Source organism: Hoplias malabaricus, chromosome 17, assembly GCF_029633855.1.
Source record: "Hoplias malabaricus isolate fHopMal1 chromosome 17, fHopMal1.hap1, whole genome shotgun sequence".
NCBI lineage: Eukaryota > Metazoa > Chordata > Actinopteri > Characiformes > Erythrinidae > Hoplias > Hoplias malabaricus.
In genome coordinates this window covers 2755500-2899678 of record NC_089816.1, presented here as the reverse complement: position 1 = coordinate 2899678, position 144179 = coordinate 2755500, and the positions used below count along the sequence as shown (strand labels likewise).

The 144179-nt window shown below is 42.5% G+C and overlaps 1 protein-coding gene across 3 annotated transcripts; it reads left to right on the top strand.

The window, feature by feature from the left end:
• Positions 1-46164: 46164 nt before the first annotated feature.
• ebf1a (EBF transcription factor 1a) lies at positions 46165-142864 on the top strand. 3 transcript variants are annotated; one of them, XM_066648895.1, is made up of 11 exons: positions 46165-46243; positions 48035-48176; positions 59409-59539; positions 62315-62441; positions 78248-78336; positions 93099-93164; positions 94565-94742; positions 96612-96791; positions 99214-99408; positions 100657-100728; positions 142766-142864. In XM_066648895.1, exons 1-10 carry the CDS (start codon positions 46229-46231, stop codon positions 100725-100727), a joined length of 1194 nt encoding a protein of 397 aa, XP_066504992.1. In that variant the 5' UTR covers positions 46165-46228; the 3' UTR covers position 100728; positions 142766-142864. The 3 variants fall into 3 exon arrangements, with proteins under 3 accessions (XP_066504992.1, XP_066504991.1, XP_066504993.1); XM_066648894.1 differs by lacking the exon at positions 142766-142864 and adding an exon at positions 106437-108107; XM_066648896.1 differs by lacking the exons at positions 46165-46243; positions 48035-48176; positions 142766-142864 and adding exons at positions 61854-61933; positions 106437-108107 and having other exon boundaries at positions 59418-59539.
• Positions 142865-144179: the final 1315 nt, after the last annotated feature.

Sequence of the window (144179 nt, the reverse complement as noted above, 5' to 3'; positions counted from 1 at the left end):
TCTCTCTCTCTCTCTCTCCCTCTCTCTCCGCATTCTCTCTCTCCCTCTCTCTCTCCCATCTCTCTCTCTCCTCTCCCTCTCTCCCATTCTCTCTCCCATTCTCTCTCTCTCACTTCTCCCTCTCTCCCTCTCTCTACTGTATCTTTTAGATGTTCTTGAGTTTATAAAGCCTTTTAAGAGCAGAGATAAAGTATGTGGAACATAGACACCACCGTTCCACTTTTGACCCTTTCAGTGTGTTTTTGCATTTATAAAACGTACACTCAGTGCTGCAAGTCGTTATATATGAAATTGTAAGCAGTTTAGAAGCAGGTCTTATGTGTTCATCGTGTAATATACACAAGAAAACCATTCAAATTATGACCAACATAGATATAAGGTTTTGCCTGTGATTTATTTGACATTTTTACTTTATTTGAATGTAAACCCAGGCCCTGACTGTGCTTTTCTCTGTGTTCATGGATGAACATGGTTTCATTCCTCTCTACATATGTATATAATTACAGGAAACAAAGGCCCTTCTGGGTTGTGGAATTCCTTAAAAAGCTATTCTTGTTTGCTCTCATAGTGTAGCATCATCTCTACCATTCCACGTACAGTATTTTGTTGAATACACAGGAAGGTCTTGCTTTGATTTCCCTAAATCCATTCTGCGTGGTGTCCTTCTGCCGGCCTCCGCTGTGATTTCCATCGCCGATCGTTTGCTCTGTCGCCTGCGGGACCTTGTCATGGAGAACAATGGCGAAGCAGGGTGGCTCGTTGTGGAGAAGGAAATGCCGCTGGCACTGCTAAACAGCCCTCTGTTTGTCCCTGCGGTGAGATGCACCCCCCCCCCCCCCCTCGCCTACCCACTCCCTCTCCCAGGTACATCTGCCTGCCAAAAAACACCTGCCTCCAGGTGTTCCCGCTGCAAAACAATCAGGGATCAGGCCACAGCTCCAGTGATCACAGCTGAGAGGAACAATAGGAGCATCTCCTTTGTAATGATAACAGCCTTGCTGGAAAACAACCTGGTAAACACACTAATTACATTCACGAAAAACAACCTTGTTTCGCTTGGACGGGTAGACGAGCAGCGTCTTCTCTTCTTCAAGACGTCCCAGACACGAACCTGACATGAGACAGAGAGTTTATCAAGAGCAAAGTTGTCTCGTCTTATGAGTGAGTTGTTGTTTGTCTGAAGACAAAGAGAAAGTAATTATCTGATGTTTCTCAAACAGCCTGAGGGGACTGAGAGGATGCGCTAGCTTTGAATTGATGGAGTATTGTTTTTGGAGGAAATATAAATGTGTATGAAACTACTTAGAGCTCTGTAAAGTACATACAGAACACGCAGGAGCCTCGTGGTGAATACTCACCGAATTTTCCACCATTTAATCCAGGGGTATTTCATTAAAATTCATTAAGGTCAAGGCAGAGATTATAAAGCCACTCTAATAACCAGTGCCATTTCCTGTACATTGAAGGTGCCTAGTACTAAAATCGACATGTTATTTTATTCAAATTCAATAGGTTTCAACAATATCTGTCAGTTTTAACATGGAATTGAACAAATTATAAATAATATTACAACGAACTCAATGGAGCAGGATACTATGGGTAACATTTATATCACGATATATTTCTTTTTTCAGATTCTAATATCAGCATGAACAATACAAAGCCACATAAATCAGCCAAGAACATGACTTCACTGCTGAACATAAACGTTGGTTTTGTCAATATCGATATTTTTAAAATAACTTTAAAATTTAGTTCAATGAACTGATGGCAGCACCCTGTAATGAGCATCAATCCGTGAGACTGAAATAATACACGTTTCATGTTGTGATGCATATTGATATTAAATATAAATATAAATAACAAGTCTAATGACTTTCCTTTTTGTTGCAGTTGACTTTACTTTTGTCACACGTATACAGCGCCTTTCTAGTTACGCAAGGACACTTTACATTCAACACTGCTCCAAACACCATTCCATTCAAACACAACATCCAAACGTGCACAGCGTACTCTCGACCAGGAACGACCGTCCACCTGGAGGACTGCATCGGGCACTAGGGTTTCCCCCAATCCATATCTGTACACAACACACATTCACTCACACAAACAGACATTCATTGACATACACACTCTTTCACTCACACCACGACTGGTAATTCAGAACCCTAACCTCCATGATTTTGGAAACCGGAGCCCGCCGGAGGAGACCCACGCAGACACAGGGAGAACATGGACACTCCCCCCAGATAGGACTTGAACCCAAGAGGCGAACATGCTAACCACCAAGCCACCGTGCCGCCAAATATATGCCAAAATATGGCCGACTCGCCCTGCTTAACCAGCCAACTGATTGGCTCTGTAAACAAGCTCCATGTTGAGCATTATGTGAACTCCCATTCATATTCCACCCACTGACCGGTCTCCTTATTTTTAACGTATCTCATTTTACCGCACACAACACTGTCATCCTGAAAGTGCCCTGAAAGGGCTTTTATCGAATCCCTTGGGCTGTTTATTGGCCCACAGAACTGCCATGTCTGGAGCTCTGCCCTGTGTGTGTCATTCAGTCGAGTACAGATCTGATTGGCTGAGTAGTGTCGCGTTTAATATGTACACCAGTAAAAAAAAAAAAAACACTCAGTCCAAAATTAAATAATTCTCAGTAGGTTATCCATTATAGATCCAGGTCCAGAAAGGACAGCGTCTGGGTCCCTGCTTTCTGTGGTGACCCCTGATCTAGTCTGAGGCCATTCCTAAAGAATACAGACTGTTTCTGTAAAAAGAAGGAGAGTCAACTTCCCTTATGATATTATTCAACTCAGAAGAAATGTTAGTGGAGTTACTGTCCACAAACCTTTAGCTGTATGCATTACTTTCCTAGAAGTTTCAAAATAATCCATAGTCATTACTGGATAATAAGCCTCGTGTTTAACAACTGGAACATAAGGAAAGCATAGAAGCATCCACACTTATGAGGGGATCGTCGGCGGGCGTATTGCGGCATCGTCTTTTGCGAGACTGTAAAGAAAGTTAGAAATATGGATCACTTTGTGAAACGAGAAAGTGTGGTTATATAATCGGGGGTCTTCGGCAGTGGGCGTCTCGTGGCTGTATAATTGATGTGGAGGAGCTTTTGAAGTCTGGAGAGCGCGAGTGATCTGAGGAAGTGTACGCAGCTCGATGCCAATCTCACCCAGACTGCCGCACCCTGGCGTCCAGCTCCTCATCTCAGCTGCCCAGAAAACACTGATAAAGTTTGGTGGCATGAAAAAAAAAATTCCTTTTTCCATGTTTGGTTTAGTGCTAAAATCCAGGAGACGAGTTTGTGGTGTTGCTGCAAAAAATAAAGAAAAAGGGCTGAAAGTTTTGATTGAAGTGATAGAAATCAGCATTTGTGGATCTCACCTATAAATCTGCTTTGCGTTGTTGATTCTCTGCATTAATGTGAGTTGAATAAAGACTTTGGTGCCACTTGAAATCATTTTTAAAGAGTTTTTTTAACAGTGTAGTCCATTAACTGCGCCACTGATGAGGTTAGCTGAGCAGAGAAAGAACAGAGAGGGAGTAATTTGCCTAATGCTAATGAGGCAGGAACAGCAAAAAGCCCAGGTCAAGAGGCGGAAGACATGGTGGGGGGTTGAGGAGGAGGTTGGTCAGGGGCCCAACCCACAGTAATGAAGGCAATTGGCTGGTCATTTTGTGACTCAGTCAAGCATGAGCTGGACATATGTAGCTCTGCCCGGGTGCTTATCTCTCCAATAACAGGGAGTGCCGGGGGCAGCCAGGATTTTTATTTATTTGTTTGTTGTTGTTCCAGCCCACCCCTCATGGCGTCTGGAGCTACTTCATGAAACTTCATTCAACTTCTCGCTGCTGGGACAATGTTTGCTGATCCATGGCTTTGGCTGCGAGTTATGCTCGAGGTGCAGAATGAAGTCGTAATGTGCTCCATGCCTCATCCGTGCCCAGGTGTCGAAGAAAAAAAAAATGCATTACGGAGATTGTTTTCTTTTTATTCCCTTTTCAAATGAGACAGCAGGCCCTGGCCCATAGCAGAGGAATATAAATAGACTCCTGTGAGGTGGCAGGACTTTGATTCCATACATTCTGATGTGCTGCTTGTTGCCGCTTTGTTGATGGCTGGACCTGCATTTGCAGATGAAAGCAAGCCAGAGAAGGGACGAGAAGCTCGGCAGAATGAGCGTAGACCCACAGCCACGTAAAGAGCTTTCATTACAGGCAAAGAATACATAAACATCAGCTACACTACATCACACACTTACACTTGAACCTGCAGCATACAGTAAAGACGCATACCTGTAAACACACACTAATTGTCTCCTACTAATTTGTGAATTCAGCTACTTTAAAGGAACACTAGGTAAGATTTGTGATTTCCTACCCTCCTCCAAAGGTTACATATTGTAGTTTCCGCAGTGCTGAGCCCAGAGTAGCAATGACATAAGCTCTGTTCTCCCTATTACAGCTCAGTGAAGCATCATAATGACTTTGAAGCTGCAATTTGAAGGTAAAAATACTACCTTATGCTCCTTTAATGTGAACCCATTGGGCTTAACTTGTATAATTTCAATAAAATGATATACATTATGTAAACTATGACATATAATAAGGTGTTCTGGAGCAGCGTCTGGAGTTAGTGTTTGCAATCCAGAACTCATACTTCAACATCCATACCTGCCCTGTGCCTTCCCTCAGGTTAATGTGGTCGAGCGCTATCAAATCCTACAGGAACGTTCCAACATCTAGTGTAAAGAAGACTTCCCAGAAGTTCAGACGCTGTTACTGTTACTTCAAAAGGGGTCAGACTCCCTGTTAATAGTCTGCATTCAGACTGAAAGATGGCTGAGCCGTATACTGTATGTGCACACAGACAAATGGCTTCGGTGACCACTGATGTGATTTGGGTGGACAAGCAGATGTTGGTGTCTGTTTGATGCGGTAACGATGAGCAGCGTACACCTCTTCAAACTCCTCGGACGCATAATTATGGCCGTTAATGTTTTCCTATTTTGGTTTTCAATAATTAAAATGCATGCGGTTCACGGCTGCTTAAGTCACGATCAATTATTCATTAACAACATGTTAATTGCATCCACGGTGCTGAATATTTAACAAAATGCTAAATTAGTGGTGGAGAAGGAGAGTCATGGAAAATGGACAGAGATTTGAATTTCAAGAGGAGGACCAGGCTACAGGATGCTCATTAGACTAATGCATTAATTAATGGATTTATGAGCAAGTGATGGAGTAACTGAGTTACTCACTAACCCTGTGAGTGAGTGAGTGAGTGAGTGAGTGAGTGAGTGAGTGAGTGAGTGAGTGAGTGAGTGAGTGAGTGTCTCGCTCTTGGACTGAGTGACTGATCTGTGTGACTGAGTGACTCACTAATTGAGTGAGTGAGTGAGTGAGTCTCGCTCTTGGAGTGAGTGAGTGAGTGAGTGTCTTGCTCTCAGACTGAGTGACTGACTGATCGGTGTGACTGAGTGACTCACTAATGGACTGAGTGAGTGAATGAGTGAGTGAGTGAGTGAGTGTCTCGCTCTCGGACTCAGTAATTGACTGATTAGTGTGACTCAGTGACTCACTAATGTATGGAGTGAGTGAATGAGTGAGTGAAAGGCTAAGTTAGCTAGTGAATAACTGGCTGACTTATTGAAGGTATAGATGAAAGAGTAAAGGGTTAATGGATGAATGCTCACCGAAACTGATGAAAGGGTGAAAGCTAACAAGCTTTATTCTCTGCCACCCTTTTCTCCTGTCACCGTATTCTTTCTAATCATTTAATCGCTGTCTACTGTAGCCATCAATGCGCACAAAGACGGCAGACTCTTTTGTCCGGGGGCCCTTTGTGAGTGTGTGTGTGTGTGTGTGTGAGAGAGAGAGAGAGTGTGTGTGTGTGTGTTTGTTTTTATACAGATTCCAGGCCAATATTCCAGCTGTAAGTACATATTTAATACAAGCAACTCACTGCTGAAAAATAAAGTACTGATTTTATCGCATTAAGCATAATAAAGAATTCAAGAAGTAAGCCCAAAATAAGTGCTGAGGGCACTTCCTGTTTACCTGATATTTGCAAAAAAATATATTGTGGCTAGTTTGTTGTTGTATAAACTTTATATCGTAATAAACCGAGAATGGAAACTTTGGAAATTTTTATTTTAAATTGAATCTTGCTGTGTTTAAAACTATGTACCAGCCCTAGTAAATACATGTGATCTCCCTGGTAACTACTCCCTAGGGGCAGCCTTGGCCTAATGGTTAGAGACCGGGCTTGGTACCAGGTTGGCGGTTCAATCCCCAGGACCGGCAGGAACATCCATGGCTGAAGTGCCCTTGAGCAAGGCACTGAACTCCCAAATGCTCCCCAGGCACCGGGGATGGCTGCCCGCCGCTCTGGGTGTGTTCACAGCCCCTAGTGCACTAGTGTGTGTGTGTGTGTGTTCACTGCCACAGATGCGTTAAATGCACACATTTCATTGTATGTTGTATGTACGTTGAATGTCTTCATTGTTGTAAAAAAATTCTCTCTCTCACACTCTCTCTCTCTCTCTATATATATATATATATACGTATATATGACAATTGTCCTCACACTGTAACAAAAAAAAGTATATATGCTTATCTGTGTGTGTACAATCAAGCTTGATGTCCCTCTGTGGCATAATTCAGGAGAATATGATGTGAACAGGAGCTCATAACCCCATTATATTAAAGCAAGCTTAGCTTCTGTTCCATTCTAGAGCAGCTGGAGTCACTGTATATTTTGCTCCACATCAGAGGAGAGGGGAGAAGGAGGGATAGAGGGACAGAGGGATAGAGGGAAGCTGGGGCAGGTGGATGGATGTGGACAGTGCTCTGACAGTGTCTGGACGCTGACATTTCTCTGCTTGGATAACCATCGCCCCTCTGCCCCTCCAGCCATGGAGGGGGGTAATGTCAGCTGTCAATCAAGCAGGCCCTAGCTGAGCCTAGCTCTGTCTGACAGGCACACAAAGAGGTGACCTCTGACCCCTGCTCCGTTTCCCCTCTTTCTAACCCCACCCTCGTCCAGTTTGTGGCCCATTCTGAGCCAGAGGAGCTGAGCCATCACTTTTCTACGGAGCACAAAGCACAAAGTAGAGCACAGGTGGTTTACTATATAGACCTCGCTCTTCTCTTACTGCGCAGAGATCCTATGGCCATACTGTGTGACGTCCACACACCTGGCCTCTCGTACTGCTGCTGGCTTCGCCGTTCTACATTGAGAATGTATGTGCACGTGTGGTCATATGGATGCAGCACAAATCCTGCTTATAGTCACGCTTTTCTCTCTCTATTTTTCTCTTGTCTCCTCCTTGCATCTGCAATGCCTTGACGTGTGTGTTAATATTCACAGAACCTAACGGCAAAGACAACTGAGAGTAATTGTACACAAAGAAACAGAAAAGGAAACAGCAGATCTAAACACCACAGCCACATTTACAGTCAATACTTACAAACTGCACCCTTGTCTATATCGACAAAATAAGCAATTTCACAATTAAGCTGTGGTAAGGTTTAAAATGACGCTGGTAAATACATTATTCAGTTGGCCAACAACATTAATGTCAAACCTCACTAAGTTGAACCTGTTGAGATGTGTTATAAACCATTTTATAATCATTTTTAAAACATTTTCAAGCCATAATTTTGAATATAATCAAATTAATTATCTATAATATAATCAATAATTTTCACAACAGCATAAAAAAACAGAAAAGGAAATTCGTTCACTCATTGTTTGTAACCACTTATCCAATTCAGGGTCATGGTGGGTCCGGAGCCTACCCAGAATCTCTGGGTGCAAGGGAGGAACACACCCTGGAGGGGGCGCCAGTCCTTCACAGGGTGACACATTCACTCACTCCTGCAGACACTTTTGAGTCACCAATGTATGTTTTTTGACATACTGGAGCACCCAGTGGAAACCCAAACAGGGAGAACACACCACACAGACAGTCACCCGGAGGAAACCCACGCAGACACAGGGAGAACACACCACACTCCTCACAGACAGTCACCCGGAGGAAACCCACGCAGACACAGGGAGAACACACCACACTCCTCACAGACAATCACCCGGCGGAAACCCACGCAGACACAGAGAGAACACACCACACTCCTCACAGACAGTCACCCGGAGGAAACCCACGCAGACACAGAGAGAACACACCACACTCCTCACAGACAGTCACCCGGAGGAAACCCACGCAGACACAGGGAGAACACACCACACTCCTCACAGACAGTCACCCGGAGCGGGACTCGAACCCACAACCTCCAGGTCCCTGGGGCTGTGTGACTGCGACACTACCTGCTGTGCCACCGCGCCGCCCCCACAAAGGAAGTAAAATATTAAAAAATATTAAATATTATATGATATATAAAATAATATATTTCTGGTGTGACTTATAATTGTAAGTCAAAATTCTAACATTCTCCTGCTCCTTTGGTAAAGAGTTGTATTGTATTAACATATTATCACATTACTCAAAAAAAAAAAAAACCTAAAGTAATCTTAATTACTTGATTCTTAATTAAAAACATAATTTAAAAAATGGCAAGCAAGAAGAAGTTATATATCAATGCATTTGTTATGAGCTTTATCAAGGAAAAAGAGCTGTGAAAACATATGCATTGATTAGTTCTTTTCTTGGGGATAATATTGTATCCAGAGTGTGAGTTTTGGTTCAGAGGATTTAAATACGGTGAAGTCATGAACACAGGGTATTGATACTTACATTTGGTAATTAAAAAAGTTATGGCAGTGGTCACAGTTACAAAAGACAACCCATAGATCTACCACAAAGAAAACAAGACAAAGATGATTGAGATGTCAAGGGGGCGGAGCCAGAATGTTCCAAAACACAATTCCCCAGAGGGGGATTTTGTGTCAGTGTGGTAGACTCAGCGCTGGTGTTTCTGAGTCTCGGGTGACACCGCTGTCTCTCTCTCTTTTGTCTCACTGTCTTTGTTGTGCCAAACAGCTCTAGTGCAGGCTCTTCCACCAGAGAGCAGGAAGACAGGATGTTCTGAGGGTGCCATAATGAAACAGGAAGACCCTTTTTGGTGGCAAAATAGAGAGAGGGAGAGAATGAAAGACGTCACCCAGAGTTACCCATCAGCCCCGCTGGCCTTGAGCGGAGGCTCTGCAGAGTGGCAGGAAACAGGGCAGCGGTGAAACTCTCACACACACTGACCCCTCACCTCCCTGAGTCAGGACTAACTGCTGCTGACAAAGAGCTAAAACCCCGTTATTTGTGGATATTTGGTGTGTAGAAAGACAGGAATGTGCCCTCTATTTTGAGCCATCCTTTTAACCCCTTCAGAACTAGGTTAGGCACTGATGTTAGATAGAGCACCATCACTTCAGAGAACACACAGCCCGATGGTAGGGGGCTTCTGACCCCTGTATGACACTGGCATTGGGCGTGGTGACCTTAGGATTCATATGCATGGTCCAGAGCATTTTTCCATGATTACGTAAGAGTAATGTCTATGTCCCCAGTGGGTATCCCTTTATGTAGGGGTTATATGTAGTGTACGTTTTTCCATTCGATTTCCTTTAAAATAAAGGACAAACTGCTCATAAATAAATAAATAAATAAAAAATGGCAGCAAGCCAGCACTTCCTGATGCTAAATGACTCTGAGACATGTGTCCTCCTGAAGTGAGACGAGGACGAGGTGAGGAGGGGAGACCTCTGGACATGTCAGAGCATAGGAGTGACAGATGGAGACAAAGACAAAGAGAAAGTGGAATAGAGGGAGAGGGAAAGAGAGATGGAGAGAGAGAGAGAGAGGAGAGAAGTGCCCTGCTGTGTCCTTCTGTCCTGTTCACGCTGAGCACTGCTCCAACACCGAAAACAGCAGGGCCCTAATCTGTGTGTGTGTGTGTGTGTGTGGTTGTCACTCAGTCCACAGGGGACCTAGACCTGAGGTGGGAGGGTCAAAGGTTATGGCAGTGTGCTGCTGGGGGGTTGTGATGGGTGCCACGCTCAAATCAACTCAACTTTACTAAAAGGAGGCCTTAACGCCATGCCACTATGACATTACAGTGTTTCTGAAGTGGTTAACCAGTGAAATACATTTTTATTCCCCTCCTGTCTTCATTAACAAGGTCTTCTCTTCTGAAAGGCTAGTAGCTATGGATCACAAGCACATCCCAAAGGCATTAGATAGAGCACTACTTGCTCCAGAGAATTCAGGGCCCAGTGTTTGACTGACTTTCACTTTCCTTGCCCACACTTGGCATTGAACTCATTCTGAGCATGTGCAGTGCTTTTCTACAAGCGGTGTGTACACAATTAAACATTGGCAAACAATTGGCACATAGTAGATGTCATCCCATACATTATATTAGGGATTAATGTATCAATGTACCATAGCCAATCTGTTTTTGTCAAGCCACGGGAGGAGGTGAATAGAGGTGGGTTGGGAGGGGGTTCCTGGCATTTTTGGGTGTGTCGAGTCCAGCTCCACTGCCTTTGTTTTGACCCCGGGCATCGCAAAGCTGTTTCCAATTAGGCCTGGGATCGGGTGGCGTGTATTTTTATGCGTTATATGGGATAGTAATTGACTATAACTGCAGCCTCCTAACGTTAACCAGGTGTGCCAGTTGAGTGTGCAAGATTAGCCCTGAGGTCCTTCAGACCCTGTGTGTGTGGCTTGTGTGTATGTATGTGTGTCTGATGAGTCATGCCATTGTTAAATGTTGCATTCTGACTGGACGCTGTAGGAGCTGTAGGGAGATTGGCCGTGACTTATTGCCAGGCTCTTACAGCAGTGGGCTGCAATAATGCACATGTGGCAGGGTGTGTGTGTGTGTGTGTGTGTGTGAGTGAGTTCAGGAGCCCACTACCACTCTGCTGTTACTCTTTACGAGCCATGGCTAAGCTGCTGCTTTATATTTGTGTTAGTCATGCTCTCCTACCGAGGACTACAGTTTTCCAGGCCACACGTCGAGGCTCAGCAGAAAAAGCAGTAACAACACGGCACGCACCCACCTGTAAACTGCAAGCTGGAGATGGCTGTTACTACTAGCTCTCAAAATCCCCCCCAACACCTCTACGCACACACAAACACACACCTTCAAAATGGACCCTTCCACAAGTCCTGAATATATTCCAAAAAATAAGGCCAGTGACACGTAAAGAAAAGAGCATCAATCTATATCTCATTTTTTATATACGTTACATTTATATTACACAATTAACACTTTGTAAGTTACAGTATTTGGAGTTTTGCATCTCCTCTTTTGTCAAACAGGACAAAAACTAAAGGATTGCTTTTTCTTTCCACAAAACAAGGCCCAGTGTTAAAGGTGAAGTTCATGATTTTAATCCAGTGTAACGTTTATAAAATGCAGAGAATCTTTCCCAACATGTTTGGTGTTCGTACACAGCCCAGTCTCAGTAAATAGGAAACAACTTAAGTGCCTCTGTCTTTAACGGCTCAGGAGCTCTCACCCTCCATTGCCTGCTCAGCCACGGCCGAGAAACGACATCTGGAGGCATTTGGACAACTGAGCCTTGAAAAGCATGAAAAAGAGATGAGGATGTTGCTCTATTGCTGCTGCGTTTGTTGGTAATGTTGACTTACTTGTGCTGTTACACTTACATTACTTAAGGAGGAACTGACTGCAGTTTCAGGAGACAGCTGACCGCATGAATGTAAACACCCACCGGCAGTGCTACAAAACTAGACAACTCTAGTCATGAATGAGTTTCTGTGTTAATTCAAACAGAGACTTAGGACTCGCAGGCAATTTAAACTACAACCACGAACGAGCTACGGTCAGTGTCTTACTTAAACATACCGTCCCATCTGTATTCACCAGTTACCAGATGTAGGGCAAATTATTCCTGGTGTTAGGGTCTAAATTACATTTATAAATAAATAAATAAATAAATAATACTCGATAACGTGAGAATAGGCCCCAAAATTCTGCCATCTCAAAGAGGCATTGATTTTGCCACCTCTTCTGTGCTCATAGTGAGTCGTATGACAACTCAGATGACATAAATATCAATAGCATTGCCCCAAGATCATAGAAAGGCCTCTAAGGGCTGGTTGAAGTGCCACTCGGAGAGAGAGAGAGAGAGAGAGAGAGAGAGAGAGAGAGAGAGAGAGAGAGAGAGAGAGAGAAACACACCCAGGTTATCTCCTGCATCTATCCCTTCAACTTGAAAGATTCTGGACAAAAGAGAGAGAAAAAAGCAGGGGAAAAGAAAGAGGGCATTGTGTTGAGGAAGAGCTCTCGGGTTCTGGGCCGTGCTGCTGATGACACCCAGGAATAAACACATTAAGCAGAACACCGGAACGCTGCGCTGTCACTTTCAACTACCTCAGTACTGTCACTTCATTAGGATCCTCCACTTTGATGCTGGAGCAGGAGTGAAAGATGGGGGCGTACACAGAGTGAAAGGGAGGAAACAGAAAGAGGGGAATGAAGGAGTTGAGGTAAGAGTGAGGGACAGGATGGAGGTGATGGATGGCAGTGAGCTGTAATGGCTCCAATTTGGGATACTTTCAGGAAAAGGACATTATTTATTTATTTATTTATTTGTGCCCAATCTGGCAAATGATCCAGCTACAATTGTTGGTGTTATTCAATAATCCAGCGCTCTCGTTGATCATCCTCTCTAATGTGCTTTTTGGCCATTTGACAGTTGTGGGGGGACCGCAGTGATGGGTGGGAGTGTGCATGTGGATGTGTGTGTGTGTGTGTGTGTGTGTGTTCGGTAGGTTATTTATTTAATGATACAATGATGTGATGCATGTTATATGATTGTTAAAATGAAGCTGGGGGTTGAGAGAGAGAGAGAGAGAGAGAGCATCTCTGCCAGCGATGGAATGCATGCTCCGATTCTTTGCTAATTAAAGCAGCAACTTCAGAAATGCATTAATAACCCTTAATTAGGGGGATGCTATTTTCAACATAATTCGCTAATTAGTCGGAGAGATCGCGCCGTGGCTGTGCCTAATTACTGGTGGGTTGGACGGAAACTTGTGAATCGAGTGAAAATCACACCATTACGAGGTCCAGCAGTGTGGCCCACGACCAGCCACAAACTCTTAATGATGGCTGGCCCTTTTAAGAGGGGTCACTTGCCCCTTTAGTAACATATCATTCACATTCTGTGAAAACTACCCACCCCCAACTATTGTATGGCAGACGGAAACAAAGTGTTCTTGCTCAGAGAGGCATGTAATCGCTCGGTATCTGCCCATTGCTTTCTATTATACACTTCACGATCATATAGTTTCATGTTTGTGGACAGCTGCTCATAAAAAGTCATAGCCTCTATTTAGGAAGCTTTTTGTTTTATTATTTTTAGGAAGGCTTCACGTTAGATGTTGTGAAGTGTTCTCCCTGTGTCTGCATGGGTTTCCTCCTAGTGCTCTGGTTTCCTCTGTGTTTTGTATAGTCAAATATGTCTGTGAGTGTGTGATGTCCGTGATGGCCCCATCCAGGGTGAACATCTGCCTTGCATCCAGTGATACTGAGTAGGCTTCATTCAGAATGAATGAATTGCTATGAGGATTTGATGGCAGCCACAAGAGCATTGGCCAACACAGAACCCAATACAGGAGGTCTTTATACTCCTAGAGCCCACACAGATTAGGTAAAGTGTGTTGTTTAAAGCAAGGGATCTATAATAATATTCTTCAAATATAGTGTACGAGTTTTAAAACTGAACATGTTTTCTGTTTTAAATAGCGGCTATGGAGGCTTTTTTTTCTTCTGGACATCAGACAGACATCTCCACAATTGTCATATATTCTCTTAACATTGGAGACTGAAGTTCCCACAAAGGAATGACCACATGGGGCCAAATACAAACAAAAACACAAAGGGTCTTATCTGGTTTCCTCTTGACCCCCCCCCCCCCCTTCCACACACACACACACACACACACACACACACACACACCTCCCCAGTGCAGTAGAGGGCGTGTGTGTGTGTGTGTGTGTGTGTGTGTGTGTGTGTATTAGGATGGGGGTGGTATCACTGAGAGCAGGTGGAAATGCATCTCACCCCTCAGTGTGTCCCACTTCCTACAGTGTGACCTCCAGAGCCCACAGCTGCATTGCTACAGGGCCTTTCCTCAGTGTGTGTGTGTGTGTGTGTGTGTGTGTGTGTGTGTAGTATCCGATGACAGATGCTGGTAAAGCCGGTGCGTTTCCCTGGTTCTCGGCCCTGGTCAAGGCCTCTGAATTATTCATGCCTGAATCTGGGGGTTGCTGCAGAGGCTCTAACTGGGCTGTTATTTTTGTTGTTATTGACTTTCTTTTTAAATGAATTTCCTCTGATTGCCTGGGGGAGAAATCTTTAATATTCTCCACAATTAAAGGAAGTGAAACAGCGCTCATATCCTCGATTTTCTGTCCTCCGCGTCGATGAATTAGCAAAAAAGTTTCATGTGTTGTGAAGCTATCTATGAAGCCATACGTCTTTAGCCTGTTTTTTTTTTTTTTTGTAACAAACTAAACTTCAGATTGAATTCCAACTTTATTAGTGCAGGGAGGTGACAACAGTTGAACCTAAATGTAGTTAGCACACAAAGTAAACACAGAAATGCATAAACACAGTCTCACAGTACACACAGAGGCTAAATGAAGGGGGGATAATCTTGTAAAGGATGGAGTACGTATTTAGCATCAAATACAAAGTATAAAAACATCCCCTTTACTTACAAACACACACACATTTACACATTTATACATTTCTCAACATTAATCTGGAAAAATATGTTTTCTTTTGGTTCCGTTTTGCCTCAAAACTCCTGCTTGATTTTTAAAGCATTAAGATAACAAGCGTTTTTAAAAGTATTTAACGTAACAAGAGTTTACCCTCAGAAAACCAACACGTCCTTCACCCTCCTTCAACGTCGAACTGAAGTGTGGAGCGAGTCTCGGTAATAGATCGGAAGCACAACTAGAAGCAAAGGAGGGAAAAAGAAGTACTGCAGATTAATGCATTCACAATATCTGTTTAAGGCTGTTTACGTCTGAGACCTCATTTTATCTGCTGTGTGCTACTCCCTCCTTGATTTACTGTCGGAGATCTGTAACGGCAGCGCTGGTGCTGGGGAAGTCATAGCGCTGTTTCAGGAATTCCTGTTTGGGCTTTTGATTCCCACTGTAAGTGTGTGTATGTCGGGGGTGGGGGGGGTTGGGTGAGGTGTGGGAGGGGTGAAAGAGGTGAAGTGTGTCTCTGCAGCAGGGAAGAATGGGGGATGGAGGCAGGGATGGACGAGGTCTGTGGGTTAAGAGGAGAAGGGGCAGTGGGCTGGACGCTGTGTAATTGGAGGTTGGGATGTAGAAGTGCTTCTGAAAGACCCTTGTTACCCTCCTCAGGCTGAGGGGTCATAGGTCATTTATATGAATGTAGATGTGCTGGAACACTGAAGTGTGGGATGGACAAAGATTCCTTGTGTGTGTGTGTGTGTGTGTGTGTGTTACATTGCTGTGAGCGTCTCCTTATTTGTGAATGCAATTAAAGTCGATGTCTTACAGCAGTCATATTTACATATATTTAATTTGTACTAATTCTTTTCTTTTCTCTTCTTTTCCCTCATGCTCCTCCTCCTCGGTGCTTCTGAAAACAGGTAAATGTGTTTATTGTTCTGTTTTGACACCTAGTCATTTCCAAAAGACCTCCTTTATTCATAGTCGAAGTTTTTAATTCATTAATTACTCAATGAATTTACCTTTTTCATTTTCAGTGGAAGTCAATGTAAATGTTCAATGCTGTGTCGTGTAGTAGATTGGTAATCGCCAAAAAAAAGGGATGTACGTGTTTTTCTTTGGACATTGATGATGACCACACATGCACACACACACACACACACATACACATACAAACACACACAAACAAACACACACACACACAGACACACACACAAACAAACACACACAAACAAACACACACACACAAACAAACACACACACACACACACAAACAAACACACACACAAACAAACACACACACACACACAAACACACAAACAAACACACACACACAAACAAACACACACAAACAAACACACACAAACAAACACACACACACAAACAAACAAACACACACACACACACACAAACACACACACACACAAACAAACACACACACAAACAAACACACACACACAAACACACACACACAAACAAACACACACACAAACAAACAAACAAACACACACACACAAACACACACAGACACACACACAAACAAACACACACACACACACAAACACACAAACAAACACACACACACACACAAACACACACACACACAAACAAACAAACACACACACACACACACAAACAAACACACACACACAAACAAACACACACACACACACACAAACAAACACACACACACAAACAAACACACACACACACAAACACACACACACAAACAAACACACACACACACAAACACACACAAACAAACACACACACACACACAAACAAACAAACAAACACACACACACACACACAAACAAACACACACAAACAAACACACAAACACAAACACACACACAAACACAAACACAAACAAACAAACACACACACACACAAACACACACACACACACACAAACAAACACAAACAAACACACACACACAAACACACACACACACACACAAACAAACACAAACAAACAAACACACACAAACAAACACACACAAACAAACAAACAAACACACACAAACAAACACACACACACACACACACACACATGTGCTAAATGTTATATAATTAAGGTTGTGTTTTCTGCTTCTCCCAATCCATATAATCCCAAACACATTCTGTAATACTGAGGGATGTTGAAAGAGTGGAGCTTTATCTCTGAAAGCTTTACGTGTTGTTTATCTGATGGAGAGGGTTTTACTGTGACAGCAGGGTCTTACGAGGTTGTTCGAAGGAGTCCCATTTCCTCAGTCTCCATTTTTGGGAACTGTATTTTTTTCTTCCCCATTATTTTCTTTCACTTTTCCTTTTGCAACTGGATCATCGTACGTCCCTCCAGCGTGGCTCGTAGATAATGGCCCTTTTGAAAGGAGACTGAATAAATGTTGGGTGACTCATGTGTTGTCTTTTAGCGCTCTATATTTTGGACGTTAATTTGTGTCTGTATGGGCTTAGATTGTAATGATGCGCACGCGGACTGTCTTCACTGTTCTTGGTTCAGTTCGGTGCAGCTTCTTTCATTCTGTCCACAACTATCTCAGATTCATTCCCATTAACCTTCCTTCTTCTACCAGCTCTCTCTCTCTCTCTCTCTCTCTCACGGAAAGACCTTTACTTATCATGGCTAATGACTTCCAAATACTTCATCAGCATGTGGCCTTAACCTTGCTGTTGTTTCCAAACACCGTAACTGCTCTAATTAACTGCTCCCCCTCCTTCTGTTTCAGTTACCCTGAAACACACACACACACATACACACACACACACACACACAATACGAACATGAAAACACTCTCCTTTTATGGTTTTCTTCATTGAACAGAGGATATATCATCTTCCGCGTGTGAAACATTTATGAAGTGTAGACTACAAGAAAAATACCCCAAAATGACTAGTATTTCATCTATTTACATTAAACACATTACAGTTAGTGAATTAACACATTCATTTTGGGGTCAGGGGCTCCTGCCAACCCACAAACAGTGAAATAAACAACCCACTCAGTTACCTTAGGTCTGTCTAAGTCAGGAGACATGGGATCATTTATTTATTTATTTATTTTTTGCTGCAGACGTTCTAAAGGTGTCCGGCCCCTCATCTGATCTCCGATCACAGCATTGACCCTTGTTAATGTGAGAGCGCAAAGAGGAAGTTAAATGGAGTGAAACAAACAAAGAATGCATGTACATATAAAAGTACTGAGCGAAAAAAAAGCAAAACTGAGAACGAAGAAGAAAGAGAACTCAGCTAAAACACTGAAAGCTAGAGATTCATCTGTTCCTCACTCCTCACTCCTGGGCTCTCGCGCTGAACTGAGCTGTGGCTCACTGTCACTGATCTGAACAGGGCTGGGTCCTGAGTTGTTTGATCCTTGTGGGTTTTTTGACACCGGGGTGAGGTGTTAGACAGTAACCGTATGCCCTTTAACTATTTCTTTCAGCTAATGCTGAGATTATTCTCAGTACTGTCACTTTTACAATATAGTAATACAGTCATTTCCAGTTTGAAATTGAAGTTTATTTTTAAAACACGTTGTGTACACAAAGGCTTTTCAAATTCTTAGAATAACTGAAAGCGAATGTGATTTTAATAAATGAGGAATAAGGTCTGGAAAGTGTAAAATAATACAATGCATTGCTTTCTGGCTGTTGTTTATTTAAAAAAAATAGATTTATAATAAAATGAAATAATTAAAACACAAGAGGACCATCAATGCAGCGATGTCAGAGTCCTGGTGTGACTCTTCGCTTGTTAAATTGCTTACACTGGTCTTTAGTCAAGGACTCGTGTATATGCTCCGCCTTAAAACTCACTCTGTGGCCTCAGCACATTTCCTCGGCGAAGCTTTATTCACTCTGCACTTACACACTGCTGCAAGCTGTCAGCTAGTTACAGGGGAGAGGACAAAAACACTCCTCCTTTGTGTTTTCATTTACATATCTAATTTTTGATCTTGTACCCACTTTCTGGCCTCCTTAAGTTATCAGAGGTGTGTGTTTATATATGTGTGTGTGTGTGTGTGTGTGTGTGTGTCAGGAGGAGCAAGAGTGGCTGACAGGTTCAAGGATTCTCTTTCTGCTGGATAAACAGATCTCAAGGTTCAGCCCTTTTTAAATCAAGGAGTCCTGCTGAGGGCCAAGCTGACCTCATAAGTTTATTAATCACTTTTTTTTATTAATTATTCAGCATGGGTTTTCTGATGTCTGACCTGCCCAAAGACCCCCAGTTCCCTCCCCCACTGCACATCACACACACACACATATCCGCTCCCTGCCAGGGACCCTCCGAATCCTAACAGTCCGCCGAACTTGATAAGTGTGCCATCATCTCGTTAATCAAATTAGTTATAAACCGAAATTGACAGTTTTCATTAATTATAAAGGATTATTCTAATTGCGATTCAAATTTATTCATTTAGAACAGACGGCATTCGGTAATATTTCAGCACATTTGCATATTAAATGGAGAGGGTGGTTGATTAAGTATGGTAATGTATGCGGCGAGCCTTATTTAGTCCCTGCCGGGCCATATGCGGCGTGGTGGCTGGGGCAGGTGAAGGCTCCAGAACGTGTTTAATTTGTTTGACAAACTCGGAGGGGGACACAATACGTCCTCCGGCTCCCTGCGCTCCCCTCACCCCTGTGACTCACACCTCACTGGACGCACCTTACCTTTACCTTTAGCTTCCGCTCTAGCACTGAGCTCCGGCCTGGTTCCTCAGTTTTTTTTGTCCAGCATTTACACACCACTTCTAATAAATGATTGAGTTGCAGAACAATTCACACTGGATTAGGAACAGCTACCTCATTGTCCAGTTCTACAATTACAGACTTTCTTATCCCCTTGTCACCCTGCTCCTCGGTGGTCAGGACCCCCACAGCGCTGATGTGTTGCCCTGGTACGAGTGGATCAGACACAGCAGTGCCGCTGAAGTTTTTAAATGTTGTGTCCACTCTGTGAGACACTCCTCCCTCGTTGGTCCACCTAGTAGATGTAAAGTCAGAGACAGTAGCTCATTTGTCGTCCTCTAATCCTTCATCAGTGACACAGGACGCTGTCGGCTGGATGTTTTTGGTCGGTGGACTGTTCTCAGACCAGACACTTTAGGGGTTTAAAAACTCCAGCAGCACTGCTGTGTCTGATCCACTAGTGCTAGCACAACACACACTAAAGCACTACAAAAAGTACAACAAAAGCCCTATTAACATGCTACATTTCAGAAGGAATTGGGAATGGCCCCAAACTTTTAAGATTTAAATAAACCTGTGATCAGAAATGCAAATGCAAATTACAGATCTACATCTGTTGTGTTTCCTTGTATTTGAAAGGAAGGATATTCTGAATGTCCTCTAACTTGTGCTCTTTGTATGCTCCGGTAGATCGGTGTAACTTTAAAAGAACTGCTTTAAAGAACAGTGAAGTCTGTTATGAATGTACAGTTCCACAGGTTAACTCACACCCATTCATTCCACACTCATCCTCACGGCCACATTCATCCTGCTGTTGCCTAATGATCATCATAAGGCTGAGGTTTAAAGCTCTGGAGCTCGCAGCTCAGAGCCAGCGCAAAGGGCATCGCTTTGGTGTGATTTAAAACAATGCTTATGGTCGATATAAATAAAGAAAGGATAAAATGAGGGCATCCATCTACATAAGAACATACACAATATGCCCTTGTTTGCTCGCGAGCTTTTATCAAGTTAAATATAGCTGGCAGTGTGGCTTATAATTTAGTGTATGCTCACTGAACATGAGTGTTTATACATCATTCCCAAGCAATGAAAAACTGCATTCTCCATATTCCACTGGTTCGATAAGAACACAATAGAGCAGATTTTACGCAGCTGGTTCTTTTGTTAGCCAGGTCCCATAGCAATAAAACATTATTAGATTCCTCTGCAGAGGTCAGACCCTTTCCTAGGTCAGTTAGTGACCCTGCACCTTTTTACCAGTTGTCTCTACTGATAGCCTGGGGCAAGGCTAGTTTCTGGTCATTTAATCCTGCCGAGTGGACCTGGAATGAATTAGCTGTAATTAGTAAAGGCCTCGCAATGTTTACATGTGTCCTAAATGATACTGCATGAGAAGATCCGTGTAATGTGCATGTAGACGTCGTATTAAGCTTTATCAGTCCAGTAGTTACTAGATAACTATCTGCTTATTACAGTATGATTACAGTAAAGATAATCTGGACAAAGATAAACATATTCTAGAGTACGTTTGTGTGATTATATAATCATTCTATTTTTCCACATTTATTTGCATCATTCAAACAATTGATGTGTGCATTATTATACCCTTATTATATACCCTAGGTGGCCTATAGCGGAAGCCATTAGAATAATGAATAACTGACTGCTTATTACTGTGATATTAACTACAGTGAGTTCCTGTTCACACATATTATTCAGTCATTCATTCATCCATCGTCTGTAAATGCAGATCAAATTCAGGGTTGCGTTGGGTCCGGACCCTACCTGGAATCACTGGGGACAATGCAGGAACACACCCTGTCCTGGAAGGGGCGCCAGTCCACTCATAATTCCTCAATAACATAGCAATAAATTCTTTTAGATTTGGTTCAGCTGTGATGGCTAACTACCAACTACTAGCTTGATAAAGATTAATCATAATAGGAATAGCATTGAATAGCATTAGACTCACCATGGTTACTATTTAATAAATCCATAATAAGCAGTGTGTTATCATAAGTCTTAACATTTGGGGATGAGCATTCTGGAGATTAGGAGTTGTAGGCAAGTAATTTGTTGACATGTATGGGGCAGTCCTCCAGCGTTTATGCTCACATTTTGCAGGCCATGTTGGGACACCCATCTAGAAAAGGCCTGATTTGGGGCAATTGTCATAGCTCCGTCTGCCTCAGATTTATGGGGGTCGCTTTAGGGAGGAAGTGTTTCAATCAGCCGTGGCTGCCAAGCATGTCCATCACCTCGACAGCCCTTTATTTACGACTGCATAAGGGCTAAATCTCGTGCTGCGCACATGCGCGCACACACACACACACACACACAAACACGTATACACACCACCCACTCTCAGCCTAACATTGCTCATTCCACACAGTCACGTTTTCTCTGCTTCAGTCATATTGTTTTATGAGCCCTGGCCCTGTCTCTTCATTATGACTGTGTTCAGGCCACTCCCCTTTCCAATGGCTCCATTTCACCTCTCTGCTTAACCCTCAGGAACACGCTCTTCTCTAAACCTTTACACGAAATCCCTGAAGCTCTGCAGTTAGGGACGAATTAAGGGACGGAAATCACTGAAATGGCCTGTGTGAATTTTGAATGAATGTTCCATATTGAGGGGAATGGTGGAAGCTGCTTAAAGGTTCCTGAGATCCTCCAGTGGACTGTTGAGGAAGTTGTCTTTAAGTGATTTTTGAGGTTTGAATCAATGTAAAATACCAATATCAAGTTAAACTAACATTATGTTTTATTTTCGTCAGTGTATTTTTTGTATTCGTGTTGAGTAAAAACTGCTGGTTATCACAAGCCCTTTTTTTTACAGCTTGAAGATAAATTACCTCATTTGTGGGTAAAGATTATCCTCTCGTTTTATCCCTCGTCTACCGTGGCAACGAAGGACGGGCTCCACCTCCTGTGCACCTCCATTTGTTCTGAGAAATATTTAAAGACAAGGAAGCGTGGAATTACCAGACATGGCGCGGGATTAGGCAGGGAGCATGCTCCGATAAATTTTTTAGTGCAGTGAGATGTTTTGGCTGAATAAAACATCGCCCTTTAAATAGACATGGGCCAATGGCAGTGCCCCCTCCCTCTGAGTGTCAGGCTTTCAGTCACATGTATGTGCTCAGTGCTGAACACACAGAATCAAGGTGTAGTGTCTTATGGTGCTTACTTCATCCTTTTAAGGGTGCTTTCAAATATAGTTCTGAACTGAGTTCTGCTGAAGTGAGCCGGCCGCACTGACACATGACTATAGCTATTTATGTTTGCTAGTTCATTTCTGCCCTGATGAGATTCCAGACCAGTGTTGAGTGGTGTATACTGTAGTTCATTACATTGTATATTATACAGTTTATTACTGTTTTATAAGTGCAAAAGCCACTTGAGATTGTGTACGGGTTTTTATTTTGGGGGCTTTACACTGTGTGTAGCATCACTGTGAAATCCCAGTAAAACACACTTTCTGTTTCCTTGTTCCTTTCATTTTCCAGCATTAATATTCATTCATTCATTCCTTCATTCATTATCTGTAACCCTTATCCAGTTCAGGGTCACAGGGTCAACTCCTCACAGACAGTCACCCTGAGGAAACCCACGCAGACACAGGGAGAACACACCACACTCCTCACAGACAGTCACCCGGAGGAAACCCACGCAGACACAGGGAGAACACAGCACACTCCTCACAGACAGTCACCAGGAGCGGGAATCGAACCCACAACCTCCAGGTCCCTTTAGCTGTGTGACTGCGACACCTCCCTGCTGCGCCACCGTGCCGCCCCAGCATTAATATCTCTTGGCCAAATCTCGCAAAACCACGTGTTTTATCCCACTAAAAATAGAGGAGTCCATGGCTGTGAATATATAGTCCTATAGTCCTAATATGATGTCCTATCATCAAAGGAAGCCCGTAGGAACCATAAAACAGGCCATAAATGACCCAGTCATAGTCGTTGTCCACCAACGTGGAACCAGTTCGGTTCCTGATTCGCAAAACACATTTGGAACCATTCAGTGCGTTTCCACCAACATAAACTGGAAAAGTTTATTCCCGGTTGGAACCAAACAATGTGAACTGTGATGGCGTCCATGGGCAGGCCAAGCTAAAGAAGCTCCAGAAAGAGCTCAGAGCTTCACGTAAAGCTTTATCGTGCACTAGAGCTGGACACAGTTATTTGCAGTATGTTATATAAATAAAAGAAGAAATAAAAACAGAAAAGTGCTCTGTTTTTGTGTTTTCTGGGGCAGATCAACCCCGCAACACCCCCTGCTGATGACTTATCCCTGGTTCCCATCGAGACTCGGGGCGCTGGTCCACTACATAGCATCAAAGTTCCGAGAGTTCTGAAAGGAACCAGTTCGAGAACCAGAATTCTGGTTCATTTCAGACATATGGTCTGAGATCATTTGTGGGTCCATTGAGAGGTGTCTAAGTTCAAATAAGAACAAAGAAATGACTCAGCAGTCAGTTCTGAGACCCTCCTTAACAAATGAGAAGTGTAAAACATTGCCATCCCTTACATATTGACATATTAACTTTAAGCCTTTTCGATGTGGCATTCATGTGCTAGTGTGTGTGCGTGTGTGTGTGTGTAATAAATCATAATCTGTGCCCCGTGTGAGGTGGATTCAGAGATACTGTCTTATGCGCAGCATTAGCATGATCAAGCAGAACTGAAAAAAAAGAGTCCCTTCATGGAATATTACTCTCCCTCCTGTAAGGCTTGTCTTTCCTCTGAGCTGCTACATCTCTCTCTCTCTCTCTCTCTCTCTCTCTCTCTGACCCCACTGTTACTGTGAGCTCTTACAGATGGCCCAGGCTCAGATAGCATCTGCCTCTCTCCATCCATCACATGCAGAGGCTCTGTGGCTAAGACCCTTCTCTTCGTGCCTCCCAGCTTTAGAGCCCAGACACTCGGCCCTGCCCACTCTCCTATTGTCATGAGTCTGGGGCCTGAGGGGGTGGGGCCTGGGGTTATTAATGACCACCCCCCACCCCCACCTCCTGCTGATGGCCAAGCCCCCGGGGGTCAGCCGGCACTGCTCCTGGCACGGGACACCTCCTCATAAATCTCCTTAAATAATACGGCAGCCAGGGGGGAGAAGGGGTCACCACGGAAACAAGGCAGTCAGCCTGAGATGAAGTGTCAGTGATGCATGGCCAGTGCTCCCTGAATTCAGGTAGCTGCTGCACACTCTCTCTCTCACTCACACACACACACACACACACACACACAACTGGACACGAAGGAAAAAGAGAAGGAAGGAAGAACACAAACCTGAGTAAATATCAACAAAGTAATGTTTATGTGGAGGGATGTTGTTGAATCTTCACAGTAATAAGGCGTTTAATGTCTCCAGCTAATAATGGCATCAGACAAAACATGGCCTTTTGGATCCAGAATGTGAAATCAAATCCAGTGTAGCTTTAGCTCTCAGTCTTCATTGTATTAAAAGCATCGAGAAAAGTTTGAAGCATGTGAAAGTGCCACGTGCCAAGACAAGAACAATAATCAGAGGGATGTGTCCATCATTGAGGGGTGGTCTACCCAATATCCCTTTTGACTGACCCTAGGGGGGTCCACTAATTAAAGCCACACACTGTTTGCATATATCTTTCTGCAGCTCTTCTTCTTCTTCTTCTTCTTCGTCACTGACTCTCATATGCACACTTGTTCTCGAAGTTTTTATGAAACCTGTTTATGGATCAACTCTGGCACCTACAGTTCATGCTTGTACACTGTTTCCTGGTGTGTTCAGTAGTAAATGTAGTTTTAAATGATTCCATAGTTCCAAAGAGGGCGGCACGGAGGTGCAGCAGGTAGTGTCACAGTCACACAGCTCCAGGGACCTGGAGGTTGTGGGTTCAATTCCCGCTCCGTGTGACTGTCTGTGAGGAGTGTGGTGTGTTCTCTCTGTGTCTGCGTGGGTTTCCTCCGGGTGACTGTCTGTGAGGAGTGTGGTGTGTTCTCCCTGTGTCCGCGTGGGTTTCCTCCGGGTGCTCCGGTTTCCTCCCACAGTCCAAAAACACATGTTGGTAGGTGGATTGGAGAATCAAAAGTGTCCGTGGGTGTGAGTGTGTGAGTGAATGTGTGTGTGTTGCCCTGTGACTGTGTACTCTGGACTCAGCAAAAACCACACTATGTAACTTCTGATGGATGGTAGGGAACCACCCCACCCCCCATGATTTCAGGGCAGTGCTGTAAAAATGAATTGCACTGCAACTGTAGGGGGAGCTCAGGAGCACAAATTCCAAATTACTTAGTGTTCCTTTAAAGATCAAAAAGCGGTGTTTGAAGATAAGTCCTGGAGCCTAATCTTATTCAGATGGAGCTCCATCACTCCAGAGAACACAGTTCCACGTTTCCACAGCCCAGTGCTGAGTAGCTTTATTCCCCTCTGTCCAACGACAGACATTGTGAATGATGACTTTAAAACAGGGGCCCTTTCCTTTTCAAGCTGTGTCCTTTATGAGCACTCCTTAAATGCATCTTTTAAGGTAGAATGACATGTCTGGGGAAATAAACAACAGTAGCTTATGTTGCTGAAGCTGAACTTGTCTGTTTTTCACTGTTTGAATTAACACAGAAACTCATATGTAACTCCAGTTGTTTAGTTTTGTAGCACTTTCCATCTGTGTTTACTTTCATACAGTTAGTCATCTCACATTTAGAGTCAGTTCCACCCTAAGCAAAAAATAGTAAAAAGACGCCATGTTACACACCTATGGAGAAGTAATAGAGCAATATCCTCACCTTTGTTCGTGCTTTTCGATGTTTGGATGTCTCTCAGCTGTTTAAAGAACTCCAGATGCCGTTTTCGTGGCCATGAGCAGAGAAAGAAAGCCTAGCACACTGGTCCGAGACAGTTATTTTGATTAAAATCTTGTACAGCACCTTTAATGCAGGTGTTTTAGTGTATATAAATTATAAACATAGTCTCCCAGTCACTCCTAAAGTACTGAACACTGTGGTTGAGGCCTTTATCCTCATACTCAGGTGAGAGCAAAAAACTAGGAATTATTCCTCAGGCCAAGCTTGTGTCCTGGTCCAGACAGCCCCCGGCCCCTCTCTCTCTCTCTACACACACACACACACACACACACACAGCTCCCAAGAAACATGCCAAAAGAAGAACGTACTCTCACCCTTTCCTTCTCGCTCTCCCTCCGGCTCTGCTCTGGGCCGTACTGGCTGGGAGCAGGCAGAAGATTGTTATATATTAGTTTAATAAAGCCAGAGACAAATGAAGCCCCCCCCCCCACTCCTCACCTCCACGAGCCCCCCTCCCGTCTCACCCCCTCCTCTTGCAGAGAGGACTACGTTTCACACTTCATGAAGCGAATTAACGCAGCGGCGCAACAAGCGTCCGCGTGGCTTTTGTTCCGAGGATGATCTGCATGGCGGCGCCCATTTCTCACACAGATAAATCTCGCAGCCCGGAGTAAATAGTGTAAATAATGAAAGGGCCTGCCAGCGCTGCTTGAGGAATGACTTCATCCTCCACTCGCTATTTATACGGCCCGCCAGAGAGGAACCGGGAGGAAATGGGCAGGAAAAAAGAAGCCAAAAGTAACCTCCGTCTGATTGGATAATGAAACAGCACAGCTAATGCCTCCTGGGTAATAGAGACAGAGCACTGCTTTCACATTCCCCCTCTTCATGTGTGCGTTTCTGTGTGAGTGAGTGACTGAGTGAGTGTGTGTTGCAAGGGCTTTTAATTGAGAGGTGAGAGGGATGGCTCTTTCAGGTTAACTCCATTCTTCAAGTGCCATTAATATGGATCAGATAAGGCCCTTTAGAGCAGTGTGCTGCCTGTATGACAAGACAAGCTCAATTAATCCCCCTGAGATTATGGATTTGCTCCTGGATGATTGTAGAAAAAGGCCACCTCTTATCTGAGGTTATATTCACAGAGTGGTAATGATTTTACCAATTATAGAAAACTGTATTTGAATGTGATATGGGTTTTAAACGTATCATGAAAGAGAGAAAAGTGATGCTGTGGTCTAAAGGCTTATTGGCAGGATTTTACAGTGTGGATAATACCTAGTATTCACGAGCGTAAACGTACAGGATTATTAATTATGAAAACTACCAGGTATGTACAGCACCAATTACTCTGAATGTAGTCTCAGCCACAGATGCTCCACCCACAAGTTGATGGAGAGTCTGTTATTTCGGTCTCTGCCACTGTCAGGATTCGGCCAGTTGCAATCTGATTGGCTACTTGCCTCCTTCTACATGTCATGCCAAAGATGCAGAATTGTGATTGGTCCTTTTGCCTGTCAGTCGGAGAGACTTGTCAATCACGATGAAATGCAGACATCCAGGACCAACTTTCCATTTCTATGATCCCCAAGCTACAGTCGAGATCATATCTGTTTTTATCCGATTCACAGCAGCAGTTCATAAAACTACGATGTGGGCTTTTGAAGAGGGGCAAGCGTTTCTTAAATTGGTGGCCGACGAAACTCCAGCGATAGGACGGTGCACGGATCTGTCTGAACTGATGAGCGACCTCGCTGTGTTTAGTCCCAATGTGTTATGTTCAGTTCTCACAATGAGTAAACAGCACTTATAACCTTATAAGGACCAAACTGTGTACCAACACTAAGCACCAAAATGTGAGTAGAGCTGAGTGGAGTCGAGTAGAGGAGGTACCATGCAGTGGAAAAGTGCCTAGAGTATATGGTACTCCAGACCCACCTACTCATGAGCGTTAAGGTCACCGTACCCAAAGCTAAGAGCAGGCTAGAAAGGTATAAATCTCCTCAGCATGGGGTCATGTAGAAAGAGCTGGGGTGGTGTTTGTGATGCAGAACTAATCCCTGAACATCAACACCTAACCTCACTAATGAATAAGAATCTGTTACTGTAGCACAGGAGAAATAATCAACTTTGGCACACCCTTATTTATATATTTCGTGTCTCAACACAAATGGGGTAATAGCATTGAGAAATGACGTCCATAGAAGACGGGTAGATTAGAGGCCAGAAATGTTTGGACTTGAAAGGGTTAAAGTGCTCTCATGTAATTGCGGGTCATCAGGCGTTGAAGTGCTCTCATAATGTCATAATGAGAAGTTGTTTCTGGGCTTGTATCATTGATCTAAAATGTCTCACTGAGCATGCAGCAGCACAATTACCAATGTGTTTATTTAATGCGGTGTAATAATTCTGGTAGCTACAGGGATTACTTAAAAGTTATTATTGCTTGGATGATTTTTTTTATGGGGTGGTGATTGTACGTTTAATTGTACCAAAGTGACACATAATCCCCATTTTAATTTAATGAAAGCAAGAAAGTGAGATTATTAAAATACGAGCGCAGTGGCAGGCGGGGTGTAATTATTTTTGGTTGAGTTTGTGCTGGGAGGCTCTGCTCATTTGCAGACGTTTACTCGGCGAGCTTCGGAGGCTAATTTAATAACTCTCACCTCTCTTTTTATGAAAGGGAGGGGGGTGTTTTGTGCTTTAACCCAATAGAAAGCTGCACCAATTTGCTGAGCTAATATCCTCCAAACAGCCCGGAACTAGTAATTAGTGAAAACACTAATGAAAAGGTGACAGCAGCACCACAAACATGTGGACATTCGTACTGGTCCAAAGAAAAGAAAAGAAAAAAAATAAAAACTCCTCCTCACATCTAATGACCATAATCCTACACTAAAATAATACGCCTCCACTGCTAATTAAACACAGGATTCAGGCAACTGGAGGATCACATACATTGTCTGTCTCTTTAAATTGTGAGGAGCAGAGAAGGTTTTCTCTGCTTGAGAGAAGAGAAGAGAAGAGAAGAAAAGCGAAGAGAAGAGAGAGAAAAGAAGAGAAGAGAAGAAAAGCGAAGAGAAAAGAAGAGAAAATAAGAGAAGAGAAGAAAAGCGAAGAGAAGAGAAGAGAAGAGAAAAGAAGAGAAGAGAAGAGAAGAAAAGCGAAGAGAAAAGCTAAGAGAAGAGAAGAGAAGAAAAGCGAAGAGAAGAAAAGCAAAGAGAAGAGAAGAGAAGAGAAGCGAAGAGAAGAGAAGAGAAGAGAAGAGAAGAGAAGAGATGGGTTAAGTTAATGTAGAGAAATCATACAAGAGTACAGTTGGAGGATTCACACTTTACCAAATGAACTGAATTCAAGTACAAGTTTGATCAGTCCACACCAAATAAGATAGATGTGAAAGAGCCTTGAAAAATCAGCACATCCAGCATTCTGGATTTTGGTTTGAGTACATCTCCATCTTTCTCCCCCTCTCTCTCTTTCTCTGTCATTGTCACATGTTCTCTCTTCTCATCTGTCACCTTCATTTACCTGTCCTCTTATATGACACACATAACTCTGCTGATCTGTGATCAGGTGTGTGTGTGTGTGTGTGTGTGTGTGTGTGTGTGTGTTTAACTGGTGACTGTTAAAGCCCCTTTAAAGCTCCACTAAATCATCAACAGCCCTGTGGTCTACCGCCGAAAGGTTGATACGAACTTTTTACTTGTGACATTTCAGACTCAACACTTAAACTCTTTGGCTTATTATGAGAACACTGCCATTTGCGGAAAGTGGAGAAATGGCAGAGTCACAGTCTCGGGCTGCTGGCTGTCAACACTTCAAACTCCTTCTCTCGTATTCGTAAGTGAAGAGTATCTAGGCTAGGTTGCCAGATATTTATAGACACCCTCTTTTTCAGCATTACTTCTGAAATGAAGGATATTAATCAGGAGTTGGTTGGTCTTTACTGCGCTAACACTCTCTACACGTGTGAGAAAACTTTACATTAGATGTGAGGATAGTGACTCTTGTTCTGCCAAATAAACGTCAGCAGGTCAGATGATGGAGGATTAGTTCTGAATCACAAACACCACTCCGACACATCCCACACGTATTGGATAGACCTCCATCACCCCAGACAACACACACCCCAGCGTGTGGCGGGATGTACACCTCTAGCGCACTTTTGAAAAGCATGAAGCATGGGGGACTCGTGCAGCTACGCCTTCTCGGTGTCTCAGTGCTGTGTTTGCACAAGTACATATGTTTCTTCAAGTAATAAGTAGACGTTACTGCCCCCCCAAAAAATACAGGGTGTCTTTTATTAGCGAAGATAACTGTACCTTATTCTATTATAATTGCGGATTGTAAATTGTGTTAATTTCCCATGCCCCATTTCATCTCAAGGACTTTGATTATGTCCTTTTACATTACACAGTTTTATAATGACAATGGAAAAGAGAATGTAATGTTTAAAAACTTAAAAAAATAATAACTCTTTGATAATGTATATGTTATAAAAGTTTTAGTTGTATACACAGTTATCCACTTAATCCTTTTTTGTCGTTCTATCATTGAAACTTATGGGGAAAAAGAGTCATGGGGCAAAAGAGGACTTACGAATACAGAATGTAAATTGAATGTAAATCTAATTCCTTATGTAATTAATTATGTACATGTTTTAGTGCTGTTAAAGAATAATGCAATGCAGATGTATTGCCCAATGACAACAGACATTGTAGGGTTAAAACTGAGAGAAGTAGATGGGCGGGACAGGTTCAGCTTTAATTGGGTCAGCTGAGAGAGAGAGAGAGAGAGAGAGAGAGAGCAGGAGATACGATAGGGAGAAGAGAGAGCCGGCCTGTGTGCGCTTGATTCAGAGAAGAAGGGGAGATACAGAGAGAGAGAGTGAAAGAGAGAGAGTGCAGACATACGTCCACTCTCCGTGAAAAGGTCTCTCTGTCCTTTGCGTCCTGCTGGAGGAGACAGGTGAAGGGAAGCGGAGGTGGAGGCTGTCGATACTCGTCCCCTCGGCATGATACGATGAATTATTTGTGAGAGCAGCGCCGTGACAAAAGGATGTCGCTCTCGCGCCCAGCACCTCACCTGCCAGCACATCAGAGCCACCAACGACTGATTCTATCAGACACACGCACGTCCAGCTCTCTCTATTCTCTCTCTCTCTCTCCTTTCTCTCACATTCTCTCTCGCTCTCTTCTCCCCCCCACTCTTCTTATTTCTTTGGCATCATCACTTTTGGGCTGGTGTCTTCCAGTAAACAAGTTTAAGAATTTTTAGAAAGGTCAACCCTTTTTATTTTGTATTAATTATTTTAAAAAATGAATTAGAATTCACGTCTCTGTTTTGCTAAGCCAGCTGTAAGCCTCTCTCTCCATCATTTTAGATGCAAAGTACCTAATGGATCCGTCTTAACTCACTCACTCACTCACTCATTCATGTATGCTCCAAAAGGGGGGCTAATCATGCGCTGTGTATCAGAGACACTGTGTGTGCTTGTTACATCCTTCCAGCATTCCCCTCTAAAATCTGGGATTTTTTTAGACCAGGAGCCTGTTAATGAGTAGGAACTGTTAATTCAGCAGTATTTCACAGAGAGAGCTTGAGGTGGCACCACTACACCAGCAGTTGTTAGTTCCAGCTCGTGAACTAAGTTTGGAACCGTTCGGCGGTGGCCAGAGGTGCTCTTTTCCCTGGTCAAGTACTCTTTTTGGGACCTAAAAAATGCATGTTCAAGGGGTCAGAGAGTCGAGAGCTGAACTGGGACTCACCCGCGCCGCTTCAGCGCTGTAGGTCCACCGTCCACCGCGGAGCAGCTCAGTGTTTTACTGGAGCCTCCAACAGAAATGTGTTGAACGTTGTTGAGGTGATATTTATCATAGTCTCTTCTTTATGTTTGGAGAATGTTTCTGTGACACAGCCTTTTGTTTTCTACTCTACATTCAACAAAGAGAAAGTCTTGTCTGTCCCTATAACGACACAAATACACGGACACACCTCACCGTTACTGACTTTCTGACGAGTGAATTACATCTGCACAGCTTTTTTTACCTTTAAACAAAAGTGGGTAGAATCTCCGGATCATTAAAGGCAGAGAGAGGTGTTACTCAAAATAAACGAGGCTGGGAATTAGTTACAGCACCGTTTTATCAGTCGGACCCTTATAGAAATGTAAGTCAGTAATAAATATCTAGTTCCAGCAATGCCCTGTTCCTTTATCAAGTACAGATTAATGGTTGATAAAATTTTAAGGCGCTTGGTTTTAGAAATGCTCAAACACTTAAATGTTATCTTGTTGCTTTCTGGTTGCTTTGATGTCGTCTCAGAACAGTGCTTCAGTTTTGTAGCTTTGTATGAACAGAAAATAACAGGCTTTCTATGATCATACACACACTGTCAGCAACTGAGAAACTCTTTTGTAGTTTGTTATTATTTGTTATTATTGTAAACAAAGACATTGATGTGAAACACCAAACTTTTCCAGACCTTCCAATGACACGGGGATGTATTTTGTCTTTCCTGTTTTTGAAATGCCAGAAACACCTCTGTGACTATGGCTGTGTGGCTAATGGCAGTCCTCTTGTTTATTCACTGTTTGAATTACCACAGAGACTCATTTGTACCTCGAGCTGTTTAGTTTTGTAACACTTTGAGACTGTGTTTGCGTTCTTGCATTTAGCTCTCTCCTTGTCTCAGTTACAGACGCTTCACCCACAAGTTGATGGGGAGTCTGATATTTTCAGTGCGTTAAGTTGGCCTCACTGTCCGGATTCTGCCAGCTGCATTCTGATTGGCCATCTGTACATCCACGTATACATGTTTCCATTTATCATTTTGTGTAAATCACATTTCCTTTCCTGCAGTAGCAGGTGGTTCTTGGCCACGTTAAGTGGCGAAATGTACCAGACTCACCTTGGACTGTTGGCCAATGTGAGACCAACAGTCTCCTGAATTTGAAGTCAGATCTACCTGAAGTCTGTATCAGGAAAAATATGTGAATGTCACCCACCTATGGAGCAGAAATAAAGCAACATCTTCATCACTCTTCATGCCTTTTTGACATTCAGAGGTCTGTCTACAATCCAAACAACCTCCAAACTAAGTTTATGGGCTTTGAATGACTGAGAAAACTCCTAAGCCAAGAGTTTTACCTATTTACAGAGTCAGGCCTTTGTGCAAACACTGGAGCTTTTTCCAGGGTACAGCCTGCATATGGTGAAGAAACGTTTATTAAAGAAGTGTTTTGATTTAAAACATTATCTTTTAAATATCTAAGAAGTATACCAGAAATTGTATATGTTTTCTGATCAGATGGAAGGGGTGAGGTGGTGTTAGAGAAACTTTATTACAGTCCTCATTTGGGACAGCCCTTATAGCCTTAATTCCACTGTCCAGGAGAATGTTGTATATGTTTTCGAATATAATAAACAATGACTTTTAAAAGTCACGTAATGTTGAGGAAATATTTATCTAGTTGTGGTCCCCATTTCCCCTCAGCGTTCACCTCCTCTCTGAGAACAGAAGCAGGGAAAAGAAGGGAAGATAGGGATCAATTAGGATGTTTTACAAACATAAACAAGCGTTTGTCAGAGCCGAGCGAGCGAGCTCCCGCCCTTTGGCTGAAAGATATGTGAAAGTGGGCTTTAAAGATCCATTGTTCACACAATAAGTGAGAAGGCTAATGACCACCCCCCCCAAACACACACACACACACACACACACACAGCCCTGCTTCCACCCTCCTGTACACACAAACACATGCACCAACCCACTCTCCCTACCCCCACAAATACCCCACACACACCACCACATCTGCTGCTTCTCGCCAAAGGAAAAAAATCAATCTCTCCACTATGAATTATTGAGGTGTTTGCCTACAGCTTCTGAAATATACAGGAGGGTGGTCTCTCTCTCTCTCCCTCTCTCTCTCTCTCTCTCTTCTCTCACAGTCTCTGTTTTTCTCTCTGTCTCTTACTGTTTGTGCTATTAAAATCTATGTAAAACATGCACAGTGTATAGATCTTTCCTGTTCACACATACACAGATTCCCATGAGAACCGTGAAAATCCTTTTTGAACATATCGATATTTGAGCTTCAATATTGAGAGATGGAGGTTATATAACTGAACAAGTAAAAGTGACGAAATTACTTATTAACATATGCTATAAAGTGTAATAAACAAAAATGTGCCCGTATGTGTGTTTCCCCACAGTCTTTGCCCACAGTTCTACTACATTTCGCTCTTCACTCTGAGGCCGTTAGTAGATTATGTGTTCACTCGCCGCAGTGTGATTAGTTAATGCCAGGGTCAAGTTGTAATCTGGCCTCTAATCTATCATTAATTTGACAATTACAACCAAGGTTAAGCCTGAGCCAGCCGCGACGCATGTGTAAATCTGGAAAAGGGAGGGAGAGAGAAACAGCTGTGGAGCGGGACATAGAGATAAGTCTCTCTCTCTCTCTCTCTCTCTCTCTCTCTCTCTCTCTCTCTCCCCCCCTCTCTTTCTCTCTCTACCAATCCTATATCTGACTTCTCACATTATTGACTCTGCTCTAGTTCTGCTTACTGCCATACCAATGCATATCATAACATAACAAAATCAACTCCACTTTCCTCTCCTCTACTCTCCACTTCTCACTTTCCCTCTCTCCTCTCCTCTCCTCCTTTCCCCTCTCCTCTCCTCCCCTTTCCTCTACTCTCCTCGTTACCCCTCTCCTCTCCTCCCCTCTCCTCTACTCTCCTCTCCTCCTTACCCCTCTCCTTTACTCTACTCTCCTCTCCTCCTTTCTCCTCTCCTCCTTACCCCTCTCCTCTACTCTACTCTCCTCTCCTCCTTACCCCCCTCCTCTCCTCTCCTCTACTCTACTCTCCTCTCCTCCCCTCTCCTCTCCTCCCCTCTCCTCTCCTCCTTTCTCCTCTCCTCCTTACCCCTCTCCTCTGCTCTACTCTCCTCTCCTCCTTACCCCCCTCCTCTCCTCTCCTCTACTCTACTCTCCTCTCCTCCTTACCCCCCTCCTCTCCTCTCCTCTACTCTACTCTCCTCTCCTCCTTACCCCCCTCCTCTCCTCTCCTCTCCTCCTTACCCCTCTCCTCTCCTCCCCTCTCCTCTCCTCTCCTCTCCTCCTTACCCCTCTCCTCTCCTCCCCTCTCCTCTCCTCTCCTCTCCTCCTTACCCCTCTCCTCTCCTCCCCTTTCCTCTACTCTCCTCCTTACCCCTCTCCTCTCCTCTCCTCTACTCTACTTTCCTCCTCTCCTGTCCTACTTTCTCCTCTCCTCTCCTCCTTTCCCCTCTACTCCCCTCTCCTCTCCTCCTTACCCTTCTCTTCTCCTTTCTTCTCCTCTCCTCTCCTCCTTACCCCTCTCCTCCCCTACTTTCCCCTCTCCTCTCCTCTCCTCTTCTCCCCCTCCTCCTTTCCCCTCTTCTCTCCCTCTCCTCTCCTCCTTTCCTCTCTCCTCTCCTCTCCTCCCCTCTCATTTCTTCTTCTCTCCTCCCCTCTCCTTTCTTCTCCTCTCCTCCCCTTTCATTTCTTCTTCTCTCCTCCTTACCCTTCTCTTCTCCTTCCCTCCTCCTCTCCTCTCCTCCTTACCCCTCTCCTCTCCTACTTTCCCCTCTCCTCTCCTCCCCTCTCCTCTCCTCTTCTCTTCTCCCCCTCCTCCTTTCCCCTCCTCTCTCCCTCTCCTCTCCTCCTTTCCCCTCTTCTCTCCTCCTTTCCTCTCTCCTCTCCTCCCCTCTCATTTCTTCTTCTCTCCTCCCCTCTCCTTTCTTCTCCTCTCCTCCCCTTTCATTTCTTCTTCTCTCCTCCCCTCTCCTTTCTTCTCCTCTCCTCTCCTCACATTTCTCATTTTCTTCCTGCCTCCTCTCTTGTCCCCAACCCTCCTCAACATTCCTCCTCTCTCCTCCACCTTTAACCACCTCCAGAGTCTCTGTGCCCTGACATGGCCATTGCAGGCTCTTGTAAACACTAACGTTAGTCGTAATGATGCCATTAAATGAGGCAGTTGTCAGATGACGGTCGTTATCCCTCCTCTGGCGGCCTGTCTTTGATTGACAGCTCCCAAAGCCCAAATGTGGCGGCTGTGCTCTGTCTGCCTGGTTTCAGCTATCAATTACAGGCTCCAATATGAAGCGTTTATTATGTAAAATAATTCGCCCCATCCACTCTCCACTCATCTCCAGGGTTTAGGGCCTCTATCTGATGTGAAATCTCCCTCCTCATTGCTGCTTGCATTCATTCCCTCTCTCTCTCTCTCTCTCCGCCCTCTATGTTTCACCCTCTTCCACGCACACTGCTAAATCGATGCAGCTTTACGAAGCAGTGACATAAAGAGCAGACGGATTGTAAGGACAGTGAAAGAAAAGGAGAGACGGGAGCAGACCTGACCAGATAAATACTTGTAAACACATGATTTAAATTTACAACAGTTATTTTATTCTGAATGTAAATAGTTCATTCGTTCTCAGTAGTTTCCGTTATTCTGACAGAAGTGACCACTATATGCTGTAACTGCAGCTGCTGATGCACCTGACCAGCCAGGTGTGGGGTAATAACTGCCAGTCAAAAGCTTGAACACACACACTCAGGGAGGGTCTCCTTTGTTTTGGGCCATTTTCCACATGTTGTGAATGTACAGAACCAGTCAAAAGTTTGGACATCTTCTCATTCAATGGTTTTCTTTGTTTTTTAGAATTGTAAACGAATGTGGAAGACGTTAAAACTATGAAGGAACACATATGGAATTATGCAGTAAACAGAGAAGTGTTAAAGAAACCAGACTATGTTTTATACTTTAGACTCTTCACAGTAGCCCCCTGTTGCTTTGACGACAGCTTCACACACTCTCTCCGTTCTCTCAGTCGGCTTCATGAGGTCGTCACCTGGAGCGGTTTTCAGTGAACAGCCGTGGCCTCGTCGAGAGTTTATCTGTAGAACCGCTCCCTTCTGAATGTGTCTGAGACTGTAACTGGGGTTGTGCAGAGGTAGGGGCTGGTACACAGCTCTATACAGTGACTAGCTCTACTCCACCAATCACTGATGAGGAGGTGTCTCCAAACTTTTGACACTGTGGTTAGGTTATAAACTTTGAAAACAGCTGCTAATTCAAATACTAATGTTCCACTCGTGTGATCACTGACTGAAAGTGTAGACAATCCACAGCAAACGTGATCAGTTCAGGGGGATGAACGCTTGTTTTGAACGAACGTTTTCCAGAGGGAAAGTGTGTTCCGATTGAACCCTGGAAGGATCCACAATCCCGAGTGATCAGTGGAAGTGTGCGAGGGCAAGTGGACGTCAGAACAGAAGCGCAGCCTAGACTTGTGTTTGCGGGAGTTGTTAGGAAGTTACTGCTTCACATGAACGGAGTATCACTTTGTTTTTCCGTGTAGCAGTTTAAATAAAACATCAGAAGCGGAGGCTCAAATCTTCCAGCACAGAATGTACATATAATTAATTGCATAACTCAGCGTGTAATTCAATATTCAGTTTAAAAACACGGTTAAAAGAAAGTAAGCTGATTTAAGACCTGCTCCAAGTATAAATCAGACGAAGTGTATCCCTACTTTCAGTGCCCTGTTATACGAGGATTCAATCCTGAAAACCACGCTAGGATTCCTTCTCCGCTTCCTTTCGTTTTCTACTACTTTCTCTCTCTCTTTTCCTACAATAGTTCTTGGGTTGCAGTTGGCACCAAACCCGCAGTCCATTGCAGAAATCCAGCCATAACAAATGGAGGGTGGGTGAAGGGGAGGTGAAGAGGGATGGGGGGGAGACATGTGAAAGACCAGCTAAGCAAGCCAGTGATTTTTTTTTTTTTTTTTTTTTTTTTTGCCTGGGATAGATCTTTTCGGAGATGTGTATTGTAAGCAATTTTGAAGCTGTCAGCGCCCTGTGCTCTTGGCCGTGAGCGAGGAGGGAGGGAGAACTTGTTGTAGCTGTCACATTCTTACACTTATTCCTTTCCTGTTGAAGGAATTGCTTCTTATTTGTTGCCTGTTGTGTTTTATTGTCTCCTAATGTTCTGTGTTCATAGTCAAGGCTGAAATAGGAGAGTGGTTGCTCTGGTTAACAGTGTGTGATGCAGAGGTCGTGTACGATTATCACATGTCCCGCCGCGGACTGGGATCCCACATGAGTTTTAGTGGAGATCTCAGTAAAGTCTCAGTATGTGCTCAGATACGCTGAGATGAGATTTTTCTCTCTCGTCTGTGTCTTAGGTCTTCTTTTTGTTTCTCGTCTGATGCTATTACTTTCAGGAGGGTCAGCGTTTAGTCTCCTGAGCCGTTAAAGAGCAACCTATGAGCAATAACTTCTGGGTTAGGAGTCCTATAGGCCGAGTAGGGAGGGATATTTTTGAACTGCGGGCAGTGTGTTTTTTTTGCCATGAGGGGGCTGGCTGTATGTAAAGGGGGGATCCAGACACTGAGAACAGACAGAGAGAGAGACACAGCCTCAGCCATGTTGCTCCGAAGATTAGTCCATCACTCCTCGACCCGGTGTCCAGTTTCTCAATTAGCCAAGAACTGCATGGAGCAACTAGAAACAACTGCAGCATTCCTGCCATGCCCCTGCTGTGTGAGCATGTGTGTGTGTGTGTGTATTGTGGGGCAATGGAGTGGTGGGTGGCAGACTTCATGGTGGGGGGGGGGGTTGTCGAGAACTGAGGGTAAAAAGGCTTTTCTCTCTCTCTTTCTCTTCTCTTATTCTGCTACTTCCCACTTGGGTCCATTTCTTATGCCTTACCTCTGTCCCTCCATCTTTCTTTCTCTCTCTTTCTCTCTCTCTCTCTTTCTCTCTCTCTCTCTCTCTCTCTCTCTCTCTCTCTCTCTCTCTCTCTTGCTCTCTTTCTATCTCTCTCTCTCTGTCTCTCTCTCACTCTTTCTCTCTCTTTCTATCTCTCTCTCTCTGTCTCTCTCTCTCTTCGCTCTCTTTCTCTTTTTCTCTCTCCCTCTCTCTCTTTCTCTCTCTCTTTTCTCTCTCTTTCTCTATCTCTCTTTTTTTATTTTTCTTTGTACCTGATGGCTAAAAAAAAACTACTGTGAATTCACGATGAGTAAACAACATTTAACATTATCATTAAAATTGTTGTGGTTTCCAAAGCTTGTGGTTCCAGTAATAGATGGTGTTTTGCAACGCCAGTGTTTGCACTTCATGGGTAGTCATTGTAGTGGGTACCAGGTTTCAAAAAGCAAGCAGAGCTGAGCAGGGTGGAACAGAGCAGGAACCACACAGTGGAAAAGTGAAAAGTGTGTTTTTTTACAGTGTGGCACAGGTAAGTGTCGTTTTAACTCTCGTGCAAATCTCCTTCTGGATGGAGAGAGAGAGAGAGAGAGAGAGAGAGAGAGAGAGAGAATGGGAGAGAGAGCATAGGACAGCATATGAAGAGAGATATCATGGGTTTAGGGAGATGGCAAACTGAGTGGTGCTCCTTCAGTGAGAAATTGGCAAGGACTGGGTCTCTTAGAGCTGGACACATTTGTACTCTCTCTCTCTTTCTTTCTCTCTCTCTCTCTCTCTCTCTCTCTCTCTCTCTCTCTCTCTTCCTTACTCTCTCCGTCTATGTTAGCCTTCATAAAATATTCATGTTGGTTGTGCTCAGTGCCATAATTGCCATCTCAGCCTCTGAATAATTGATGTCCGGTGCCGTGGACTTGGTCTCATTTACTGAGAGTGTGGGTAACACCATACTCACACACACCACACACTCCAACACCACACTGCTGCACTTAGAGTGCTGACATTAGATTAGCACTCTCTCTCTCTCTCTCTCTCTCTCTCTCTCTGTCTCTCTCTCTCTCTCCTCTTTCTGTCTCTCTCTATCTCTCTCTCTCTCTGTCTCTCTCTCCTCTTTCTGTCTCTCTCTCTCTCTCTCTCTCCTCTTTCTGTCTCTCTCTATCTCTCTCTCTCTCTGTCTCTCTCACTCTCTCTCTTATTTAGACTTCTCTCTTCCCTCACTCGTTTTCCCACTCTCACCCCCTTAGCCCCCTCTCTCTCCTTTCTCTTCCCTCCATCCATTCCCTGTCTCTTACCAGCTCCAGCTGTCTTTTTAGTGATTTAATAAACCTCAGAGTCTAGTAGCTAATGACTTATTATTGACTAATGACTTATTATTACTTATTAGTAGAGAAAGGATAAATCTGTACACTTTAATATATTTATTCCTATGTTAAGATTTTATTTTATTTTTGATAATTTCAGTCATGAGGAGGTGTAGATGGAAAGTGGGTGTTGTGTAATGTATATATTAGATTTTTTAGAATGTAAAATTACAATATGACAATATGTGTGTGTGTATATGTACACAGAGAGAGAGAGAGAGAGAGAGAGTTGCTGCTGAGACCTTGCAAGTTCCTTCTTTTATTATACAGTTTTTACACTGTTTTTACACTGAATGTACTGTGACCATTGTGGACGTACAAGGTTTTCATCCAACAACAATGATTTTCTAATTCTTTTCAGTGCAGCTTGTCCATGGAAAAGGCCATAGAGGCTATTAGACCAGCACTGTCCAGTACGCCCAGCTCAGACTGAGGTGAACACTTACAAATCAGAAGCTTGAGGTTAATATGTTTAGTATTATATTAACCCCTGTGACACAAGCCCTCCACCCCAGTGCTTTACTTCATCCCTCGCTTGATTCTTTCTCTCTCATTCATCTCTCTCTCTCGCTCTCTCTCTCTCTCTCTCTCTCTCTCTCTCTCTCTCTCTCTCTCGCTCTCTCTCCCTCGTGGTCTTCAGTTCAGTTCACTTCAACGAAGTTTTGTTCTACATTTGTTGTCCAAGTGATCCACTGTACAGGCCGTGGAGGTGCACTTTGTAGTTCTTAAATTAACTCATGACTGTAGTCCATGAGTGGATCAGACACAGCAGTGCTGCTGGAGTTTTTAAAGCCCTCAGTAATAGCCTAAGAATGGCCCAGCAGCCAAGAATATCCAGCTAAAACTGTCCTATCAGCAGTGCCCAGTGACCAATGATAAAAGACTAGAGGATGACCAACACATAAGGGTGTTGGTTTAAGATTAAGCCTAGTCCTGGGCTACACAGCAATTTGAATTGTAATTGTCCATACAAAGGAGGATATAGTGACTTTTATATCTACAAAGTGGACAAACAGAGTGGACAGTGAGTGGAGACAGGGTTTAAAATAATCCAGCAGCACTGATGTGTCTGATCCAACCCCACGTCAGTGTCACCGCAGCTCTGTGAATGATCCAGCCCAATCCTACCTGCTCTGTGATGGTCCTGTAGGGGTCCTGAGCATTGAAGAGCAGAAGAATGGAGCGAGAGGAGGGTTTGAGGAGATAGGGATAAGTTCGAGAGGGGTGAGAGACTGCTCTTACTTTAACTCCTTGTTCTCTTGGAGCTTGGCCTGTCCTCCTCCTGCTGACCGTGGTAATAGCCCTCTCTAATTGAAGTGCTCTTAGTCGTGCCATTTGCGATCTGTCGTCCAATCGCTTCTAAAAGCATGCGGTCCCTGTCCGGAGAGCCCTGAGAAGGGGACGCGGTGCGCTTTAATAAACATTACACGTGTGATTACACAGGTCCGTGAGCTGTAATGGGCCGGACGGGTCAGCGGAGTCAAACAATGCACACTTTACACTTCTTAACCCTTTATTCCCATTAGCGGGCCACACTCGGCAGTTTGTCTTCAAGGACAGTTTCATTGCTCGAAAGTTGCTTGTTGATGCTCTGGAGACTTGGTGGTGGTTCCTCGATAATCCCTCAGGAGAAACGTCATCAAAACTGAGAAGGCTCTTAATGTGGATGGAAAAAAATGGTGGGGTTCTGAAGTCTTTAGTTCACTTCAAGCGTTCACATCTCAGCAAATCTGAGCTCAGTGTGAGATCTCCACAGACACAGGTGAGGTTCCTGGGCTTGTTTTCCTCAAAAGAAATATCAGAGCAGTAGGAGACGAAAGTAAAGGTCTCCTTAGCGTTTCCATCAGATCTTGGAGAGATTTTTTTTTTCTTTAGGGGGGGGTTTGTTTGTTTTTGTCTCGTTTATTTTAGTCCTGGGATTTTTTTTTTCCTCCTTAAATGTGGCAACTGTACCAGAGTGCCAGTGTTAGACTCGAACCGCAGAGCATTTTAATCCATAACAGAAATTTCAAATTAGAAAATGATGTATAAGAAGTCAGTTTCAGATCAATGGGACTATGACTGTAGTCACGAATTTCATAGGGAAGGAGTGGTCACCTGCCACTGTGTTACCTGCTAACCTTGAGGACACAGGAGAGAGAGAGAGAGAGAGAGAGAGAGAGAGAGAGAGAGAGAGAGAGAGAGAGAGAGAGAGAGAGAGAGAGAGAGAGAGAGAGAGAGAGAGAGAGAGAGAGAGAGAGAGAGAGAGAGAGAGAGAGAGAGAGAGAGAGAGAGAGAGAGAGAGAGAGAGAGAGATATTTAGACGGACTGACAAAGTGTGCAATATCAGGGCTGAGGTTAAGCCGAGTGTTAGAGGAATGGGTCACACTCTCTGGACTATTGACACACAGGGGCAGCTGAGAGAGAGAGAGAGAGAGAGAGAGAAACCAATACAGAGAGAGAGGGAGAGAGAGAGAGAGACCATGCTGGGCTCAGACAGGCTGCAGCAGGGGCAGAATCACAGAGGGAGACAGCAGGGTTTCGAGCTTTTACAGTAAACGATATCACAGCCGCCTGCAGGAGCCCAGCCCTCGGGGACGAGTCTGTTTACCTAAACACCGCTGCTCTCACTGCTCTCTGTGGAAACACACAGACACACACACACTCACACACTTTCACAGACTCCATGTACTTTGAACTATTGGTGTGTATTTGTGTGAAGTGCCGCAGGTCTGCAATTAAAGGTGCAATATGGAAAATATAGCAAACATGCTCCTGCCTTGTGCCCAGTAATTCTAGGGAGGCTCCGGACCAAAGGAAACCTTGGACAATTTGCAGAAATGAATGAATGAATGAACATGTGTGATTATGATTATTATTTTTTTATTATTATTATTGTATTTAGCGCAATTGATGCTCCATAGAGCATCCCTTTAAGGATAAGGGTTCGTACAGAATCTCAGATTCCAAGTTAAAGGAACACTAGGTAGTATTTTTACCTTAAAATGACAGCTTCAATCTCACTGTGAAGCTTCACTGATCTGTAGCAGGGAGAACAGAGCATCTGTGGTTGTGACTCTGGGCTCTGCACTGCAGAAACTGCACTGTGTAACTTTTAAAGGAGGGTAGGACACCACCCACTACGCTTTCCCACTCCTTGCTGATTTTTCCTGTGCTGTAAAAGTGAATTACAACCTGCAACTTTAAGGGTCCTAGGATTCATAACTTTTTGCTCTTCATTTGTGTGTACGTTTCCTATTGGCTGCCCTTTTAACTGCTCTCTTTTTTCCTTTGTCGGTAACGTAAGACCGTATCAGGAGCCGTTTGAATTAGTTAGAAAACAATACACTGTGAAAGAGATGGCAGGTACCTTTACATAGAGTGTGTATCCTTTAAACCCAGACTGCAGTGCTGCCATAAGCAATAACACCCCATCACTGATGCGTATGAGCCTCGGAGCATATGTCTTTCTGACCTCCACTCATTACTGCCACTGGAAGTTGTGTGAATGGACAGAACAGAGGGATGACAAAGGGATGAAAGGATGCAAGGGGATGAGTGGGGAATGTATAATGACAAGGGCATCGCACTGATAGCACATAAAGGCCAGAGTCCAAGTTGATCCATGTGCAAATCCCAGCACATAAGTCGCATGCAGTTGTCAAAGTAACATGACAGTAGATGAATCTGTGGACACACACACACACACACACACACACACACACACACAGACACAGTATCTTAGCCGTATTAAAATTACATTGTGATATAAATATAATAATGGAATCATCTCTAGCAGCGAGGAGATTGTTTTTTTTTTAAAGAAGAGAGCAGAGGTAAACACCACATTTGCAAATGCTCTCCACTACTTTAAGGTGCAACCTATTGCTTACACAGGCATTCAGTCTCTCCAGAAAAGCACTTTGAAATAGAATGCGGTGCTTTGGTACAGTTCCACATGAGCCTGATGTCACCGTGTCCATGGTCGCCAGGAGTCCACCAGTGGGGTATTAAGTCTCAGGACTGGGCTCTGGAGTGATGGAGCGCCAACCAATAACGTTAGGATGAGACTGAGTGGTTTTGTATTCCACAACTTATCAACCGGTGTTGATTAGTTTAATGAGTAAATGTCAGGGGGCCATCAAATCCTCACAGAAATGTTCTAACATCTAGTATACAGCCTGCTGTAGAGATGGAACAAACGCCCTGTTGAAACCCTGGATGGCAATATTGTGTATTTACCCAATCCCAGTTGATCATGTTGGGGCATGTGGAAGGGGCAAGTGTGTGTGTGTGTGTGTGTGTGTGTGTGTGTGTGTGTGTGTGTGTGCCTGTATTCCTGTAAAGCAGCAGGTGCAGGGGAAAGTGTCAGATAGACGCTGGGTAAAACAGTGGAGGATAAACTCATGAGAGAGAGAGAGAGAGAGAGAGAACGTGATGGAGAGAAACCCCACTGTGTTAATTAATAGTGGAAATCAGAACAGAGAAAGGTGGAGTGAAAAAATGCAGGAAAACCCGCTGAGTGTGTTACAAACACATCCAGGCTCCATTCACGAGGAGGAGAACAAACACATACCCCTCGAACACGAGCGTTAATCGAAAGTGAAAAGCATCTTTCACTGGAGAAACAAACACTGGTTTCTGTCTGGAGTAAAATATAATATTCTTTTTGACCTCAGAAGGTTTCAGTGTAATCGCAGTCATCTTCTGTTTAGGTTTCCCGTTTGTAGATGTGTGGATGAAAGATTGCTCACAGTCTCAGAGCTGCTGAATTCCTGGAAGAACTCTCTAAACAGATTTGATAAAAGCAACGTATTTTGTTTTACAACTGTGTGGCCGTTTACAATCAACGTGAAGGATATATTCATGGGTGTGTGTCTTTTTTGACGTCTTAGAGGCAAACTTACGGTGTTATACTTTAAGTGAATTTAATGTAATATAACTATCCACTTATAAATGTGATATGAAATCAAAAGTATACACTAATAATTAACAGATAGTTTGAGAATGTACATCTGTCTTTAAAATACTTTATGTAAAGGGAGGATAGCTCTCTCTCTCTCTCTCTTTCTCTCTCGTGCTCCCTCTCTCTCTCTCTCTCTCTCTCTCTCTCTCTCTCTCTCTTTCCCTCTCTCTCTCTCTCTCTCTCTCTTTCCCTCTTTCTCTCTCGTGCTCTCTCTCTCTCTTTCTCTCTCTCCCCCCCTCTCTCTCTCTCTCTCTTTTTCCCTCTCTCTCTCTCTCTCTCTCTTTCTCTCTCTCTTTTTCCCTCTCTCTCTCTCTCTCTCTCTCTCTCTCTTTCCCTCTCTGTCTCTCTCTCTCTCTCTTTCCCTCTCTCTCTCTGTCTCTCTCTCTTTCCCTCTCTTTCTCTTGCGCTCTCTCTTTCTCTCTCTCTCGCTTTCCCTCTCTCTCTCTTCCCCCCCCCCTCTCTCTCTCTCTCTCTCTCTATTATTCTCCCTCATAAGGCTCTGTGTGGATCTGAAGGTTGTCAGACATGTCTCTGGCGTACGACAGATGGCCTGCCCTTTATTTCTGCTAGCGTGTGTGTTTGAGAGCGTGTGTTTATATGGGTGTGTGTGTGTCTAACTCAACCCGTGTGTGAGTTCTAGGGCAATAACATGTTTCTTCTCACAGGGATCTCTGTGTCACCCAGTGCTGACAGATAATGAGGATCCGTTCACACACTTTCACACTCACTTACAAGCTGATGTCACACACTTGCTCTCATCAGCTCTCCATCACTCTACTCACACTATCTCTCCCTCTCTCTCTCTCCCTCTCTCTCTCTCCCTCTCTCTCCCTCTCTCTCTCTCTCTCTCTCTCTCTCTCTCTCTCTCTCTCTCTCTCTCTCTCTCTGTATTTCTCCAGGTTTTTTCTCAAATTTTTCCTCAAATGTAACCAAAACTGTCTGAAGAATGCCGGGAACCCTCGAGACATGCGGCGTTTCCAGGTAACATTTGGCCACACCCACTGTGACAACTGACCACACCCATTCATGACAACTGGCCACACCCCCTCAACCCAACTGCTACTTGGCTGGGAAACACACACACGGTCCACTATTTACCCTTTAAATAACTGAAGAAACAGCCCAATATTAAAACAGCGTTCATCCACCATGAGTCTTTCATATTATCATCTTAAATTAGTTATTCATAAATGCAAAATTCAATTTATTTGCAGGCAATAAATATTTGTTTAACCGACCCCCACCCCTCTCTCTCAAAGTCAACCCCAAATTGAAATCCCAGTCTTCATGTGCCTCACGTCGTTTCACATTGTCGGGCTGATGTTCTGTTGACGTCCTGACAGTTCTCTTCAGCCTGTCTGCGTCATGTTAATGATCTCTTCGATTTTCACTCTAATTATTCATTTTAATTGTGCTGCTAGAGCTGTAGAGTGACTTGGATCCAGTTTAATGAGAGCTGGAATTGATTTGCTTTTCTACTGACTGTAATTAGTCCAGTGGATGCGTTTTTGTATGGTTTGGATATCTGAATTCAACCTGTTGTTTTGACTGAGCTCTGATATTTAGTGAGTCAATAGGGATTAAAATGTAGTGCATTGCTTCTGACTCTGGGCTGCACTCTGGATAAGAGAGTTAGCTAAATGCCGTAGATCACTGTCAACCTTGCGTCTCCAGTTTTGGGTTTTGTTGGTGTTGGTTGTGTTTTTTTGATCCTATTTATAAAAACCTGCTGCGTTTACATTGTGTGAGTATTTCATAACGACTAAAGAAAGAGTTTTACATTTCCTTTTACTTACAATGAACAGGGAGGAAAACTTCATATCAGTTCTCAGCTAATGCTAAGCCCTGTTGGCAGTACGTTTCAAAAAACGTCTCTCTCCACACGGAAACCTCTTGAAGCTCATGTGCCATTGTTAAAAACAGAGGCGCTCTGTTCTCAAAGGGAAGTGTATGATCTCAGCCATTCTCAGTGTCCAAATACTTTAGGGAGTGATTGCAGGGCCTCGTGACTGCCCCAACAGTTTAAGCCATAGCCTTATCCCTGATTGAGGAGTTTGATACCTGACGATGCCACAGCCATCTGTAAGCGTCTTCATGACTTTGGATTGTACGATAATGGCACTCTGGACGAAGCTCTTCATTTATTACTCCACCACATCTAACAGCGCCTACGCTTCCAAAACAGACCGTATTTAAAGTGTAGCTTCATGTGGAATTAGCAGTGAATAAATTGTAGAGGAGAGATTTCTACAGGTGTCTGAGGAGGTAAGTTTTTATCAAGAATCGAGAGGTTTGTGGAGTTTATAAAGAAGGAAAATCACTTTTCAGGGCATTAACTAATTAATTTAGGGATCTGTTCTTTAAATCTTGAAACATTGGATAAAAAGCATGTCGTACTGATTTTGTGCTAAATCTTATTAAGACAGACAGCACATAGGAACTACCCCACGTCCTCGTTGAGTGTCACAAATCACAGTGCTGTAACCGCATCTATGTGGCCAGGATCATAGAACGAGGAGAAATAAGTGTATTCATTAAAAGAAGAAAGGAAAATGAAGAAAACCAAGTGACACTTGTAAAATCACAATTTTCTCTCGTTTAAAAGAACAGGTGTGAATCCGTTCCTTTTAAACAGGGCTCTGTAGACCTCTGGGGAGAGTGGTGCCGTGTTGTTTGATCCTTGTGGGTTCATTAAGACCCTGGGGGGCTGTGTAAACTTGTGGAAAAGGGGTATAATATGTCTGTTTAATGAAGGCGTATGTTCCTGTGCAGGTGGTGGTGTCTACGACGGTCAGTGTGGACGGACACGTTCTGGCTGTGTCCGACAACATGTTCGTGCACAACAACTCAAAACACGGGCGGAGAGCTCGCAGGCTGGACCCTTCAGAGGGGACCCCATCTTATCTAGAACATGGTGAGTGTGTGTCTGTGTGTGTGAAAGAGAGGTAGTGTCAAGCCACTTGGTGCTCTTAAGATCATTGTGCTCGTATGGTAGTATCTGCTGCTCACCGTATAGAATCTAGTGCTCATAAAGTAGCATCTGGTGCTCACTTGATAATATCTACTACTCACCTCTTAGTATCTGGTAATGGGTGCTCTAATGAAAGTATTTGATGCTCACCAATTAATACCTGATGTTCACTACATCACACCCAGTGCTCACAGCATTGTATCTGGTTCAGAGACGTTGCTACAGGTTATGAATGGCGGGGGAAGTGGGACTGTCGGGGTTTCCCTGAATAGCATCAAAACAGTTGTATACTTTGAGGTAATTATAGCACATATTTTATATTTCTTTTCTAAAAGGGGTGGCACGGTGGTGCAGCAGGTTAGTGTCGCAGTCACACAGCTCCAGGGGCCTGGAGGTTGTGGGTTCGAACCCGCTCCGGGAGTGTGGTGTGTTTTCCCTGTGTCTGCGTGGGTTTCCTCCGGGTGACTGTCTGTGAGGAGTGTGGTGTGTTCTCCCTGTGTCTGCGTGGGTTTCCTCCGGGTGACTGTCTGTGAGAAATGTGGTGTGTTCTCCCTGGGTCTGCGTGGGGTTCCTCCGGGTGAATGTCTGTGAGGAGTGTGGTGTGTTCTTCCTGTGTCTGCGTGGGTTTCCTCCGGGTGACTGTCTGTGAGGAGTGTGGTGTGTTTTTCCTGTGTCTGCATGGGTTTCCTCCGGGTGCTCCGGTTTCCTCCCACAGTCCAAAAACACACGTTGGTAGGTGGATTGGCGACTCAAAAGTGTCCGTAGGTGTGAGTGTGTGAATGAACGTGTGTGTTGCCCGGTGAAGGACTGGTGCCCCCTCCAGGGTGTATTCCCGCCTTGCGCCCAATGATTCCAGGTAGGCTCTGGACCCACCGCGACCCTGAACTGGATAAGCAGGTACAGATAATGTATGAATGAATGAATGTTCTAAAAGTCATAAATCTATAACATTCTCTGTCAAATACAAAGGCTAAAGGTAATGTGTCCTAAATGTGGTTTCATCAGGATGCTTTTTAGTGTGTAACTTCTCCATAAGAACCAGGTTTACTACTTAGTTCTGTACGTTCAATTTTTTCAAGATTTTATTTTGGAACCAATAGAAATGCTCCATTGGAAAGTTAAGGAGGTTTTTTCCTTCTCTATTTTATACAGTAAAATATAAAACAGTGATATATATAAAAGAGAAGTTATATTTTAAGTTCTGGGAAATCAAATGGTAGGTTCCAAGTCCCCACTCTACTGTACATTAGAAGCTACTCAGTAATATTTACTGAATCTTACAGAGAGGTTACACTGTAAATACAGTAAAAATAATGCACTCTAGGCTGTAATATGAAGTTTTACCTACTCTTTTCTCATCTACCCATTTACTAAAGTTGGTCGTAATTGAGGCTGTCGGGTTAAAACCACAGATAAGATATGATTTCAGGGTTAGGATATTTCTGTAACACAGACTCTGCTCCTTAAGTGCATGGCTACTTTAATAAAAAAGGAAGGACACATTCACCTGCTTAATACCCAGAGCATGACTTTGCCTCTCTGACATCCGGTGCATATCCTTCAGCCGCTGGAGTGAGAGGACACTAAAGTCATGTGGTTTTTCACACACACACACAGAGAGAGAGAGAGAGAGAGAGAGAGAGAGAGAGAGAGTTGGGGAAGAGGGGAACAAAAGAGGGGTAGGGCGCGGAGGACAAGAAAGAAAGACACAGAGGATGAGAGTAAGAAAAGTGTTGCGTCTGCACTGCATGTGTAACGCACTGCGTCTCAGCCTCTGACTCGTTAGAAAATTTCCCCTTCACTGTACTTTTTTTTTCCCGGCCGACCAACAAACTCTTTTATTTGCACAAAGCTAATTAATAACGCCAAGGTCTCCACAGCCTGGGATGTGCGTTCAGCAAAACTAGGCCACTTTGTCACACTCAGTAGAGCCGGAGTAGGGTAGCGTCCTTCCTTTGCACCACATTAGTGCAGAGAATCGCAGGCAGAGGGCCTAGACATTTTGTCCAAGTCACTTTTAGACAGTCACTGTCTCCAAAAGCGAATAGTAGGCAGTGCTCATTATGGACACAGATATTCAGATGTGTTTGTCCTAGTGGAAAATAATGAAACAATACAAGACTCGGTGGTGCAACTGCACATGATGCCACCGTGGTCAGTGTCAAGTGTCGGCTACAGCAAAAACCCCTCTGGAGCGATGGGCTCCGTTCATAGGACTGAGATTTATTGGAGATGTATTTGTGATGTAGAACAAAGGTTACAACGCATATGCCCCACAGCATAACAAATGACCTCTTAATCAGAGCTGTAAACACACACACACACACTCAACTGCACACACAATCCTGGTCGGGTCGTTCAACCCGAGCTGAAAAAGAGCTGCGAAGCCAGCTTTCCCCAAGTGGCCTGTTCTCTTTAGACTTCTACATGTGTCTTATAAGGCCATCGCTGCTTAAGCACTGCACATTTATTTCCTCTGAGACATGGCTATATGTGACGCTCTCTATCTCTCACTGCGGTACAGTCTCTACCCAACCCAGGTCTCTACCAGTCTCTCTCTCTCTCCCCCGCTAATACCCCCCTCTAATAACATGTGGAGATGATTTGAGAGCTGATGTGTGATCATCAGAACGCAAACAAATCCAATCATTTTCTCATTTAGCTTTAAGAAAGAGGAGCATATTTTCCGACATTGATGAGAAGCTCTGAGTGGATTTGAGTTCCACGGCCGATTGGATGGCGATGATGATGATGACGACGATGATGGAGTTCTTCAGCTTAATCGTCGGCTCTGTTCTCCCCCGGGAAGCATTCGCACGCGCTGGCTTCTGAAGGCGCAGGGAAGATTACAGCACACGATATATGGGCAAAAGTTTGTGGACACTTGCCCAGCCATCCCAGCTCCTACTCTTCTGGAGAGGCTTTATACGGGATGTTGGAGCATTTTACGTGAGGGATTCATGGAAGATCAGCCACAAAAGAATACGAATGTAGCAATGTTGGATGATTAGCTCTGGATAGCACACACCAACCCAACTCCTCCCAACTCAGCTTAATCACTCCGTCACTCCAGAGAACACAGTTCCAGCACTGCTCCACAGCTCGGTCCTGGAGGGCTTCGAACTCCTCTAATGATGAGCTTTTTAATCATTTGTTGGTGATAACTCATTTAAAGATGAGCTCAGAATCCAGATTTGAAACTTTAAAGTATGAATTGAATGGGAAAGAAGGGTTTGTGGTTTTGTTTTTGACTGCAGTAAGAACTCCATCTCTTACGGTTCATTACTGAATCATCAGCCTAGACTTTAAGGGTTGATTTTTTTAAGATTTGCTGTTAGAGTGATTCTCGAACTCTCTCAGTCGCAGGCACTCTGAATGCAGCAGTTTGGAAACATGATTCTTCTTTCTCGCTGGTCAGTAAGCTCGGTCATGTCTGAGACAACGTGTGGTGAGGTCTGTGTGTGGTGTGGTCTGTCAGCTCTGGGGCAGTGACCACAATACCCATTCAGTGTGGTAGGGAGAGTTTTTCATGGGGCTTCGGACTCAAAGGGATAAGTTCTTTGTGTGAGTGTGCCTTTCACAGCCCTACAAAATATAGCCATTCAGCCATAACATTATGGCCGTCTCCTCCTCTCCATGCTGTGAACTGAAGACACAGGTCTATAGCACCACCACAGGTTATGGTTAGGGTGGTGGATCTTTCCCAGCGCTGACAGGGTGGTGGTGTGTTACAAGTGGTACCAGGGGATCAGAAAACAGCAGGGATTTAAAAACTCCAGCAGCACTGCTGTGTCTGATCCGCTTGTACCGATACACCACAATGTCAGTGTCACTGCAGCGCTGAGAATGATCCACCAGCCAAATCCTACCTGTTCTGTGGTGGTCCTGTTTGGGTCCTGACCAATGAAGAACAAGATAAAAGGGGGAAATGAAGTATGCAGAGCAGCAGGTGCACTACAATCTGTAATTGTAGAACTACAAAGTGCTCCAGTGGTACTGAGCGCATGGACAGTGAATGTAGAAACAAGGAGGCGGTCATAATGTAATGGCTGATCAGTGTGTATGTATATATATGTGTGTGTGTGTGTGTTCTGTATGCAAGCATAGCAGTGTGAGGGGGAACAGATGGCAGCAGAGGAAGGCACCAAAGTTTAATCCTATCAGATGGATTCTCGTTCCACCATCTGGTTAATCCATGCACAATTTCAGCGCCCCGCAAAAGAGTCGTCCCAGGCCAAGATTACCATCACAGATTGCTCTGCCGCGCCTCTTCATCTCTGCCGCTTTAGCGCCGACGCCAAATTGCATTACGCCTTACCGTCGCAATCACCGCCGCAGAAAAGAGCATGTGCGACCGCCGGGGAAAAGCCAAAGGTCCTCGGCCGCAAAGTGGATTACACCACTCCTGTAAATTACAGCATGTCCGACATGCAGAATATCTGTGAAATAAAGCGGATTTGGCCTGGGTTTTATTTATGTTTTGGAAATGCCCTTCTGAAAGCATTCATAACCTAAAGACTTTAGTTGAGAGTCTGAAAGGTCTTTCCCCTTAATCTTAATGAAGTACAACTACGAGGAGTTGGGGAACTGCAGAATAAATATGATTTATCATTTGGAGCCGACTTGTCTGGCTGGACATTGATGGATGACTGATTGTTGAGCTCCTGCTCCACGCTTCAGATCAGCTGCCCACGCTCCAGCCACCACCAATTGCCTTGGAGCTGCCCCTACACTGAAGTTTTCATGGACTCCTAACTATTATCACCAGTAGATTGACCAGAGGAGGATAGGTCACCCCTTGTGAGCCTTGGTTCCTCCCCAGGTTTCTTCCTCAGCTCAGAGGGAGTTTTTCTTTGCCACTGTCGCCCCTGGCTTGCTCTTAACTGGAATTCTGTGAAGCTGCTTTGTGACAACATGAGTTGTATAAAGCGCTATACAAATAAATTTGATTTGAATTTGCCTGTTCTTGGTCCAGCGTTTACGACTCAGTATCATTTTGCGAATATTTCTTAGTCTTATCTTTGCAGCCATGTGCTTTCATTCGTTATTGATCCAATGATTGGATTGGTGCCATTAATTTAATTGGTATCGTATTCTATTGCAATTTTATATTTTTAAAGTGGGTTTTTTTTCCATAAACTGGCTTTTTTCAATTATCTATTTCTCTGTTTTAAAAAAGTCCCACCAGAAGAAAGAAAATGTAATGCATTTTCAGAAAAAAAGGTACAGTACAGGTATTACTATCACTACAGGTACAAACTGTGTAAATGTCTCTCTACAGCAGAGGCGAATGGTTGTAATCTTTCATTATAAAACTGTATAAAACACAAGAACACAATATCCTGGAGACGAAATAGGGTGTGTGAGCTCAAAACAAATACAAAATCTAGAATTATTATAGGATATGGTGCAATTATGTACTAACTAAAGGTGCTGAATACTCAGCAAGTTCACCCGTGTTAAATCAACGCTATTAGTGTTACATTAACACTGTTAGTGTCATAATTTAACACTCTCAGAGTTAACACTAATAGTTTTGATTTACCACTGGAGAATTTGCTGTGTATGTACCACTGAGGCTATCAGCACAGTGACAGCTTATGTTACTATAGAGTGCACTATTTTGGGATTCTGCCATTTTGCAGTAGTGTCCAAAAGCCTAGCTCTCATAGCATTGCAAAAAGTAATGTACACCTATGTACACTAGTGGATAGTGGATACCCATAATCCACTGCATTGTTTGGTAAAAACACGCATGAAGTAGTGTCTGCATGAAGTAGGTCACAGTGGGTCCGCCGACGGGAACACACCTTAGATGGACCATCAGTCCTTTGCAGGGCGACACACACTCACGCATTCACTTACACTCCTCCTGAATTCAGTTCCCTATAATAGCGCAGTATATAGTGTGTAGTATAGGGAAAAGTGAACAGAGAGACATTTGGAACGCTTTAGATTTACAACTGGTCTTTAAGACCAATTTTGTAGCATTTATGGTATATTTAAAATTTCATGTCCCTCTGCAGCACCTTGCTAATTTGTTTTTCTGGCCTCCAGCAGATCATTCTCTAACACGTTCTCTTTAAAGCAAACTTCTTAAAAATGGCCAACAACAATGTGAGAGAATTTCCTGTAGTCCTCTCTTCCCTAACTGCCTGTTAATCAAGCTTTCTGTTGTCTTTGTAAACTCCTCCCAGGGCATTGCTAGTGCACACACTCTCTCACACACACACACACCCTCCCCAGAGCTCAGTGGTGTTTTCACAGCTTTGTGACCCATCCTGCTGCTTCATCACATCTGGGCTCCGCTGTAGAACCAAGTCCCTCCCACCAGCGAGCCATCTGCCTCCGTCCTGCTCCTCCAGTCTTCTTCCACAACATCATTGGTCTCCACCCATTCTTGATAACCCTGAAGCTGCAGGAGGATCTCTTGGACACAGCTCTCCCCAGAGTACTCAGCTAATACTGAGACAGAGATTAGGAGTGAGCTGAGAGGAGGTCATCACAGGGAACTGAGGACCGGGCATCATACTGTTTCACTAGCTGTGATCATTGGATTGGCCTTTTCCTCTCTAGCAAAGTCAATTCTGACACTGTTTAACGGCTCAGTAGCCGGAAACATGGAAATAGAAGGATATTACTGTGCCTATTTAGGAAAGTAGGGTGAGCTACTTTGTTCTACTCTTTAGATGATTTAAAGCGAACGTGAATGTAGCTTAATTATACTTAATATTTAGGGATATTCATTTTTTGTTTTTAATAAAATGACAATTGTTGTTCTTAAAATGAAAAAAGAGCGGGAGAATGGTTGAGTTGTTCATTACAATTATACATTAAACAAAGATGCTTTAAAACGTATTTATTCACCTAATGTAATTATGAAAGTAAGGATTCTTTAAAGTCAACCATTAAAACAAAGGGTTAGTGATAACTATTTTAGTAATTAAAGCTGTTTTAGAGTCTCATACTTACATTTGTGACTTTGGTGTACACTTTTTAGACCTCTATTTGCGAATGGGATTATGTATTTACAATTGTAATTAAAATACAACAAAGTATTAGTGTGTGTTTAGCACTAGAAGCGAGGCTTAGACTAGACTAGACCAAGCAGCCTGGAGCTCTTCTCTTCTGTCCCAGATGACTGCCTCCAAGAACCACATGCCATCTTTTCCTTTTCTCTTTCTCCTCATGCCCCTCTCCCTCCTTCTCCGACAGAAAGCTGAACAATAGCTGTAATTAGTTGAACGAGTCTGCTTGGGTGAGGCTTGGGGCGTGAAGATCTGGAGCCAAAGTTCAGCGCAGGCCAAATGAAAGCGCCTCTCATTAAGGTGTTGAATTTTTACGGCTGGCTGCTGTTTTCCCAGCTCGTCCCACAGCGCCTGGCCTTTTGATCGACTGTGGTTCGAACCCGGGATCCCTCCGCCCGTGACATTTACACGAGAGTCGTAAAACAAGCCCCCCCTATGCGCCGGGGTCGGGTAATATTTAATAAAGGTGCGTGTATAATCACCAGAATTAGCATTCGCCGCCACCCTCGCCCTTGGGGGACCCGGGTAGAAGAGGGAGGGAGTGGGTGTATGTGTCTTTGAGTGTGTGTGTGTGTTTTGTGTGTATGGGGGGCGGGGGTATTGTGAAGTGTGCTGTGGGGTTGTTAGAGTGAGGTGATCATTGTCAGAGGGTGAAAAGGGGGCAGACTGATCTTTTTCCGTCTGACCCTTACATTCCATTAATTATCCCAGAGCCCTTAACAAAAGCTGAGTGGAAATGACACCTTTCATAAGCTCAGTGCTGTGTGTGTGTCATCATCAAACCTGTAAAAATGAATTTAAATTGTATATGTTAATATACCCACATCTAAATCGCTTATTTAAAATGACCATTTCCCAAGCTTACTTTATATATTACTATGATACAGGCCCTGCAGTGCACTTCTGTCAAGGTACAGTCTGCGTGGCAACACTCATAACTTCACTGTGAATGGGAATTGATGACAAGATGGATATATGTAAATGTGCTTCGGCATCACAAAAATGTATATTTAAAACTGGCTTTGATTTACTTTTATTTACTGGGAGCTGCAGCATGAACAGTATTCTGTAAATTGACTCTGGACATTGGTGGGAAACTATGAATCGACCCACAACCCCCCACCACCCCCAACCCCACAGCCATTGGCTTTTTTTTTTGTTGTGTTTTATGCAAAATGCACCTGAGTCTTGAACAGTAACTCACTCAAGTAGAGAATGTGATTTAACCTCTTCTGACGTTGACAGATCAGGGTTTTTGTGTTTGTTTGTTTGTTCGTTTTTGGAGGGGATAAATCTATTGGTGGGGACAGCTCAATAATCGCTGGATGCTGGTGGAGACACGTGTCCTCTGTCCACCTCCGTGCTAATTCTACGGTTTTGGACTTGAAAATGTCAGGAAAAATGTAGTTGCTCTTGTCTCATACTTAGTCTCTCTCTCTCTCTCTCTCTCCCTCCATGCACTGCTGTCGTTTGAAATTCAGCAAACCGTGCTCGCTATAATCCATAAAGGCTGGCAGTGTGCCCTTGGTGAGGTGTGATGAGAAGTGATGAGGTTCTAGCCCTTGCCTTTGGCAGACCACAGCCAACGAGAGTTACAAAACATAGCCAAACTACAACAAAACACAGGGAAACACAGTTCAACCCAGCAGCACAAAGTACAACATTGTAGAACACCGCAGAACCCGGCAAAACCCATTAAAACACAGACAAATCCAATACAGCTGGGTAAAATACAGAATAAAATAATAGTAAAACACAGAATAATAAAATTCATCACAATACAGCATTGCACTGCTGTGTCTGATCCACTCATAGCATCACAATAACAATAACCACACAGTAACAGACCACCACCATCACTGCTGCATCACTGCTGCTCTAAGAATGATCTGTGTGGTGGTCCTGGGCAAATTACGTATGTAGAGCAACAAGTCGACTACAGTCTCTAATTATAGAACTACAAAGAGCTCCAGTCTGGACAGTGAAGCTGAGAGAATGGACAGTGAGTGTAGAAACAAGGAGACGGCCAAAATGTTATCAGTGTATCAAAATATGGTATAAGAGTAAAACATAAAACAATGAAGAATGACACAGTAAAACACAAAAAAACACATTGTAACACAGTTACAGTCAAACATCACAATATCTTATGACATTAAAACACAAAAAACACTAGGGTGTGACTCACTGAAACACATCAAAACTCTGTATAACACGTGAAAACATGGTAAAACATTGTATGACACAATAAAACAAAACAAAACATTGGTATGACACAGTACAACACATCAAAACACAGCAGAGCCCAGCCTAGAGGTCTTCCCTGTGTACAGCAGTTATAGCAGCTACACGTCACCACAATGTAGATTGAGATTGATGATCCCAGAGCTTACTTCATCTCTCTCTCTCTCTCTCTCTCTCTCTCTCTCTCTCTCTCTCTCGTCGGGAGGCGTATGGAGACGATACGAAAGCGCCAGCCTCTGTCTAATCACATCTGACTGCTTTAATGGTTCTGTCAGTTATCGTTAGGTTGTGGCAAGGCCTCCATTTCCAAATGTTTCCCATAAATCTATTTGCTGTAATCATGAAAAGATATGTCAATTGCCTTGTCTTTAGTGTGAGGATGTAGTACATGGATTTAGTGCCTGATATTATGGCGCTAAATCTTTGGACCTCTACTGACACGGTTTTGGAATCTAAAAGCGTTCATATACAAAAGATAGCACTTTTAAAATAGGTGTTTACCTGATGTGCAGTGATCTGACCTGAACCTGAGGTTCCTCTGATATCATCTCATACTTTACCATACTTTCACCTGAGGGTTTGTCATTTCTACTATCATTTGCCCTGACCTATTTTATGCTGCTCCACATTTGCACATAATAGAACACATGTCTAAAAATGAAATAAAAACCTATTTAAATGCTGCTGCCATTCAAGACTATGGTCTAATATTCAAGCTCTGAGGGAAAACCTTGTATACTTTATTAAGCAGGGTCACATGAAATGTTGCATGCAGCATAATGGATGTCACAATCTCTGTCATGCTCTGAAAAATAAAGGTGCTACAAATGGTTCTTTGAGTAGAACCACTTTTGGTTCCATAAAAGACCATGGCTGTGTGTGAAACAGAAGGCAGCAACCTCCTGCCATGCTGTCTATGTTGTCACTTTAGTCAGTGCCCTTAGAAGGCAGCATTTAGACATGAAGTCACCCGTAACAGAACTGCGTTTGAGACATGCTTCCAAGGCAGCAACGCATCACAGTGTTGCTAGGATACAGACAGCTGACTGGTGTAATAAACAAAATATACATTACTGTTTATAATTGAAATAAAATGAGAAAGAAAATGATGCCAGTTTTAATATTAATACAATAACGTATACATTTGTATGAAGAAGACGCAGCAATGGAAAGGTCTCCTTGCAAGAGGAAGAGTATTAGATTTGCATCTATTGGCTCTAGCTACTCATCCCAAAGTAACTAGGCTCATTATTATTATTGTTATTGTTGTTTTTATTAGTAGTTAGGGCTGGGAAATTAATTGAAAATCTATCAAAATCAACATTAAGAACTTCTAATCAATATAATCTTGTCTATATCGATTATTTTGATTATTTTTGAATGCTGAGGGATTCCAGCCGTTTCAGACACAGCCCATGTTTGTTTAAGAGATGATTGAATGTGAAGAAGCTTTTAAACGTTTGAAATTCCCTCACTAGATCTTAAGATTCTTTACCCATTTGAACATATTACAGAACAATGGTTCTTTATGGAACTCAAATCTTGCTCCTCTATGACATCACTCACAGTACCATTCTGTAGAATCTTTATTTTTATGAGTGTACTTTCAAAACCCAGGATATTACTCATGAGCCTTAATTACTTCCAATGAGAGAGATGTATATTCTGAATCTACATAAATAGCTGCCTCTTCATATCAGCTGTAATATCCGTTTTGCTACTGACAGCGGTCCAGGAAAACTAGACCTGCCTGGACTTGTTTGTACAAGAAAATAAAAGAAAACCTAGTATTTCACCTGACATTTTGAATATCGCTGTAAAGAAGGTGTACACATTCTGAGAAGGTTACTTAGTTTAATAACCCCTCTTTATTTCTCTCTTTCTCTCTCCCTGTGGGAAGCAGCCACTCCATGTATAAAGGCCATCAGTCCCAGTGAAGGCTGGACCACGGGAGGTGCCACAGTAATCATCATAGGAGACAACTTTTTTGACGGGCTGCAGGTCATCTTTGGCACCATGCTGGTCTGGAGCGAGGTCAGTTCACTTACACAGTTACCCAATAAGACCAACAAGTCTGCGGCCAACTAATACGACAAGGAAAGTAATTTATATTACTTTGTACTCATGTCCGTAATGTCCGTGTACTCATTTCTGTGATCTCTGAAGCAGCTGCACGAGTTCACCATGCTTAGTTCAAGTGTGGGATCGAGGGCTATCAAACCCTGTGTTTTTGTTGTTGTTGTTGTTTTTATATATTAATTTAATGAAGAATTAACCAATAGAAATGCTCCACGATTTAAAAACAAAATCCTTCTATAAAGGTACAATTTCAGAAATACGTGATTTTCTTTGGACAGCGACGATATCTAGAAGAGGATGAGCAGGTGTCCATAAATATTTGGTCACGTAGTCTAAGTGAATTGTACTTATGTGGGTTGCTATTAACTTAATTCAAGAATCTCTGAGCAGTATTGCCTTTTAAGGTCTAGTCCCATAAGCTTTCCAAACCAAGTACCTCTTCTTGACAAAATGAGCTCCTCTAATTACTGTCATTACATTCTGGGAGAGCGAGAGAGAGAGAGAGAGAGAGAGAGAGAGAGAGAGAGAGATTAATTACAATAGGCTACTCCTGTTCTCCCTTTTCTCTGTCCATCTCTTTCACATATATATATATGTACACAGACACACACATACACACACACACACTTTATGTATATATATCCCTCTTTCACACACTCCCTCTCTCTGGAAGTGTGTTGAGTTTGCCGCTCTCGTTCTGGTAGGAGCTGCTAGATGAAAGAGAGTGCGCTATAAAAAGCCCCTCATTGGTGATGCCATATTTATCTGAGAGGTGAGAGGAGCAGTGGCTGGCATATGAAAGCCCAGCTAAGTGTGCAATGAAAGGGACAGTTTAAAGTCATGTAAAGCTCCGGCGGCGCTGTTGGCTTTGAGCATGCCGGTGCTTCGCTGGGGAAATTGCTTTGTAGAGCCAGCGCTCCTCTTCAAAGACGCTTCAGCTGAGTCTCCGGAGCGGAGAGCAGTCAAATCAGAGTCCAATCACAGAACAAAGCTCGGTTGCTTAATAGGCACGGTAACGGAGCTAATGTGGCTGCAGGTAAGCAGCAGAAAGCTGCAGGCGGCAGAGTGAGAGCAGCTGTTTATACTCTGTTTATCCGCTCCTAAACACATGCTGTTACAGTCAATCACCAAATGCGGCTTCTATTAATAAGGAGCATGGAAGAAAAGCTGGGAATAGAACCTTTATATTCAAGTTCACCTGAAATGTGCAGGATTACGTCCCGTGGCTTCTTCAGATCATCAGTTGCATTTAAACTAAGCAGATTCTTCTTAGTGGAGTTATTGTGGCACACAGAAATACAACATGCAGTAAATTATTATACAAGGAATGTACAACTAATAGAATGAAATCTCTGGAGAATGCCTCCAAGCCATGGTTGGTGTAGCAGTGTACCTACATTCTCTGAAGTGATGGAGCTCTATGCAATACCAGCATCGGTACCTGAATACATGCTCTTGTGACTGCCACCAAATCCTCACAAAATAAGCCACACTGCTAAGCCTTCCCAGAAGAGCAGAAGATGATATTATTAAAAAGTATGGACATACAGTGTGCATACATATAACTCGGCACTGTATAAACACGGCAAGCCTCTATAGAACACCTCTGCTCTTTTGAAGCGCCTTCAGACAGAAAAGAAATCTTATTTCAGGGAGTGAGAAGCTGAAATGGGGGAAAACGAATGAGCTCATGACATCGTAACCCACGTAGAGCTGTGTCTGTATCACCGCAGCATGCAGGAGTTTGATAAAAGGTCAGAGATCATTTCCTCTGCTCCGTGAGCTGATTAATGAGCTTATCCAGTCTCAGGGAGGCTGTTACTTCACTCTCATACGCTCTCGATCCTTCACTAGCACTATTGCTTTTCCTTGCTCTCAGACCAGCGCTGATACTTATAATGTTTAGTTTTCATATTGATGCTGTCCAATCAAAAATAAGTATCTCCATTTTTGTGGATTTTAGTTTAGCAGCGGTGAATATTTTAGGAAGAATGGACCAATAGAAAAATGACCTCGAGCTAAATCTTTTTATATTGATTTCCATTGAAGGTTAAGCATGTTTTTTTCATTCTCTTGTATATGTTTTTTAGAGCCACAATGTGCTTTTTAATTATAGGAGCCAGACCTCACTCCCCTTTCACAGTTAAATCCTGATGTAATATTTATACATTTTTAATTTATGTTTTAATTTATATTTTCATGAATTCATCAGTATTAGCAATATTAATTTTGTTATATTTGGAATTCTAATACCTGTTAGCTACATTAGGGTTCATCTTGGACATGCCTTGGCCAATATACCCACAAATTAACATACACTGGCTCCAGAGAAACAAGAACAATGACATGGTAAACGTGCAATCAACCTAAAATAATAGTTACAATTGCCCTTGCTTGATTTTCTGTATTTTGATTATGATTCATATAAGGCACTATGCATCATGCTCCATGACCAGCACATACTGAGTTTTAATTGGCCTCAATAGAGCACATTTTTGCTTTATTATCCCTAGCAACTCATATATGATGCAGTAGGTCCACTGTAATATTTAACACGTTCATACCAGCGATGCATATTAGGTAATTACAGAGGTCAGATTTCCCTCTGATTGTTTAATATATGATTAATTGTGTCTACTGTTAATAAACCAACGGTTGCTGCACTTCTTATTGGACATTAGAATATTGTTCTCATTCCTTTTCCTTCTCCTTGTTTTTGTGCACCTTTAGCTCATCACCCCTCATGCCATTCGGGTCCAGACTCCTCCAAGACACATCCCTGGAGTGGTGGAGGTCACTCTGTCCTACAAGTCCAAACAGTTCTGCAAAGGTACACCGGGCAGGTTCATCTACACAGGTAAATTACAATGTGCTGAGTAGCTGTATTTATTTTTTCCACTGCACTTCTTTACACTTAATGCTCTTATTTTTTACATTATTTAAAAGGATCCTAAACAGTTTGTGGCTTAGATATAAAGTAAAAAAAAACCACATGGATCCTGCTTTATATTGTCTCCAATAAAACTGTAATGAACGGTGATGTTTTCATTTATATTACATATAGATCACAGTAGTACATCCTATGTAAATACATAGCAATATCTTCTGTAGTTCATGTAATTACACAAGTATTACCTGGGAGAAGCATTATGGTAAATACAAAACTACTATTGTCACTTTGTTTGCACGTATTGTTAATGCATAATTTTTATTAGACTCTTTTCTTTGGATAAAAGAAAATAAAAGCCACTCCACCGGCTTATTTTTTTTAGTTTTGTTTAGGTTGTTTTGTTTATTTGTTTGTTTTGCGTTTTCTTTTTGCTTTTGTTTTTTGTTCGTTTTTTCCATGCTTGTGAATTCAGTAAAGAAGAGGTCCAGTATGGTCCAATGAGTTGGACGGTGTTCCTAAACAGGCCCTTGCTGCAAAGGAATGCCACCTATTTCCTGCTCCTGCAGCTTTAACACAAACAACTGCAGCTCGTTCAGATAGAGACCCAGCTCTAATCTTTGGAGGAAGAAGGGGTCATGTGAGATCTGAAGTGATTCAGGATCACTGTATACTCCATGTTATAAGAGGGCTACATGCCAACAAGGAAGAATTAAACCAGTACTTAGTGAAGCAGGCAGGTATTTGTATAGAACCCAAGCCAACACTGAATAATATCTTGCCAAAATGAATGGTGAAATCTTCTTAAATTTACTCAATATATCTAACATTCTACATTCCAAGATTTGTGTAAGAATGTTTAAACACTTTTTCTAGATGTATATATTCATCATATTTACATTTTATTAATCATAACCGTGTCTTAAAATATGCAAAATGATATTCTGGTCTTGTCCCTCCGGGGTGTGAGCCCATCTTGCGCCCAGTGATTCCGGGTAGGCTCTGGACCCACAGAGACCCTGAACTGGATAAGGGTTCCAGACAATGAATGAATGAATGATGTCACAATAAGGTGTATTACTTATATAAACAAATACCTTTGTTGCAGTACACCATGTTGTTTTTTTTAAGAATGAAGTTAGACCATTGCGTCTAATCCAACATAATCTCCAAATGAAAAAGGGCCTTCATCGGTACATTTAAAGGGACCTCAGCTGTGGGCATTGTCCTCTCAGTGTGTGTCCACTCCTGTGGCTGTTTATTCATGTGTGTGAATGAGATGCTCATTGGGTTTATGGCGCTGGACTTGGCCTCTCTTCATGGTCCATTCATTGAACACATGGCCAGGCACTGAGCGAAGGATTTTGCAACACACACACACTAAACACACACACACACACTAAACACACACCTTCGAAACTGAGGGCAGATGGTCAGGCCAGTTTTTTAACAGCCACGCTCCCTGATGTGTTCCTATTTTTTGCCAAAATATTCATACCCAGGAAAACATTGTGGGTATTTTAATTAAGCAACAAAATATATGCGCTGTAAAAGTGCTTTGTGGTAACAAGCTATTGAGTATTTATTTGAGTTATATTCAACTATGCATCAACAGCAAAATTCAGAATTTTGGTTAAAATCAACGAAATGCCAATGAAAAATTCAAATCAAATTTTAAAATGTGAACACAATAAAGGTTAATCAGAAATGAGTTCACATGCTAGTACGCAGTGTAAATGAGTGTATTCTGCTCAAAATACATTTTCCAAATAACCCCAAGCACATTATTGTTGCGGATGCTCGTTCTTAAACACATTTCCAGTGTGTCCTACGTATGCCATGTTGCACAGTGTATTTCTGCTGTATGGTCATTGGGGGCTATATTGCATCAGTCATACTGCACTGGTTTTATAACTGCCATAAATGGAAGTGAAATTTTTCAATCTGGATCCTGGAGTTTCTCTGGAGTCTTCCTCTTCTTCCCCTGCCCAGGTTACAGTGTATTATCTGTTGTAAAGTTAAGGGACAACAGAGCACCGTTCCACTGCGGATCAACTAGACATATGAACTTTCTAGAATAACACCCTGTAGTTTCTCATGAGTCTCCCTCTTCTTCTCATGCCCATGTCCCAGCAGCCCCCCTGGTCCACAGAGCTGGGGGACATTTCTCTCCCCTGGCTCCAGTTGGCACCTGGGCCAGGCCCAGTTGCCAGTGGGTACTAATCATAGAGGATTGGCAGGGCTGCGTGGCAGCTGGCAGCGGAATTACACACGGGGCATCTGGCGTCTCTAATCAACTTCTGTCAGGCAGAGGAAATGGAGACCTAATTAAATCAATGGCACACCAATGCTGCCGTGCTCGAACACCACACAGCCATGCGGAAAGACGTAGGAACGCACCTTTTCCTGGAGAACAGCTTCCATGCATGCACAGAGGAGGGCAGTCGAATACCCACTCTCATTACAATCTCGATTCGGCTCTACAGAATAAACGGATCGCCTGAATCTGCCATCAGTTCTGTGATCGGGAATAGCATTGTAGGGCCCACAGTCTGTATTGATGATGTTGTTGATTTTTGGCACCAACTGCTCTCTGCTTAAGAACTCATAGACCACTCAGTTAATGGATTCCTCAAAAGCCCGCCAGATAATGGATGATGTCATCGTAGGGGTCTTCGTTTCTTGGCACGAAGAGAGGAGTTTGCGGTAAAACGGTAAAATGGTAAGATGGTGGGGTGGGGAGAGGGTGAAGTTGTAAAGTGGCATTGCATCTATACACAGAGGGATGGCTAACCGAGCCCCAGATGTGGTCCGCCAAATCCCGCCACACTCTCCGTACTCCCACCTCACTCCTCTCTCACTCCATCACTCCTCCTTCAGTCCTCCCTGCAATTTAACATCCAAAGGCTCAGCGCAATTATATTTATCATCAGAACAATTAAGCTCACTCCGCCAGGGACATTACACATCCTGCATGGCACTCGGCAGATAAGAGCACTGAGTCATCATCCCTCTCTTTCTGTCTCTCTATCTATCTTTCCCACCCCACCCCACCCCCCTCTCTGTCTCTCTCTCTCCCTCTCTTTCTCTCTCTCCATCTGCAACAAATGCATTTCCATGTTTGGTTGGGTATTACCCCACACCAGATTGCCACGTTTGTATCATTTGTCAGAAGGCCGTTCCGTCCGTTTCTGCGCGTCTCGAGGCAGAGTTATAACGCTATCTGCCAGCGAGCATGTGTGCTCCCTCACTCGCCCGATAGATTGGAGGAGTTGATGAATCACTCGGGACGTTCAGCAGGCACTTCATCGCTGCTCAGTATTCAGTATTCAGGCCAGTGGGCTGAGCAGCACCCATCAGGCCCACTATTAAAAAGACTCTGCTGGAGCACATTAGGGCCAGTTCTCTTATTCCGGCCCAGTGATGAAGTCTACGGAAGGCATCAGTCACTGGAGGTGAGCGGGAGCCAACCTTTTGATCCACACCAAATCAGAGCTGGCCCAAAGTCAATAATAGAACATTTACTGGCTTTAAACGTCGTCCTCTTCCTGTTTTACTGGAGATGGGAACAACGATACGAGACGTGCAAACTTTTCATGGCTCTGTTCTTAGCCATGGCACTTTTCAAATAGTTTTAATTAAGAAAAATCAAAACAAAGCCATTTGTTTGTAGTTTAATTATTTTCTGAGTTAGGTTACAGTGCAAAAGCAACAGCCGAGGAATTAAAGCAAAACTAGGTAGCATTTCTACCTTAAAATTACAGCTTCAAAATCATTGTGATGCTTCATTGATCTGTAATAGTGAGAACAGAGGCTCTGCCATCGCTAGCAAAAACTGTACTATGTAACTTTTGGTGGAGGGTGGGAAACCACCCCTTCCCCCTTTCACTTGATTTCAGGACAGTGCTGTAAAAGTCAATTACACTCTGTGACTGTAGGACTATAAAACATTTGCCAAGTGTTCCTTTAAATAATTAATATTTAATAATAATATTCATATAAAGTAACGTGACCTAACATGCTTGTACTTGTCACTGTAGTGTGTGTGCCATCTTTCTTTAACCCTTTAATAATCTGTCGCCAGTTTAAATATTTAGGATATAGTTTATGTTTGGCATTTTCAACAAGGGTTTAGATGCAACGGTCAATGAAAAAGGAACAAAAATGTCTAAAACACTTGTATATTGTTTATTTTATTTTTATTTGTTCCAATATGTTACATCAAAAAAATTAGAAAGGGTGCCCTAAATTTTGACAGTTGTGTTTTCTGTAAAGAAGCAAAATATGTAAAATCATGTGATTTGACCAATTATTTTAAACTTTCCCATACCACTGTATATACAAAGGTTATTTATATATAAGGTATTATTTTCAGGTCTTATTGTGAATATTAGCAAATCCCTGGGAATACAGCCGAATGTTTTATTCCCGGTACAGAGTTTTCTATCCCATGCCATCTTAGGAAAGCTAATGGAAAATAAATTTGGCACCATAAATATTTGTGTTAATATATAAAACATTGGAATACTGCTTGATCAGAAATATTGAATGATTTTTATGTTTAATCACGATAGCTAACCACAACTGAACTCTTCCTAATCGTCCTTCAGCTGATTTGACAGAGAACATTTTTTCCAGCGCGTTTAGCCCTAAGTGCTACAACCATAATTTTTCTAATGTGTTGAGTGATTGTTCGATTTTGATAATGAGACTCTTTAATTCTATTGATGAATGGTGTCGTGTTGCTTGATCAATGATGTCCATTTCCATTAAATTGCTAATCCTTGACATGTGAAAATTGTCACCATAAAGATATAGTGGAATTGCTTTAGCTCGGTAGCATGGACTCTTCTGTGGGCAGTTTAGCTCGAGCAGGATCGAGGAAAACAACTCGTCTGTTTTATGGCCGCTGATTCCTCCTATACGTTCACCCCCCCTTTCTTAAAGCGATGCCTTATTTAGCTTGTCGGATTTACCAAATAAACGCAATCACCAGGTTTATGGAAAAATGGATAAAAATGAGATTGTAAGATATTGATCCTGGAGTGGGGAGGGTTGGGAAAAAACAGGCCTCATCTATATAGGGAGAAAAATGAAGCAATAATTCAGGCCGGCATCGAACACCCTGCCACTGAGCTTATCGATTCCCATCCACAGCATATGAGATCACACCTGAGAGAGAGAGAGAGAGAGAGAGAGAGAGAGAGAGAGAGAGAATGTCTGCCATTCCCTAACATGTAGAGAACATTACCACCCTGACATTAACAGCTCTGTACAAAGCCCACAAGTGCCTGTTAAAAGGTTCCGCTAAAGACCAATTACCCAGCATGCCTCTGTGCTCTGTCAGTCAGGGATACAGCTGGAGTGCTACGGGTCTAGATGCAGTCAGCTGACTCAATTCCCCCCACCAGCAGCTCTGAGCAATTGGCTGGACTTTAGAAGTAGAATGTCACTAAGGTTGTATGAATAAGCCTCACATATGCCTTCTGAAGTCTGTGAGAGATTTGGACCAGGCCCCGGGTCACTTTCTGGTTACCGATGGGTTAATGCTTTGATTGGACTTGTCCTCACAGTGTTAGAGTGTTGTCTTTAGAGGAGAGATTTTTTCAGTCTTTCTTTCTTCTTCTGTCCTTTCTTCTCTCTTTGTCTCCTTCTTTCTGTCTCTCTCTCTCTCTCTCTCTCTCTCTCTCTCTCTCTCTCTCTCTCTCTCTCTCTCTCCCCCCCCACCCTCCAACCACCCCAGCAGGGCTCTAGTTATTATTGTGAAATATGAAGCGATCTGGCTCTGCCTTCATGAAATTTCAATGAGCATTGATCGGTGTGATTGCGCGGAATCCTTCAAGCAGTGGTAGTTGTTCATTTATTTATTTATCGTTGATATGTTTTACTCGTTCTAATTCCATCTTCTGAGAAAAAAAAGTAAAAGAAAAAATAAATAAATAAATAAAAAGAAAAGCAGCATCTCTGGACTTTTAATGCGTCCAATCACTTTTGGTTCTGAGGGAACGCTTGCTTCATCCCTGGCCACTTTGTCAGGTCAGGTGGCAGGGAAATTCAATTTGAAGATCATGGAGACACTGGTCCCTCTCTGTGGCTCTATATTTGCTTATATTGATTATATCGTGTAAACATAATGAGCTGGCATGGTATACTCAAGATATTCCTTTCTATATTGATTCAGCAGATTTGGTTTCAACGGTAGAGTTATGACTCATGACATCACACATAACCTCATTATCCGGAACCGGAGACGGGTGGGTAATACTCCACGTGTGATCCGATGAGGGCAGATCTTGGGTGTATGTTAGTGAATCTGGCATCAATGGTATCGTTGTTTCTTACTTTAGAGTACAATCCATTCAGGAATCTCAGATTCCTCTGCAGTAATGTATGAAAGTAAACAAGCTCACAGATGGTTGAAAGATATTCCATGGTGCTTTGGTGTGGTTTGTGAAACGCTGTTTCCCTTTAAAGGGACAGGAAACATTGGAGCCCAAGGGATCTGACTTCCCCTTTTGAGATGATGGCCGTTTGAGCGAGAGAGAGAGAGAGAGAGAGAGAGAGAGAGAGAGAGAGAGAGAGAGAGAGAGAGAGAGAGAGAGAGAGAGAGAGAGAGAGAGAGAGAGAGAGAGAGAGAGAGAGAGAGAGAATTGTTTGTTTTAAACTAGTGATATGATGTGTCTCAGCCTATGATCTTCTACAGAAGCTCTTTCTCCATCTGCTGGTGGCTGCTGAGCGGTTTGCTTTCTTTACAGGGCATAAATACTGTCTCCCTTTGTTGCTGCTTCTCATCGAGGACATTTCTGACACTTACCAGAACCTTATTGACTTCGTCTATGAAGTGCTCACATCATCACTTTCACACGCCGTGAAAGTAGAGCAGAGATTGCCAAATAAGGACCATCATATTCCTGCTCTTTGTTTTACTGTCCAATATATGCTCATCTTCATGCTCTTTCACCCTCCAGCTTTCTCTCTCTCTCTCTCTCTCTCTCTCCCTCTCTCTCTCCTTCTCTCCCTCTCTCTCAGTTAGATTGCATTATCTGCCTGGCTGGTGAGGAGATTGTACAGAATGTGGAAATCAATAGCAATGAGGGGGAGTAAACATGTGCAGATGTCTGGGAGGGCAGCAGAGTACAGTTTAGCCAGAGATCTCTCCCATCCATCTCTATATCAGCACATTAACACACTGCCTCCTCCAGCTCTGGAGCCCTGCCTCATTACACCAGCTTTGAGCCACTGTTAAGGGAGATATATACGCTCAGCCCTGGCCCTCACACACTTTGCATCAGCTACCACTTCATTATGCCCTGCTTCCTCTGGAGACTCAAGCCTCCGCACACCGAAGGCCAGCTATTCCGAAAGCTTTAGAACACATTTGTGTAGGTACTGCTGCTGATAAGAGCCATATAACCAAACTCAGGCAAACATTTTATTCAAGACCCTCTGCCTTGAGTCAGTTTTACTGCATCGTATCATCAGTTTTTCACGCATTCACGTGTAGTTACGTCACTGAGATGTAAACAGTCTTTCTGGGTGGTTTTATGTGAAATGGAGTAGTGTAAAGACTCTCCACCTCTCCACATGCACAACACAAATATAGCATTTTATAGATGTTCACAAATTTCCAGTTCACTGCTGATATCTCCTCAGGTTTTCTGTGTAAATCTGGCAGCATCCGTACAGCATCTTACGGATTTAATGAGAAACCTGGAATAAAATCTACTTTCAGAGTAGCTGGAACACAGGCATCCATATAAGGCACAGTAAAATAAGTCAAAGAAGCAATATTTGTGGTTTTGATGTAGTTTGATTAGCTATTAAAATATTATCTAACATATTAATATAAACTTCATGATGTCAACATTTTGAAAGCCTTTTAATTAACCTTGCTTCTTTAGTAACTACCTTCAAATTGTCAGTAAATTCAGCAAATAATCAGCAACAGTGAATTAACCAAGACAACCTGTCATTGAGGCAAATCACTAAACAGCACCCCTTGTGGTGTATTTTGTTTTTGTTAAATTTGAGTGAGTGAGTGAGTGATTTATGAGTTACAAGCCTGTTCAGTGAGGTGCTTATTTTCACTTGGAATATCAACAACATTCATTCACATACACAATGTGTGTGTTGCCCTGTGAAGGATTGGCGCCCCCTCCAGGGTCTATTCCCGCCTTGTGCCCAATGATTCCAGGTAGGCTCTGAACTGAATAAGCGCTTACAGATAATGAATGAATGAATGGTATGTTTATGTAAGTATACGACTGTAGTTTGAGATTGAACTTGTCTGTAAGTATTATTCACTTTTTGAATTACCACAGAAAGTAATTGTAACTTCAGCATGACTTTACTTTTTTGCAGTTAGCGGTGCATTTGGAGTTAGTTCATCGTTAAGGTATAACTTGTGTAACCATAACAGCAACATATAAGTCAGTGTTACCCACCTATGTTGCACCTATGTTTTCTGAGCTAGTATTCATTTGAGGCCCTTTAGAGTCACCCTTCACCCAGTGTGGGCCAAGGCCCTCATTCTAAACACAGCCAGCCTCTGTCTCTATTCATTCTGCCCATACACTCATACACTTCCCTACACTAAAGCTCCCACCCAGCTTCTGCCTCATTCTGATCCCTGGGTCACACTTCCACCTCCCGGCTGGAACCTCCACAGGCCTGATTACAGGAAGTCTATTTAGATATGATGTATTGTGAGCCCCAGGGTGGCTTTGCATCATTCTGTCACATAGGGCTGTTTTTGTTGTTCTTTCTCTGGGCGATAGCTGTGCTCTGCTCTCCATCACTGCCCCAGGATTGTTTTAACAGTTTTTGTTCAGGATTCTTAAGTAAACACTGGGTCAATCACAGGCCCGAGTGAGCGGCTGCGGGGCTAGACGTCCACTGCTTTCCTCTGCCTTAATGCTGGGGCTCAGTCAAGAAGTCATTATGATCTGCAGTGTGTCAGGAACATTGCTGACTGCTCTTAGCTGCAGTTGCAAAAGGAGCGTGTTTCACTGAAATTGAATAAGTGAGGCATTAACTGTATACAAGGCCTGCCACAGTGGTCCTGTATCCTACAGATGAAATAAAGTCACATTCTCTAAACACATTCTCTACAGGGTACAGACTTAAATACTGTACTCTATATATTTGATTGTAGAGTTTCAATTTATTTACAGAGATTAACATAAAATGGTATGTGCCATAACTCTTCTATGGATCATATTTAATGTTTTTTATCTAATATGTTTTGCGGCACAGTGGCGCAGCAGCACAGCTCCAGGGATCTGGAGGTTGTGGGTTCAAGTCCAGCTCCGGGTGACTGTCTGTGAGGAGTGTGGTGTGTTCTCCCTGTGTCTGCGTGGGTTTCCTCCGGGTGACTGTCTGTGAGGAGTGTGGTGTGTTCTCTCTGTGTCTGCGTGGGTTTCCTCCGGGTGACTGTCTGTGAGGAGTGTGGTGTGTTCTCCCTGTGTCTGCGTGGGTTTCTTCCGGGTGACTCTCTGTGAGGAGTGTGGTGTGTTCTCTCTGTGTCTGCGTGGGTTTCCTCCGGGTGACTGTCTGTGAGGAGTGTGGTGTGTTCTCCCTGTGTCTGCGTGGGTTTCCACCGGGTGACTGTCTGTGAGGAGTGTGGTGTGTTCTCTCTGTGTCTGCGTGGGTTTCCTCCGGGTGACTGTCTGTGAGGAGTGTGGTGTGTTCTCCCTGTGTCTGCGTGGGTTTCTTCCGGGTGACTGTCTGTGAGGAGTGTGGTGTGTTCTCCCTGTGTCTGCGTGGGTTTCCTCCGGGTGACTGTCTGTGAGGAGTGTGGTGTGTTCTCCCTGTGTCTGCGTGGGTTTCCTCCGGGTGACTGTCTGTGAGGAGTGTGGTGTGTTCTCTCTGTGTCTGCGTGGGTTTCCTCCGGGTGACTGTCTGTGAGGAGTGTGGTGTGTTCTCCCTGTGTCTGTGTGGGTTTTTTCCGGGTGACTCTCTGTGAGGAGTGTGGTGTGTTCTCTCTGTGTCTGCGTGGGTTTCCTCCGGGTGACTGTCTGTGAGGAGTGTGGTGTGTTATCCTTGTGTCTGTGTGGGTTTCCTCCGGGTGCTTCGGTTTCCTCCCATAATCCAAAAACACACGTTGATAGGTAGATTGGCGACCCAAAATTGTACCTGGGTGTGAGTGAATGTGAGTGTGTGTCGTCCTGTGAAGGACTGGCGCCCCCTTCAGGGTGTGTTCTGGGTAGGCTCTGGACCAGATAAGTGGTTAGAATGAATGAATGTATGAATGTATTTATGCATGTTTTACCAGTTCATTTGGTATATCATATAAAATTCGTTCTACATTCTGTGTTTCTCACAACCCGTAATACCACCAAAGTATGGGACAAAAAAGAGCTGAACGAAATTTAGCACTGCGTTATTTAGACGCAGCACACATGCTTAGCACATGTGCTGCTAGCGAGAGTAGGCTAGCACAAGTGCACTAATTATATATGTTTATAATGTTTTTCTATTCTATGTAGCCTTGGCACCTAAGCAGCAAACCTATATAAAATCCCAGTCATACCTAAATAAAGAAAGAAAGAAAGAAAGAAGTGAGTTAACAAGGACACAGTGTCATTTACGCAAAGCACCCCATGTTGAATATTTTGTTAAATGTCTGTGAGTGAATTCTGTGAGGAATTTTGCTTCTAAAAACTCTATAGAGTACATTTAGATATTTTCACAAAGAAAAAAACATTAAAAAAATACTGGTGAATCAAAGACACCATAAAATTGTACATTACTCTAGATATAAGCCGACCTATTATACCAAATGAACAGCCGCTAAAGGTAATGACATCAAGTCAGATTGATCTGGATGGGAACGCTGTCGGACCATCACTATCCAGATGCAGGAATGCAGAGACTTGATCTGGCTTGTCAGGTCGAGAGCCATTTGTTCACTTCTCTTTTCCTCCCATTAAGAGCTAGTGCTCACCTGCTGCTTGGAGGCCGTCCTACTCTATGAAGAGGAGAACTGATCAGTGGGCAACTTCCATCGCGTCTGTGCCATTCCCCGGCGGAGAGAAGGCCAAGCCGGGCACATCATGGGCTCTGGGCTCCAGGGGCATGGTTCTGTCTGGGCTCAAAGCCATCTGACTGCACTCCACCGCACAGAGAGCCTGCCCACAGTCTGTCCTCTCAGCTGTGGAGCTGAGGGGGAGCTGGGTTAGATCCCTCAGGAAACGACCAGGCTGCGGCCTACAGGGCGAACAGAAGGGTGGCCGAGAGACACAGAGACAGAGGGAGAGTGAGAGACACTCCGTTCCCTCATTTCACCAGAACAATTAACTGCGGGCTAAAGAGAGTTCGCTTTTGCGAGTGCTATTTTTCGCTCCATCTTCTGTTGTGTGCAAGAGTCTGCGCTCCAGGCGGCAGAAAAACAGTCTGACTCAGAGAGAGAGAAATGGAGAGAGAAGAACAGAGTGAATGAGCAAAGGAAAAGAGGGCTGCTCAAGGCAATGGGCCTTTGCTCTATAACGTCAGCTACCCAAATCCCATTTTATTTATTTCAATGTTTGAATATTAATGTTGAATCTTGGCCTACACAACCACTTCCTCTCGACTCTGAATACATTGCATACATTATTACATCAGCCCCCACAGCTATCCACCTCCTGCAATATTCACGCTAGTCCTCTAATTGCCTCTGTTAAGTGATCACTGTGTGTGTGTGTGTGTGTGTGTGTGTGTGTGTGTGTGTGTGTGTGTCCAGAAAAAAAAAAGCCACACGCACAGATCCCTCTGTCATATCCGACAACCTTTTTATTAAGTGCTAAAGCTGCCGCCAGAGAGATTCATCACTGTAAACCAAAGAGCCACCAGTGGGAGGCCAGAAACCCAGAGAGAAGATCATTCATTTATGTTTTTACTGGCTTTTTTTTAAAAACAGAATAACCAGGCAGTGCCACTTTCAGGGAAATCCCTGCTTTAGAAAACGGAATCAGTTCAATACAAAATGACTGACTCACATATGTATTATATGTTTTAATGTACACTGCCCAAAGCAGACACCATAATTAATAATTCATTAATTATTAATTAGTGAATTCATTGACGTTAATGTGCTGCTATTGTAGACACAGTCATGCAGTGTATGTACAGGGTGGGCCATTTCTATGGATACACCTTAATAAAATGGGAATGGTTGGTGATATTAACTTCCTGTTTGTGGCACATTAGTATATGGGGGGGGGGGGGGGGGGGTTTTCAAGATGGTGGTGACCATGGCGGCCATTTTGGATTCAACTTTTGTTTTTCAATGGGAAGAGGGTCATGTGACACATCAAACTTATTGGGAATTTCACAAGAAAAACAATGGTGTGTTAATGGTGTGTCAATTGGTTTTAACGTAACTGTATTCTTTCATTAGTTATTTACAAGTTTCTGACCATTGTAAAATGTGTTCTAGGTTCTGCCCATTGTGTTGGATTGTCAATGCAACCCTCTTTTCCCACTCTTCACACACTGATAGCAACACCGCAGGAGAAATGCTAGCACAGGCTTCCAGTATCCGTAGTTGCTATGTATACTGGAAGCCTGTGCTAGCATTTCTCCTGCGGTGTTGCTATCAGTGTGTGAAGAGTGGGAGAAGAGGGTTGCATTGACAATCCAACACAATGGGCAGCACCTAGAACACATTTTATAAGTGGTCAGAAACTTGTAAATAACTAATGAAAGAATACAGTTAAAACCAAGCACGCCATTGTTTTTCTTGTGAAATTCCCAATACGTTTGATGTGTCACATGACCCTCTTCCCATTGAAAAAAAAAAGTTGGATCCAAAATGGCCGACTTCAAAATGGCCGCCATGGTCACCACCCATCTTGAAAAGTTTCCCCCCTCCCATATACTAATGAGCCACAAACAGGAAGTTAATATCACCAACCATTCCCATTTTATTAAGGTGTATCCATATAAATGGCCCACCCTGTATAATCTCCATATAAAGGCATGAAATTAAATGAATGTAATGCTCAATGTAAGTTGTCAGCTTGAAGGTGGTAAATTCTCCCAGCACTTAGCTGTGTGTTCTATGGAGAGGAAGAGACTGAATCCAGTACATTTGGAATGAGTTGGAGTGGTGTTTAATTGTGTACTCACACTCGGGCCAGTTAAAATGTACCGTGCAGGAGAACGGTTCTCCTCTCCTACCCACACCCCCCGCTGGCCTGCGCTCACACTACGCTTTCTGTTCCGGCCACAAGCAAAATTATATCATCAGACAGTGACTTTTATTTTGAAAAAAGGTACTTTTGCGCTGCATAGTGGAGTTCAGAGTTGTACATTATGGCTTATTGGAGTTGTTCTGTCTGCAGCACTCTCATAGATTTATCGTTTTGCTGCGCTGGGTTTTCCTACTGCACATGTAAGAAACATTTTTCAAAGGCAAATAGTTGCAAATGTTAGCAAATATCTCAGCAAACACTAAAAATGTTTCTGTTTGTATGTGTTTTTCAGGATTAATCTGTTTTCCTCCAGTGCATTACATAATCTTATATATAGTACAGTTGATTCTCAATGTACTGTTTGGAAAAGTCAAATAATAGCGCTAAGTTAAGATGCTGTGAGGATAGCTTTTAACTTTATATTTCTGTCTGTGAGGAGTGTGGTGTGTTCTCCCTGTGTCTGCGTGGGTTTCCTCCGGGTGACTGTCTGTGAGGAGTGTGGTGTGTTCTCCCTGTGTCTGCGTGGGTTTCTTCCCGGTGACTGTCTGTGAGGAGTGTGGTGTGTTCTCTCTGTGTCTGCGTGGGTTTCCTCCGGGTGACTGTCTGTGAGGAGTGTGGTGTGTTCTCCCTGTGTCTGCGTGGGTTTCCTCTGGGTGACTGTCTGCGAGGAGTGTGGTGTGTTCTCCCTGTGTCTGCGTGGGTTTCCTCCGGGTGACTGTCTGTGAGGAGTGTGGTGTGTTCTCCCTGTGTCTGCGTGGGTTTCCTCCGGGTGACTGTGTGTGAGGAGTGTGGTGTGTTCTCCCTGTGTCTGCATGGGTTTCCTCTGGGTGACTGTCTGTGAGGAGTGTGGTGTGTTGTCCCTTTGTTGAAGGGTGAGCAAAAGGGACCAGGGTGTTCAAGGGGGCGGGGAGCTGAGACTCTGTAGACTTGTTAAAGAGTATAATTTTATGTATTAAACTTCAACAACATAGTTGAATGGTTAATGATACATTATAGTTAGATTTGACCAAATAGGGTCACCTTATGTTCCTGCAGCAATTAGGGGTCAAACCACTACTTAACTGAGACTTTTAATTCCATAAGAAATGTACTTTCTTTTCAAATCTAGCCCTTACCTCTCTACTACATTGTCCTCCTGTCAGTGCCCCTCTCTTACGTTCCCATACAAAGCACAGAAACTCTCTGTTAGAGTGTGGCCCCGGAAGCAAGAGTTTAGCACCACAACAGACAAACACACAAACAAACACAGCATGCCAACAGAGGGAGAAAGACCCATTGTTTCAAAGTAAAAGTCCCCCCTCGGTCTGAGGAGGTTAGGAAAACATTTCGCCGAGCGCCGTGTGGTCCGGCCCCACAGGATGTTTGGCCCTATCGCCAGGATCAGGTTCCTCTCTCAATATTATCTTATTTCTGAATCCTCAGAGAGGGTCTGAGGCTCTGTCCCTGGGCTCTGGAGGTGCTGCCTCCTCAGGAATGAAAACTTTAATTTAATTATTTGCTCATAACTTAGGCCTACATATTTGTTTTGCAGATAATCCGTGCTTATGTATTAAACAGGGATGGGATTTTTAAACCAGCATGATTTGTTTTCAGACTTTGCACAAGATTAAGGACATGACTCATTCAAGAAATGCACTCATTCATGGTCAGAACTAGGACCGTGGAATATAGGGATACCTCTTTTTAAAAAATAATAAAAAATTCCCTCATTAACTTTTACTCAAATATCAATTCACAAAAGTAAGCCACCCACCTCAACTTTATAATGCTAAGTTTATTCATTGCATTTTTTGTTGTTGCTAGCCGCGTTGGATGTCTGTTTACTGACGTAGCAATCATGGGCAGTGTTCTCCTCCGAGCATGTTGAGGTCTGAAGATGTGTTAGCAGTAGTTTAAAGCCTTAAATCTCCCAGCGTGTGAGTGGGGAGAGACCTGTCAAGTGTGGGACTGGAAATTACTCAAATTTAGGAGAAATGAAAACCACAATTAAGATTCACAACAGGCTAAAAGCCATTTAAAGCAGAATTCTAGAATTCCAGATGAAAATCTTAGCCGGTGTGCCATCAACTGTCTATGTTCTGTAACCCTGACAGTGGGTGGGTGCTTTCACAGGGAAGAGCTGAGGCCAGTGTCTGATTGAGGATGCTGAGAGAGAGCCTGCCGCAGAGGTAGCAGAAATGAACTGTTAGGAGTGATACGCATTGATTGTAGGGGCTCTGTTTTATTCATAAACCTCTGCCCAGGGCTCAGCACTATCTGGCAGGTGAGGCACTGGTTGTATTAATACAACTGTGTTTTTCTGCTCTCCGTTTTGAGAACATTCCTTTTTGACACTGTACTTACGCCTTTGCCATTTTCTTTCTCTGCAAATTTTTATTTTTTGGCACTCACTGTTAAAATAAATAGACGGTTTATTATTTATCCTTTTTGTTTGTACAGTGTCAAGGATCAAAGAAATCAAAAATGCATTCTGTCTAATTGTGCATTGTGTTAAATGCACCGCTGATCGTCTGTTGAATGCATAGAGTAAACAAGCTTAAAAGTGCTTAACAGAGATGGATGTGGAATCTTATTTAATGCTTCTCTTCTGCTTTTCTTCAGCACTGAACGAGCCTACCATCGACTATGGTTTCCAGCGGCTACAGAAGGTCATCCCCAGACACCCTGGAGATCCTGAGCGCTTACCAAAGGTCAGCACGGGTCTAATCACTGGGTTTACGAGTGTTTTAGCAAATATCCTTCTCGCTATTCTTTTCAGTCTCCAGCCACGATGCTTCTCACTAAAACAGAAACAACAAAGTCATAAAAATTAATACATTCTGAAAGCTCAGTGTAAAACAGTTAAATATCATTTAAAATCTAAAGCTCACTTTTTAAAACTCCATATCCACTCCAGTAGAAGCAAGCTCCAATTATCCTTGAATTCAAGGCTCTTGGCTTATTCTCTCTCTCTCTCTCTCTCTCTCTCTCTCTCTCTCTGTCAGCCTTTCCCTGACTCTCTCGTTCACTCCCTTGCCTCATGAAGAGAGAGACAGACCTAGTTGTAGAGCATGGTCGTGTGTTTGTTTCCCCTCTGAGCCCTCTCCGCTTCAGGAGGAGCAGCCTGTGTAAATGAATCCTTTGGGAGCAATAAATAAACATTACTTTATCTTGTTGTTCGTGTCCTATACCCCTGAGCCCCACGCAAGCTGCAGCTCTTAATAGACTAAAAAAAGAGTAATTATGGCTGGGCTCGTTCTCAGTAGGCCCAGACCTGACCTTGTGCTGTTAGGGAGAAAAAAGGCATATTAGAGCCGGACGATTGGTATTCACTGTCCATGACAAACCACATCCATTACACCTGTAACAGCACTGAATTAGACTGAGAGGTCAGCACACAGTACATCAAGCCAAATGCCCAGATACAAGGCCTGGCCAGATACACGAATGATTTAGTGCAGAACATCTTTAGAAAAATGAATTTGAGCTAAAGAATTTTGCATCGTTATAAAAATTCATTCATTCATTCATTGTCTGTAAGCACTTATCCAGTTCAGGGTCATGGTGGGTCTGGAGCCTACCTGGAATCACTGGGCGCAGGGCGGAAACACAGCGGGGAGGTGTTGCCAATCCTTCACAGGGCGACACACATTCACTCACACTCACACTCACACCTACGTACACGCAGACACAGGGAGAACACACCACACTCCTCACAGACGGTCACCCGGAGGAAACCCACGCAGACACAGGGAGAACACACCACACTCCTCACAGACGGTCACCCGGAGGAAACCCACGCAGACACAGGGAGAACACACCACACTCCTCACAGACGGTCACCCAGAGGAAACCCACGCAGACACAGGGAGAACACACCACACTCCTCACAGACGGTCACCCGGAGGAAACCCACGCAGACACAGGGAGAACACACCACACTCCTCACAGACAGTCACCCGGAGGAAACCCACGCAGACACAGGGAGAACACACCACACTCCTCACAGACGGTCACCCGGAGGAAACCCACGCAGACACAGGGAGAACACACCACACTCCTCACAGACGGTCACCCGGAGGAAACCCACGCAGACACAGGGAGAACACACCACACTCCTCACAGACGGTCACCCGGAGGAAACCCACGCAGACACAGGGAGAACACACCACACTCCTCACAGACAGTCACCCGGAGGAAACCCACGCAGACACAGGGAGAACACACCACACTCCTCACAGACAGTCACCCGGAGGAAACCCACACAGACACAGGGAGAACACACCACACTCCTCACAGACAGTCACCCGGAGGAAACCCACGCAGACACAGGGAGAACACACCACACTCCTCACAGACAGTCACCCGGAGGAAACCCACGCAGACACAGGGAGAACACACCACACTCCTCACAGACAGTAACCCAGAGCTAACTAATAACCCCAGGATCCTAGAGCTGTGACACTACCTGCTGCGCTGAATGATACTATAATATTCTTAATTATCGCATAATGAGAAATGTTAGATATATACACTACATTTCAGATGATTCAGGCATTGTTTGTACAACGTGTATAAATATGTATAAAGTGTGGTGTACTCTTATGGGCTGAATCTATCTATTTATTTATTTATTTATTATTATTATTTTGCATTATATTTTTATAATAACATCCAATTATGCAAATTGACAGAAATTGCATCGGTTGATGCTGCTTTTCTGTCCAGTTATTTAAATATTTATTCATATTTTTTTAGCACATTTCCCCACAAGCAGTTGTCAGTCAGTGCAGGTGCTCTATAGAACTATATGTCATTGTTACATTGATTCAAATTCAAAAATAAGGAACAAGTGACAAGTTACAATAAAATACATGACCAAAGCTGTCTATATTAAGCTTAATAGGATATATATATTGTGCTTGTAGGAAATTTGTGATGGCACAAAATGACATAATGAACTCATATATTTCTAAATATATAAATTATATCTAAAGCCTTTCCACGACAGCAGAACAACTTCCATGTTGCTTTCTCAAATCTCTCTCTCTCTCTCTCCACCCCCCACCCCCCTCCCTTCTCATTTGCCGTTCTCCAGCTGGTGCGAGGAGGACAGATCTACAGGCCTCTGTCAGTGTGGCTAAATAGAGCCACAGTGTTTGATCTCTGTCCCTAATTTGCCACATGGACATTGTCTGCATGCTTTCCACTGCAGCCACAGCCTGGATCTGCTCTTGCGCACAAACGTTGGCGCACACTGTTGTTTTGACCCACTTACATTATATTTCTTATTTGGTTTTTTTTTGTAGATACTTTTTTCAGCATTTCTTATTAAATGAGAGACATTAATAGAGATTTCTTCCCCATTTACTGTGGCCTCTACTCGTACGGGAAGGATTCAGATTGAATGTTAGAACGATGAAGTGAATACTTTATTTGAATCAGCCACGAGAGCATAAGTGATCTCAGGTACTGATGTTGGATGATTAGTTCTGGATCAAAGACACCATTAATCGCAGAAGTACTGGGTGGAACTCAATCACCCCAGAGAACACACAATGCTAGGAGCCTTTACACCTCTCCAGATGACACATGGCATTGAGCATAGGCTTATGTAAATATGGCATAGAACAGGGGGTCACGGAAAGACGGACCACGGCCCGGGTCTGCACCAGGACGCTGTCCTGTCCGGACCTGGACCTGTAACTGATAAGCTATTAAGAGCTGTTTAACTTTGAACAGAGTGTGTGTTTAAAGCGGTGTGACTCTTCTAGTCGTTACGGTTCAGGTTTAGCGCTCCAGGAAACTCACCGACCAATCACATGCGTTTCTGCACAGCACACGTGAGGCTATTGAGCCAATCAGATTGGTGCATTATGATGAGCGCTGTGACTCGAATGAGTGACACACCCAGGGCAGGGCTCCAGTTGCGCTGTCCAGGGGCCAGTAAAAACAGCCCAAAAACAAGTGTCTGTTGGGACAGTTTGGGGACGACAGTGTTGTGTGAGATAGAAATAAAACCAGAAACATTAAAAATAAAGGAACGATTACAAGTTGAAATTCTCATAACGCTGAACATGGATTCTGTTTATGGGTAATGTCCTGTCCTTCAGTAATAAGAGCCAATCAGATCGCTGGATATGTAAAAGCAGTAAAGTGCAATAGTCATTAGGGACTTTCCATTAATGTGCATTTGTTTATTTCAAAATAATGTTTTATTATTTATAATTATTTATAAATCTCCACTTGTTGAAATGTAACTGAAAGTGTCATTTGATTTGCCATTCAGTTGGTAACTACATAAAATTATACTAGAATTATAAGGCTATTTTAATGTACAGAGTATGGCAAGCTATACATTACGTTCCAGACCTTGGTTTGAGTAAATGTTCTGTAACTGGACCTTAATGAATTTTAATGATTTACCACTGCCCCAGAGCATCCGTGATTTTAAAATAAAGATTATAAAAGCTGCCTGCTTTTCAGGTGTTTTTAGAATAAAGTCATGACAAGCAGAACACTCCTAAGTTCTGTTAAAGAGGCCACCAGCAGACTGCTCACAAACCCAACACATTTACTGCTGGGCTCTCTACATATCTTAAGGACAGGAGCAGTGAGATTTCTCTCATATTAATGGTAGCCTAGTTTACTCTGTGTTTTTAATGTGGACTTGTTCTAGGCTCGTCTCGCTGGGTCTGGTGATGAATTTGAATGCATTAGGCAGGTCATGACCGGGGTCAGCCGTCACATCTTTCCCACTGTTTTTCAGCATGGATCAAAAAGAGTTCGCTCCCTGGAGAATGTTTTTAACAGCGTGCCATATTTTTAACGGATTCCCTCACTCGTGGTTATAATGAATAGATCTGGATGGCCACCAAGCAAGCCACAGTACGCATGCGAATGAGACGAAGAGGAAAAAACACCCAACCGTCTTCCCTTTCACAGCGCTATGTGTAGAGTCAGGTGCTAGGGAGGTCCCAGAGGATGCGGTTATTTGTGGGTTTTGGGTTTGTAGATGGTTGGTGCAGTAGACCATTCTTGTGCCTGTTTAAAGAGGGGGACAGAGACCTCATTCAGTCTGTACACACATTTTTGCAGTCACGTTGTATGTTTTAGAGTGACTCTTCCAGCCAAGATCCTGGGATGGAGTTGCTGTTACTGTTGAGTTTTAACAACGGCCTGAAAGCTGTCTCAAACTATGTTTGTTATTCACAGTTCCATCAGTTGGAAATGAAACATGATTGGTTCATTTTGCTGTCGTTTCTTAATCATGTCCATGGTTAATCTGACAGATTTGGCCTTTGAATTACCAGCTCTAGAAATCCGAACCTGATACATGGCCAAAAATGTTTTGTTGAATGTTTCATAAATTTGACACTTTTGTTTCCAGCCAAAGTTTAACACGAAAGAAGAATAGTACAACAACACTTGGTTCTACTTGGTGTGCGTGGTCCTATAAACTGTTTGGTGCATATTAGAGGAATACTCTGGAATAATTCAACTTCATCTGTCTGCCTGGTAACGTCAGTTTTCATGGATAATATTTTGGACACATTTACAGGTTTTTTAAACGTTGCTATAGGCCTTAGAATGTTCCTATTGAGTTTTTATATCTCATCTCTATTCTACTGTTATACAGAAAGTGCACTGATTGCATCTAATACATCTACCATTTTAAGCCCATATTATTGTCTCTTCCAGAAAAAGAAAAGGTGCTGTACCTTCAGGGAACACAAATGGCCCTTAGGACCACCATTATACCGTGATAGCACATCACCTACACTGCTTGTACCTTTAAGGAAGAATGATATCCAGACAGGATATTACCTAATATCTTTATAAAAGTAATGTTCTCAAGTACTTGGCTGTACAACATAGATGTCTTCTTTAGGAATATATTCTAGAAGTCCTGGTAGAATAGTTATCTGGGTCATTTTAAAGAGGACGCACACCAAAGAGAAATGCACATTGCATGGAAATAAACATGTAGCAATTCAGCCTGACAGGGTGGCATGGTGAGGGTTAAGGTCCTGGCCTCTAACAGGAAAGAGTAGAGGTGAGAGAGAGAGAGAGAGAGAGAGAGAGAGAAAGGCATAAAGAGAGAGGAAGGAGAGAAAGAGAGGGATCCAGGTGATCCATCATGGTGAAGTCAGCTGTCCGGGGCAGCCTTCTCCTGGGTCAGCCGATCGAAGCCACCACCACCCGCACTTTATTATTGCTCGGCCAACAGTAATTGAGTCACCACAAGGGGGAAGAAGCAGTAGGAATAGAGAGGGTGAGAGAGAGAGAGAGGGAGGCCAGGTAGCATGCAGAGAGGAAGGTAAATGAGAAATCATTCCTGTGCGTGGCTCTGAATGGCCACTAGATTGTAGCGACAGGGCTGATGAGCGCAGATGGATTTTACCCTCATTTTGTGTGAGTAGTGTAGGTTTTAGCCCTCTCCCTCTATCTCCTTCTCTCTCTCTCTCTCTCTCTGTTTGTCCTCTGCTAGCCCTAACACTCACAGCCAGATATTAACAGTGTCGGGCCGCTGGGCCTGGCTGCTCATTTCTGCACTATCGATTTTGCCCTTTATTGAGGTAATAACAGTTTGTTGACGGCACTTCTCTCAACTGCTGGACTCAATCACAGGTGAGGGGCATGCGAGGAACAAGGCGGGCTAACTTGTCTCCCTCAATCACTGGGCAAACCAGCCAGCACATTTGCCAAGCAGTCCAAAAAAAAAACGGTGCACATTAAAAACTGCTGAAGTATTGCGTTTTATTGGAGGGTACTTTGAAAGCCACATCACCGCAAAACATCTGCTTTTCACTTAAGTCTCAATAAGATGCTTGGCTCTGCTGCTTGATGATGTAATGTGACAGCACTGATGAGTTTATTTAGAATTATATTTAAGATTAAATAGCAGCTAGTCTTGACAAATCCCGTGGTTCCTGATCAGTGCTTTATGAAGTGTTTGATTTGATTTAATAATAGAGGCCAAATTAAGTTTCAGAGCAACCTTGCGTATTTCCAGATGTGAAGTACCTCACACTCACTCACTCGGCTAATAGTGTTGAGTATCAAGTGTTCAGTGCTGGGTCTACACCTTCGTAAATGTAGTCTAGACACTAGTAGTACTATTAGAACTTGTGTAGCTTTTAGGCTACAATCACACTACCAGGCTGAATCAGATTGTTTCCTGTGTGGACGTGTCTTGAGTCACTTTCATACGTGGTTCTAGATCGAATACGAATCCCATTCATGGGCATGTGACATGGATATGAACAGTCAGATCAGATGTCATGCCTCTTTTCGCCTTTACGCTTGTGATTAGTGCTTTGGTCCTCAGCAAACACCGGCAGCACTGCAATATAATTTTTTTTTTTTTAATTTCTAAGTACAACACACTATGTGAATGGAGAAACCGTTCTTATGTATCTTTCACTGTGCTGAGGTAGGTGTGCTGGGGTTCAGCCAATCTCACACATGATGTTAATATGTGGTGTTTTTGTTGGTAGTGTGTATTTCAGTGTGTGCATGTGTGCCATTTTAGGGACAGATTCTTTCACACAGATCACTTGCATCTATGAATGTGATCCATCAAGACACCCAAATCCGATCAGAGCAAAATATCGGAATTGATGAATGAGGCTTGTAATATGAACATAGTCTTAGTGCTTCATGAGAGCTGTGCTGTGCATCAGACGCAATGTTTGTCCTCGTTACTCTTTCTCAAACTATATTGCCGTCACAATGAGTCGTAATCGAACTCCAAAACTGAATTTCGTCCAAATCGTTCAGCTCCAATAGCAAAGCCAGTCGATGAGGAGGGGCTAGCGAGCATAAAGTGGAGTCCGTGTTTGTGTGCGTGTGTTTGACAGAGAGAAATAGAGAGAATCATTTGAAGAAAAGCCCCCTGATTGCTCAGTGTGCGTAGGAGCTCACATCCAAAGCCGCAGCTTCGCTCGATGAGTTTGGCTGAGAGTCAGTGTGGCCAGTCTGTGGCCTTGTTTGTTCCCTCTCCCGCTCTCCAGTCTGTGTTTGTTCCCCACATTTTCCCTGTCACTTCACATCCACCTGATCCCCCCTTGGCCACCTCCACAGGGCCCAGGATTCAATCTGTGTTCCCAGGAAACAGCGCTGGTCACTGGGGAGTGGCGTGGGCTCTGTGCTCCCTCTTCACGCTCCAGTGGAGAGCCAAAGTAAACAGAGCTTTCTCAATATGCATCTGTGTGTTTCTCCAAAGCCAGCGGATTGTTAAACCCACCCAGTCGTCCTAGGAATGGTCAGCAGAGTACAGTTAGGTTAGTTTGTGGCATTATAATATAAAAACAATTTCAAAGTCCCTGCGTTCTCCGCTGACTAGCTGCAGCAGATGCAGACAGACAGGTTGTTATTGACTTTCAGAAGGTAACCTTTGAGGCCTGCAGAGACTCAATATGAATTATGCAAGAGAGCTACATTAGTTAAAGAGCAGGGGGACGGATATTTATGATGGACAGATATTGATGGATGGTACAGATGGGGGAGAAGGAGGAGAGGAAGTGGAGAGGCAAAGATGGGGACTCAAGGATATTTGATTGTTGTTTAGATAAACATGGTATCTTCACATTGAGTGATACATTCAATAGAATGAACACACTCAACTCTACAGAAGTCAAAGCCCTCGGCATCACCTTCTGTCCTACTTCACATGAGATCCTCTGGGCAGTTCCAGGTTTCAGTTGAAGCTGAGTCGCATAAATGATCAGAGAAGTGGTGTGTTCTGCAGTAAACTGTCAATTAAATTCCCCTACCATTTTGCAAGGTAGTTATAAAAGTCTTTCTCCTGTAATGTACTTTACATTACAGACGTAATAACACTGTATACATCATTATTACTCCAAAAATGTACAAACTGGCCTGGAGGTTGAACCTTTTAAATAACTAATTCCTTTGAGCTCTTAGATTTGGTCATGTTTAGACCTTCTAAAATCCAAGATCGCACATTATATATTAGGTGTGCAAATAAGTAGTATAAAGTAACTAAGTAACAGTGGCAGATGCTGGTCTTTCAAGGAGGGGAAGCTCAATTTCGGCCTACATCATAAAATGTGTCGGTTTATTTATACGTAAATTCTACCCTCCGTTCCTTTTCAAGATAATGATCTGTGCCCCTGTCGTACCAACAAGGCGTCTTTTCCAGGGACTTGACTAGTGTCCTCTCAATGGCCAGCAGAGCTAGGCTGCTTAAACGGCCTTGGCCCATGTGAAGTGTGTCCGCCTGTGAGTGCTTTGTGACGGTGGAGGGGCTCAGCAGCACCCGCTGGACAGAAACTGCGATAGAAGTCAGAAAGAGTGATAGAAGTCAGTCTCCAAACACAAGCAGCTACAAAAAACCCACCAGAAATAGAAGCTCGATTTATCGCTAGTCGTTTTTAACAAAGAAAATGCCGCTAAGAGGATTAAGAAAGTCTCCGGTTCAACTCAGAACAGAATGAAAATTTAATGCTCCCACGGATCTTTACACCAAAGGATCACTGATTCGCTCATTTCACTGTCAATCAAAAAGGGATTCAGCCTCAGACAGATCATCCAATCATCATGCAGAAGCTGAGCGTCCGGGCCAGCCGAGGCCAGCGCACTGCCCCATAGACCCCCAGAGACGCTGAGCGTCCGATGGGCGGGACAAAGCCCAGCATTTATCCAATGACTCGTCTCGTTTCGCTGCACTTCGCTGCTTCGCTATTGAACTCTGTGGATGCTCAGCGTCCTCACTGTTTAAAGCACTGTGAAGCTGCGGGAATGATTGAGAGGAAAGCCGCGTCTTTACCAGTGATAAGAAGCTGATTCTGAACAAAAGTTGAGCGCGTTGTAGTGCATATTTATTCAATGACATGTACACACAACAGTATATATTTGATCACTTATTTTTGACATTTTAGGGGAAGCTGAGCTTTCCTTGCAGTCTTAGAGCAATCGCCACTGCTATGTATGAAAAATGGCAAGAGAGAAGAATGTATTCATTACTGCATTTGAGTTCCATCAAGAAAAAAGCACTGCAAAAGCATTTGCATCCATTTATTCTGCTCTTGGTGATAATAATGTACACAGAACATGTGAGTTTTGGAGTTTTGGACGAATTGAAGGTTTCTATGTTAGTGGTCATGAATGTAGTATATTGTTACTTGCTTTTTATATAAAATGACATTTTAAAATAAATATATTCATATAATGAAAATAATAATGAAAATGGTCGTTTTTAATATTACACAACAGTTAACATAAAAGGACAAAACGCAGGAAAATGTTTGAATCGTTATAAAAGTGTTACACAACAATGTTTTAAAACCTATTTGTATGTGACAAACTGGCTGCTTCAAACCGGAGATAAGAGCAGATGGGTTCATTGTCACTGAAAGGAATGGCTCAGTGTATGAGAGTTCACATTCATCACAGGGCTGGTGTGTGTGTAAATAATTCTGATATTACACACCAGTGTGGTCACCGCTTGATGCCAGCCCTTAAATACACACTGATAACAGATAGACATCACTCAGAGTGTGCGGATCATCTTGCATATGATGTTTCTGTACGCAGGAAAGGAAAAGAACGAATACTGTGTTTAAATTTCAGTGAGAGTGTAGATCTGGAGCTTTTTTGAGAAGGCTTCCAGTGGTTGTTGGAATATTCAGATTTTCTTTAAGGAATTGGTGACATTCATGTATAAGAACCTTAGTGAGGTCAGTAGGACTGCTGTTGTGTGATTAGTCCTTGAATCATTGTAACGGTATTGGCTGCAGCTTTATAAATCCAGAGAATACAGTTATGGGGGATTTATACACCTCCAGCCTATACTTGCCCTGAGGACATGGTCCCATTACATTTGATACGTTTCTATGGAGATTTTACAAACTGTGGACCACTGTTCACAATGGAACATCTGTGTTCACGTGGATGCACCTTCCCTAATTTTATTAATACATTTAGTGAGGCAAGAGATCCATTTCTTCACTGTCCAAAGAATAAGGTGAATCTCCAAAAGAATGTGTTTACAGGAGAAGGACAAATCTTCTTCATTTTCAATGGAAGTCTATGTAAAACGATTGTGTTCATGAAATAGTAATTTCGGAGCATTTCTATTGGTCGATTCTTTCTGAAATGACAGCTGCTGTGTTCAAATAATGCAGTAAAATTTACATCCACAAAAATGGAGATCCATGTTGTTGTTTTGAGAATGATGATGATGTATGACTTTTTACTATAAGCTCCTCCGGCTAAAATGCGAAGCGGAAGAGGAGAGACTTGATACTCTTTGTGTATCAAATAGACGGGCCTTTGTGTGTGTGTGTGTGTGTGTGTGTGTGTGAGCGACACTCACTGGACTAATGAAATCAGAGCTGTGGCTACACTCACAGCCTGTGAGGTCAGAGGAGAAGGAAGTATGACATCATCACTTTGCTTTTTTTTTCCACGAGGGACGGCGGTGACCCGGCTGGTGTTATGGCTCTAATAGAACATTAGGAGATGATAAAATTGCAAATGAACAAGCACTGGAATAAATTTGTCATATTTTTACAGGCCCGGCTTCCCTGTAAATGTGCAGCTGCTGTAGCCTTAACATTCCAGATGTGACCTGGGCGTTATTTCATTTTTTCAGCAGTGCCCTTCCCTAATGAACATATATCACATTACAGCCATCACCGTTTACGCACAGGAACACAGTCCATGTCCGGAGAGCATTAATGACCTGCCGGGGCTGTGAGACGTCTGATATCATGCATCACTCCAGTGCCGCGGCCTGGGGCTCGGACATTCGCGTTCAAACCCGTGACACGTCTAACGGTCCTCATTAGTGAATCCAACTGCTGTAAGGTGCAGCCGTTGTGGACAATAGGGTACATTTACACACACAGTTGGTATAATCTCCATAGAGAAGCTTGAACGGACATGGGAGTGCACACAAGAGCTCACCGTGCCCACTTCCAAGTGTCGAATAGAGGGCTATGAAAATGTTCCTACAGCTTCTACACTACACATTTGGATATACAGCGTTCCTCATTGTGTGAGGGTACAGAACACACAGGTTTATAGGAATTTGCCCATGGACACTAAAGCTGAAAAGGACTTATCTTAGGGGCTGAGTGTGACTGTAAGTTCTCAGTGTGGCTGTGGAGTCAGGTGCAGAGGATAGAGGGCAGAATCAGGCTAATGATGCTCTGACTGATAGACAGCAGCTCAGACAGGCAGATCTAGGATCAGGTTTCTTTCCTGTTTACCGCTCCTGGCTCTCGCTCAGTTCTTACTGGAAGCCCTTCTGCTCGCCCAGGAAATGGCTCTGCATCCAGACACAGGGCCACCACACACAGCCCCGCGCTAATAGCATTTATTTGTTTATCTGGACAAACTTTTGGCCTCTTCCTTATTGGATTTGTCCTCTCAACAGATCCCTCCCCCCCCTTTGCAAAATTGTAATGATGGAAGACAAATGCGTGCAGAGATGCAACTCTGTAACGGGTGAAATGGAGCTAGTAAACATGCAGGAAACAGAAGAATTACACATTAAAAATATCATTTTAATTCTGTCTAATCTATAATCTAAATAATTGGGGGGAAAATGCTGTTATAAGTAATGAAAACGTAGCTATTCGTAGCACATTTTCTGTGATGTAAGAGCAAACTCACAAATCAAATTAAAACTCAGATTGTCAAATTGTCTTTCAGTTCACTGCCTGGAAAGTCACGCTACATTAAGTTGGTAAAAGTCAATTGGTGGTCTCCTTTTTTGAGAACCCTATTAGTACATTTAAAAAAGTTTCACAAACTTCTAAAATAAATAAGTTGACAGAACCAGGATTTGTGTTTCTTAGGAAGCATATCTTAGGAAGTTCATTCAAGTCTAAATTTTAAGCCGGATTTTTTAGTTTAAACCTTAAGGTCGAATCCCATTTCACCATATGCCCTACCACTTAGTCCTACCCCTCCAATTTTCTTAGAGGTATGGTGTCTCAAGCTAGAACTTTTCCAGCTCCACCTTAAATGGTAAAGCTATTACACACTGGGATCTGATCCCAACAGATTTACAACATTAAAGGTGGAACTGAACGTAAATGTAAAAAAAAAAAATCCAAATAAGAGCTAGGAATGGGCAATTATATATGATCAAACACTTCTGATCCCCTACATTTAATTAAAGTCCAGCAGTGAGGTTGCAGCACTGTACCCTTCATCTGATATTACTGCAGACTGGTAGAGCTGCTGCTGATGTTTTAGGCTCTTGAAGGGTTGTCCCATTTTGTAGGCCAAGATTTCTACAACTCCTTCATCCTCGGTTCCAAACAACTTAATGACATTCAAAAATGAATCTTCTCAGTGCCAATAAAGGCAGTCTTCTTTAGGGAAATAAAACTGGTTCTTTTTTAGAAGCACTCCACAATTCTTTTGACAGTTTTTTTATATTTAAGATTTTTTTTTTTTTTTTTTTTTTTTTTTTTTTGTGGGAGCGAACCTACTACCTCTAGGAGGAGGAGGATAGATAAGTCTCAGCTTTGCTCCAGCGGGGGATCCAGCCGTGGGCTAATGCCTCCCATCTCTTATGTTCTTGTGTTCTGGCACTGAGAGAGAGAGAGAGGGAGCGCTGGAAATATAGAGAGAAACGAGAGAGACGAAAGACAGACGGAGGCACACATCCATACTAAAGCAGCACTTTAGGCCTCCCCAGGCCCCTGAGCCTCCCTCAATCACCGGGCCCGGCCCCCCCTGCGAAGCGGCCCTAACGAGGGGTTAACGCAGTGGCAGCGCTCCCATTATTGAGTGAATTTAGCACCTTGGACAGCGCACTAAAAATCTTTATTGCTTCTCTGACCCCCTCGTCATGACCGAGCCTGTGTGTTGCATGGGGGGCCTGGGGTTTAAGTGTGGTGGGGGGGGCTTACGGTGGCGGTGTGAAGGGGCTCTGATTGAAAGGCAATATGTCGACTGGCGGGCGGGCACACATGCTCGGGGGCTTGTTCTCAGCGAGGGTTACACTCAGAGGGTGAGAGCAATTTTCTGGTTGTCGCGCAGCGAGCACATTTCCTCGGCCCCGGCGCATTAACTTTTAAAAAGGGTTCCTCGGGAGCTCCAGGCGTCTGCTTCGGAGGGAGAAAAATGAAGAGAATAGAAGAGGAATAGAAGATGGAAAGGAGAGGGAGACATGAGGTGTGGGAGGGGAGGTAGGAGAAAGAAAATGAATACAGAGAGTAAAGAACACTGTAAATAAATGTTTAATGTGTGGCAAGGTATGGTAATAAATAGGTTTCTGGTCGGGGAAGTGAGAGTCGATTACCTGCGAAGAGAAGGGTGTCACACACACACACACACACACACACATACACACACACATCCATCGCCTTCTGGCCAATACAGCATTAATTTACCTACACAAGCCTTCTCCATCTGTTTTACTGTATGTTTGTGTACATGTTTTATACATGTAATGGACTGTGTTAGAACTAGGTAAAGAATAGCAGCCTCTGTGTGTTATGAGGTGTGTGTGTGTGTGTGTGTGTGTGTGGTGAATGCCTGGTATGCTGATGAGGCTCATACAGCTCCTCTTGGAAGTGAGTGTGTTATTCATTCATATAGAACTATATGGTCCTCATATACTGCTGTATTACTGACCCAGGGTCTGTACCGTCACCTCATACACTGGCTGTTTTTCTCCTTTTTGCTTTGTTTTTTTCATTGTCTTTACCTTCATTATACACAGATCAACCATAACATTCAGACCACCTCCTTGTTCCTACACTCACAGTCCATTCTCTCAGCTCCACTGTCCAGAGAGGAGCACTTTGTAGTTCTACAATTACAGACTGTAGTTCATCCCTAGTCCTGCATTCATTGTTTGCTCCCTTTCACCCTGTGTTAGTGATGTTTGAGTGTGTGTTGCACTGGTACAACTGGATCAGACACAGCAGTGCTGCTCGAGTTTTTAAAGTAGTCTGTAATTGTAGAACTACAAAGTTGAGAGTATGGATGGTGAGTGTAGGAACAAGGAGGTGGTCATAATGCCATGATCGGTGTATATCCAGGTGTTTGCATACACTCTTTATAATGAGTGCATTTATCTACTTGAGTGTAAACGCTTTGCAAACACAAATATTCAGAGGTGCATGCTCAACTCTGTATAGAAAAGTATGAAAAAAGAAAAAGAATGGGACACTCAGGAGCTGACTCTAAGGTCTCCATGTCCAATGGCAAGTGTGGGGTAAAGGAGTGTAAAGTGATGGAGCTCCATCCTTGGAGTGTGTGTCGCCCTGCGAGGACTGGCGCCCCCTCCAGGGTGTGTTCCCACCTTGCGACCAGTGATTCTGGGTAGGCTCTGGACTCACCGCGACCCTGAACTGGATAAGGGCTTATAGACCATGAATTAATGAATTTCTTGTGCCCTTTATGTTGTAGTTATTATTTTCCATGTTTTAAAATCAATGAGAAAATCATTTAATGCCATTTATGTCTCTCTCTTCAATAGGAAGTGATTTTGAAGAGAGCAGCAGATCTGGTAGAAGCCCTGTATGGGATGCCTCACAATAATCAGGTGAGATTAAAATAATAATAATAATAATAATTTTATGCAAGCGTTCTCCTAAATAGGTAGATTACATAGATCCAACTTTATTGTGATTGCTCAGTAAAACTACAAGGTAATGAAGAGCAAAAATGTGCACTAAATATGAATACAAGCAATAAAAATGTATACACAAATTTGTATAAACACATAAATAATTATTTGCAGGACTCTGAGTGTTCCTTTAAAATCTCTTTAAACCAACAGCTTTAATGTTGGCTCAACACCACAAGGGAAGACATTACCCTGCGTTTCTTTGCATGAACTTTAGATAGTGGATGTGAGTGATCAGCCAGAAGATTACAGCCATCTCACAGTTTTAAGACAAAAAAAAGAGGGCAGCTCTTACACAAACATGGACCCGAGCCTTTGAGTGTTCTGTATCAATGGCTGGCACAGCTGGAAGGGGCGTCGTCTCCTATAAGTGAGGTCATCGATTGAGGAGCTGAGTGGGAGTGGAGCGATGCTAAATTATTTAGACACACACTGAATGGGGGTCCACCTCTGGTCATCTCTGCTCCCAGAATCCTCTTCTCTATCCTCTCAGGCCTTGTCATTAGAACAAGAGTAAATTGTGTAGCGTAATTGTGAAGGCCCCTGCTGAGCACTCTTGGTGTTTGTGCTGGAATCGTTTCGCTTTTCAGCATCCGATGGATCTATTAATCATAGCTTTCTCTCAGTTATTCGTCATCACACAAACCTCAGATTAACCCTTCAGTGTTTGGACAGACTTTGTTAATGATGGTGTTTATATCTATCACAGAACAATTGATATACTTTCATTATATTGTACATCTATAAAAAGATTGTAGATTTTGTCTCAGAGCTAAAAACAGATGAGATACTGCAAGTGTGAAACATATCTGTGGTAACTGTCCACCCCTTACAATTCAGCTTAATGTTTTAATGGAACACTAGATCACATTGTGAGGCTCTACTGACCTGTAATAGGGAGAATATAGCCTTTGTCATTCCTACTCAGGGCTCTGCAGAAAGTGCCCCATGTAACTTTTGGAGCAGGATAAGAAACCAACCCCATCCCCCTTGATTTCAAGACAGTGCTGTAAACGTCAGTTACACTCTGCAGCTGTCTATAGTGTTCCTTTAATGTGTACACAGACATTCACACACAGTTTGTTTAATCTCGATTGAAAAGCATGACATGAAATGGGACAATCTGTAGCAGCTACATTTGAACCTAAAAGCACAATGTTCCGTGTCCTGCAGGGGTATAAACCCCCCCAGTGTTAGTCTGTGTGTTCTCTGGAATATTCTTTACTCAGAAGAACAGTTGTATGAGCATCTATTGTAAGGAATGTTTCCTGACCCGATGTGAGGTTTTATTTTGGTTTTGTTTTGGTTTTTTTCAGGAGATAATTTTGAAGCGAGCTGCAGACATTGCTGAGGCCCTTTATAACGTCCCCCGGACACACAACCAGCTGCCAGGCCTTGGTAACAGCTCTGTACACGCCGGCATGATGGGCGTCAACTCCTTCCATGGTCAGCTCGCCGTCAACGTGTCCGAGACAACGCAAGCGGCCAATCAGGGTGAGCGTATGCCTGGGACCTGATGCTTCTGGGTGTTTACAAGCAGACGTTGGATCTGTTTTGGAAAATCAGGAATGCTGAATGTATTTTATTATAAGGACCAGACACATATGTGATAGTGTAATATACAATATATTGCTCACACTGTTTTTTAAACTACGTCTCGCAAACCTCTGGGACTTTATGAGAGCTGAGGCCAAAATAGCGCCATATGAAATTAATTGAGGATAGTTTCATAGACAGAAATGCCCATATGATTATCACAGATCAGGGTACATGAGTGAATATCATATGAAGTTGTGAGTCTCTCTAAATCTGTGTCAAGACGACGATAGGCCTTTTCTCTAAGCGTACAAACCATAAGGCAAATTTTCAGAGAAATTACGAGCATAATGCAGTTTCCCACGGTGCACTTTTAGTGTCTAGTGAGCTACATATGTCTCTATATCAGCTGAATGTCTATGAAAATGCATAGTGCGGGCGTGTGTACCAATTATTTATAGTACTCTGTTTCCCATTGTAGTGAAACTGTTTTTTTTGTAGTGATTTTCCAGTGTAGGGAGTAGTGATTAGGGAATGTAGGTTGTCAAGATTAGGGAATGATATTTAGCCTGTTGGGTTGAGAGAGGTTCAGAGAGAGTTAGGGAGACTGAGCTTTATCTGAAGGTAAAAAAAAAAAGAGACAGACAGGAGATACACACGCGAGGCCTCTCAGAAGCTGGCGGCTCCCTGTTCTCCGGCTGCTCCCTGTTCCCCTGCTCCCCCTAGCCCTGGTGACAGTGAGTGATTTGTGTAAAGTCAGCGGTAATCCATCAGGATGAAAGCGGAGGCTCGACGAGCGCTGGCTTTGTAGCAGACAGCGGGGAACTCCTGGAGCGAGAACTTCCTGCTGCTTTCACCCATGTCAGCGTTTAACGCACTGATGTATATTTATAGTCCACAACCCCCCAACCTCCCCCTGCTTTCTTCCCACCTCCTCACACTGCATACACTACTAATAGACAGGAGAGGTTTTTTTTTCTTTTTTACCTTTTTTTATTGACAGGAGGAGTGTTCTTTGAGATCACTGCTTGTATAATCTCAATTGTAAAGCTTGAAGCAGCTGCACATGAGCATAAGGTCACGTCCGATGCCAAGTCACCGTGGCTAGTGCCCCATTATTGGGATGTGAAAGGAGTGTATGAGAGGCTCCGTGTATTTATCAGTCTCGCTCATGTTATGAGCACAATTTTGAGAAGTATAGACTATAGGAGGAAATCACACACCTGCACAGACCTCAGGGCAGAAGATATTTGGAGCAACCTCTGTCCTGAACTGGGACAACTCAGGAGCCATCTGCATGAAAACAGACTGTGAGCTGGCAGACTGAACCCCAGCAGAAGGGAACTTTGAGAACAGGGCTATATTTAACACCAGTCTTTCCCTCTACGTAGCAGTCTCGCCTGATATTGCACGCTATTGCTCTTGGATTTTTTGTGAGAAGCTTTACATGCTCTGGATCATCTGCTTTAACACATGCACAGTGCCAAGGGTTGACTAGAAGGGTGTAAAGCAGAGGTCTTTAATTCCAGAACTTTGATCCAGGATTTTAAAAGGGTCAGCTGGTATGACACTATAGCTGTAACTGCTAATGAAGCTGACTGGCCAGGTATAGCGTCATATCAGCTGTCATTGTTAAATCCTGGCCAGTGTTGGGCTGTGGAACAGTGGAGCAGTTAAGCGTTAGAGCTTTAATAAAAATAAAGTATTTGAGCAGTGTTATAACAGATTTAAGTTTACAGTTGTACAGTTCGGCAAAAATTACAAAATGTGTTGAGTTACTATCGGCTCTAATGTGCGTGTGTGAATGTGTGTGTGTGTGTGTGTCAGGTTTCAGCCGGAACACGAGCAGTGTGTCTCCTCACGGTTATGTGCCCAGTTCCACGCCTCAGCAGAGCAGCTACAGCACGGTTAGCACAAGCATGAACGGATATGGCAACAGCGGTATGACCACGCTTGGAGGATCCCCAAACTTCCTCAATGGCTCAGCCGCAAACTCGCCCTACGCCAGTAAGTATGGCAGCAGACCTCAGGCACATATACTCACACTTCATTTTATTATATCTAAAACCTTTGTAGACACCCCTGTGTGGTTTTTCACTTCCCATGTTGAACACAGGAGGTCAGTTGTACACAAACAGTGTGTGTGATCTGTAAATGAAATGGGATGCTCTGGAGCATCGACACATCAGCCTAAAGTCAAATGTCCAGTGGCTATTGTGAGTTAGGTGGGTATTACGCTCCCCAGACCCTGATGCTCTGTTGGTTTGATGCCACAACCCCTGTGGGCCGAAACTGACCTGATGAGTGAGTAGAACAGACAAATTGTGTGTGATGGCAGATCACAGGGCTACAGCCAGTAAGGGTGCGCCGCCATAAGAAGTATAATGGAGGCGTTTCCAATAAACTGGCCAGTGGATGTGCTGTCATCGCTGACCCTCCAAGCAGAAGAATTGATCGGGATGTCATCATCATCAATGTAGCTGTTATGTAAATGATGGCTCTAAAGCCGGAGATTGTTATTGTGCTGTTAGGGTTTATTCAGTAAAGGGATTCACTGTCACTGAGAATTAACAAGCGAAGCGCTTCCCATCAGACTGTAACGACAGGCTGTGGTCTAATGGTGAAATTCTCCGGCCTGTTAGAGACAGCTGTGAAAAAGCAATAGACACAGCCATTACTCTGCGCCTGTGTCTTTAAGAGCAGAGATAAATGCACTCCTTTTCTTTTCTAGTGTCAGGAACCAGCCCTGACCATAATGCCCAGCCGTTCGTATAACACCAATCTTCCAGCGCAGCTTCTAAATTAAAGAGTCTTAATTAAATCAATAAACTAATTGCAGGAGAAGCAATTCAATTTCGCTACTTTGATTCTTAGATGTTAACAAGTATTTTAACAGGCTCGGTGACTCCGCTCAGACACTTTCAATCAATGCGAGAGGGCAGGCTTTTGTAGGTTCCAATTTTCATTAATTGATTAGTTAGGCCTTCATAAATGGATTATGACATTATCAAGAGGGTTTTCTTGGGAAAGAGCCATAAAATTTAAGCGCAGGATAATAACAACAATAAAGGTAGAGCGTGATATCAGAGGCCGGCTGAAATACGGCAGCGCCGATTGTAAAATCGTTGAAGGAGAAAATGCTCTTAGTGTATTACCAGACAAAGGACGAGCCAATAGGGATGCGCTGACAGAGATTATACTGCCTCTCTGATAGTCCTGGACAAAGAGCTTTACATCTTAAAAGTTAGAGCTTTTCTCAGAGATTATATTACACTAATGATTAATGCTCTGAGATAACTCATATGTTCGGTGTTATAATAACTAAGAAATCGGAATTGTATCAGTTAAACAATGTTTGTAAACATTCATTCATTCATTCATTCATTATCTGTAACCACTTATCCAGTTCAGGGCCGCCGTGGGGTCCAGAGCCCACCCGGAATCACTGAACACAAGGAACACACCCTGGAGGGGGCGCCAGTCCTTCACAGGGCAACAGAGACACACACACATTCACACCTACGGACACTTTTCCACCTACCAACGTGTGTTTTTTTTTTTTGGACTGTGGGAGGAAACCCACACGGACACGGGGAGAACACACCAACTCCTCACAGACAGTCACCCGGAGGAAACCCACGCAGACACAGGGAGAACACACCACACTCCTCACAGACAGTCACCCGGAGGAAACCCACGCAGACACAGGGAGAACACACCACACTCCTCACAGACAGTCACCCGGAGCGGGAATCGAACCCACAACCTCCAGGTCCCTGGAGCTGTGTGACTGCGACACCTACCTGCTGCACCACCGTGCCGCTCCTCTTTGTAAACAATATCTTGACATTTAAAGATATTTTGCATTAGTTTAAATGACCAAGCGATTTTATTTTTAAATAATAGACAACATGTATACATTTATATTCAGTTCTTATTGGCATTTCTTTACCACTTTTCAGATACCAGGCTTTTCCCATTTTCACGTATTAATTATATTGTGAGTGTTATACATATGTCTCAAGTACAACACGTGTCCAAAGGTTTGTACATATTCTTTATACTTGAGTTCAACTACATTCATTACAGTGATGCAGCCCCATCCAATACTTGTGTACGTATGTAAATATCTCAAACCAGTCAACTGGAGTTTTAGACCCATATCTACACCAAAGTGGTTATGTGACTGGAAGCAGATTTTTTTATCCTTTGAACGGTAACATATAACAATAACACGAGATGATAAGAAAGTCCTATACGATGCTAATTGTCCGGGGCCTCTGTAGTGACTTCAGTCTCCATGTCCCGTTCTTCTTTGTTGTCTGTATGCTGTAGGACTATGAGGCATGTTCTCACCCATCCGCTCTCTCCTCACCTGTCCCCCTCTCTCCTCCCTTCCTTCCTTCCCTCCCTCGTTCCCGCCCCTCAGTCGTCCCCTCTAGTCCCACCATGGCCTCCTCCACCAGCCTGCCCTCCAACTGCAGCAGCTCCTCAGGCATCTTCTCCTTTTCCCCGGCAAACATGGTGTCGGCCGTCAAGCAGAAGAGCGCCTTCGCCCCGGTGGTCCGGCCCCAGGCCTCACCTCCCCCCACCTGCACCAGTGCCAACGGAAACGGCCTGCAAGGTGAGAGCCTCCACGCTCATGGCATCTAAAATTTGACCAAAGCAAAGTCAGTGTTTTGTGCTGATTTTCTATATTTCAATGATGTGTATAGTTCAGAATTCAAATTTTACAAAAATAATTGAAATGGTTATAGGCTTGAATGAATTTATAAAGCCTTTTATAAATTCATTCATGAGGCATTATACTGCATACAAAATAGCTTTCTATTAATAGCATAAACGTGAATAATTGCTTTAAGCTTTATAAATATATTCTATCATCGATATAAACTTGGTACCTGACCTCATTAAATGAGGTTCCATAACATTAACATTAACATTAACTTTAAAATACCTGTTTACTGTGGAACTGAACTTTACAGTAAGTTACAATAAGTTTTATAATGTTCAAATCAACAGTAGATACATTATAAACCCTTACACCGAGTACAAGATTCATTGGAACTGTACAGTGGAAGTTCTGAATTCTGATTTAAAATAAGTCAGTAGCTGTATTTATTCATTTTATTTCATCATATTGAATATCAATTGTAAACGAATGGAGTTAAATTTAGCATCACATTTTTTCACCTTTCCTACAAACTCATATATAAACTGGAAACACAGCTTTTATATCACATATTAAATATTACACTAGGCTACATCCTAGGTTTGTAGACTCCTCTTTAAATGAGTATGAGTGATTTACAGAAGAAATTTAGAAAGGAAACAGGGTGCTCTGGAGCAGTTGTGTGTGAGTCTAAGCTCATCATGTCAAGTGTTATTTGGAGGAGTAAAGAGTCCCCAGAATTGGGGCATGGACTCTCTAGGGTAATGGAGCTCCATCTAATAACTTTGAGATGATCTGAGATCTAGAGCTAATCACACAACAGCAGTACTAACCTCACTAATGTTTATATATATATATATATAGACCAGTAGTGGCTGTTACTGCGGCAGAGCGGCAAAACCCAATAAATACTCTTCATTTCAAAGGGAAGCCTGGTAAAAGCAGGTGTCTACAAACATCTGGCCACACAGTGATTAAATCATTAATGTAGTATGCAGCAACCACAATTAACCACTTCACTACATGCCTCCATTGTAAAGCTTACTTTTAATATTTTGGACAAAAGTGAGTCCTGTCCAGTCTAACCTTGTCCTAATATGACCTCAATCGCTCTTCTCTCTCTGTCTTTCAACAAGAATAACACTGTTCTTTTCTTTCTCTTTGTGCCCCTCCCTCCATCCTCCCTTCCCCCGTCTCCAGTAGATCAATCTTTTGTGGACTCTAGCAAGTATTCCACAGCCAGCTCCCTGCAGGGACTGGCCTTCTCCTGAAGTATGTAATGCTCTCTCTCTCTCTCTCTCTCTCTCTCTCTGCCCATTAACCTGCCCATCACTTCTTCCCTTTCACCCCCCACCTGCCACTTCATCTCTTTATAAATTGCAAAAAACGCTAATAAATCTTGTTAATATGTTATATATATCATTATTAGATTGTTGTAAGAATACTGTAAGATTATTTAATTTATTTCTAGACTCTTTTTGCTTGTTTTAAAATAAAAATAGCATATTTCCTTCAGATAAAATCACTTAAAACAAGCAAATGAGTCTAGAAACAGGTTTATTAATCGTATAATATTCATACTCACAATCTCCTAATGGGAAATGTTAGATCTATTGACTAAATTTAATATGTTTTCAATAATAAGATAACATTTTCTGGGCTGGGCTGAGGTCTGTCACCAGCAGCCATATGAGTTTCATTTCCTGCTCAGCTTCCTGTTTCTCATGCCATGTACCTCTCATTTGTGCCATTGTCAGTTATCAGCTTCAGTTTATTTTTGTGAACTCAGCAAAGAGTCACCTGATGTAACACCCAGCCCTTAGTTACCACAGAGATATTCATAAATAGACCGTGTCAGTGATATCAGTGAACGGCCGATTTACTGGGCACTTAAACACTGCATCAGCTGGGTTAGTTCCACTTAAAGATCAGAGGTAGTTTCAGAGTGATGACGTGTATTAATCGAGTATGAATGAAGACTCATATATAGGGATTATGTAGCGTAATCCAGTAACAAAACTTCATACAGCTTTTAGTTCCAGTGACAAAATTTGATTAGTTGAGAAGCATTGTACCCGTGTTTATTTGTGATTATAGCAAACATTTGTTAACTGTTACTAATAAGCTACTAAATTTATACACTCTTAAAACGGTAACACAGGGTTCTCTGAGTGATGCCAGAGAAGAACTACTTCTGGTTCTATAAAGAACTGTGTTTTTTAAAGAGATGTGTGAGTGTGAAAAATCTTATAAAAGTTTAAAAAAACAACACTGGATCTTAAGGTTCTTTACCCATTTAAATATATCAAACCTATCATAGCAGAGGTTATTCTTTATGGAACCAAAAGTGGTTCCTCTAGGACATTGTAGCACCTTTATTTTTAAGAGTGTAAATTCAGAAACTTGTGGAAGACTATATATGACCTGGAGGATTTCTGATCTGGATTTGAATCAGACTGACCATAAACTCCATAAGTGTTATTGGTTTTAGGTGGTAAACAGATCAGTTAGGCACAAACACATCAAATGCAATTTGACAAATACAATCTAGAATATATTGCACTAATATTGTTTGCCATACGGTCGTCTTTAGTGGGTTTTTGTTTTGTTTTGTTTGTGCAGTTTTGTTTATTTAGCAGAATTTTGCATAAAATTAATAGATCGCTCAGTATTTCACATAATATATTTGTGATGACATTTTTTGTTGTGCATGTGCTTTTGCTATTGTTATGTCATTTTGATGTACGTCTCAGCTATGACGTTTCACTATGGGGTATTTGTAATAAGCACCTACATTCTGAAATGTATGTTTCAGAACCCTCCTGGTAAATGAAACTAGTTTAAATAGTGTTTTATCCATTATCAAGACTGGAAATAATGCTAAACTCTGTCTACTTTTTAGCACAGAGCTTCTCTACACTTTTTCTATTCCTTATCTTCCACCCGTGGCAAAGTGTGTTGAGAGGGTGATGTAAAAGTAATTGAGTGTATTCGAGGAGCTACTCTTATCTGTGTGTGGTGAGCACTTCATCTCACCATGTTGATATGCATCCGATGCCTTTGACCCCACGAGCCAAGCACACATTTATTTATTTTTTTAACTTCCCCCATCTGAACGTGTCCAGGACACTGAGGAAATAGCCTGAGAATTAGAGCAGCATACAGGGAGACAATCAATACACACTGTCAAATCAGCCATGAAAAATCTCCAGCAGTGATGGGCTCTACAGAGCAGGAAACGTGAAAGGAGGAGATGATGTTGTATGGATGTCTCACTCTCTCAGATTTTTATTGGAACGTTACATTTTTTCTTGCTGGAAATGACATAGTCAACATAAGGTAAAAATACCATGTAGAATAGTGTTTATACCTTTTCTAAGGAACCCAGGGCAAGGGTATATTTGCTGTCGCAGTGGTTTTTATTGGTAACAAGCTTTGTGCATGTCTTCAATGGTAATGTGGACCATTCCTGTTTTGAGACATTTTCCATGTTTTTGAGGTTGGACGGCTTCTTGCAGAACTCAGGTCTGGACTCTGGCTGGGACATTCAAAAATTATATTGATATAGATATTGTTTTCTGTTACCTATACGTGGACACTTTGCCTGTATGCTTTAGATCATTGTCTTGTTGAAGGGTCCAATGCAAAGTGGGGGGTTTTTTTCTTTTCTTTTCTTTTTTTTTCTTCAGTGTCTGATTCGGATTTTTTGATCCAGAATTTTGATGTAGTCCTCACTTCTCTGATGCTGATGCTGCTTAGGTTTCCTGGAACAACTGACTCAAAAACATTTCTAAAACATTGCATTCCTACCCCCATGCTTGATTGTAGAGTTTGCGTTCTTATGGTTGAATTCTTCTCCTTCTCACCAAATGAAATTCAATGTTCCTCTTGGTACAAACAACTCTCTTTTTGACGCATTTGTCTGACCAAGATTGCTTTTCCTTATCAGTCCCGTCCTCAGATGGGATAAAAATATAATGTTTGGGCAGTGGTACATGGTTGTTTGGCAAATCCAAGAAGAAGCATTCAACCCTCAGAACAACATACACATAGTCGAGTATTCTGAAAAAAGATGACTACATTTCTGGAGGACACCATTAGGGCACCTACAGAATAACTTGGCTTTGAGCAGCATTGGACCTTCCAATAAACAAAGATCTGAATTATATAGACAAAGTGGTCAAGAGATTGTTAACAGAAAACAATGTCAGCATTGTGGCGTGGCCCAGACACAGTCCACATCAGAATCTGTGGAGGAAAGTAAAAACCAGAGTGATCGCAAGTGAGCCTTCCAACCTCCAAGATCTAGGGGTTGTTGCAAAAGAGGAGTGGTCAAAAATCCCAGGGGAGACTTGCAAAATGCTTGTCAGCGTTCAGTTGCTGCACTGGCTTTGCCATTTATAACAGAATTTCTATAATTAGTTTAGTAAAAAACAAAACAAAACAAAAAATAACGCTGAAATAGTTAAATTGCCCATAAACATTTCACACAATGTCTGAGCAACTCCTGACAGAAGAAATCTATTGGCCAAATAATAATTCACTATAAATTGGCATGGGTATGTGTAATTCTCTCTCTCTCTCTCTCTCTCTCTCTTTCTGTCTCTCTCTGTCTCTCTCTCTCTCTCTCTCTCTCTCTCTCTTTATAGTCTTTATGATCCTTGTACACTCTGAGAAGGTACACATTGTTTGTAGACAGAGAGTTAACAAGGGTCAGAATATGAAATTTAGGGCTTTGTTTATTTACTGTTTCCTGGGGTTTGTTTGTCAGACGTCATACGAAATGTGACTCCATCCTGGGCGGTGGGGGTAGGAGCGCTAGAGAGAAATTCATCTTATTCAATTTGACAGAAAACGTACTTCTAAAAAAACTGCAGTTAAAAGTGTCCCCAGTGTGATTTACTGCCCAAATCTGATCGTGTTGTTGTTCATTTCCTTTTAATTTTTTATCATGGCCTGTATCGGACATTAACCTGAACAGATCTCGTTCCAGACGTGAGCCACATCAGAAAAACACACTGTGGTGAAGGTCCATGTGGAAAATTCCTGGGAAGGCAGACACAGAAATAAATACACATGCACTAAAATGAAATTACTTGGCCAAAACTGAAATTACGGAGCAATAAGTAATAATAAATATAGCTGGCGATAAATAAACACATAAAATATTTTATGTCTTAAAAGAACTGTCTGTTCCACCTTAAGTGGTGCAGCACTTTCATTCTGGCACAAAAGCTTCTGATTAGAAAACTGAACATTCCATTTCATCCTAAATTGGGCAGTAGTTATACTCTGGCAACAGTGCGCCTTAAAATGCCACAGTTAGATTGCTACATGTCAGATATAATTTAATGTGGTCATGTATCGCAATTATTTATGATTTTATTTCTTTGTACTTTTCAGCACCATTTGAATACAACAGCTGCTCAATTTTCACAAAAACTGAACCAGTGGAAATCATTGTGAATGGCTTGAATACAATTACAAAAGTTAAAGGAGGAATGCTCTGTGAATTTTATAAAAAAAATAAATAAATAAACATATTATTATAATATTATTATAAAACATAAACGCTGTTGTAGGCGGCACGGTGGTGCAGCAGGTTAGTGTCGCAGTCACACAGCTCCAGGGACCTGGAGGTTGTGGGTTTGATTCCCACTCCGGGTGACTGTCTGTGAGGAGTGTGGTGTGTTCTCTCTGTGTCTGCTTGGGTTTCCTCCGGGTGACTGTCTGTGAGGAGTGTGGTGTGTTCTCTCTGTGTCTGCTTGGGTTTCCTCCGGGTGACTGTCTGTGAGGAGTGTGGTGTGTTCTCTCTGTGTCTGCGTGGGTTTCCTCTGGGTGACTGTCTGTGAGGAGTGTGGTGTGTTCTCTCTGTGTCTGCGTGGGTTTCCTCCGGGTGCTCCTGTTTCCTCCCACAGTCCAAAAACACACGTTGGTAGGTGGATTGGCGACTCAAAAGTGTCCGTAGCGTAGGTGTGAGTGTGTGAGTGAATGTGTGAGTGTGTGTGTTGCCCTGTGAAGGACTGGCGCCCCCTCCAGGGTGTATTCCCACCTCGTGCCCAATGATTCCAGGTAGGCTCTGGACCCATCGCGACCCTGAATTGGATAAGGGTTACAGATAATGAATGAGTGAATGAATGAATGAATAAATGCTGTTGTCACTTTTCGGTTTTAAAAATGCTCCTTTGACTACTTTTACTTTGTTATTCGTGTTGGAAAGTGACAGTATACCTACAGCATTTACTGAGGAGGGGGCGTGCTTCACTGAATGCATTCCAGAGCTCTCTCTATCACAGTGCTGTCCTGTAGTCGTATCACTAATTGGGTGGATGAATTGTTCTTATAATGGGTCCCTGAAGGGGGAGGTGGAGGAGAGGGAGCTGATTTACAACCATAAAACCCCATCACTATTTATCCTGACAATGGCTCTAATTAAACATAGAGGACATAGAGAACTGAAGTGGATGGGACTGAACAAATCTTTATCTTTACCTCTGCTCATAAAGAAAACAAGAAGGAATATTGAGCTTCTCACTAAACACATTTCACTCATCTTCTCTTTCTGCTGTTCTTTACTCATTCGCCTTATTTTTTATTTTTTATTTGTGTGTTTTATGTAACATCCGTGAATATCATTCTATCTGTGTTCCTTTCTGTTGGCATTGATGTAAATGGCATGTTATTTTCCCTCTAATATATACTCCTTGTCCAGATGTTTGTGGACACTCCTCTTTAGTGAATGCAGCACCTTTTGAGTTGGAGTGGCCTTTGTTTACATCTAGTTTTCACATAAATATTTTGGCATCTAGTTTTTCTTTTAAATCTCTAATTGAGAGTGTGACCCGTTTAATACAGGGTCACATTAGTGAGTTTGAAGCTTAAGTTTTCCAAGCCACATATATCTATTATATGATTGTATACATAGTAATAGTTTTTACTCTCTGGCCTTATCTTCTTTTTCCTTTTCCGTCCCTGAACAGCGATTCCTGGTATGATTGTTCCTCCCATGTAGAGGCCCTCGAGCTGCTGAAGAGAAGCATTTGATTTCGGCTCCTGCTTGAAACTCAAGTCCTGGATGGAGGAAGTCTCAGCAGTGGCAGGAAAAAATAACAAACAAGAGATAAAGACTTTGAAAACTCAGGCCTTTTTCGACGGAATCTCACATAAAGTGAAAAAGACCAGTGTGTGCTGGTGGTTTGATTATTTTTTTTTTTTTCTAAATTTGTTTTACGGATGCAGCCCCTGTGATCTCCTCGAGTGGAAATAGTGATGGCCCTTTTTCCTTCCGTTCACTGGGGTTTTTTGACAAAAGTGGACATAGTTTTGCCTTTTTTACAAACTGTACTTTAAACACACGACACTATGGGAGCAGAGACTGAGAGCGGGGACAAAGCAGGTCAACAGAACACCTTCGATCCAAACGAGGATGGGTTCTGAGTCATTTAAAGGGTTCATGCATCCAGAAAAGACTACAACGTAAACAAAGATGAGGATGGATTTCTCGTTATTTCTCATTCTGGCGCCAATCACAAGCCAAAACAATGACGTCACATGCCATGAATTCAGCTCCTGTTTTTTTTTAATCACTAATATTCTGTGCTGATTGTTCAGGTACTTTATATTTTCAGTGGTTGTCGTTTTATTTCTTCAGAGACAGGAAAACTCACATGCTCCTATAATGCTCATTTGTAGTAGGTCCCTGGACCTCTGGAACCATCCAGACCACCACAGGAAAGAGAGTAGAGAGCGTGAGGAGTAGGGTTTCAATTCTAAAAAATGAACTTATAATTCTGTTTGTACAAAATGATTTGCTGCCCGTATTTGTGCCGTAAACAAAAACACGAGAAGAGAACAAAGTACACTATGAGTTGCTCTGCCATTTTTAGCTTTCATTCAGAGGATATGAAGTCTGTGTGCGCTGAAGCATGTTCACATGAAGCCATAAAGGAGTTGACTCTTTTAGTCCGTATATTTATGAAGAAAAAAAAAGACATGGTTATCCGCTCCGTGTGTGGATTTGCCGAGTTCCTCAGCAAAGAATGGAATGAAGAAGAACATGCGCTCAGAACCAGCTGCTAGAACATCCACCATTCTTTCTTTCTTCCTTTATTCCCTCCTTTCTTTCTTTTTTTCTACCTTTGAGATTGTGAAGGAATTGACTTGAATCACGCAGAGAACACTGAGGTTTGTCCAGCTCTGTAAAAGCCTGCTCTTGGAAAAAGTGTTATCTCCAAACAAACAGCAATTTGACCGGCTCCCTTTACTACCCTTTTGTACATACACACTTTTCTTTTTTCTTTTTTTTTTGCCAAAATTGTTAAATATATTTATATCAAAATGTCTTAAGGCAGCTTGTCAGTGTAGTATCACCCTGTCCTGCATTCTCCACCTCGCCAACACAAACAGAAAAAAAAAACAGGTTTTGTAAAATATACACATACATTGTATTTATCTCTAGAGTTTGTACATTGCTTTTTCTTGTTTTTTTCTCAATGTCGTGCCGTTTATCAGCCGTTGTTGTCTTTGTTGCTGAAATTATATTTCATTGATTGTTTGTATTTACTTTCCATATGTTTGCCATACTTCCATTTTTAAGTTTCTTTCATCAAAAACAAAGCCATTGTCTATTTTTGTATATTTTATAAGTTAAAACAAACATTTGATTTTTTTTTGTTGTTGTTATATTGTTTTATTTTGTTTTTCTTTTTTTAATCGTATGGCAAGAAAGGTAGCATCTTATTCTGATAGCATTTAGTTATGTAGATTTTAAAAAGTATATAAATGACAGATATATAAATCTATATCTTTTTTTTTTGTTTCCTTGGTTTGTTTTTTTCCTCTCTCTCTCTCTCTCTCTCTCTCTCTCTCTTTGAGGCTTACAGAAATTGATACTGTTGTTAAACTAATAATATGCATGGGTTATTCTCTTTTGAGAGTGTGTTTGAAAACTAGAGGGGGGTGGGTTTGGATGAAATATGAATATACTTTCTTTCTCTTTGGTGTTTTTTTTTCCCCACTTTCCTTTTCTGTTATTTATGCCTGCTTGTCTGTCGTTTTTCCTTTCCACTCTTATCAGAACCAGCAGATTATAGATGCCTTAACAATGCAAACTCCATTCACGTGTACAGTTACCATCACCATCCAGTTTCTCAAGGGACACACAAAAAAAAAAGAAATAAAAAAAAAGAAAGGAAAGAAAAAGCACAAATTGGGCCATTTTTACCTAAACACTGTTTGTAGGACCCAGCTCAGCAAAGCAGGGAAGGTTAAGTGAATATGTTTGTCCTTTTGTGTGCGTGTGTGTGTGTGTTTGTTTGGAATATGAACCATAATGAGGAGCTTTTCGTGTGTGTGGAGAGAGTGTATGATTCATATTTAATGTCTGTTGCAGCTGTGTGTGTTGCTAGGGGGATGGGGGTGCACTTTATTATTAATTTAAGACAAAAAGGCTGCCTTTTTAATTTTCTGTTTGTGCTCTATTAGTGTGTGTTTGCTTCAAATAACCACGTGGCGGGGGGGGGACCTAAAAAGCCATATTGTATACATTCACAATCAGAGCTTCTGCTTGTGTGACACTGCAGACGTTTGAGGGTGTGTGTGCGTGTCTGTGTGTGTGTTGTGATTATTTTTCTAGGTGTGTAGGAGCACTTGCCCATAGTCTCTTACACTACCCCTCTAACCCGAGGTGGGCCGAGTGTCATAAACTCGTACTCAAGTAAAAGTACCTTGAGTAGAAAAACAGAAGTAACAACCGTTTTAACACTTTCATTTCATTTGACCTTCTTAGAGGATTCAGCATCAATCAGCACAGGAACTGAAGACTGTATCACACTAATCTTCTCTTCATTATTATTGTTATTATTGTTATTAATTATTAGAGATTCTGGTAAAAAAAAAATATAATTAAAATCTGTAGCCCATATGTCAGTGGTGTGAATTACATCAACAAAACAGAGTGAGAATAAACACAGCAAATGGAAGCAGTGACTGGAAACGACTGGCCAAAATGCGACTGAGGAAAAATGGCATTCCTTTTCTCGTTTATACACTTGAGTAAAAGTGAAAGCTTTTCAATTTGAAAATACTCAGGAACGAATAAACCTTGTCTTTGAATGAAGCATTTTTCACTCCACAGAATGAGGCCCGTCACATGGGGCCATGCTTAAGTTGGGTACAGAATCTCTTATACATCCAGGGCACCAGGTGTCAGTGTAGTGGCTGTATCGTACCGCGAAGAGGAATCACTGGAGGAAGTGACGGATCCTTTCTGTACGTGTTTGAGGAAATGTGGCTATGTAATACCCACCTCTGTCGCTAAACACGTTTGGTTTTGCATATGGAAGTGTGTGTGTGTGAATGTGTGTGAAGGACACTGAAGCCACTGATGAACCGATTCACATTTGGGGTCTTTTTTCATTCTCTCGCTCTTTTAGCAGAATTTAGTTGTTTTTATTTGTTTGTTTGTTTTTTAATGAATATTAAATATATCGCTGTTCTACAACAGCCACGTATCTGGTTTCATCTTAATGAGGAGGATGGGCTACAAGCATTTCTGTAGGAAACGAGACTCCAAAACCAAACAAAAATACATAAATAAAAAGCTGGTCCCCTCCCTTTCTTTACCTCTTTTTTTTATTATTGTTTTCTCTTGCTCTATTCTCTCTCATTCTGTCTCTCTTGGTTTTTTTTTGTTTTGTCTTTGACTGGATACACACTGAGCAGTTGTTCTACCTTTAGGGAAAACCAAGACAAAAACTACTGTATAGATTGTTATCATTTTTTGAAAGCTGTAAAATAACTTTTCAGAATTCACAATATTAAATTAAAGTTACTTCTTGTCTGTGATCTGTGTCCTTTTTCATTTTGCTGCTGCAGACTGCATGCATTAGAGCTCCAGTAAGATACACCACACGGACATTCACTTCGGGAAATATGTGTGTTATTGTACAAAAACTCCACACGGTGTAAAATATAAATAAAACGCTTGAGCAATGGTGCGCAAAATCATTTAAACCCTATATTTACTTGAAAACAGTATTCATTCATTCATTCGTTGTTTATAACCTCTTCTCCAGTTCAGGGTCGCGGTGGGTCCGGAGCCTAGCCGGAATCACTGGGCGCAAGGCGGGAGCACAAACTGGAGGGGGCGACGGTCCTTCACAGGGCGACACACACTCACACCTTCATACTGTTTTTAATTAAATTTAATTGAATTTAAAATGCTCAGTGTGCTTACTCTCTTCTGGAAATAGGGTTTGTATTTTATTAATGTGAAATCCATACACATGTAAATCAAGTAAAATCTGATGGAAAATGCATTATAATTTACTCACTCACATTTAACAAAGTACAAGGGGCACTGTTATTCAGGCTTTTATCTCTGTTAGTGTGTGAGCTGTTGGACAGTCCTTTCCTGTGTTCTGTCTGATGGCGTCCTGTTGCTGTGCTGCTTTTAAATGAAGTCACGTCAGTTTAGCTTTGTGTTTTAGAGTAAAATCTTCCAAAAAAAAGAGAGAAGAACAGAATGGTACACACTTCCTGTGCTGAGGGATGCTGTATGGAGGAGAATGCAGTCACCCGGGCTGGTTAGCTCTGCACTTGAGGGATGAGAGAGAGCGTGAACCATCCCACCCACCCACAGGGCTCCTGAGGCATCTTCAGGTATCAGATCTGCCATGTCATACTATTACTTTTCCCCATCATTATTTTACCCAAGTAACACATTCACTGAAGGATGAATATAGGCCTCAACAGTTGACACTGTCCATCATCTCTCTCTCACACACACACACAATCACCTCATTGCCAATGATTCCCCTTAAAGAAACATGCTTTAATTAGTCCCATTCATTAATGTATTATATACCTGATAGCGTAATGAATGTGCTCTGAGAGTTGCCCAAACACGTTAATGATGGGCTCCCCAACTTATTAATTGAACGGCACATTGCATTTAATTGACTCATCATTTGCATTTACGGTCATCAGCAAAAAATTAATCTTTCTTTTCCTTTTTTCCCCCCTTTAGTTTGCATATTTAATTTAAGACCCTCTTGATCTGATTAGCTTGTAAAAGTCAGTGGCAGCTTTCTGCTGAACTCCAGAGTGCTGAGCTCCGGAGTTCAGAAAAGAAAAAAAAAAGATACGACCCTGAAATGGTAATGAAATGCAAGTTTGAATCATTAATATCATCAGCCAGTAAATCAAAGCATAGCCCCTGGTTTCTGCAGCAGTGTGGGGCTGGTCCAATAGCAGCCGTGTACTGAACAAAGAAGAGGCCGAAAAAACAAAGGAATAAACAAGGGCTAAGGGGGGAGTAAAAAAAACACGCAGAAGGAAAAAAAGAAGAAGTGTTTGTTGTTTGAACAACAAACCAGACCCTTTTTTTCAGATCTATAATCCAGTGTGGGGCCTCTGAGATCGTGGGGAGTGGGTGGAGTGAAGGAGCAGCACTTTCACCCCTCTCAAAATCCACTGTTGAAATGCCCTTGACTGTTCCCTGCTCGCATGATTGGCTGAGCATGACTCTGGGTGTGTGGAAATGTACTGCCCTTAATCACCAGTCTGTGTGAGTGTTCCCTACTCCACACGGGTTAAATACAACTTTTGTGGTACACACGTGCAGTGACAATTCACACTTTGCTCATCTCTTCAGTGTGTGTAGGTTCTCTTTAAAAAAAGACAGGGATGAAAAGCTGCTCAGATATTTCTCCTGAGAGAAAGAGCACAATACCCCAGACATCTCACCTGTGTCTCACCTGAGTTTTCCCAACACAGACTACACTTTCATGTCTTATTTCTCCTGTGTCTCATCTCCTGAGTAAATGGAAAGTAGCGAAGGCAACTTTTTTCCACAGTGATGAGATTATTCCGCCGTTGTCTTGGAACTGGCTTCAAACTTGGTGTGGCTTCATTTCGCTGCTGAAGGGAATAAAAAGGGGTGAAGGCAGCCCTTTTATCTCCAGCTTAATCTGAGTTTTATTGTTCAAACAGCTGTTGTGTGGAGGAAGGAGGAAGAGCTTTAGATAGCCATTAGCTAATGGATTATTGAGAGAGACACAACTGCCACTGACAACCCCCCCCTCAAACACAGACACACACACACACACATACACACACACCCCACATCCACCACCACCACCTCGAGGACACACCCCAACGAAAGCCACTTAGCGCACAAAGCCTGCTTTGAACATTATAGATCCCAAGTGCGGTATCAAGCTCTTTTCTTCTGTTCTTACTCTCTCTCTCTCTCTCTCTCTCTCTCTTTCTTTCTTTCTTTCTTACTCTCTCTCTCTTCAATCCTTTTCTGTCTCTCTGCCCAACCTACCCCCTTCCCTGCAAACTCTCAAACTCTCTCTCTCTCTCTCTCTCTCTCTCTCTCTCTCTCCCTCTCTCTCTCTCCCCCCCTCCCCCCCCTCCTCCCCCCCCCCTCTCTCTCTCTCGAGGCTAATGTGAGCATATGATTGATGGGTGACATTGATGGCAGTTTTGAAGTTGAGTAGATGTCATTGTTGACGTACTCTGACAGATTCTCTGTAGAGACTTAACCTTTCTTCACATAATGACGCTGCTGATTACTTGAATATTGCTCTTAAATGTCTGACATCACAGTGATTTAGAACAGAATACATTTGGTCAATTATTGAGACCAGGTTTTTGCTGCTAATATATTTGAGTCAAAATGGTCCTGTCCTTGTGAGAACAAAACCAAGCTCTCTCTCTCTCTCTCTCTCTCTCTCTCTCTCTCTCTCTCTCTCCCTCTCTCTCTCTCTCTCTCTCTCTCTCTCTCTCTCCCTCTCTCTCTCTCTCTCTCTCTCTCTCTCTCTCTCTCTCTCTCTCTCTCTCTCTCTCTCTCTCTCTCTCCCTGTCATTATATAGATTTACAGCCATTTGAGAACGTTAGGACACCCCATAATAATTGTTGTCTTTTTGACCATTTTTAAACATATGGACATATGAGCTTCGTTACTGAGAGATGGAAGTTATTTAACGAAACAAATAAAACGAAAGGAATTACTTATAAACACAAGTTGTATAATGTAACGACTAAAAATAGAATCTACTATGAATTCTTCACTGTATCAGAGGGTGCTTGAGGAAAATGTGAGACTACCTTTAAAAAAACTGAAGCTGAAGTGGACGTGGACCATGACCCAAAACATTCCAGTGAATTCACGAGGAACGGCTCAAACGTAAGTAATGGAGAGTTCTGGAACGGCTAAATCAGAGCGTAATCCAGGACCTTAATCCTACTGAGATGCTGTGGGGTGATCTGTGCGTTCAAGAAACCCCTCAAATATCACACAGCTGAAAGAATTCTGCATGGAGGAATTGGAAAAACCTCCTCCCAGTTGAAGTCGGAGACCGGTAGATGGTCACAGGAAACATCTAATTGTGGTTATTTCAGCCAAAGTGGGAAATACCAGCGATTAAGGCGTAGTGTATCCTAACTTTTCCCTCACAACAAATGTACATTTTGGTTCATTACATTTTACAACTTATGTTTATAACTTCTTCAGTTTTATTTGTTTAGTTATATATCCTCCATCTGAGGCACGGTGGTGCACCAGGTAGGTGTCGCAGTCACACAGCTCCAGGGACCTGGAGGTTGTAGGTTCAATTCCCGGGTGACTGACTGTGAGGAGTGTGGTGTGTTCTCTCTGTGTCTGCGTGGGTTTCCTCCGGGTGACTGTCTGTGAGGAGTGTGGTGTGTTCTCCCTGTGTCTGTCTGGGTTTCCTCCGGGTGACTGTCTGTGAGGAGTGTGGTGTGTTCTCCCTGTGTCTGCGTGGGTTTCCTCCGGGTGACTGTCTGTGAGGAGTGTGGTGTGTTCTCCCCGTGTCTGCGTGGGTTTCCTCCGGGTGACTGTCTGTGAGGAGTGTGGTGTGTTCTCCCTGTGTCTGCGTGGGTTTCCTCCGGGTGACTGTCTGTGAGGAGTGTGGTGTGTTCTCCCTGTGTCTGTGTGGGTTTCCTCCGGGTGACTGTCTGTGAGGAGTGTGGTGTGTTCTCTCTGTGTCTGTGAGGGTTTCCTCCGGGTGACTGTCTGTGAGGAGTGTGGTGTGTTCTCTCTGTGTCTGCGTGGGTTTCCTCTGGGTGCTCTGGTTTCCTCCCACAGTCCAAAAACACACATTGGTAGGTGGATTGGCGACTCCAAAGTGTCCATAGGTGTGAGTGAATGTGTGAGTGTGTGTTGCCCTGTGCAGGACTGGCGCCCCCTCCAGGGTGTGTTCCCACCTTGCGCCCAATGATTCCAGGTAGGCTCTGGACCCACTGTGACCCTGAACTGGATAAGGGTTACAGATAATGAATGAATGAATATTCTTCATCTCTCAGTACTCTTCAAACGAAGCTCATATGTTTATGTTTAAATACATTCAAAAAGACAAAGATTATTATGGGGTGTCCTAACTTTTTCACATGACTTTGTCAAACAAAAGATATATATTTTTAAAATAGTACTTTAATATGACAGACCAACAATATCACAGAAATATTAGGTTTATAGCTCCAAAGCTATGTGAAACACTTCAAACCCACTTCTACCCTCAGATTTTCACAGTGTATTAAATTCTTGGGTTCACTTAAGTTGCCCTCTACACTGGCCATGCCCAGCCCTGAGCTCATTCTCACAGCAACGTCTCGGGTCTTGGAGCCTTGGCAGCTGCAGCTGAGAAGGTGTGTAGTGCAGCAGCTTTTCAGATAAATACCTGCAGATCAAGAGCAATACATGCAGGAGCTCGCCCCAACGTGGAAGAAATGAAATAAATTAATAAAGGGAAGCGTCTTTCTAGCAATAGAGAAAAGGAGAGCTGAAAGGCATCTTTGAGGGGGAAAACAGGGGTCCCACTGGGGAGCTTGGGTAGAAGGGAGAAGAGGGGCAATGTGGGAAGAGCGAGACAAAGATGGCGGACTCAAGAGAATGAATAACAAGGTGGGGGAGAGAGAGAGAGAGAGAGAGAGAGAGAGAGACGTGTGAGATCAGAGACATACGTTGGAGGCGATGGGGGAAGGAGTAAGGAGAGAAAGAAGAAAGAAATCGTCGCCCAGGCTCAGAGCTGGGGGGTACAGGTGGTGTTTTGGGGGGGATTTAGGGAGAGATTGTGGGGGTGGAGATGGTCTTCCCATGGGATACACGCCTGTCAACGCACAACACATAAAAACACTAGGGGCCGAGCCAGAGGGACCAGGGAAATGGGGAAGAGAGGGGGGGGTAGTAGGGGCTGCATTTCAGCCCCAGGGCCCTCAGTTCTCTCTCTCTGTCTTTCTATTTCTACACACACACACACACACACACACACACACACACTAACCTAAAGTACAGGCTTTGCTTGTCTTCCTGTTTAGGAGCTTCTTACACACATATTCATGTAGAGAGATTGGCAGAATGTCAGGGTCCAGAGACATAAAGAAACACCCGGTTTATTCTCTGACTTGTGTCCTGCTCACTACCAGCACGTTCTACAAAAGAAGCTTTTACAAAAAATAATAAATAAATAAATAAAATGTCACTGTCAAGAGAAACACTCATATCTCCAGCTTCTTTTCACATGTTTACATTCCGTGAGAAATAAATGGTTAGAGATCAGTGTTATCTACCGGGGTTTTACTCTCTTTACTGCAGTAACCTCTACTGGAACGGCTTTAGAATTCGTGTTGAAACATTGTTGTTTCATGCATTGTGTCAATGTAACAATCTCCATTTCTAAAATTAATTTGGAAACTTAACTTTAATCTGTCACAAATTTGTGATTAACGGCCCAGTGGAAATGTTCCAAAATTGCATGGAATACATTAAACTGTTGGCATTGACTTTAAAAATTCACCCCCCTCCACCCCCTTTACCTCAGGCTGTGATTATTCTAGACTTTAATCAGTAAAATTTCATAATAAAAAACCTATTTAATTTAGTGAAATTGCCACGATGAGAGATTTTCCGATGCAGCCGTTCCAGGGCAAATGCATTTTGCAGCAGAACTTAGCACTGAGCTCACGTTTGGTGAACGGTAACGGCCGTACAAAAAAGATTTGTTGTGTTCTATTAGCATACGTATTTTTAACTAAAAAAAGCAATTACACTTTCAGTTTACTTTAAATGTACTAATACATATGAAGAATATGTAAACGTCTAGGTTAGATACCTATATTTATATTTCACATTTAAAAAGCAAATAACGTAAAGACCTTACTGTTAAATGTTGTTATTTATATGTAGAAGACACAACTTCACCATAACCTGTAGTTATTATTATTATATGGTCACTAATGAGCACCACTGGTGGCGCTGTTTCATTGTGTATACACAAACACTCTGTTATCTACACCAAGTACAGCTTTGAAGACAGTTTTCTGATGAGGTTAAACATACAAAGCACTGATTTTCTAACATTCCTGACACTGTAGTTAACTCTTTACTAACTAAGGTTAAGTTTAGGTTTACATTTGCTTTAGGGGAAAATTTAAAGCTTCTTTAACAGATATTAAAGCTAGGGTTGTTGATTTTGTAGAAACCAGTCAGTGTGGGTGGGGTTGGAAAGAAGTCGTACTAAATGTCCCACCCCATTCTCTCAGCCCTCTTTCCAAAGCCACTCCTCCTATTTACACATGAATGTATACACAGAGGGCGGCACGGTGGTGCAGCAGGTTAGTGTCGCAGTCACACAGCTCCAGGGACCTGGAGGTTGTGGGTTCGATTCCCGCTCCAGGTGACTGTCTGTGAGGAGTGTGGTGTGGGTTTCCTCCGGGTGCTCCCACAGTCCAAAAACACATGTTGCCGGTGGATTGGCGACTCCAAAATGTCCGTAGGTGTGAGGGAATGTGTGTGTGTGTGTCTGTGTTGCCCTGTGAAGGACTGGTGCCCCCTCCAGGGTGTATTCCCGCCTTGCGCCCAATGATTCCAGGTAGGCTCTGGACTCACCGCGACCGTGAATTGGATAAGGGTTACAGATAATGAATGAATGAATGATTGTATACACAGAGATTTCGCTGCAGAGAGAATAATCTTTGTAGTAATTATAAACATGGACGTGGTTAGACCTGTTTTAGGGGGCTGTCAGCAGGTCAGAACTGAAACACTGGGAAGTACAGCTCTGCTTTAGATAGAACTAATGCTATCTTCGCTCATAGCTGCGACATTTGCTGCTATGTTTGTTTTTATTGAATACCATTTCTGCCACTGATATTTATTTCTTTAGATGTTTATCAGTGCATGATGTCGTCTGTTTCTCTGCCACTGTCCAGTGCTCCAGGGTTTAAATACACATCAAATCTCATCAGAAATTAACGTCTCTTTGTACACTGTTTATGAAGTAATTAAATTATGAACTAATTTAACTTTAGTTTAGTGGCAGTACAAAACAAAATTAAGATGCCAGAGTGGATAAAAAGCTAACTGTAGCCCGTTATAAAGTGGTCCATAAACAAGAGGCGGGGACAGTCGGTTGTGAGGTTTACAGATAAAGCAAACTGCAAATGTCTAGCGTGATCAGGGTTGTAATAATGCCGTTTTGAAGATGGTTTTCTTAAGGCTACACATGGAAAACGCCTTGTGGCATTGTGTTTAAAAAGACAAAAGTGAATACAGCACAGAGAAGTATACAAAAGAAGAGTTGATTGGTTCACATCTCACAAAATACCAGTTGCTCCATGCTGTTAAAGGCACCCAAGTCATAAACCTGAAGCTATGGGTTAGAAAGGTTTATGTCTCTCCAGATTAGCCTGCCAAAGAGTCATATTTTCACTTTATGCATCATTACATGTTTTTGTATGAAGCTCTTGTCTAGTGCCACCTACATTTGTAGAAGTAGGCCTGATTTTTGCACGGTAGACACTTTTCTGTTCCTATGAACGCAGAGAGATTTATAGCAGTGGAGATGGATACAGGGAAAAGGGCAAAGACATAAATCGAATTTACTTCAGAGACGGCAGATTTGACCATCTTTTGGCCGATAATATCTGTGTTGCATATGCCCTTTTCTGCTATTGTTTTGTCACTACATCAAGGCTGAGTGATAGGGTCAGTGATAAAGCTCTCTGCTGCTACTGCTCTCATTAAGGATGGCTAGACAACCTTTAAAAAGCCAGACTAACCCTCATCATCAGTGTCTCAGAGGTGCAGTTGGTATGACACAAGCTGAGAGTTAGCTCATGGTCAAACTCAAGGGACCCGTGTCAAAACTGTGCTCCGGTGGTGTTTCTGAAAAAAGAATATTTCTTAAACAGTAGACCAGAGGGTCATGAATACCATGGTCAATGCTTTGTGTTGGAAATTAATCCGTGTCATAATTCCAGTAGTGCAGATTATTGTTGGTTCTGAAGCAACACTGAGAGCACAAGGATTTTTAAGGAACAGCAAGTCAGATTTACCACCAAAAATTAACCAACCAACAATGTAAAAAGTCATTATTGATTACCTTTGCATTTTCCCAGCTCAAATGAGTTGAAAACTGCATTGTAGTCCCTGAAAGAACCTGTTTATTCTCCACAGAAGGCAGGAGCGGCTATGTTTAAAATGGGTTTAATCCCGAATACATCCAGGTCACTAGGCTGTTTAATAACGTGACGAAGAAGCCGTATAGAAAATGAACGATTGTTTCATTAAATATCTTGTTACTCGTTGGTTCTAACAGGTTTGGTAGATGACAGGGCACATTCAATAACCACTACTCAAAATGGTTTTGGAGGCAGTGCTGCCTTTGAGGCAAATTGAAGGTAATTGGTTACCAGCCACAAGGAAGAGCTGTTTAACACGCCGTGGCTGAAAGTTCTCAAATACAGTGCTGTAACCTGGTAGAGCTAGCCCCCGTGTTTGCCTGCTCAATCTGACAGAAACGACTCTGGAATTATAAGTGAGCAATATCATGATTTTGTTTGTTTGTTTTCTGTTAAAAATCACAGTATTATGTTTGGCTTGAAAGAAGGATAATGTAACTGCCTCTGAGGAAACTGCAGAATGTTTTCCATAAAATTCTGCTGCCATTTTGCACACTGTGATAGCTTCCTCTGAAGAAGCTGCAGAATGACATGCAGAAATGCTCAGAGGGGTCATGTGCTATACTACTTTATCTCAGTACCTGCCACAGAGCATAGTATAACATTCTACTGCAATCGTAACTCATAACACATAAATGTGGAGGAAGGTACTTCTTCAGAATCTGCCTCAGAGGCAGCAGAGCATTCTAACACTGCAGCTTCCTCGGAGGCAGTTACATTATTTTCCATTTAAAAAAAAAAGAGAAAAGAAAGATGAAAAAAGCTCTGATTCAGGCAGAGAGAAGCTGAGGTGAGAAAGGCTGTGTGAAAACGTGTGGCGTGAGTTATAGAATCAGAAGACCTTCAGTGGGTGGCTGCAGCTCTGTGTGTGTGTGTGTGTGTGTGTGTGTCTCTGTGTCTGTGTGTTGTGTTTGATATTTATTCTAATTGCTGCGGGTAATTTGCTGTGTGTCGGACTAATGAGAGGGTCTGAGGGACCTAATGGATGATGGAGACTGCATTTAGATGCTTAGCTCTCACCCGTGCCACTGCTAAGGGCCCAGCCATGTGAACTCTGTTACACAAATCCTGGATATATATTTATGGTCCCTTTTTTTAACAACCTGCATATATTAGCATCCTTTTGATTACTCTGGTTAAAAAAATAAAAACAGTAAAAACACTGTATTCATTTCTCTAGGCTCGGCTGCTGCCAGTTGGCAGTGATTGAGTAAATTGACTGAGAGAGAGAGAGAGAGAGAGAGAGAGAGAGAGATGGCGGCATAATGAATGCAGACCCATTAGAGCAGGTATCAGTATGAGGCTCTTTTTTCATAGCTGTTTATTTATTATTTTCACAGCAGTAATTATTTATCTGAATGTGTGGTTATGATTAAACCATCATGGGCTTGATAAATGGACAGAGATCTGCCACAATAAATCCATGAAAGCTAAGTGGCTGGGTCATGAGTGCAAAGCTACAGTGTGTTAGCCCATGTGGTTGATAGATCTCTCGGGTTCCTGTATGTATATTTGTTATTTCATCTTTAGCACTGGCGATGTACATTTGAATACAATTGAACATAAATGCTTTAAGTCATCCACAGCACAGGAAGAGTTCAGAGTGTTATATACACCAATCAACTATAAAAATATGACCACATCCTTATTTCTACACTCACTGTCAATTCTCTCAACTGCACAGAGGTCATCACATCCAGTCGTCTGATCCAGGTTCCAGGCTGGGACTTTACAATGGCCATCCGGTACCACAATACCTGGCCAGTCAGGTGCATTAGCATTTGCAGCTATAGCGTAATACCAACTGGCCATTTTAAAATCCAGGCCTGGAACCTGGATCCAAGGCCAGGTTTGATAACCTCTGCTATAGTCTGTTGCACTGCATACACTGTGTGCCCCCTTTTACCCTGTTCTTCAATGGTCAGGACACCCACAGGACAGGTGTTTGCGTTATGTCACTGCAACTGAGAATGATCCACCACATGAATCATACGTGCGTCGTAGTGGTTGGGTCCTGACCATTGAAGAACAGGGTGCAATAGACTAACCCTAGTGGAATGCGAATGGAGTGTAGTGAGTGTAGACACAATGAGATGGCCTTTTTATGGCTAATCAGTGTATATTATATATTTTTTACCAAAAAATATGAGCAGTAAACCAATATGCCCGTTTTCTATGGGTGTATATCTGGGTTGATTGCATTTATAAGCGTGTAAATTATAGGCCACACCTGCAGTAATAGTAGGGTCTCACCACAGGGATTCCAATGACTGCATATACACAGTATGTCCAAAGGATTGTTGACATCCAATCCAATATTTAATCTGAAATTAAGGTCATAAATCTGTTGTTGGCCTCCCCTAGATATTGGAACTTGGCTTTGAGATTTTGATGGCAGCCACAAGAGCATTAATATGGAATAAGCATTTCTAGATCCCAACGGCTGGAGATCTATTGCTCCTGATAATGTAGATAAACTGTGTCAAAGTCCAGGTCATACCAGTCCAGTGGTCTAGTGAGAACTCTCTGCCTATATGTACCTCCACTTTCTCTCAATTTCCCCAATCCCCACCACCACCAGGTTTGCTCCAGGTATCCCCGATCCACCATCTGAAACGCATACATTACCAGTACAGTGTGTGTAACATTGTTCCCCGGAAAATTCCATGATTTGAACCAAGTTTAGCAATAGAAGCATAAGTAAATGGACAAGGTCAGGATTCAACTGCTTTAAACATGGTTTAAACACTTTTTATGAGATGGTTCAGATTTTACAGATTGATAAACAAATGTTTAAATCACAGTTGGTGTCCAATGAATTAGTGTCCACTACCCTCATGAATTCAGTGGCCTGTAACAGTGCATTGGGAATAGCGAATAGGGAGTAATTTCGGACACAACATGGGAATTCATCAACCCAAAGAGTTTTAACTCCCAGAACCCCATTGACCAAGAGTCCACCCTGAATCTCAGGCATTTTTGATTCAAAGACACTTTTGTTTTTGTCACAATTTCATATAAATTAGTAATGTGCCAACAAATTATTATATTTAGTTTCATTTATTTAGCTATATTAATTAATAAAGAAAAACACAATTTGGCAAAAACAGACATTTAAAAATATGTTTGACGTTCCATTGTTTCTTTGGTTATTTACCCAGGAGATACAGTATTTATTTGTGTTGCTGGTTATGTATATGGCATATACTTTCATATTTTGTAGAATATACCAGTCATTTATACCCCTCAAACCCACAGATGGCATTATGCCTGGTGGTCTTAGGCTCATATCCAGTTGTACCAGAGTATGCTTTTTCATTTCAGACCTTTCTGTAGAGATTAAACAAACTGAGGCGTACAGTTCAACAGTTGGGATCGTGCTGGGTGCAGTTTAAATTGTATTTGTACAGTGATTTTACAAATGGTGTTACAAGCAGTTTAACGGTGTTTATTATCCTAAGCCCAAGTGGTCGTGAAAAACATTCTGAGAAAAGGAAAGTAACCTCTGAGAGTAACCAAGCCTCTCAAAAGACCAAGACCTAAGGCTCAAGACCATCAGTCACTGTAATCCTCAGTGATAAACTGTATTTATATATGAACTTTGCCTGTTGAGTTGTTCATTGAAACAAGTGCAGAAATATTTCCACTTCACATTCTGTGTTTGTAAACAGAAGAAAATATGTTCCATATTGATTTGCATTAAAGGAACACTGTGTATTGTTTTGAGCTTAGAATTACAGCTTCAGAATCACTGTGTAGCTCCACTGTCCTGTAAGAGTGAGAACAAAGCCTCTGTCATTGCTATTCTGGGCTCAGCACTGCAGAAATGTACTGCATGTGTCACATCCTGGTCCAGTCCCGTCTGTTTACCCCACCAAGTGCTCATGTAGCACATGGCCCTGTTTGTTGTTGTTCCTGTCTCCGCCCTGGTTCCGCCCTAGCCCCACCTTAGTCCTGCCTCTGTCTCGTTATTGTCTCCAGGTGTTCCTTGTTTGCCTTTTGTTTCAGTGCTCCCTTGTCTGGTGTTGTGTGTAGATATGTGTTTCACAGTCCCTCTGTTCTCACATGTCTACCCCGGGTCACGGCTCTTCCCTGTCCATCCTTGTTAAGCTCTGTTTAGTTAGTTTTGTCTTTACTACCCGTGTTTATTTTGATTCTGTCTGCGTTAAATAAAATTCCTTGCGTTTACATCCCTCTCCTCGTCCTCCCTGCGCAGCCGTGACAGCATGCAACCTTCGGCAGAGTGTAAGAACCCATTGATTTCAGTACAGTATAAAAATTAATTACAATAGGGGGAAAAAATAAACCCAATCATACACAGGGTACCTTTTTAAATGAAAATCTTAGGTATATAGTAAAATTTACAATAATTCTAGTAATCTAATGGCAAAAGTTGAATGCAAATTGTAAGTTGTGTCCAGACACCGTTGGACATATAGCGTATCTGCACAACACTGATGGAAAAACAACTGAAAACAGTCGGGCCAAAGGATAAAACGGTGTGAGAATGCCGCATAATTCAGCAAATAATGCTTCAAACTGTGGTTTTAGGCTTGAACGCCTCTCTCTTGTGAAACAAATGAATTATTGTGATATTAATTTCCTCATGCAGTGTTGCATGCTAAGAAACAGGCATCGCCACAAAGCAGCTTCTTGGTTCTGAGAGACGCCTGAGTGAAGGGCCACATTCGGCTCTTGATTCAAACTTAATGGGGTCACGCTGTAGCTGCGTTTGGCTGACTGGAATCATGTGCGTCCAATTGACAGAAGCACAGTGATTGATGCTTTGTGGTGGTTTGGCATGTTATATATTCTATTCGTTTAATTACGTTTCCTAAGCATCATTAAGTGCCATTATATTTGTAATGGGAGAAATGCAGAGTCACAGGTTGAGCTAATTGGTGATTAATGTTGTGTATCAGTGAGAGAAAATGGAAGATTTGCAATTTAATGAGACAATTCTGTATTTAAATGCTGAATTGGTAAAAATGCAAACAGTGACGGAAAATTAAGGCATTTTAATGAGACTCTCGCAGATTCAACAAGACATTTAGACTCTCACAATGTCTGATGACACAGAGACAAAACATGATCCATCTGGCCTTAAAACAATACACAAATCCCTACAAAAGGAATTATGGTTTATTGAGAGAGAGCGAGAGAGAGAGAGAGACAAACTTGCACATTTAGTTTCTCTCAGTATTTATAAATCAGAAATGTTCTCTCTCCTTCTCTCTCAATTTTTCATTGACCTTCCATCTCTTTTTCAGTCCCTCACTACCTCACTGTAATTCTACTTTCTCATTGTCTCTTTTTCTCTTTTGCTTTCTTACTCTCAAATCTGATTCTCTCTCTCTCTCTCTCTCTCTCTCTCTGCCACTCATTTTCCATCATGTTACGTCTTGACTGAGCCCTTTTCGCCTCACATTTGGCTCTCTGTCCATCTGTCTCCATAGTTCCTGTGTGTTTGTGTGATTGTGAAATATCCCTCTATCTCTACGCCTACTATTGCTCCTTCTATCTCTCCCTCTATTTTGGCGAGATGGTGCCCGAATCCTGGCACGTCTCCTCGGGGCTCAAGGGCTTGTGAAAGCCTCCTGTTTATGGGCCCCGTTGCCCACGAAAATCAGCTCCAGATTCCCATTAATCTCTGCTTGTTGCTGTTGTAGCTCGGCCAATGAAGCGGTGTGTGACCACCGCTCGGCCGAATCCACTTTGGAGCCGAGGCTGCCAAGGCACTGTTTAACCCCGGAGAGCCGGGGAGGGCAGGCACATATAACTCTTCCTAATGTATCGTCCCTCTCACAGGCCTCAACAACCCTCTCTGCTTGTGCGCCGCTATTTGTTAGCACTAATTTGACGTGTTTACGGCCTGCCTTCCTTATATTAGATACTTAAAGGAATCGATTGGACTTAAATCGAAACACCTACAGCCGCACTGACACGTCAATACGGAGATGAGTGCTTAATCTCAAGGACCCAGGAACTTGTGTTCCGGGGGGAGCAAACTTTGCACATCTAATTTATGTATGTATCCCAATTACGGCTGGGCCTCTGTGTGTGTGTGTGTGTGTGTGTGTGTGTGTGTGTGTGTGTGTGTGTGTGTGTGTGTGAGAGAGAGAGAGAGTGTTGTGTGCTTAATGGAGAGGTGAAGGGGAGTGTGATTTAGCTCTCTCCATGGCCTTGAAGGAGGAGAGAATGGACTGTATGTATGTACTACTCCAGCTGCAATGTGTGAATGTTCTGTGATTAGAAGCGTTTTCATGCATCTGTTGTAAAACTGGTGTTTAAGCCCTGGTTCGTCTGAGATGAAGGAGATTGTACTTAAAGGATTCACCATGACTATCTGGCCAAGCTCTCCATTATGTGAGGACACCTGTCCAGCTGAGGGCAGACGGATCACAAGAAGACAACAGGGCTGCAACTATTATTATTTTTGATAATTGACTAATTACTTTTACAATAATCATCGATTAAATATTAAACACAAATAAGGTAGAACAAGGAGGTGAGCTGCACCATTTAAGGTGGAATGTAATTCGGCTATAATGTGTTATTTTGTATGCAGCGACATGTTTTTCATTAATGAATGAATTAAATAATTAATTTACCTTTCTACAATATTCTGGAGTTACAAAACCTTTTCTAAAGCTAGGCATATTTTATCTGTTTCTTCTTTGATAAACCATGTGCATATAAGTGTGTTCTAAAATGCTTGTGTCTGGATGGGTGTCAGTAGCGCTCCTTCAGTGTCTCCTTTACTCTGAGCAACTGAATTGCTGAAATTGTTGACTGCACTCTCGCCCACCCGAGCTCACTGAGTGACCAATCACAACAACCTTGCCTGTCTTTGTTTTCATATGAGTCTCTACTATCCGCTTGTTAAGTCGTGACGTATCGACTTTGTGAATGAAAGTGAGCAGGAGACACATCTCACTCCATGGCTCCTTTGCTTCCAGAGATGGAGCAATGGGACACACAGCTCTCTCTCCGCGATTCCTCGGCTCCCAGAGACACAGCTGCAGGAGGCACAGCTCTCTCTTCGCAGTTCCTCTTCCAGAGACAGAGCAGAAGCAGCTCTCTCTCTCCCCGTGGCCCCTCCGCTCTCAGAGACGGAGCAACATAGTCTGTCTGCACGGCAGATAACACAGATCAGAATGAGCTGTAAATGTACAAACAGTGCTGCCAAAGATACGTTTGCTTCTTTTTACGTTTAATGTATTCCTTTTAATGAACCCCTGAACCAACAGAACAGAACTGATTGGGATATTCAGCGTTCTTCAAACCATAAACACATGTTTTATAAATGTATGACATGGGACCAAACCCAGAAATGGCAAAACATCACACCTGGCATCACACTTAACAAGCAGGTGGGTTTACAGTGGTGTCAAACACATCTGACCTGCCACCTACGAGCTGTAAACTCGGATACGAATCAACCACGGAATCTGAGAGTCTAATTTACAACAAATGTTTACACCAAACCTTTCTATTGCTTGCCACTAGGAGTTTTACAGATGTTTTAGGAGCTTTTTAATGGCATCAAAGTAGGGCCAAAAGTATTGAGAACCAAATAGCAGAATCCAAAGAAATTTCCAAAAAAATGAAACTTCAAAAAGGAAAGGACTGTCATTAATATTGAGAGTTTTAAAAACAGGTTTAAAAAGAGAATATTTCCATATTTACAATGCACTCCTCTTCAGTTATGATTCTCGTCTCGTTTTCAGTTCCCAAACCTTTTCGCTTTTGAGTTCCATGGTCTCACTTTTGCTTCTAAATGCTCTAGCCGTTTTGACTGGAGGGCAGGATCTAGTCCGCCATTGGCTGCTGTAGATAAGCCCTGCCTGTTGAGTACATTCTACACGACCCGCTACGGCGAGTGTTACATCTCCACAAACACACACACACACACACACACACACACACACAGTGCTCTCCCCTTGCCCCTGCAGTTCAGCAGAGCCACCACCATCTAATACACACTGCAGGTTGAGGGGCGAGTACTGAGTATGTGTGTGTGTGTGTGTATGTATGTGAATATGTGTGTATAGAGAGGTAAGTCTTGCAGGTTTAAGTAGCAGGGCGTGTAGAATGTTCTCGGCAGCCAATGGTGGACCAGATCCCGCAGTCGTGTCAAAATGGCTAAAAACGAGAAGCTCTTCGAAGTGAAAGTGAGACTGCGGAACTCAAAAGTGATAAGGTTTGGGAACTGAAAACGAGACTGAGAGAAGCGTAACTGAGAAGGGCAAATACTAAATAAATGAGTAAATAAGGAAATATTTTCTTTATTTACCTGTTTTTAAACCTCTCAGTATTTATCTCGGGTGTCACAGTGACACAGCAGTCACACAGCTTCAGAATCCTGGGTCCAGAGCCTACCCGGAGTCACTGGGTGCAAGGCAGGAACACACCCTGGAGGGGGCACCAGTCCTTCACAGGGTGACACACATTCACTCACACACTCACACCTATGGACACTTTTGAGTCTGCAAACCTATATATATTAGGCATATGCTTTATTTTACCCATTTAAATTGTGTTTGATCGTGATCCTGAGAGATCCTGGAGGTAACAAATAATCCCTGATTTTGCTTGCAACATGAATGAATGGAATCATTAATATTCTCTATGTAATATTCACTATGAGCAAAATAAGAACTATTCATGTTTCAAGGAAACACTGTGTCAGACACTGGTCTGACACTGTGAACGAATATTTGAAATACAACGTGCACATAAATATATTCATGAATCAGTTATAATCATTCTGTGATTTAAAGTTATTAGCAAAGTAAACTTAGTGTAGCAAGACTTTACTTGTTTCATGAGGATGCATGACATCTGCATACAATATTTATGACAAACAATGCAAGCCATGAACATCTAGGCTGATTCATAAAGAGTGTTTTGAATTAAGTGGTTGGTGAAAGACGAGCATTTGCTTCTTTCAGAAGATTATCCTTTACATTTGCGATTGCCACTGGACAGCTCAACACCACTGGAGCAGAATGCTAACCCTCATTTCTGTTATGTCAGCATACAGATGTCTGTGTTGGTTAACCTTGTACTGAGTGATGGGAGAGAGGATGGGCCAACATTCCCATAGAGATTGGCGCTCCAAAGAAAGGTAGCTTTGACATTGCCATGGTTGACGTAAATGTCAAAGAGAAAAAAAATCAACCCCAAAAACAATCAAACGGGCCTTGATTGTGTGACCATCCAAATTCCAGTGTACCCCTTACAGTGTTGCCTTGAGTTACAGGCTTCCAGAAGAGCAGCTTCTCTGTGTGTTTCTGTGTGTTGGCTTCGGTGTGACTGTAGAGCACCAATTGCTACACATGCTAAGCCTCTACATTCATCAGTCGGAGCCAAAATGCAGAAATCTCTCCGAGGCTCTTGCCAGTTCAAGATGGTTTCAGGCACTAATCAGCAAAGTCATAAAACTTGTCATTTCACTGCTGTTTGCCTAATTTTCTGGACCAATAACCACTTTTTCCCTACTCCTCTTTTGTGTTGGACTCACTAAGTGAAAACGAGGTGGTTGCCAGCAAAAGCCAATTTTTGTTCACTTTTATTGGGCTTATTTTTTTTGCAAAGAAATGATGAATGTCTGATATTTATGTTGCAGAATCATAGTATGGGGTCAACCCTCAGGAAAGAGAACACTCCAAGCTGATTTTTATAACAAACCAGAGAGCAATAATTCTTCCGACTGCCCCCCCCCCAAGACTTCAGAACTAAACCTTGCTGCACACCCCCTGCTTCAAGCCCTCTTTAGCCCACTTCCATTCTGTGTTTTCCTTCTTTTTCAGCCTGGGTGTGTGTGGGAAAGCAGGAGGTTATCCAGAGGAAGAGAAAATGGAGAGTTCAGTGCATATTTCAAATTTATGAAGCTTGGACACACCTCACGTTCCTGCATGATTACTCAGAGAGAAAGATGGAGGGAGAGAGAGAGAGAGAGAGAGAGAGGGAGAGAGAGATGTAGCAAGAAGAGGGAAATGAAGAAGAACAACACAAAACAAAACAAAACAAAAAAATCCTCGTCTGGAAATGATTAGATGATTTTTGGGGATTTTTTTTCTCTTGCCTCCCTCTCAGCATTAACACAACGTGACAGGCTGTAAGCATTTTTGTGCCATATTTCAAAGTTATGGTTTCTAAACATCTGCTGAAGCTCTCTGGCAAACTCTGGGGGAAAGCGGATCTTTTTTCCACATCGCTGTGTGTTTGTGTTGGGCTCAGAGAGGTGAGAAACTCCAGCGATGTGAGAGACCGTTGTTCAGCGCTGTGGGGGGAGGAAGGGAAGGGAAGGGAAAAGAGGGGGGGCCGCTATGAAATACTCTCTGGCCCCTCTCACAGCTTCAGCTTCCTTAAAGAACCCGTGGGCAGGAGCCACACGCACACACACACACACACACACACACAGCCATGCTGTAAATGCCCCAGGCAGCAGGACACAGCACCTGGCTAAAACCAGTCACTGTATGAATCAGGTAGATTGATCCATCTCTCCCTCCCTCTCTCCCTCCCTCTCTCTCTCTCTCCCTCTCTCTCCCTCTCTCTCTCTCTCTCTCTCCCTCTCTCCCTCTCCCTCTCTCTCTCTCTCCCTCTCTCTCTCTCTCTCCCTAACTCTCTCTGCACATTCATCAGTGTCTCATGAACTTTTCTTTTAGAGCAAAATGTGAAATATTTGATATCCATCTTTCAATGCAATTACAATACAACATTCTTATGTGTGACTAGCTACTGAAGCACAAGCTGCTATTAGTGCACTGGTGTTTACTGAAGACTGCTCTTCCTGTAGATCTTCTGAAATTAAGGGTATTAACAGGGAATTTGTCCCCTTTTGTCAAAGTAACAGCATTTATTTGTCTTTACATTTTTAAGACTAGGTTTAGCATCATTGATTTGAGATTTCAATAGTTTTCAGTCGTGAGGGCAGCAGTGAGGTCAGGTGCTGATGCTGGAACTCTAAATTTAGTGCCCCTCTGGCTGATGCTTGGCACTGGGCAATGGTGATATTAGACTTATGTGCAGATGCTCCAGAATATCTCATTACATTTTCTGTAGTTTATACGAATTAACACAAGTAATAACCGTAGCTGAACACCAGGTTTATTCAAGGCAAAAAGGAGCTCACTTTTCATGCTTTATGAACTTTCATTGTTTCATGAGACTTTTAAAATTCTCACAACTCCCATAAAAAGAATGATTCTGTATGTATTTGTTAATTGTGTGACTCTAGACTTTCTCCATTAACAAGGGCTACATTGATTATGTTTCGGAAAAGAACGTCTGTCTTTCCATGGGTCAGTGTCTGATGTGTTTTTCTTGGCCGGCTCAAGTTAAACTTTTGTCATTTGCTCAGCATATTTTAACAAATTAGAAACATTAGAAAGCCAGATCTCAGCCCTGTTTTGGTTTCAGCGTTACAGTTCCGCAATTATATTTCAAAACACGACCAAATTGTTTGACAGGCAGACTGAAAAACCTAAAACAACTTTCTGTATTTGAAGCACATGCTTTTCAAATTAGGACAGAGTTATTATGATAATGGGAAAGCATAGGGGACCTGCTCTGTCATATGAACAAAACTAGAGACCTATAGGGCACTGTGATATGGATGGATTTTACAGTGTATTCTGACACACAGAGCCACTGGGGAACGGCCCTGTGTAGGTATGCACTCTAGGTGACCTTATATATGGAGTCTCTCTCTCTCTCTCACACACACACACACACACACACAGTACTGCATGTTTGTGTCCATGAGACAGAGAGAGAGAGGGGGGGGGGGGTAAAAAAAAAAGAGAAAGGCAACAAATATAGTCCTTTACTTACAATCTATTTTAGTCCTATGTTTTTGTTCCATTATTCTTGTAGAGAGCTAAACTTATAACTTTGTATCTGTGCCAAATAATTCCATCTAGGAAAAAAAAGAAAGCAAAAAAACTAAAACTCTGTGTGTGTGTGTGTGTGTGGGTGTGTGTGTGTGCCTATGTACATATATATAATGTATATTTTCACTGTGGTGGCACCTTTTGCTCTTACAGTGGGTATCCCTCAAGAGTACATTTCATTACCTTTAATTATTGCATTTAATTATCTATAATAACTGTAGATTTTAAAATTGTGTTGATTTCATAAGCCCTATGTCATATATTTATAAGATGTAAAATATCCTATGCCAATAAAGTTTCAAATAGGGCCCACCCCACTCTCTTCACTCTCTTCCTACCTGCAACCACAACTTTCCTGTAATCATCTACCTTTGGCCATTTAAATCCTAGCCCAAACCAATAGGGCTGCTGTGGCTGTATATGATCTGATCAGCAACCAGCTTACTCACAGGGCCCAGCCCGTGCATTCAGCCACGTCATTATAATAACATTTTACAAATAATTACCCCCACCCCCCTTCAGGAGAGGAGAATGTAATGTAGCTTTAGGGAACACAACTGGACTTCAACACAACTGCTGTCCCTTTAAATGTACATTCACTTTGTTTGTACGTATAGTGACAATAATGTACCACTATCGTACCTTTTTTTTTTTGTCTGAGGGTGTGTGCTGTTTTATTATGTGAATGATAATCCTTGGGAAAATGACTGATTGATAACTAAAATATGTTGGTGAGATAGCGTTGGGTGTTTGGATTTAATAGAAGTTTTTAGAAGTTGTCAAAAAAAAAAATCTGGTTAATGTTGACATACTGATAGCTCATAACAGAAATTCCCCTGGGAACAAATTGAAAGAAGAAAATCACATCCTCACTTCAGTTTGGTTTGGCATATCTGACCTCCTGTGTGTGTGTGTGTGTGTGTGTGTGTGTGTGTCAGTGCGCACACTGACAGAATCACCGGCTGCCAGATATGAATCACCCTCTCGTTGCTGGGGTGAAATTGTGGCCTACAGAAATCAATGGAGAACAAAGCCTCCAGTCTCCACTGAGGAAGAGCTCTGACTGGTGTAGGAGAACATTGAGTGGAACTTTTGTCAACTGTTTTCTTGTAGGAAAGTGACCTGTTTTCTCTGGCCTCGCTCTAAAGTTTGTCTTGTAACCCGGCCAGATGGACAGAGTTACACACAGCCGGCACATACACACAATACACCGAGAAGTATCCGGTTCTAACGGTCGTCCAAATTTAGCAGCAGCTCTATCAATAACCCTCTCTGTACCTCTCTGATTTTACCCCCCATCTGTAATAACTCAGCTGGACTGGAGCGTCCTGAAGCCCTGTTTTATTCTGCCAGGGTTCTGAGTGATGAAGTATGTTTCAGATGAAGTTTCTGTTCTTTGTCTCTGAGCGCTCCACACCTCATCATTTGTTTTTGTCGTCCTGTCTTGAGGTATTCTCAAAGTTAGATCTTAAAGAGATTTGCTGCAGTTGAATGATGTAAGCAGAACTTATTTCCATTCTCATCATTGTTTTTAAGATTGGGAAAAAGAAAGTGTTTATTACCCAATTTTCTGCCCAAATGCCAATTCTGACACCTAGCTAAGATTCCCTCACCTACATTATGGGTCTTTATCAAAACCTAGTAAGCTGATTTGTTAATTTACTTGAACCTTAGAACAAAGATTTCAAATGAGATTTTAAATTTGAATGTATGTAAGTTTGGACAGGTGCAAAATAAAGTGAAATATTTATAGAAGCAATATATCACAAGCAGTGAAATATAAAAGGTAAAATGAGGTCACCCACCAAAGGATCAGCCTTTCGAAGTTAAGATGAGTCATGGGTGAACATGGCATTGTTTGAGAGAGAGAGAGAGAGAGAGAGAGAGAGAGAGAGAGAGAGAGAGAGAGAGAGAGAGAGAGAGAGAGAGAGAGAGAGAGAGAGAGAGAGAGAGAGAGAGAGAGAGAGAGAGAGAGAGAGAGAGAGAGAGAGAGAGAGAGAGAGAGAGAGAGAGAGAGAGAGAGAGAGAGAGAGAGAGAGAGAGAGAATTCTGTAATTGTACAGTGAGTGTAGATCCAAGGTAGATCTCCCTAATCCAGTCATTGTTCAGTGTATGTTATTGTTTTTCATGTTTGAGATTTGAGAACACTTGTTAAAATGACTATGAATGGTCAGTTTAGTGTTGTATGTATAGTTATACGTTATTGCAGTTTATTTAATTTTTTTTTCAAAAACCTTATGTTATTAGGTCAAGATTTTATTATATTATCACCAATTTATTTTATTTGCTTCATTATATTATGTGTGGTTATTTGAGTTATTGTGAGATGCTACATCTGATAAAGTTACAGAGCGGTGTTGCAGTGTAGAGTGTGGAGGTGCACAGTGCGTAAAATTTGCAACTCTCTGATGACTCAATAACTACAGAGTTCCAAACCTCCTCTGGCATTAATATCAGCACAAAAACTGTGTGCCCTGGAGAAGTGGCATAGAGTTCTGTAGAATGATGAATCACGCCTCTCTATCTGGCAGTCTGATGGACAAGTCTGGGTTTGGTGAATGCCGGGAGAATGATATGTGCCTCACGGTACAGTGCCTGTGGTTAAGTTTGGTGGAGGAGGGATAATGCTAGTGAGGGGAAATATTAATGCTTCAGCATACCAAGATATTTTGGGCAATTGTATGCTTCTAATTTTTTTTTTCAACAGTTTGGGGAAAGTTCTTTTCTGTTCTAGCATGACTGTGCCCCTGTGCACAAAGCAAGGTTCATAAAGGCATGGTTGTGTTTGTCTGGTGTGGAACAACCCCATCGAACCTGTTTGCAGTAGAGAACAGAGATTTCAATCCATGCCATCAGTGTCTGAACAGACACGCTTATCTGGATGAATGTGCAAAAATTCCCTCAGAACTCCCTCCCAAAAGAGTGGAAGTGATTTATTTATAATTTTAAAAGTGGTTTAACCAGTGGAAAAAGGGTCCTCTTTGTGATTACCCCCTGTAGTTCCTGCTACATTTTCTTACTCAGTTTTAAGGGAGTGTTTCCCTGTCATGTTTGTCTTGATCCTGTTAGATGTAAGATGTTCTACACAACCGAATTTGAATTTGTTGCTGTTATAGCTGCAAAGGGGGACGGACTAGCTCCATATTAATGCATTTCCATTTAGAATGGGATGTCATTAAAGCTCCAGTAGGTCTAATGTGTAGGTGTACCAATACTTTTATCATATAAAAGTATATAAATATATTCAAAATGGTGATAAAAATTCCATGACAAAGGCAACTGTGAGAACTGAAGTGATCCTGAGAGCTAAGTGGAGTAAATGCAGGTCACATACAGTGGAGGAATGAGCAGCAGTGTCATCACTGTCTAACTAAAGCATCTCAGTAATCTCTTTTATAAGGCTGGATATCAGGCGGAATGCTGACTACTTGGACAGCTGCATATGTACGCAGTGGTTAATAAGGCAGAAAATTAGAAGATGAAATGAGACTTTAGAAAATAAGACACACTGAATGTTTAAAATATGGGGAATGTGAAATTTCATCATAGAGCTCAACACGCTTGGAGGAGAAGACTAAATGGTTAGTTTTGCTACGTTATATAACATATGCACACATCGGCCAGCATGGTGCTGAGTGATGGTGAGAGGGGTGACCATTGATCACTCACCTAGGTAGATCAAGAAAAAGCGTGTATATTTTGGACTCCTGGTTACGGATAGCCGTGGCATCACCTGTGATCAAGCTCTCCTTGTTTTAGTCAAGTAATGATGGGACAACTCTCAGACAGTTGTGACGGAAAAAAAATATTTATGTAAAATGTGAAGGTTGCAGCCTCCAATGATATAAAATTTTCAGTTATGTGCAAAATGTTCCAGTATTTTTGCATATTTGTGTTATTAATAAACTTCAAATAATGATGTATCCATGGGCGGCATAGTGGCGCAGCAGGTAGGTGCCGCAGTCACACAGCTCCAGGGACCTGGAGGTTGTGGGTTCAATTCCCGCTCTGGGTGACTGTCTGTGAGGAGTGTGGTGTGTTCTCCATGTGTCTTCGTGGGTTTCCTCCGGGTGACTGTCTGTGAGGAGTGTGGTGTGTTCTCCCTGTGTCTGCGTGGGTTTCCTCCGGGTGACTGTCTGTGAGGAGTGTGGTGCGTTCTCCTCGTGTCCGCGTGGGTTTCCTCCGGGTGACTGTCTGTGGTGTGTGGTGTGTTCTCCCCGTGTCCGCGTGGGTTTCCTCTGGGTGCTCCGGTTTCCTCCCACGGTCCAAAAAACACATGTTGGTAGGTTGATTGGCGACTCAAAAGTGTCCGTAGGTGTGAGTGTGTGAGTGAATGTGTGTGTCTGTGTTGCCCTGTGAAGGACTGGCGCCCCCTCCAGGGTGTATTCCCTGTCTTGTGCCTGAATTGGATAAGCGCTTACAGATAATGAATGAATGAATAATTATGTATCCACAAATAGTAACTCCAAAATAGTAACTTTAAAAGAGAAGGGAAAAACCCTCAGTGGACGTTAATTTAAAAAGATTTTATTCACATGTCGTTTAGAAACATTTCTATTGGTTCATTCATAGAAGCAAACAAACTAAAAAAGACTATAGGTTCATCTCACTCGTGCAACCGTTCTTGATTCCTCCCAGTCTTTTCGCTTCGGTATTGGTCCCATGGTTGTAGTCAGTAATTAATGTTTGGATTATACACATCCCACAACATGAGGATAATCTGGGAAAATTGCTTAAAGACCACCTAAATGTGAGACAATATTTATTATTGTCAGGAGAGGTGAATTGAAGTCAGAGTTGGCCCAAATGTTCTGTAGTGTAGGCCAGGCATTAGCTCATCAGTTTATCTGACATATTTTTCAGATGAATGAACTTGGGTTGAATTCTGTATGCTATGAGCTGCACTTGTGAATTAACAAGAGTTGGCAATGACTGTCATGATTGGACGGAATGTGTGTGTGTGTCACAGTCACACTAAAGGAGGGGAAGCCAAATCCCTTTTATAAACATCTGCCCAGTATGTATCTCCTTATTTTAACCTCATATAAAATTGATTTATACAAGTTATTCACAATATCACTTTATTACTCACCCTGTCAGTGTAAATACCCCCACCCCATCTCTCTCTCTCTCTCTCTCTCTCTCTCTGTCTATCTATCTATCTCTTTCTCTCTCTCTCTCCTTGGTTAAATGCCAACCCAAAGCACCTTAATGTGTTGGGAGAGCAAGATTATGGCGTTTTCATTGAGAACATGTGGAAATGATTCACTTGTAATCCCCGGTAATTGTAACTCTGATACAAGCGAGGTCTGGAATTCATTTTTGTTAACGTCTGGACTGATTGAGTTATTATATCGCATTCACTGCGCAAACCAGAATGATGTAGGCATTTGTAACAGGAGACTATTAAGTGTTTGTCCAAATTGGCGCTGGAGAAGTTCCTGTTGGAGTGAACCTACACTGAAAACAATGGCAGCGATGCTGTTCTTCCACTGAACTCTACTCTGTATTATCTCTTTTTTTCTTCTGGCTGCTCTCTCACTGTAACAGCACGAAGCAAAAACCAAAGGTTAAGGTAAAATGTCAACTAATCAGAGGCTCTAAATAGTTGACCCTCTGACCAAGTGTTTGAGTGGCAGGCCGTGATTATCTTGTACACTCACATGGCAATTAAGTCAGCACCTCTATAAACAGAGACGTAGTTACTGGCAGTAATAACTCTCCACTTATAGCACATGTTGAAATACAGCATCACAGCTGCCTTCAGAGTCTGAGCCTGGGAACGACGCAGACTGACTCGTTCTGACTGGAGTATTGACAAGTTCAGTGTAGACCAAAATCATGTGACTGATCTGTAGATCAAGTCAAGATATGAGGAACAAATCCTGCCAAATGTAAGATTTTTTTTGTTGTCGTTGTTTTTTATTAAAACTGATGAAGTAGGCTATATTTTAAGGACTCATTTTAAGAAATCAATAACAATAATCAAAACAGCAGCACAGCAACTTTGTGTATTACAAGCCTAGAGTTGGGCAAAAAGCAGGAGTCTGTTCTCACATTCATAACTCTTTCATCTTTTGAGCATTTCTGGAGCTTTCATTAAATATATATATAGCTTCTAGCTTGACTTTAACTATAACTTCAACGTGTATGTCCTCATACCCAAACAAACAAACACACACGCACACACACATCCTAACCTTAGCCAAAACTGAGGGTGTATATTGGATTGTGATATTGGTGGGGCCATAAATGAAATCCAAATGGGTCCCCACCAATTATATTTTTATTTAGTTAGCACTCTTTGGAGACTATCTGTCAATATGTTCTTGAGCCAGTTATTGGGCTACACAATTCGAATTATTTTAACCATTTCCAGATATTTCATAACGTTTCTGTACTCCCTCAAAGAATATCTAAACAAACATTATTATTGTCATTCAGGTTGAGTCTACTCAGTTTAAGAATATGTTAATTAATGAATACTTTAATACGTTAATTTTGTTCTCCCTGTGTCTGTGTGGGTTTTTTCTGGGTGCTCTGATTTCCTCCCACAGCCCAAAAACACTTACATTTTCCATGTAAGTGAATGTGAGTGTGTGTTGTTCTGTGATGGACTGGTGCCTCATCCAGGGTGTGTTCCTGCCTTATGCCCTGTGATTTCAGTAGGGCTTTGGACCCAAAATGACCATAAATTGAATAAGTGGTTACAGACAATGAATGAACATAATAAGTAAGTGTTAGTGATAAGTAATACGATTATTAAGAAATGACAAACAAGGAGGCAATTATTTTTTTTTTTTTTTATTATCGTTACACTTATATAGCGCCTTTCTAGACACCCAAGGACACTTTACAATCTACACTGCTCAGAACGCTCAATTCACACACACTGGCGAGAAGCGGCAGCCAAACGCGCACAGCGTACTCTCAACCAGAAACGACCGTCCACCTGGAGGACTGCATCGGGCACTAGGGTTTAACCCAGGACAGAGCGCCAATCCATATCTGGGCTCACACATACAGACATTCATTCACACACCAGGACAGTTATTAGAGAAGCCAATTCACCTACCCTCCATGTTTTTTTTGGACTGTGGGAGGAAACCGGAGCCCCCGGAGGAAACCCACGCAGACACAGGGAGAACATGGAAACTCCACCCAGATGGGACTTGAACCCAAGATTCCAGCGCTGGGAGGCGAACGTGCTAACCACCAAGCCACCGTGCCGCCCAATTAAACAGATTTCTTAAATCTAATCAAGCCTTAGTGCAGTAATCAACATTGCATATATTCACATGTAGGGCTTCACCTAAAGGCATAAGGCACATGTAATTCATATTTAGGGTTAACACCAGTTCAGTGTAACAGCGGCGGTTCTCAAACTGTGGTACGTGAAGCAGCAAGAATGAATTAATAACTCAAAATCTGAAACTGAAAAATGTTTGTGTTCATAATTAAGCTTTAGTAAAATATGTTTGTGTAATAAAAAAACACAACATGGTTTTATGAATAAACGGTAGTTCAGTAGTCTGTAAGTGAAGGACTGAGCAGCATTCACCCGCTTCTTATTTCCAGGGAGGGAATGCAATCTCCCTGTAATTTGTAGAAACCATGTAAAGAAAGCCCTGTTTCAGCTTCTTACTGAATGTAAGCAAAGGCTAGAGACAGACGTGAGTAATTTGGATTTTATTGCAAAAAAGGGCTAAGTGGAAATGAGATAAACAAACCAAGACCAACCCAGTGAAATACTCCTAAACCCAGAAGGACTAAATCTAGAGGCATAAATGGAGAGAACACTTAACTAAAGGGAATCAACGTGGCCGTTCTTCACATCATTAGAGTCCTAAAGCACTGTTTAACAGCGCCACACCTCCTCCACCTACTGATACAAATGCTGAGAGTCGCTGTGAGCACCTGCTTTAGTCTATTATAGTGCATATTTACCTTGTTTAAAAACTAACTCGTTTTTTTTTTCAAAATGCTTATTTCCTTAAAATTGTAGCTATACGTTCTCTTAAATGTATAATTGTGTTTTAAACAAAATTTTTGTATGTGCTCTGTAGTTTTTTTAGTGATTATTTTAGAGTAATTTTGCGTAATGAATGCAAAGTACAAATAATCAAGCAAGTCATTCATAGGATTGATAGGTGTAATTGGGGGCTTTTGATTTGATAATAGGTGGTACTTCGTTTAAAACGTTTGAGAACCACTGGTCATTTAAAAAAAAAAAAAAAAAAAAAAAAAAAAAAGCATTGTCCCTTACACGTGGAAGCTAGTTTCTACACCTAAAATAATTAAAAACAGGCAATAATTTTGTTCCTTATTATGTAAGTTCCTCTGTATTTTAAATACTATCTCATTATTTTTGAGATACTAAGTTAATATATTGATTAATTTTCACTGTCAAGCTGATACACTGGGCACATTTTAATACTGGTTGTTAGATCCAGTAGTTGATCATATTTTTGGTCCAGCTAAACCATTATATTTAAATGAAAACATACCCTAAGCTGGTTTAGATATAAAGTGGTCAGCCAGCTAAACCAGCATGACTAGCTTGAGCTGGCCATACTGTTTTTTTTTCAGCAGGGATATTAATGAAAAGAATTTGTGATTTAAAAAAATACAAAAATACAGCCTCTCAAATCCCAAAAATGGCAAAGTCATTCATTCATTCATTATCTGTGACCCTTATCCAGTTCAGGGTCAGGGTGGGTCCAGAGCCTACCTGGAATCATTGGGCGCAAGGCGGGAATACACCCTGGAGGGGGCGCCAGTCCTTCACAGGGCCACACACACACTCACACATTCACTCACACACTCACACCTACGGACACTTTTGAGTCGCCAATCCACCTACCAACGTGTGTTTTTGGGAGGAAACTACCTTAACCTGTACCCAAGTCTTACCAATATGTTAAAGATGAATACATATATACATAAATCTTCTCTCTTCTAAAATGGTTCTCCAGGAGTGGATCATTAGGCACGTTTATGCATTTACAAACATTTATGGTGCACTGAAACTTTAGGGAACTGTGTTCATTATCTCTCAGTGCTGCCACAAGGCTTACTCTCTACACGTGTCCCATCGTTAGAATCCCCTTCATTCATGCCCTTCATTCATACCATTCACTTGATACCTGACACTTCAAGAAGATGACTTACTCTTGTTAATATTGGGTTATCCTAATGAGGCTTGAAAATTGTCCAATTCACCTCCACACCCCAACCCCCAACTATGGTCAATTTGCTACAAATGCATTGGAACACTCAGCTCTGAGTTTAATGAAGACAGATAATTACATGATATCAACCCCTCATTACTATACCTTAACCGACACTTAATGAGGAATTCATTACCCATTTCCACATTCCTCTGCCTCTTATGTCTTGAAGGCACAGAATCAGCATACATTATCTCTGTTCCTGTCACCGTCAAAGGAACTCTGGTTTCTCTCTCTCTCTCTTTCTCTCACTCTCTTATCCTGCAACTTCAGTAGCAGGGTGTTCTTGTATGAATGCCAAACAGGAGTAAAAGACATTGGCTGAAGGTGTGGTTAAAGCCAGCCTTTAAATCAGTGGTTTGTTGTGATATATTCTTACCTTTCTCTCCTTCTAATCTTAGACGTTCAAATTTTACAGTACAGCACTAAAGTCAAAGAGCACCCATCATTTATTTAACTTTAAGACAAAATGCGGGGAAAGTACAAATTATTCATTTTTCAGAATGTGTCTGAGAAGAAATATAAAATAATTGAAAAATTGAAAAATATAAATGCAGTTTAAATATGATAATAAAGAAAAAATAAAAAGTACATTCCTAAAAGCCATGTAAGACTTGATGTCAAATCAAAGTTGCCCTCATTAGAGAAACAGCACTTGGAGCTTTTATCTTTGTACGAGAGGGGAAAAAAATAACATTCACTCTCAATTCAGATCTGAATACATTCAAAACTGTCCTGTTCCAAGAAAACTCAACACTTTGGGTCTGAAAGGATGTGGAGGTAAAAAGAAAATGAAATGCTGAGAAAATGAGATACTGAAAAGAATAAATAAATTAATTAATTAATAAATTAATAAATAAGCTCCTGTTATTCTCAGATCAATGGACTGGTCCAAAATCTCAGAGGCTAGACCTCAACACCACTGAATGGGATTAGTAATTCTAATGGCACTTTTTACTCTGCAGGGTACATACTCTACACCCCCACCCCCGTCCCTGAAATGTAACTGGTGACATTGCAAAACACTGTTGGGTTTTTTTGGGCACTGGCTCTGCGCATGAATGCAGATATATCTGCAATTATTCATTTCTTGATGCACCATTCAGCTCTTGCTGTAGTCTTCATCTGTCACCACTCCAAGGAGCATTTGAACCTCTTTAAAAACCATGGTGTAATTTTATGAGCTGCTGTTGTGTATTGGGGGCGGCACGGTGGTACAGCAGGTAGTGTCGCAGTCACACAGCTACAGGGACCTGGAGGTTGTGGGTTCGATTCCCGCTCCGGATGACTGTCTGTGAGGAGTGTGGTGTGTTCTCTCTGTGTCTGTGTGGGTTTCCTCTGGGTGACTGTCTGTGAGGAGTTGGTGTGTTCTCCCTGTGTCTGTCTGGGTTTCCTCCGGGTGACTGTCTGTGAGGAGTGTGGTGTGTTCTCCCTGTGTCTGTGTGGGTTTCCTCCGGGTGACTGTCTGTGAGGAGTGTGGTGTGTTCTCCCTGTGTCCGCGTGGGTTTCCTCCGGGTGAATGTCTGTGAGTAGTGTGGTGTGTTCTCCCTGTGTCCGCGTGGGTTTCCTCTGGGTGCTCCGGTTTCCTCCCACAGTCCAAAAAACACACGTTGGTAGGTGGATTGGCGACTCAAAATTGTCCGTAGGTGTGTGAGTGAATGTGTGTGTGTCTGTGTTGCCCTGTGAAGGACTGGCGCCCCCTCCAGGGTGTATTCCTGCCTTGCGCCCAATGATTCCAGGTAGGCTCTGGATCCACCGCGACCCTGAACTGGATAAGCGGTTACAGACAATTAATGAATTAATTAATTAATTTTGTGTATTGGATAAAAACAAATGTGATCTCTACAGTAGCTTGGATATTTTACAAACGCCTAGTTTTTGCTGGATGTCTGCATTTCAATAGATCTGACAAGTCTCTCTGGCCAATCAGTGCTCTGCAAGGTTTACACATCCTGTTTAGTCCCTACTCTGCATTCCTGGAACCATAAGTGAGCAGGTAGTAAAAAAATACCCAGTTCCAGGTACCAAACGGAAAGGCAAAACATCCAAGTAGACTCGAGTTGTGTACAGTAGGTTCCATGCAGTGCAAAAGTGCCACAAGACTGAAATTTTCTTTTTAAAAACTCTTTAAATTTAAATTTAAAGATGTAATTGAGGGAAAGGGTGGACCCCTTAAATAAAATACTGAATATGTCATGGTAAGCTTGACTTACGTATTTTGCTTTGCCCTGTATATGACCTTGTTTGTGGTTTTTGTGACCCTGTGTGTTGTAAACCTTATGGCTTAGCTTAGGTCCAGGCAATTTCAAAAATAAATGCTTGCATCTCACTCTAAACTGCACTCTCATGACTTATCTTCAGTTTTCTCAGCAGAGTTAATATCTGAATAAACACCTTTTTCTCTGAATCACTGGGTTGTAATGGGGTGTGTGTGTGTTTGGGGGGGGGGGTGTAATGGAATTCAGAGAATCACCTTCCTCCACATTTTTGACTATTGATACATTAGCGTGTGAATGATAGGTCGAAGACCTCCCTTAATTGCTTTTTTTCCTCATTGTGTCTCAATTTATTTCTCAAAAGCCAAAGCACACACTCTGCTTTTTTATGATTGATGATGCTGCAAAGGAGCTTCAGCACCAGTAAGGCTTGAGCTGCTTTGATTAACGATACTGCATGGGATCCCTCAGGAGCAGCAGAGAATAATATAGTTGTGTGGAAACAGCTGCTCCGGTGAGAGGTAGGGAGCTTCGGGCAGAAGGCAGATCCTGCAGAGGACCGTGGACCCGTCCAAAACCAGAAGGATCAGTAGACAAGAGAGGAGAGAAAAGAAGGCAGAGATGGAAAGATGGAGAAGGTCAAAGGGGAGAAGAAAAAGAAAGGAGACCCAAAAAAGTGGTAGAGATGTAGGTCTGGGGAAGGTCAAAGGAGAGAGGAAAGTGATGAGGAAAAAAAACAACTCAGGATCAAGAACGAATTTTTGACTTCTATAGGCTTCTAAAAATAGAACTTATTTTCTGACCAATCACATACTTGTTATTATTATTTTTTTGTTATATATGCAATATTGTATGCTTACTGTGAATAAACAAAATTCTTTATTCATACTGGGGTTTTTTCTATTTTTTAAAAGTTTTACTTTCCAGAGGAAGGTTTGTTTTCCTTGTTGAGACTCTCAGTTTTTTTCTCAGTGATTTTTTGTTTCTTTCTTGGTTCTTCCCAGGGACGATTCTACTCTTAAACTTTTACACAAAATAAAACTGAATTCATTCATTCTTTCATTCATTGTCTGTAACCACTTGCCCAGTTCAGGTTTGCTGTATAATTGAATTGAAACTGAATTAAATTCAAGGTGGCGAAGTGGCACTGCAGGCAGTCTCACTGTCGCACATCTCCAGGATTCTGTTTTCTCACCTCATCTCTGGTCCCAGTCTGTGTAGGCTCATGTCTGGGTGGGTTTCCTCCGGGTGGTCCAGTTTCCTCCCAAAATCAATGTTAGCACAACACATGTTGGCAGATGTATTGGCTATGTGATAGTGTCTACACGTGTGAGTGACTAGGCAAGTATGTGATGCCCTGTGATTGACTGGTGCCCAGTGATTCCAGGTAGGCACTGGGCCATGATGGGGGAAAAGCAGTTATAGAAAATGTATTAACTGAACTTTATTTGCTAAAATAAATGCTCATAACGGGTTTTCTGAAGTGATGCCACAGAAGAACCACATTTGATTCTATGAAGATTTTTTTCCCAGAAAATTCTTGAAAGGAACATTGTTGTAAATGAGTTACACTCACAAGGCCAGGGTCTCTTATGAATTCAAGAATATCCCACTCATCTCCAACGTATTGGATGGAGCTCCATTACCCCACAGAATTATTAGAAGAAGAAATAGATGGGTCACTTTATTAAATAGCAATAGGAAAGTTCCTTCCCTGTATTTAACCCATCCATGTTAGTGAACACAAAAACTACACAGACACAACCAGAGCTTAGGTGCCTTGCTCCACCAGCCCTTCAGTCTGCAGCTCACTTCTCTGACCCCAGGGCTAGAGCTACCCATCCAATCATGCCCTTGGACTCATATAACTTCCATCCAGAAGGTA

What these genes read in the sequence shown, in the direction of transcription:
- ebf1a (XM_066648895.1), top strand. An exon ending in CGCAAACTCGCCCTACGCCA is followed by an intron (nt 96,792 to 99,213) that starts GTAAGTATGGCA and finishes CCCGCCCCTCAG; the next exon opens with TCGTCCCCTCTAGTCCCACC. An exon ending in CAACGGAAACGGCCTGCAAG is followed by an intron (nt 99,409 to 100,656) that starts GTGAGAGCCTCC and finishes CCCCGTCTCCAG; the next exon opens with TAGATCAATCTTTTGTGGAC.